Source organism: Eumetopias jubatus, unplaced genomic scaffold (genome assembly GCF_037043125.1).
Source record: "Eumetopias jubatus isolate StellerSeaLion01/CBP00866 unplaced genomic scaffold, mEumJub1_p1.0 scaffold_1, whole genome shotgun sequence".
Taxonomy (NCBI): domain Eukaryota; kingdom Metazoa; phylum Chordata; class Mammalia; order Carnivora; family Otariidae; genus Eumetopias; species Eumetopias jubatus.
Window position 1 is genome coordinate 171,403,166 of NW_028274807.1, and position 144,179 is coordinate 171,547,344.

The 144,179-nt window shown below is 42.0% G+C and overlaps 2 protein-coding genes and 1 pseudogene across 3 annotated transcripts; 1 reads left to right on the forward strand and 2 right to left on the reverse strand.

Moving 5' to 3' along the window:
- Positions 1-3,567: 3,567 nt before the first annotated feature.
- On the reverse strand, positions 3,568-32,988 carry EDEM1 (ER degradation enhancing alpha-mannosidase like protein 1). 2 transcript variants are annotated; one of them, XM_028101640.2, is made up of 12 exons: positions 32,377-32,986; positions 25,808-25,880; positions 22,810-22,913; positions 21,402-21,573; positions 20,216-20,399; positions 18,228-18,402; positions 16,553-16,673; positions 15,914-16,084; positions 14,028-14,101; positions 13,088-13,184; positions 10,875-11,078; positions 3,568-7,541 (listed from the first exon to the last, which is right to left on the reverse strand). In XM_028101640.2, exons 1-12 carry the CDS (start codon positions 32,886-32,888, stop codon positions 7,452-7,454), a joined length of 1,977 nt encoding a protein of 658 aa, XP_027957441.1. In that variant the 5' UTR covers positions 32,889-32,986; the 3' UTR covers positions 3,568-7,451. The 2 variants fall into 2 exon arrangements, with proteins under 2 accessions (XP_027957441.1, XP_087883625.1); XM_088027499.1 differs by lacking the exons at positions 3,568-7,541; positions 14,028-14,101 and having other exon boundaries at positions 10,990-11,078; positions 32,377-32,988.
- A 7,918-nt stretch (positions 32,989-40,906) lies between these two features.
- On the reverse strand, positions 40,907-95,297 carry ARL8B (ARF like GTPase 8B). The gene is made up of 7 exons (XM_028101694.2): positions 94,998-95,297; positions 53,069-53,149; positions 52,585-52,658; positions 51,976-52,069; positions 49,107-49,174; positions 48,437-48,507; positions 40,907-43,158 (listed from the first exon to the last, which is right to left on the reverse strand). Exons 1-7 carry the CDS (start codon positions 95,118-95,120, stop codon positions 43,109-43,111), a joined length of 561 nt encoding a protein of 186 aa, XP_027957495.1. The 5' UTR covers positions 95,121-95,297; the 3' UTR covers positions 40,907-43,108.
- Positions 95,298-96,676: 1,379 nt separating this feature from the next.
- On the forward strand, positions 96,677-97,182 carry LOC114207819 (glucose-6-phosphate isomerase pseudogene; annotated as a pseudogene).
- The last annotated feature ends 46,997 nt before the right edge of the window (positions 97,183-144,179 follow it).

The window sequence follows — 144,179 nt, forward strand, 5'->3', positions numbered from 1 at the left end:
AGTGCCTGGATCAGAGGCTCAAGGGCCTCCTTCTGTTCCTGTAGCAAGCACAGCAAAACTTCACGCTGCCTCACTCCATGCTAGGATGCAGAAGAGAGAGGGCTCTCATGTTAATGAACACATTTATTAGGACTGAAAAATGAAATCAGACTTTTCCCATCAGCAAATAAAACTGCTAGGGCTGAAGAGCTTGAAAACAAGGACTGGCTTAGCCAATTAGGTTACATGGTGGTTATTTCCTCTGAGTTGTGTTGACTACAGCTCCAGGGTCATGATGTAAATATATTTAAGGGAGGTGACAAGATGAAGGCATTTATTTTTTAAATGTATTATCAGAGATATGTCAAAGTTATTATTAATTTTCTAGCACTTTCTGAGTATTTCAGTTTCTATCAGGTGCCTCCAAATTTAAAAATAATAGGTACAGGGGCGCCTGGGTGGCTCAGTCGTTAAGCGTCTGCCTTCGGCTCGGTCGCGATCCCAGGGTCCTGGGATTGAACCCCACATCAGGTTCCCTGCTCTGCAGGAAGCCTGCTTCTCCCTCTCCCACTCCCCCTGCTTGTGTTCCTGCTCTCACTGTGTCTTTCTCTGTCAAATAAATAAGTAAAATCTTAAAAAAAAAAAAATAGGTACAATGAATAATCATTTGATAAATGACTCTAACAACAAAATAACAAATCCTTTTTGCAAAGGGGCTTTCTATTGGTTGGAGGGAGGGCAGGCTCACTGCCCCTTTCACAACCCCACACTGGCACAGAAAATATTCTGATTTGTGGAATGAGGCGCAGCTTCTGGAGGTCTTGATTCTCAGAAGCTGGGAGGACCATGGTGCCTCAGGCTGGGGTCCCAGGAATCCAGAATCAGGTTTGCTGCCCTGTCCCGACCTCCGACCTCCCCACCTGTGAAAGGGGCCACTGGGGTCTCAGACCAAGGATTGAGCAACATCCCTCTAGAAATGGCCCAGGGTATTCCCCACAGCAAAGACCCCCTTCTCTCCATCCTGGGACTAGAGACAAACTATTCATTCTGGTACTTAAGAGAACTTAAGGTCACGGGTTCAGAGTGGTTCAACTGTGACCTAAGCAGGGGTGCTTACCTTCCAGTGGCCTCAGCTGTAGAAATTGAATAATAGAACTGACCTCCCAGGATTTTGGTGAGGATTTAAGCCATGTGTGCATACACACACACACACACACACACACACACACACACACACACAGGCATGTTGGAGGCCTATTTGTGTGATGTGCCAGTGAGGAGCAGACTGTGCCAGGCACTTGCCTACAACTCCCTGGGGACTGTGACGCACAGACATCACTCCTAATCACCCTGAACCAGGACAAGGTTCTGGCATCCTAAGAGGGACAGAACAGCAGTGTATTCTGTTGGTGGGAATGCCAGCTGGTGCAGCCACTCTGGAAAACTGTATGGAGGTGTCTCAAACAGTTGAAAATAGAGCTACCCTATGACCCAGCAATTGCACTACTGGTATTTAGCCCAAAGATACAAATGCAGTGATCCGAAGGGTCACCCAAACCCCAATGTTTATAGCAGCAATGTCCACAATAGCCGAACTGTAGAAAGAGCCCAGATGTCCATTGACAGATGAATGGATAAAGATGTGGTGTGTGTATATATATATATATATATATACATATATATATATATACATATATATACACACGATGGAATATTATGCAGCCATCAAAAAAACCGAAATTTTGCCATTTGCATGACATTGATGGAACTAGAGGGTATAATGCTAAGTGAAATAAGTCAGTCAGAGAAAGACAATGATCATATGATCTCACTCATATGTGGAATTTAATAAACAAAAGAGAGAATCATAGGAGAAGAGAGGAAAAAATAAAAGAAGATGAAATCAGAGAGGGAGACAAACCATAAGAGACTCTTAACCATAGGAAACAAACTGAGGGTTGCTGGAGGGGAGAGGGGTAACTGGATGATGGGCACTAAGGAGGGCACTTGATGTAATGAGCACTGGGTGTGATGTAAGACTGATGAATCACTGACCTCTACCTCTCAAACTATTAACTATATTAATTTTAGAAAATTTAAAAAGCAAATTAAAACAACAAAAAAAGGTAAGATACTATTTTTAAAAAAGGAGAAGAAAAAAGAACAGCAGTGTATTGCCCTGATTAAATGTGATTCACATCTTTGATGTGAAGATATTCACTAGCCAGCATCTAACGCACTCTGAGAAAACGTAGCTCATTCTGCTCTCACAAGAGCCCTGCAAGTAAAGGTGCTAGTATCTGGCTTTACAAAGGAGGAAACAATGTGAGACCCTGATCCAAGCTGCTGATCCAGAAGGGCAAGCCCAGGCTCCAGCCCAGGCCTCTTCGTGACAGTCCAAGTCCTTATCCCTCCTCAGGGTCCCCGTGTAAAAATCCTACAGCTTATCCTGGGAATCAAATCTAACTTGACCCTAATTATAGGAAATGTACCCACAGGGCTACTATGCACCAGGTGCCATTTTAAGCATGCTACACAGCTTAATCCACTCCATTCACCCTATGCATATGGACTGCTGCTGTCATTCCATATAATAGTTGGGGAAACTGAGGTCCCATGAGATTGTGTACCTTGTATAAACTGGCATGAGGCTCACAGGTGGTTAAGACTGTACCTCATACAGTGTGCGTCCAGAGTCCCCCTCAGCCCCGGTGCTCCCCTGCAATGTCTGGACAGGATGCTCCAGGACACTCGCTACGGCTGACCAAGGGCACTGGTGCTCCCACTCTCAAGGCTCTCCAGCTGACCCCGTGGCACAGGGGCCCTGCCTGGCCTCGTTAAGAGGGTTACAAACCCACGAGACTTTACATAGACACAACCACCAACAACCCTTACAAAGGGGCAGTGTGCTTTTTGAAGTAGGCTCCACACCCAACATGGAGCCCAGTGAGGACTTGAACTCACAACCCTGAGATCAAGACCTGAGATGAGATCAAGGGTCAGACCCTTCACCAACTGAGCCACCCCGGCGCCCCAGGCCAGTGTGATTTACGACCAACAAGGTACTTCCGATCCCAGGGCTCCCTTCCTCTCCTTATTGCAATTCAGTTTTTTAAAAGCCCCGTCAGAATTGCCTAGAACACAAGGGTGGGACACTAAGGGGTCACAGGGGCAGAATCAGCCATCTCCCTCCAGACCCCATCATGACTCAGGTAGCAGTAGGGACGGAGGCCGTCCCACTGAAACCCTCCTGGCTCATGCCTCCCCCAGACCAGTGCAACCCACACTGACCCCATGCGCTGTTACCCCTACCTTAGTCTGCAAGAGGTCAGGAGAAATGAATCGCCTTGCTTAAGATAACGGAGAATGGGTCCCAGAACCTAGAGAGACTCAGATAAATGGCAACAACTGCGAATGAGTCAGTGCCTGGGAGAGAGGAGGCTGTTGCAGGGAGGAGGGCAGGGGCAGGACGAAAACCGTTACATGTGGCTCTCAGACACTTGCCAAGGACTGTTCAATGGGACGTGTGACGGACAAAAAAGGAGCAGTATTACTCAGGGCTCGGCTGTAAAACAAAACAAAACAAAACAAAAAAACACAAGTTTTTATTTGTCTAATTTTACAGTTTTCTTTAAAGAGATTCCCCCCTTGTTTGTCCTGAATGTAATGTGTATGTGTGAGTATACAAAGGAGAAACAAAATGACAATTCAAAAAAAAAAAAGAATCTTTTAATAAAAATTACTCATAAAAATCCTAATAAATTTCAAAGAACAAGATATTTCTTAGTACATTTATAAAAGAACATTTGGTCCTTTTACAAAAAGCTCCCTCTTAATTTAAATACATTTCTTATTTACAGATTAAACATAAAATATCATCTATAGTTGCAAAGCATATTGCACATTACAGAGAGAGAAGCATGTGTATATCTCAATAGGTTTTCCCAGAGTTTCCAACTCCAGATTTTTTTTTGTAAAAACAGATTTACCTTTCTTGTGCATAATAAATAAAAATGCAGCTTGTGTTTTGCTATTTAAAACTAAAACAAAATACCTTTTAAAAATATTATTTCTCTGCCTCTCAGAAAGAGGGAAAGGGGGTAATGAATCAGGAAGGTCCACAGGTAGATTTTCCCGGATTCACATCCAAACTCCAGCAGGAACAGAACCCTGAGCCCTGCAAACCTGGGGACACACAGCCCAGCCAGCCCACCTTCCCTCTTTCACAAGGGTCCCTGCCCTGCAGGGAAGAGGCACTAGAGAAGGAGCTGGATGCCTGGGAATGGAAAAGGAACGACCAAGATTTCCTTCAAAAGTCCCTGCTCAGGTACTCTGGTGAAAGCAATCATTTAGCCCTACCTTTTCACCAGCATTAAATTTGAAAGCCTCAAAAGAGGAAGACCTCTGGAGCCCTCCAAAGAGAAGAAAAGGATGCCTGATGTTCAGTCCACAAGATCCGAAGCAAAGGATTACAGTTTGCAATCACCCAGTAAACTGAGCTAAGGAAATAGCTAAGAGGGTATTTTTCTTGGGGGGGGGGAGGGGAGGGAAGGAGGGGGTGCCACGTTCAGGCCCTCAGATTGCACACAGAGCCTCCTCTAAAATCCACCTGCACAGACACCACATAATGACTTCAGTGACCTGTGCGTGCCCCCTAATCTGTGACAAGCTGGGAACCTGCAATTAGGAATTCAGGTAGAAGAGCTGGAACAAACTGCAGGCAAGATGTGAACACTGGAAGCTGGTTTTTCACAAAGGCCAGCAGAGCTGGACGCCAGCCAACACTTCCTGTCACCTACTATTCCGGAAATGGAGCTCCTCGGTCACATCACCAGAAGCAGCAAAGCCTGCCCTGCACTGGCTGAGAACTCTGTGGTAGGAGATTTACACTGCCTGGCCTAACTACAGGGCAGCTTTCTACAAGAGTTTTGCAAAACCACATTCCTCATGTCGACCAAAGCAGACTCCAGACACTAGCTACACAGGGGAACTTGAGGATGGTGCAGGCTCACAGCTGTTCCAAAGGATGAGCTCTGTTCAGAATCAGGGCAGTCCTGGGGCAAAGCACTGAGCAAGGGAATCTCTTCAACACTCCCTTCCCTGACCCTTTCCTACCGGACATCCTGCAACACAGAAGAGAAGAAAACAGCAAAAGCCCTGCAAGAGAGAACACAGTTGTTGACATTCTGATTTCCAAAAAGAAAACAAGCAAGCTTTGAACTTGGCTCTAAAGAACGTTCGTTTCATGACTGGCACTAGACAGTATTACTAGCCCCACAGATCACAGACCAGGTAGCATCGACTTGAGACTGGGGAGTCTGGAAGCTCAACCACCAGGATTGGTCTGCAGTAACACCCTCACCCTCAGTCTCACCAACTGGTACAAGTCAGTGTCCACAAGTCAAGGGGGTTTGGACTTCATACACATCTCACGCCAGCCTGCAGCCCCTGGCGTGCGTCAGTGGCCCTGGGGCACAGGTCCCTATTCCTGAGCATAAGGGGGATGGAATGCCACAGCAGGGACAGGTTAAGGGCCCGGACGAGAGGGTGGTATTGGAATGCTACACATTAATGCTGTCCCAGAAGCTGGAGAGGGAACCTAGCAGGGCCACGAGAGGGAACGGATGCCCGGAAGACCCACTTTCTTCCCTGACGGGCCTCATCCCTCCAGATGGGACATTTAGAGTCCCGCCTCAGTTTGCCTGGAGAAAAGGTACAGGGACACTGTGCCTGGGTGCACATGCGTATGTCAAATGCAACATTTTGATTTTACCGAGTCAACGAAAACACCTAAAATATACTATATAGTGTTCTCAAAGGAAATGTTCTATTCAGGAGATGAGACAAGGTCGATAAAGAGAATGCTTCCGAAATGAAAAGGTAAAACAGAAGCATTTGATTTTGTTTACAACAATTTGCATAAATATTTAAAAGACAGAGGTGACACATTTATTACTGAAAATCCCTTTTTCAAAAATCTCCAAGAACTGAATTCTGTATCTATTTTTTTAAAAAACAGTAACACTGAAATTTTCAAGAAGGAATAAAACTTCTCCCTTTGATTGGTATGCAATGGCTCAGACCACACTTCTGGTTTTAAAAAAGATGAACAGGAAATCATTTGAAGTGTGCAAGCAGAGACAGGTTGGCAACACGACAGGTAAGGTTGGAGGTTCTTAAGAGACTTCTACCCTTTGTACCAGGATTCATTTCAACCTCAGACGTTATATGGAAGTCAGGCTGAGGGTTCAAATCCACCTCTGCTCTGTAGGAATATTCAGCCTAAGTTCAAAGAGAGACACTTCTGTTCTGGCTAAGAATATAACAAAGAAAGAAGGCAATGTAGCACAACTCCCTCCTCATGCAGGTTTGCTTAAAATATCATGCTGAAAGGCGAGGACTGGCCAAGAATTTTCCAGAATCTTACTAATACTCATCCCTTCCCCTTTTTCACTGTGGTCCCACCCTGTGACAATTCAAAACAAGGCTGCTAAAACCAGAGCAGCAGCTGTGACAACCAGCGGCCCCAACCAAAATCCTATAAGGCACTAAGCTAAAGCCTCTAGTCAGAGAAATGGCTCAGGGATGCCAGAGAGTCATCTGATCATTTCTTTCTCCCTGACTTAGCTAATTGGCACTAGACACAGAAAACAAAAACAAAACAAAATTCTAACCCAAACATGGTCAGAATTGAGAATCCTTGGTTAGTAAATATGAGATAGATGGAAGCTCAGACATTCTTAGGTATTTTTCTCTCCCTAAAAGGCACCTGGTTCTGGAACTACGGGAGTTCCTCAGGTAAGTTCAAATTAAATGTAATATACCATCCAAAAGATCTAGCTGTGTGACAATTTAAGAGACTGCCTTTTGAAATTCAGATAAAAATTATTCATAAGCAATTAACTTGTAACACTGTGAAGATTATGTGGGGTGCAAATGAAAAACTGAATGATTGTCCCCCCTGTGATCCAAAATCGTGGGTGGAGGGAGAGCCAATTATCTAATGGAAGAAAGGATAACAAAATGCAATAAATAGGGATGAACCTCAGGCCCTTTGCACGGAAATTTTGTTCACAGTCCTCTAACAGAGAGGTAGCAATACTGCAGTCACGGCAAGTGCCAGAGACAGGAACACACTTGTCAGATTCCAAAGTGGGAAGCTATGAAGCTCCATCCAAAGATGCCCCATCCACACTGTGCTTATAAAATCAGCATGTCCTAAGAAGCCAACTTCTATGTACCCTCCTACTTCAAATTATATCCTTAAAAAAAATAGGGCATTTTATTGAACAGAAGAGAAACACTAATGTATGCAAGAATCTGCTAGATGTGTGTGAGGAGCTGGACAGAAATTCCTACACCATCACGGATGGCCAGACTGCCATCCTCTCCCGCTTCAGACTGGTCTCTGCACAGTGTGGGTTCGGCTGTTTCCATCCGGTTTCAGAAGAGGCCACACGGAGAAGAGTAGATCAAATCAAGCCAACCATCTGGTCAATCTGCCGCATGTAGATGCTCTTTAAGGGCAGGGAGTATCTTCTCTCGTCAGGAACACGATTGCACTAGAAAGAAAAAAAACAAAGAGGAAAAATATAAACTTTGAATTAAAAATCCAAGTATTAATTGCTCAGGGAATAAATGGGGGTTTCTTTACCTGAGCACTGTTGACGGGTGGGGCCCTCTGTGCACTGCAGGATGCTTAGCAGCATCCCTGGTCTCTCCCGCTAGATGCTCCCTCAACCCCTACTCCCCCAGTCGTGACAACCAAGATTGTCTCCACACATTGTTCAATGTTGAGGAGCAAACCACTCCCCCAGCTGAGGACCACTGACTTTTTTTTTTTTTTTTTTTTTTTTACCACTGACATCATTTAATACCTTCACTTCACAGGTAAAGAAATGGAGACCCAGGCAGGCTAAAAGACATCCACTAAAGGGCAGAGTGATCAGGACAAGAAGCTCATCCTTCAGGTTCTTAACTTAATCCACCCAGAATTTCAGAAAACACCTTAGCTATTTGAAAATACAGCTGGCCTTTGAACAATGCAGGGGTTGGGGCACTGACCCCAAGTGCAGCTGAAAACCCACATATAACTTCTGACTCCCTAAAAACTACTGATGGCCTGCTGCTGACCAGAAGCCTTACCAAGAACATCAACAGCTGGTTTAACTAGTATTTTGTATGCTGTATTTTTTTTTAAGGTTTTATTTATTTATTTGACAGAGACATAGCAAGAGAGGGAACACAGCTGGGGGAGTGGGAGAGAGAGAAGCAGGTTTCCCGCTGAGCAGGGAGCCTAATATGGGGCTCGATCCCAGGACCCTGGGATCATGACCTGAGCCGAAGGCAGACGCTTAACCGACTGAGCCACCCAGGCACCCCTGTATGCTGTATGTTATTATACACTGTATTCTTACAATAGAGTCAGCTAGAGAAAAGAAAATGTTATTAAGAAAATCATAAGGAAGAGAAAAATACATTTACAGGACTGCAATGTATTTATCAAAAAACATCCACATGCATCTCAGACCCGCATTGTTCAAGCGTCAACCGTACTGTGGTTTTTCTGAGTTTATGGTTCTTTCCATCCACACCTAAAACCTAAATGCTTGACAGAGTTGTTTTTTTGTTTGTTTGTTTGTTTGTTTTTAAGAAAAGCCCCTTTCACATGTATCATATGACCTCACTGATATGAGGAACTCTTAATCTCAGGAACAAACTGAGGGTTGCTGGAGTGGTCGGGGGTGGGAGGGATGGGGTGGCTGGCTGATGGACATTGGGGAAGATATGTGCTACGGTGAGCGCTGTGAATTGTGTAAGACTGTTGAATCACAGATCTGTACTTCTGAAACAAATAACGCAACATATTTTAAGAAAAAAGAAAAAGAAGAAGATAGCAGGAGAGGAAGAATGAAGGGGAGTAAGTCAGAGGGGGAGACGAACCAGGAGAGATGATGGACTCTGAAAAACAAACTGAGGGTTCTAGAGGGGAGGGGCTGGGGGGATGGGTTAGCCTGGTGATGGGTATTGAGGAGGGCACATTCTGCATGGAGCACTGGGTGTTATGAACAAACAATGAATCATGGAACAGTACACCAAAACAAATTATGTAATATATGGTGATTAACATAACAATAAAAAATTTAAAAAAGAAAAGCCCCTTTCTCTCCTCAAGGGCTGCCCGAACGGCCCTTCCTGGGAAGCTCCTCCTCATCCCCTCACGCATCTTCTGAAAAGTGACCTTGGCAATGAAGCCCTCTTTATCTCCCCTGGCAGAGTAACTCCTTGCTCCTCTGTGTTTCAGCAGCACTGCATGCAGCGCCTTATTGACAAATACCTGGGGAGGAGCCGGGCTCCCCACGAGACCCCTCTGATGGACCCACATCGCCAGAGCCCTAAGAGGAGTGTCTCCTTCCAGTCTACTTCCTGGCTCCAACACACGACCAGAAGCTCTCTGTGCCTCCCTTTCCCCACATGTAACATGAGGAGACCAAAGGCACCTACCCTCGCGGGGCCACTGTGAAACGTTACTGCATATAACCAGTTGGAAAAGGGGCCTGGGCTATGGGAGGTGTTATACACAAATGTTGACTGTAATTACTATTTTTCTGCCCCTAACTCTCCTCCTTCCCTTTCTATCTCAATTAGGCTGTGTTCACCTAGTCTACACTGCATGGCCTTATGGAGATTTGGGGGACCGATCTCTGCTCCGGTCTGTCAACGTAGTTCACAGACTGATGGTAAAGACCTTCAATGGGACATTGAAGGTCAAGTACAGAAGCACAGCCTAGGACCATGGGGTGTACCCTAGCCAAGGCAGTTTGGAAGTGGGTGGCAGGCATCTTGACAACAGAGGCTTTTTCTGAGCAGAGAGGCGGCATTCAATGCATGGTGGGATAACCCGGTTCGATTATTTCACCTGACACGGGGTCTCTTTCCCCATCCTCAATTCCAAACCGTCCTATTTGACTCAAATCAATACAACTACCTAGGACTCCTACCAGAAACCCCAGGACTTGTTTCTAAATCTTTCCCAGTGATTATCAGGACAGTCGAGGTGTGCTCAGTGAAACTCTGCTTTAAATGAAACTTCGTTCTTCTGCACTTTCAAGAGCATTTCATTAAAAATCACAACGACTGATGACTGCTCTTTTCTCCCTCTTCTGCTACTGGGTGATTTGGCTGGATCTCTTCCATTTGTCCCTCCAGATCCACTCTCTGCCCTTCTCCATCCTGCTCTGGCCCCAGAGGCCAACTCGGCAGATTATACCAAAAGGTCCCCGTGGCCTCTGACCCGTGGTGAGCATCGCCAGTGAGAAGCTCCAGCAGAGGAGAAGGCAGAAGGATGGTCAAGTGTTTACTCTGCTGGTTCCCTTCTGCAAGCTCAGTGGAGCTGGCTCGGAAGAACAAGGCTTCTGCCAGGAGCCCCCCACTCCAGCACGCCTCTCCCCACCCAGGTTCCCGTGACCACGAGCCCCTGCAGCTAGGACGAACAGTGCACTGCTCCCGTGAGTCCTCACACCCTGATGATATCCACGTCAATGGTCTTTTTTAAAAAAAAAAAAAAAAAGATTTTATTTATTTATCTGACAGAGAGAGACACAGAAAGAGAGGGAACACAAGCAGGGGGAGTGGGAGAAGGAGAAGCAGGCTCCCGGTGAGCAGGGAGCCCGATGTGGGGCTCGATCCCAGGACCCTGGGACCATGACCTGAGCCGAAGGCAGATGCTTAATGACTGAGCCACCCAGGCGCCCCTACGTCAATGGTCTTTTGTGAAACCTTCTCCAATGACCCAGTCTGGATGCCACCAATTTTCTGTCAGGGACTCTGGATGACAAGTTTGTATTATTTTCTCCTCGTCCACATGCCAACCACCCCTGAAGAAAGCAACTTACATTGGAGCTGGAGTTGATGACTTTTAACTCGGGTGATTTAGGCCTGTGCACAGACTTCCCGTCTTGGTCCTGCCCCGCCTCTTCGGAAAAGAGTTCCTTCCAGGGTGATTCCCGAAGATGTTTATCCACAGATACAATGTGTCCCTCAGTTGTAAACATGTATTTGGTTCCAGATTTGTGGACTGGATTCTCCTCATCAAATAGCTAGTAGGAAAGGAAAAAAAAGAAAATAAAAAAGATACAACTGGTAATTGTAGCACATTGGGAACAAACTCAGTCGAGTATGTCCCAGACTATTCAGGAAGTAGAATTTGCTGGGTCCTCAGGCTTTTCAGTGACAAATGGGTGAAAAGGTGGTTCCCAACTCTGGCTGCAAAGCACAATCACCAGTTTTGTTTAAATCCAAATGCCTGAATTTCCCCCATCCCATCCCACCCTGCTCGGACCTAAAGATTCAGAAATCCCAGGGCTGAGCCCAAACTTGCATAGTCTATAAAAGCTCTTCCCTGAGAGTTGTGGCACTAGAATTCTAGAACTATCGCCTCCTCGCACACACCTAGGTCCTACACTGGAAAATGTTGGAAGGAAAGAAGCAAATGCTTTATCCTTCACCATATCCCAGGGCCTGGCACAGAGCATGACACCTGTGCCATCATCCCACTGATTCCTGTCAGAACACAGGTGGGGCTCTGAGGACAGAGAGCAGTCCTTTCCTTCAATAGGAGGAATGTGGCAGGAGCATCCAGAAAGAACACCTAACTGAATACAGGACAGGTCGGTGAGGGGAGGAGCCAGGTGTCTAGTAAATGTTAAATGAGCAACCATTCAGAACAGAAATCTCAGTGATGGAAGAAACCTTACAGTCACCTGAAGTACTGTACAGATGAGGAAAAACGAGACTTGGCACAACTTGTCTGTGTTTCCACAGCTAACAGGAAATCTAGGTTTTCTCGCCCCAGACCCTATGGTCTCTCCTCTAGAACAGCCTAGGACATCTCCTTCACTCGCTCTAGAATTCACCCTGCGAACACCCCAGGCACCACGGGCTGCTGAACAGGGATGCACACCAGGCTCTTATCGGCCTGCAGCGGCCAGCCTGGCCTGGAGGCACGCACTGAGAGGGAGGCCTAGGCCCGCACGGGGGCCTGACGGCAGGCCGGCCAGCTTCCCATGGGCTGGACTATGTGGGCGGCTGGGGGGCACGCCTCCTCTGCAGTGTCCTGTGAAGAGTCACACCAGATTAGACTGGTAATTCCAAACCTTGGCTCGGTAGAGAATCACAAGTCACTTGTCAGAATTACAGATTCCTGAACCCACTTTCTGTCGATTCTGATTCAGGAGGGCTATTTTAACAAGGGCCCTAGGGTGATTCTGACCCAGCTGGCCCCCGGGCCTGGGAACCGGGAACCTCAATAATGCAGCCTATCACTACTCCCCTATTCCCTTTGAATCTCGGCCTCCACACTGCTTTCCCACCAGGAAGCCCTGCCTCTCTGTGCCTTGGAAGCATCCTGTTGCACAGAGTCATACCGAGTACAGCCGTAGAGAAGGTAGGCGAGTAGCTGCGTGCACAAGCCACAGACACCATGTGTGCACACTGCAGAGCAGGGGAGTGGAAAGAGCACTGCAGAAGGAGTCAGGACCAGGACTGAAGCCTCAGCGATGCCCTGAAGTCACCCTGAAAACCCAGGCAAGTCACCTGACATCTCCATGTAGACAGCAGCTCCCACAAGGGGAAGAATGAATGCCGACAAACGACCCCTTAAAGGTTTCCTCCAGGTCCCGTGACTCTCTCTCTCTCCACACCCCTGGGAATGTGTGCGTGGACAGAGAGCCAAACGGGCTGGGGTCTCGGCCAAACTCACATGCATCAGAAGACTTAAGAGCTGCAGACACTGCTGACTTCCTCAGAGACGCCTTCCCCAACCACCACAACTCATGTGTGCGGGTCCTCTAGCAACCGTGACTAGCACTTCAGACCGGTTGTTAATTGTAAATTCCTTTTGTTTCCTTGACGATGCCTCCCCCCATGAGATTAGAAACCTCGGCAGACGACAGCAATACGCTCTTGTTTTGATAGCACTGTGTCCCTGGGCCAGCACATGTCCAGCACGGAGCCGTGCTGGACATGCGCTAGACGGAAGACCAAATGAATGAATGCATGCTCCAAGCACTAATCAACGTTTCTGGGGTTCGCCTTCTAACACACATACCAGATACAAGTATTTACAGGTCTCACTGAGAAAGAAGCTCTCCATCCGGTCCTCTTTGGATTTGTCTATGACGTGATGCAACGTCGCATACCCACACCTACAAAAGAAGTTTTGGGTTAGTCCTGCCTCTGCTGCCCTCCTACCTGCTTATTAATTTAAGAAGCAGAAATAGTCTATTAACAGAACAATCAGCCAAATTATCAAATGCCATATGAAAAACAAATCAGGTTAGGTTTAAGAGCTATCCTTTTTCAGCCTAGGTTATTTGCAAATTTATGAAAAAGTGGTTTGGCTGCTAAATCATCGGGTTAGTTATAGGGGGAAAGAAGAGGGGGCTGGTGGAAGGTATTTGCCAAGCACTTAACATGACACCAAGAAAATGACTGGCAACAAATTTAGGACTGACAGAAATTTTTTGTCCAAATATCTGTAGAAGTGACTTATCATCGGATAGCCTAAAATACTATTTTGTAAGAAAATACTTAAGATACACTGCTAGGTGAAAAAAAGCAGGTCACAAAATTGAAATATAATTTTCTTAACATATATGTATATACACACATTATATATACAAATATATGAAAATGATCCTAAGTACATAAACTTAAATGTTGATTGTGGTTATCTACACACGGAGAGTACAATGATAATATTCTATCTCCATATCTTCTGTACTCCCTAAACTTTTTAGTACATGTATTATTTGTACAACTAGGAAAAATAAGTTACTTAAAAAAAATACATAGAAAAAAAGGTGAAAAAAAATAGCAATTCCCATTATAAGGGACTGGTCCTGGTATACAAAAAGTAAGCAATTTCCCTACAGAACTAACATTAATGACCTGTTCTATAAATTAAAGTGCAAAACAGAATATTTCCCCAGAACCAAAAATAAATCAAAAGTGGCCAACAGAAAAAGGAAGGAACTTAGGAAACTAACTTGACTTTTGTGTACTTTTCCAGACTCTGCAGAATATCCATTCCTACATGGAGGTAGAAGGGATTCTTGGTTGCCTAGAGAGAACATGAGAGAATGTGATCCAGCAAGGGCCTGGAAAACATGCCATCAACAAACATCACGGTGACTGCAGGAACCTCCCGAGGAAGTGAGTCACTGGCCAAAGGCAGGCACAGCGCCCAGCTCACGTTACCTTGAAGGGTCACAAACGTTACAGAACTACGGTGTTCTGTTGGTTCACGTCAAAGTACCCGTACCATCTGTTTAACCGTAACCAGGGCTGAGACAATCCGCTCCAGGGTAGAACGGTACCCTGCTCTGGCTCTCCTGATCCCCGTCATGGTCAGACACAAAATAACAGTACCATGTGTGAGAACAAATCTAGTTTCTCTTTCGCCTTCGAACTCTCTAGAAACTTAAGATGCAGGCCCAAGGACGCAAGACATTGCCCCCATTCCACTTATAGAGCCTTTTGAGGAAAAGCTAAGAGGAACAGGAAGACTTTCAAACAGGAGGCCCCCACACTTTCCTCTTGAACTGCCCGATGAACTCAGTCCTTAGGGTTGCTTACTCTGCTGTCACGTGCTCTTACACAGTTTCACTAGGAAACCAATTCTCTGCAAAGATGAGACCACTACTCCACAGTTTAAAAGCTGGGGATCATCTTGAAGTCACGCCTAGTGCCTGCCTGCAGCGGCAAATGCAAACGCCTATGTCTGAGGGCAGCGGTCTGTGTGGGAAGAGAGCACAGGGAGTGGTCTCCGAAGGCAGGGCCAGGAAGCTCTAAGAAAACAGTCAACGGGAAGCAACTGAAAATAGGAAAGAAGAAGTGACAGAAATGAAGAGGTATGAACCCAAAGGCAACAGACCTAAGCTTAAGAGGAGACTCAGCAGCACCCAGGCGTGGCCTCCTTGGAGCGCGCAGAGCCGGGCTGTCCACCCAGCTCAGAGAAGCAAACTCGGAGGCTATCCGTGCCCTCTTCTGAGAGGTTATCTAAGGTTCACGAGGTCTCTCTTTGCACGTGAGGCCTAAGACCAGTTTCATAGGATTTCTCCCTTTTTCATCTAGAAGCAAATGGCACGATTCTGCGTTAATTTTTTCTTTAATAAATCCTAACCACAGTACTAACTCTACTACGAGAACTCATAAAAGTAAGTATCTTCTTGTGCGGGCTTGCCCCCTGCAGGCATTCGTCACAGGTCCACTGAGGTGCACTGAAGGCCGACTTTGCAGAAAGCTGCTGCATTTGTGAATGGATGCAGACTCTCCATCATGTGTATAGATGGAGGGCACGCCCAGAGGTAAAAATATCTGCCTTAGACTGCGGGGGAGACTTCACAGTTAAAGTGACAATCCCTCTGGCATTAAATTTCATGGAAAAATGAACACTGTATGTTTTGTTTTGTTTTTTAAGCGTTAAACAAAAATAGACATTCAGATAAATCCCAGATGATTTCCTTTACCCAGAAAAAGAATTCCTTTGGTCTGAATGATGATTACACAGACCAGGGTTCCACAGTGCATGACAACAGAACTGTATCTCAAAAAGAGTTCTTTGGCCAAACACATCTGGAAAACACGGAGTAGTAAGTCCTCTTCCATGTTTAAGGATGTGAGAGAGAAAAGCCCTATGGTGCAGGCGCGATGGGCTTTGCAGAAGGTTAGGTTCAACACCTCCATGTGTGACCGCAGATGTCTTCTCTGTTCTGTGGAACCGGGAATCACACTCAATACCAACAAGCCTATGGTTAGGCAGCATCCATCTCCGAGTCACCAGCAAACACCACAGTTCTACCCCAATCAGCCAATGTCTGCTAAAAACCAACCGCTATAGGTCCTGCTAGCATTGAAACACAAAGTCTAGCACCTGGTAGAGGAGATATGTAGACTCCACTAACTCCGGTCTCAGTGGATAGAAGAGCACGTCGGGGGCCTGGAGCTGCCAGTTATACCTCTCAGGGAGGGCCCCGTAGCGTTTCCAGATGGCGTAGTAAAAGGCATGGAGGCAGATGGCATCTTCCACATCTCCGATCAGAACCTAAGGAGAAGACGCTTTTCTCAGAGTGGTAAGACGTGACACAAAGGCCTTGGGCTCTCCCTCTGCCCCCCAGTTCTTATCTGACCTGGTTGGAGACAAACCAACCCAGAAGTAGCAAGCCAGAAAAAAGGATGCCCTCCCTAACAGACCGTCCGTGCCAAACTCATGGGAACTGCATAGCACAAGAGGTTAACTATACTTAGGAGCAAAGAATAAACAATTAAGAGACAGATGACCCAAAAATCACATATGGTTACTTTTCAACCATGGTTTTACCCTTATTTAGTATGGCTCTGTTCCAGATCCTGAGGACTAATGTCACAAACAGAATAATCAAGACATACTGTGCTACTAACCTCCCAAATCCGGAGGAGCCAGAGAATACTCTGGTATCACAAAAAGAAAAGAGAAAACACAGAAACCCTTGGCAATGATTGCATTTTCTTGGCAAACATGGTTGCTGAATACCTGCAGTCCAGGGAAGAAGGCCTGCAGAGAGTCAATCCAAGTGTTCATCAGCTGCCCGCTGAACATGTTCACATTCACGTACAGCGGCGGGTCTCCTTCTCCTTCATTACAGGCTTCCCGACTAACGGGTGAGCAGAGCAGGCAAAGGTGAGAAGAAAGATCGCTGACAGCCCTCCAGCCCTACTCCTCCCGCAGCCCCTGGTCCTTTAACTTCAATGGCATCAACATTAACATTTTCTCCTAACTCATTCTTTAAAGCTTTGGAGATAAACTGCCTCTACCTGTGGATACCAGACTCTAGCATAAGGTAACATCTGCCATAGAATAAAAGTGCTGAACTTAGCCATCGTAACTGATCGGGGCTTTCACTGTGTTTTGCAGAGGGCACTTGGACATTCCAAATGGCTTACAAATACTGCCACATAATGCGGTATCTAGCAGGGTCTTTGTTGGATTTGACCTGAGTGGAAAAGCCTGGTTTCTTCTACACAAAAAAAGGATCTCTTCTCTAATAAGATCCTACACCAGGGGCCTGGAGGAACGCATCAGAGCAAGATGCTTAGGGATTACTGCTCAATTTAGGTTGGGACTTTAAAAAAGCAAAAATGACTGAACCCTGGACAAATAGCCTCTTACTAAAACACAGCACTCACACAAAGGGTTCCTACAACAGCTAACGTAGAAATGGGTCCAAGAAAATCCCAACATGCAGAAACTCAGTAGCTATCACCTGCACTGGACATTTAATATACAAAAGCATACAAAGAAAGACCTAAGGAAGTGAGGTGACATCGAGGTAGAAGCCACTGCAGCTCTGAATGGCACTTTTCCCCAGCCCTCCTGATTGTACAACTGGGTAGTAGCAAATAATGCTGTTTTAAACTACAGCGCGGGGAAATGTGGTAACTGTCCTTTCTCTCGTGAGGTATACAGACCAATCCGAACGATTCTTTGGAAAGTAAAAGAACCGAAGTAACTCAATAATGGTCCTGTATTACAGCTTTATATGCGATGAAAGCCACAGTGAAACACAGGCACGTGTCACTCCTTGTGGCAACCAGTGTCCACCATGGCCCCCGAAGATCCCTGACTCCGGGCAGTCACAAAGGCTATGACTTGTATGGCCCCCTCCCACACTGGACCGCGGCTGGTCTGCGGGACCTACAGAGCCAGGCAGAAATGTTGGTTCATCATTCCAAACTTAGGTCACAAAAGCACACTTTTGGCCTCTCTTTCTATCTCTCTCAGACCACTCACTCTGGGGGAAGCCAGCTGCCATGACCTGCCTACAAAGAGGTCCACGTGGCGAGGAACTGAAACCTGCCAACCAGCACAGGAGTGAGCCTAGAAGGGGGCCCCCCAGCCCTGACCGAGCCCGGACACGGCTATAGCCCCTGCCAATAGCCTACTGACAACCTTGCGAGACCCTGGGTCCACTCAGCGGCTCTTGGCTTCCTGACCCTTGGAAACTGTGGAAGATAATGTTTGTTGTTTTAAGCCACTAAGTGCTGGGGTAATTTGCTATGCCGCAGTAGAAGCCTAAAACAGATCTTCACCCCCAAATGTCTGCCCAACAACTAGGAAGTGGGAAGATGAATGCAGAGACCACAAGACGCAGCGGATTCCCGTTGAGAACACACCCTACTTGTTTTACAGGGCAAGAGAGGAGACACACCCTCTTCTTAAGTAGTTCTGAATACTCCGGTACGCAGCATTAAACATCTCGAGGTCTTCCTTTTCTCCAAAGAGAATGTAAGATTTCAAGAGGTATTCATAGAAGGAGTCCAGGCCAGCACCCAAGCCACTCTGCTTTCCAACCCAGCGGCCCGTCTGAATGTTCACCACATTGCCTGCAAAAACAAACAAAGCCTATCAGGCCCCAGGTATCTGGGGACGGCTCCTCCTCCAGGGTGCCCTCCAACCCTGGCCCCGCCAATCTCCCACACCCTGGGCCTTGGCGGAAAAGAAGGAATGAGCGCTTGGCTCTCGCATTTTTATCAGTCCCATCAGCGGCACAGAGAGCCAGGAAATCTTTCTCAATATACGGTATTTAAACACTGGGACAAAACTGGGGAAAACACTTGAGGCAAGAGAAAAGTAAATTTGTCATTTTGCCTTTCCAGATTAACAGTGCATTTCAAATGCCAAAGGAGTGTTCAAACCTTTGACTCAGTAATGCCATTCCTGGCAATTTATCCTTAATGAAAAAAAGTCTTTAAGAAAAGGTATTGTGTTGTTCATCAAGAATTATGAACTGTATGATTTATGTTATCTGTAAAATGGGGGGAAAAAAGAAAAAACAGAAATAATGCAAGTGTCCAACACTGGAAGAGTTAATGGACTCTGTAGATTTTAAAGACGGTAGCTATGAAAACAAGGTAACAACTTTAAAAACCTGAACTGCCAAATGCAAGGCAGAGTAAAAATGCTTATTTATATTAAAAGTTGAAGGTATATAAACATTGCACATGCCAGACTGAAAGGACCTATGGGAAATTTAAAAGGTGACAATTTGTGGTGACACTGGCAAACCATTTGGTGGTGGGGTGGCAATTTGGGCAACTTGTTTATTTCTACCAGTGTTGTTAAACACAACAAATATGTAAATAAATTTAATAATTTAAGGAATAATCAAAAATCACTTGTGGGGCGCCTGGCTGGCTCAGTCAGTGGAGCACGAAACTCCTGATCTCGGGGTTGCAAGTTCGAGCCCCATGCTGGGCACAGGGATTACTTTAAAAAAAAAAAAGTCACCTTTAAAAAGCAGTGTTCTTGAAATGATACTCTATGGCTCTAGGACAACTAATCAAGGTACTTCTCAATGATAAAAAAAATTTTTCTGGGGCACCTGGGTGGCTCAGTTGGTTAAGCATCTGCCTTTGGCTCAGGTCATGATCCCAGGGTCCTGGGGTCAAGCCCCACATCTGGCTTCCTGCTCAGCAGGGAGTCTGCCCCTCCCCCTTGCTCATGCTCTAGCTCTCTCTAATGAATAAATTAAAAAAATTTTTTTAAACTTTTCTCAGTGTAAGACAGTTTAAAATAGTATCTTGAGTTAGCAAAAAACTAGTAATTATTGAAGATGAATGATGAGTACACAGGGATTCATTATTCATTATACTTTCTCCCTACTTCTGTAGGTTTGAAATGTTCCATAATAATTTTTTTAATAACATCTTGACCAAGCATTCTCAAGAGGAAAAAAAAAAATCCCACCTAATATAGGTTTAATCTGGCCTTTCGCCTACTACCACATGCCTAGAGTTTTTTAAAGGAAAAAGCCACTCCACCGGTACCTCCAAACGCCTATATTTAGAGCCTTATATTGAAACAATATAATCTGCCTCAGAGGCGGTTCTTTTTATAGCATTTCCATTAACAATTATTTTCAAGTGGAATATGCCAAGGGATTCAAATCAGAAGGGAACCCTCAAACAGCAAAAGCATTATTCTTTCCCATCAAACATTACAGCCTCACTCTAGGCAGAAAGTCCCACAGAGAAATTAGACATGGCAGACACGAAGGGCCATTCTCTCTGAGGTGTCCATTGTCAGGTTCAGTGGTACAGACAGAAGTAGTGGCGAGCAGGGAGAACCCGAGAGAAGAGGAAAGGAAAGGGGGTCAGATGTACCCAGTCCCAGTGGCCTGAGAAGGTGCCACCACACCTAATAATCCCGTATCATTGCTCCGCAGGTCCCAAAGGGCTTTCACAGCACGTCTGGCCACCCACTCAAATGTAGAATCCCCCAGGAGTCGGCTCAGAATCCCAAATTCCACCAGGAGGGAACCAGCGCCTGCTGTGCATGTCTCATTATTGCTGTCAGGAGGAACGCCTGTCTTTAGATTCACCTGGGGACAGGAAGAGACAAAGGATTTGTGGCAAGACTTGTGAGGAACCCTCAGGGCTAGAAGGCCAGGTCACAGCCACTAGATTCAACTACTGAACCAAACTTAATGCAGCGTGACTCAGCTCACCGCCTCCCATGTCACACCTGAGATAGATATGGGAGTTAAGCTTAAACGACACAAACAAGGCAATAAGAACACTACGCCTTGTTTTAATAAGAGCAAGTCTTAGGGGGATGGTTACAACGCTGTGCTCTAATCCACCTCTTTCCAGCACCAGGCTTTGGTATTAGAAACAAAGGCCAGCTGTGGAATGCCTTATCAGTTTTAAGTGAGCTACGAGGAACTCACCCCTGCTCAGCGAACATAAACAAATCACAGACTGGCAGACAAGGGAGACACAGGAAGAATGTGACAGCCTGTTTCATCACTGAGGCTCTGTGGGCTGGCAATTCTCTGCTGGTTACCTAAAAGGCTGACTCAATTCCCAAGGGAGTTCTGAGCTCAGCAAATCGGGTGCCACAAAGACAGAATCGCATTCCAGATCTTGCAGTTAAATCAGCAGCTCACTGGCTGGGCTGGGCAGGCTTTTATTTGAAAGATCCACGTGAAGCACTCCCAAGAACAGTCGCCAGGATCCTACAGTACACACATGAGGGTCTCTGCGGGAATGTACTTGAGTCAGAAATAAAGACAGATCCCCCATGCTATTTGGTAGCAGGGGATACAAATCTCACATGCCGAGGAACTTCAGGATACTGAGCCCAGGAACCTAGTAAGTTCCTTAAGGGGAAGAATCAAATGTGTCAACAGTATGCCTGGCACACAGTAGGTGCTCGGTAAATGCTGAATGAATTAAAAAAACATCCTGCATCACATTTTGGGACAAATTCCCTCAAGGACACAGCTTTCCTCTTTCACATCACCTCCCCACTTGCCCCAAATAAATGTATCAAAAGAGTTTTAATTCAGGAAGATGGTGACACGTCCAACTAGTCTACCTACCCGAGGATAGGGGATCCCTGTCTTGGTGTTTTCAAAGGCCGGCAGGAGCCGCACAGCCAGGTCGTGGGCCATGTGCAACAATTCGTTATCATAATCCTTAATTGTCATGTCACCAAAGGGCTGCTTGGAGTCAGTTATTATTCTGTGGGCAGAGAGGAGGCTTCCTAGGACCCTAAAAGACAGGACGACAAGAAGAACACACAAAAACAATACAATCATGTTGCTTGTCAATGCATACAATCTGGTTCAGACTGAAAGAAGCAGCCTCAAATCCCTTGAACTCAGAGCTGCCTGGAATCAGAGGGACTGAGCTTAATGGCTTCTCGAAGTTCCTTCCAGCCCTGATAAACGACCGATTTTTTATTAACCACATCATTGAAGGTGGGGGGGCAGAGAACCATTCACCTGAGGCCGCCAAGAATAATCTCACTTAAAGTAATAACTAATGGCCGGCAGTCTCTATCATCTTATCGGAAGGGAGGGCATTAGCCAGTCTCAGAATAAACATTACCTTTCAGTATTAATAAATGACTCTTGATTTTTCTCACATGGGGAAAACACTTAACCACATCAGAAACAGGAAAGGGCAAAACAACAAACACTAAGTAACTTTCCCAGTGTGGGCTGCCCAACAGCTGAGAAATTGTCCACGTCCTGGTGAGGAGGCAAGGTGAGGAGCAGGAAGAAACCTGCTCGGAGGCAGAAGGCCAGCAGCTCAGATGTATGAACCTCCGGAGCCAGGAATCATGCACCGCTCCAATGACCTCAAGCTGACTGTGATGTGTGTGTCGGCACAAATGTTTTCATAGCTTTAATTTTAAATAAATAAATGATACATCTGGAATGGTATGCAGTAACACAGTTTTCAAAAAGTTTAAATAGTAAAATAGTCACAACATATCAACCTAGATAGAGGCAAGATACAAAACTGGGTATGGAACATGGGGGGAGGTTGGGAGGGGGGCGGCGGGCACGAGGTGGGGGCGGGGAGAGAAGAGAGAGTGGCACATGAGGGGGAAATACACCCAAATGGTAAGCAGTGGGTGGTAGGTAAGATGGGAAACTTTCATTTCCTTCAGAAATGTGTTGGGGTTTTCCTAGGACACAGTGAAGGAAGGAAATGAGACCAGACACCAAGTGACAGTGAAAATCTGCATTAAAAGGACACCCATCTCCAATCTTCATTAAAGCTTAAGTGAGTCTTTTCAGCCCCCAATGTAATTACTTTGAAATGTCAATTGTTCCACTGTTGATAAAGCCCAAAAGGGAGAGGAGAAATGGACACAGCGCCCATTAGGTCTACCCCACAGACTCTCTACCTGGATCTTACAGCTGGCAGAGCCTCACAGGAATTTTGCTGCTCACACACACAAAAGAAGCCTTCAATCCATTTCATGTACTATTTTACCTTATTGTAGCCTCAAAGACTTGGACGGTGGAATCTTTGTCAAATGAAACTGTGTCGATCACTAACTTGACTGCTTTCTGGAACTCAGATGAATTTCCCATTATCTTTAAAAAAAGGAACACAAAGCATTACAACAGCTTGAAATGACACTGAGGGACCACTTAGTCTAAATGTCTGTACAAGGTTTTGCCACCCATGGGAGGAGCAGAAACACAAAGGTAGAAAAGCACGGTTATCTCTTAGAATATATTCTAGGACAGATGGCAAGCCCATCACCCGCAACTCAAGAATCCTATCTCCAAATAGTCAAACTGTGAAATAATTCCTCATGAATCATTAGTACCCCTCAACTTCCCACTAGACTCTCCCTCAAACTTCAGTATGATCTGATTTAGCATGCAAGGCACTAGAGTTCCTAAAATTCTTGAAATGAGTAAAAATAAATCCAAAAACCAAAGAAACAAAAATATAACTTCCCCTATGCTCCTCAAATAAATCGACAGCTTGGGTGCTTGGCTCCCAAGAGACCAAAACATCTGGAAAACAGACTTGTTGCTGGTTATCCAGATGTCTAAACACTTTGAGAAATAGTAGCATTTTCTTTTGGAGCACAGCATAAAACCAGTGGCATTCAAAACAAACAAGACATACAAATAATCAGCTCCGTGTCCTTTTTTAAAGAGTGATCTAAAATTATAATTCCTATTTTGGGTGCATGAATATGATCTCATACAAAGCTGCTCTCTCCTATAAGAAGTGCAAATTGGGAATAAAATTTTACAGATTAACCGAACCGAAACGCTTTCATTCTGTTCAAAAATTTAGGACAATCCTGGGACTTTAAGGACATCACAATGATACACACACAAAAGAAAAACAAATAATTTCATCCAGACACTATTTCTTTCAAGTGTGCCTTATTTCTAGTATTTATTGGTGTAGCGCATCTTTTTATTCCCCTCTTCATTGTTACTATTCCTAAGTACAGACGTTTCTTTCCTGGCCTTTAGTTCTTTCTTTTTAAAAGATTACACAATAATGCTACAAGTCACAGCCAATGGTCAGGGGACTGCTATCTTCTCACTGTTTCCACAGCACATCTGTTAGAGCCTGTTTAAAATGTTAGCAAGAGAACAAGAAAACCTCAACTGAAGTAACACCTGAAAAATAAGCCTGAAGTGCTAGCACGCCAAAGCCCGGATATTCTACAATGAAAACCACAGAAGTGGCTTTGTTTCCTTACAGATGCTCACCAGCAACAATATCTGTTAGTAGCTGCAGAGGCTGATACAATCTCAGATCAAGTGGAGGATGGTGAAGAAAGCCAGCAACTTTCAATTACATATTCTAATTTACCATTTTAGTCACACAGCTACAGAGTAAGCAGGCTGTAAATCATTCACTCATGCTTAAGAAAACCTGGACTGAACAGAAGAGTTAAATCGGTTTCTTTACTGCAGGATTTCTCAGAGCCTTTAAAATTCTGATCTACCTTGTAGCTCTCCAATAATGGGATGGGCATGCAGAATTTCTCAAGGTTCACTTGGGAACAGAATTCTTCTTTTGGGGAATATACCCTTAAGAAACAGTGCTGGGAAATGCCGAATTTGGAGAAATTCATTTTTTGAACACATATTTGCACTCCTACTATGTGTGAGACACCATTAGGTGGAGAGTGCAATGAGTAATGGAAATGAGGTCTCTGTAGTTCCTGAGCATGGCAGAGGGGTAAAAAGATACAATGAAGGCCAAAAAAGAGGTCAGGTGTGAGAAAGGTGCTCCTTCATAATGTATATGAGTTTTGGGACACTCTTTGAGCAACACCTAAAAGGCTGAGTCAGCCTCTGGTATCTTCAACAAGCTAACGATAATTAGGTTGAGCAGACTTGTCTGGGCACATTGTGATCGCCCATGATGGATGACTGAAGTGGAGCAGCAAGAACCCCAGAAGGAGAAATTGGGCCACTAAAATGCTATGCAGCCACAGGCTGGCAGAATGAAAGCCCAGGGCCCCCGCAGACCCTGGGCCCAGGAGGGCACTGAGAGATGGCTCAAGCTCCTTACAAGTCCTAGTGAGTCTTCGGCCAGTGGGCTCCTGAGCAGCTGTAATACTAACTTAGCTAGCATTACTCACGTCCAACCCCTGAGAGTTTTAAACTTTTCTCAGCGAAGTTCAAACAGAAAAGAGGACATTATTAAATGCAGGGTCTGGGCTCGACTACGGGAAGAATTCTCTAATGGTAAAGGCATGCTGGATAATGAAGCGGAGCAAAGAGGCTGTGCAATCACCTTCACGAAGGAGGATCTAACGTGCTACGCTGAAATACAGTGCCTTGGAAGCCAAGTGCTGAGAGGCAGACTGCACGCACGGCACGCACGGCGTGATGGTAAGTACCACACCACAGTGGCGTCCTGCTTGCAGTGTGCTTCTTCATATCCGTTCAGAGGTCTCCAGCTTCCAGACTCCACGAGGGAAACCACGGGGCGCTGGGGGAAAAGGCAGCACCCAAGTTGGCAGCCCCAGTGGGGACAAAACATGGAGTGGCACGCAGAAAGGAGTGTTTCTAAAGAGCTTGCGTGATGGCCCGGGACCAGGGCTCAGGACACACTGTTGGGGAGCACGTAGCCGGATGCTATTTCAGGAGCTTGTCTTTTACTTCTCAGATCTTAACTACAGTAACTGTCAACTTGAATGGAATGCTCTACTGATTCCTTTATTGAATAAAATAGTGGGAAACTGAGAGAAAAATAGGTTTCCCCCAAAACAATCATACTTTCTTCTCCATTTTATTTAGGGGAATCACATTTCCACTCCTTTAACCTTGAATGCTTTTCTCGCCCTCAGCATTAAGGTCATAAAAAAAAACAATGGCTATCAAAGCTATGAATACATTTTGAGTATCAGGTTTCCTGGAACTCCCATCCCTGGTGGAAACTAGGGATAATCAACCCCAAAATATCTTAATTAATGAAAAAAATAATAAGGCTAAACACTTACTGCAAGTGTATCCAACGCATCAACAAGAGTCAATGAGTAATTCCCGAGGACATCATTGATGTTCAGATTTGAACTGAAAAAGAAACAAAATTAAAGTTAAAGAAAGGTACTTTATTTTAAAAGAGAAAAGGACAATAAAACTAAACACCCATGAGAAACTAAAACTGTTGGCAACTCTTATTGATTCAGGGACGATTATAGGTGGGTCAGTATGGCAGTAGTCTTTCTATCTCCTAAGTGACCATTTCTAGAGTGTCTGCAAGTGGACTCAAGTCACCCAACAACAGAGACACACTGATGACGCTATTGTGGGAAGAACATGCAACAGGAAGTCCGGAGATGGTGAACCAGAGTCGTGCGCCCTCCCTGAGGTACAGTTTTATCACCACAAATCACCTCTCCAGTCAGCTTCAAAGAGCTCTGATTTCAAAATCATTAGGAATGGAAAAAAGAAAGACCCTGTCATGTGACCTGCCCATGACCCTTTATTTTATTTTTTTGAAAGATTTTATTTATTTGTTTGAGAGAGAGAGTGTGTGTGTGCACACAAGCAGGGGGAAGGGCCAGAGGAAGCTGGAGAAGCAGACTTCCCGCTAAGCAAGACTCCATCCCAGGACCCTGAGACCATGACCTGAGCCCACAGCAGATGCTTAACTGACTGCGCCACCCAGGCGCCTCCCCCCCCATGACCCTTTAATATAGAAATCAGCCGCTCCAGCAGGTTACACACAACAGGAAGCAAATACCTTCTGTGATGGCCTGATTACCACTCACTTGTGCTTTGGTTGGGGGAATACATTAACCTCTTGATCTCATTTTCTCATTCACATCTCAAGGAATCCCCATCACCTCAACCAACTCGGAGGGGCTGAGCCAAGGCAGGACTTCTCTGCGCTGGAGCTGCACCCTCGTTTCTGCCCACACGTCCTGTTCCCACAGTCAACGCGGATTTCCCTTCTTTCTGAAGCAACCTTAAGACACCGACTTCAGGCCTGCAATGACGGGAAAGCTCCCCAGTCACTGGGACAGCTCCTTACAACACTAAAGCCAATGACGAGGACAAAGAATAGGTCTGGGAAGGGCAGGGATGGAGCAATTGTGCAGCTTGACAAACTGCAGGGACTTCAGTAATTCCCCAGTCTCATTCCCACAAGCCCAGAAAGGAAAGGGCAAAAGCCTAAAAAGACGGAAGGAGAGAAAGAGGACACATCTGTTTACTATTAAAGACCAAAGCGAGAAGCCCTAGCTTTATCTTCAACAGGAGATTCACTGAAATGATGGCACCTTCCAGCACATCCGTAGACCACTGTAGCCAGTCTTTGAGTCACTCGAATGGGGCCTCGTCTTGCTTCCCCTGTTTTGGACGGCCCGCTCTGCTCTCTGAAAGTGTACCCTCCAATGTGCCTTGGTCGGGTGAATGGCCTTACAATGATGCAGGCACACACAGCTTCAACACATCACAGCTGATCCTGCGCGAGCCTTTCTGTTGCTTTGTTGTGTGCTGTTGTTACCCCCACTAAATCTAGGACAAAGAATTTAGAGCTAACTTTGAGATACATTGTCTCAAACAAGCTATAGAATAGAAGGGGCTATCTAGGAACCAGGGTTATCTCGCCCCTCACAAGCCACGAGGCCAGCATACTGCATGGCTGAAAACTGCACCTGCTTCTTCTATTTGTGGATTCTTTCTAAATAAAGTTATATAATTGTAAAAGGTCCTCTAAAGACGAGAGCCATGGGTTAAAATAAGCACTTCAAGGGCAGTGCCAGCCAGAAAGGATACAGGAAATGCCGAAAGTTGGAGGAGAAGGTCAAAGACAGAGAGATCCTCGTGCTCAGTTCTGCCAACTCCAGAATATTCTGTCGGGTTTAAATATTTAACTGCATTGCTCTGTGGCTCAGAAACAAAGAGTGGGTTCCCACGTCCCACCTCATTGGAAAATGGCTCCCTTGCCACTTAGCATCCAAGCTGGATGATGTATAAAACACCCCAACTGCCCTCTCCTGAGCTGTACCCTCATCTGGGCCAAGCTGTACCCTCACCCTCTCCACCTGCACAGGCCTGTGGAAGGCAGTATGAATTCTGACCACTACACTCCTTCACATGTTTTATAGTACTTTCCTGTTAGGCTATAACTAAAAAGGACCCAACTTTACACTACTTCTCAATACAGTGCCCAAGCAGTCACTCAGAATGAACAGTTATAAGAAATGCCACAGTAAGGGAGCCTGGGTGGCTCAGTTAAGCAGCTGCCTTCAGCTCAGGTCATGATCCCAGGGTCCTGGGATCAAGTCCCACATCAGGCTCCCTGCTCGGCAGGAAGCCTGCTCCTCCCTCCCCCACTCCCCCTGCTTGTGTTCCCGTTCTCGCTGTCTCTCTGTCTACATACATACATACATACATACATACATACATACATACATACATAAATAAATAAAAGAAGAAGAAGAAAAGAAAAAGGAAATGCCACAGTAAAAAAATAAAAATTTGGAATAACCGGGTGGGTTCCTGAAAAATCTAAAGTGTGCATTAAAACACTTTTAATTATTTTCTACCAAGTAACTGCTATACACTCTTTCAAAATGTGCCATAATAGAAAGAAAAGAAAGAGGGGTGTGAAGGAAAATGTAGATTCCATAAAATCCTCTTGGCCTAATAGCACCATATTACTGTGATTCCATTTATTCCAGCCCACGATGTAGGTATAAGACTGTGGCCTTGTTCTTTGCAGATTGATCGATGGTCAGCCTGACTTATCTGTTAAGTGCCTCAAGCCAAAAGAACTCAATCTTCCAATACAGGGCTAGGCCCACAAGTACACGTCTTTCCACATCACCAGCTGGCTGAACCACGATGACCCAGAATTAAACTCTCCACTTAATTTACCACGTGTGCCTGTTCATGACATTCGTCCCAGTGTGAATTTATAAGGTTCTTATCACCCCAAAACAGAGCTGAAAAAACTACAACCTTTGGCAGGCAATTTTTGATTATATAACTAACAAAATCAAACATATGGTTTAAAAAAAAAATCTCCCACATATACTTAACCTGTACCAGCTGTTCAGAAATCTACCCGGTGCTGGGTAGGCACAGAGGTAATACAAGAAACAGTCTCTGTGTCGAGGGACGGATAATCTGGGGAGACACGCCAAAGGGAAAGGAAGGTGAACACAGAACAGTACTCAATTCTGAAGTGATGTGGAACAGCAGACCAAAGAAAGGAACTGAAAGGAGAACCAAGTAAAGCAAGGAAAATCGTCTTCAAATAGAAAAAGACTTAGGTCTGACTCTGAAGTGGGACAGGAGGTTAGAAAGAAAGAAGAATGCACAGGAGGCCATCTTAGGCTAGGGGTGCCTAGGAATGGGTCGGTTTGGTGGCCAATATCAGTTGGGGTTGTTCATAGATTTGCTTTTTTACCAAACAGCAAAATGGCTGGGGAGGAAGCAAAGAAGGATCATGTGCCCAAGGCCTGAACTATTGTTATCATTCAAAAGATTACAAAAAATATAATATCCAAATTTATTTGAAGAAACTTTTGAATTCGGGGTGCCTGGGTGGCTCAGTTGGTTAAGTGACTGCCTTCGGCTCAGATCATGATCCCGGAGTCCTGGGATCGAGTCCCATGTCGGGCTCCCTGCTCAGCAGGGAGTCTGCTTCTCCCTCTGACCCTACCCCCTCTTGGGCTCTCTCTCTCAAATAAATAAAATCTTAAAAAAAAAAAAAAAAGAAAAGAAACTTTTGAATTCGGATCCTCCAATCCAAATTGAGGCTACGAGAATAACCGACTTTGCATATTAATCTGTAGCTAGGCCAAAAGATTTGCTACTATCAAGTATTCAGGTTTCATTTACTTCACGTTAACTCCTCACCCTACCTACAGTCAAACAAGACAAGCAAGACAAGCCTCAAGTAAATGTGACTAAAAAGAAAAGGTACACAGGTTGAGTGCCCATATTTTGTTTCTGTACTTCCTACATAGTATCTAATGGTTTTGTCACTCTATATTTTAAATGCATCATTAGAATACACTTGACAACTATCATTAGAATACGTTTGATTTTTTAAAATCTGAAAAATTTGGGGGCTCCTGGGTGGCTCCATCGGTTAAGCATCTGCCTTCGGCTCAGGTCAGGATCTCGGGGTCATGGGATGAACCCCACGTCGGGCTCCTGCTCAGCTCCCTCTCCGTGTTCTCTCACTCTCACTCTTGTTCTCTCTTAAGTAAATCAATAAAATCTTTACCCCCAAAAAATATTAAAAAAATAAAATAAAATCGGAAAAGTTTCTATTGCAGGTTATATATTTTGGGGATGTAAACATATCCTATTGTTTCAGAGCCAGAATGACAAAGCTCTGGTTCTAAACTTTTCCTTGAAAATACTAGCCTGAAAGGAGTTAAGTTAAAGAAAGGAGAGTAAAAAAAAATTAACTTTCCACTCTTTGGAAGCAGCTAGTGTGAGGGGTCTACTCAAGGCCATCATAACCCGAGTTCTTTCACCTCCTCAAAGACACCAAAGGTTTATCAACTGAAAGGTTTTATTAACCTCTGGGCACAACCTTTCCCAAATGCCATCCCCCCGATATTTCAAACTCCATCTTTCCAACAGCAATACATCTGTCTCAAAGCAACCTGACCTCAGTTTACCCACACCGCCACTGTACAATCAAACCAAGACACTCATCAGCAAACTTCATCCTGAAACAAAAGCCTATGCCACCAGGAACTACCACAGGGACCAGCAAGTTAACCAAGTGCCACGTCACCTTGCTGGAGAGGGGCTCCAACTCACCAAAGGGTTCCTAAGGTTCATTAAGAAAAGCATCAAAATGTCATCGACGCACTCTCCTGATTATAATATTCCCAATTGAAAGTGTTATTATAAGTCCTCATTAAACTGCTTTCCTTAGGTCCACACCATAAAAGGAAATCTGAGGAAAAAGTCTGTGAGAGAGAATAGGGCACTTACTCAAAGTATTCTTTCCCTCCTTATAATACCATGAGCATTCCTGAGAAAATACAAGTAAGACCCAAAATATGTACACACACTTTGGTTTCAACAATGTAAAGTATGTGTAGGCATATGGGCGGGATCTGGCAGGAAAAATAAATTAAAAATAACTGTTTGGTGGGGTTTTTATTTTTTTCAAATTTTTATCTTTTTTTCCTCCAATAACAACAAAAAATGAGATCCAAAGAAAATACACAGGTATAAAGTCTGTACAGTTAAGGACTAACAATTAACTTATTAATTTCCTAATATCTGGAAAGGCCCCAGCAATTTTTATCAAAACTTAATAAAAATTTTTTTCAAAAAAATAAAACTGATAGAAAATATTTATACGCATAAAGCCTGATATAATGAAGAAAAATAACTCATCAGTTTCCTATAATTTTAAAAAGGCCCAGTCCTTTGAAACTAGCTTGGACTGTGTCCCTTGCTTCACTAAAACTCATGCTCCTCAAATTGTCATTTAAGAAATGATTTTGTAGATAACCAAACCATTGTTTTAAATTCTTCAAGCCCCTTTGGTATTAGGGGCTTCCTTTTCATAACTTAAGGACTGGACTCTTCCTTTTACCAGGTGAAGGAAGATACATCCCCAAAAAGTCCAAAAGCACCCATAGAATGTGGGGCCAAGGCAATGGGCAGCCCATCTCCTCCACTCCCATCACCCAGAGGAAGGTAGTCACCTATCCGGTCCAACAGGGTCTGTGGCAAAACACACCCATTCCCTCCAGCTAGAAGGTCTTCAGCTGGGTGTGCTGTCCTCTTGGACTCTGATGTCAACAGCAGTGACCCTGGAAGCTTGGCCTCCACAGACAAGGGTGGTGGAAGGGGAGGACGGGCTGATCTTACTGGACAGTCCTGCCACCAGAGTGGAGGAATTTATGGGACAGATAAAGGGGACAGTCAACTCAGCGGCCAAGGAATCAAACCCTGAGTATCAAGACCCCAAATCAGAGCCAGATACAGTCTCTCTCTCTCTCTCTCTCTCCTGTAAGTTTCTTCAGCCTAAAAAGCAGCCCCTGTAAATGAAGGAGAAATGTTGTAGCCCCGCTCTGCCTCATGATCACGGGCTGGCTTTGGAGAAGTCCTTTCCCGTAATCAACTCCTGAATTTTTACATGGGGCTGGGGGGCGGGGGGATGAGGGCTTGTTTTGGGCTGCGTTTACAAGGGATTTCATTTTGATTATATATATATTCATCTGGAGAAGGGGTTCTTGGAGATGAGTCTAAAGCCCCGGAAGCTACCCTTTGGTACTGCTACCGTCCCTTCCTGTCTCTGAGCCTCAGTTTCCCCATCTGTAAAAAAGTCTGCGCTGGACAGCTATCCTGTAACTCAGAGATATCGGAAGAATCAAGAAAGAGAACAGCCACAGGCCCATCTACACACACCCCAAGCCCCGGGGGACCCCCGGGGGGTCGGGCAAAGGCACTGCGCGGGAGGGTGTGGCCCCAGGCCCCTAAACGCCGTGGCATCCCTTGGGGGACCCGGAGGTCAGAAGGCTGCATCCTGACCCGGAGGACGGAAGGAAGCGCGTGGGGCGCGCCGGCTACTCACGGGTCCCCGCGATCAGGCCCTCGGCCGCGGCAGTGGATGGGGTTGAGCTCGTCCTGGGGAAAGGCGTGCGCCATGTAGTTGTCGTAGCCGAAGACGAACATGCCCCGAGCTAGGTCGCGCATCTGGGCGCGCAGCTGCGGCGGGAAGGCGCCGCTGTAGCGCTTCTCGTACTCGTCCGGGCCGCGGCCCCGGCCGCCCAGCACGTAGCCCCAGTGGGCCGGGCCGCACACGCCCGGCTCCGGCCGCCGCGGAGCCCGCCGCCGTCCCGCTGCCGCCGCCCCGGGACCCGGAGGCTGCAGCCACGACGGCCCCGACGGCCCCCCGGGCCGGCCCGCGGGCCCCGACGCAGGAGACTCGGGGCCGTCGGGAGCCCTCAGGCGCTGGAAGCCGAAGCTGAGCGGAAAACGCTGGTAGAAGCCCATGCTGGGCCCCAGCCCGAAGACGAGCCACAGCACTCCATGGAGGCCAAGCCGGAGGAGCACCAGCCCCAGGACAAGCGCTCGCCATTGCATGGTCGCGCGGGCGCCGCGGGCATTATTTTAAAGCGCGGGGGACCTCCCCCGCGGACCACCGCACCCCTCACCCGCCCCGCAGCCCCGCTCACTTCCCCTTTAAGGAACTCCCCCGTGACGCACCAGGAACCGGCCCATTGTCCCCCTCCCCCAGTCCCTCGGGCCGGCCGGCCTGGCCCCGCGTTCGCCCGCCCAGTCGCCGGGGATTGGCCCGGCCCGGCCCGGCCTCGTGGGGCGCGGCCGGGGACTCCCTTCGGCGCCATAGGCCGTCCGGACTTCCGCAGCGCCGCGAGGCCCCGCCCCATCATCCCGCCCCGCCCCATCGTTCCGCCCCGCCCCCTGGGCGGTCGGAGTCCAGATGGGCTGGCGTGGCGAGTAGGGGCCGCTCGGGCTACTTGCGGAGGAAACTTCCAGCCAATGGGAGCGCTGCACGGGAGCACCAGTCGGACGCCGGACAGAGACTTGGCCCCCTACCCGCCCGGCTCTGGGTAAAGCCTGTCTCCCGCCTAGCTGGGACCGTCACTCCAACTCTAGGTTAGGGATGGTGCCAGTTAAAAGACGTAAGGAAGAGGAGGGAAACGGGCATTTCCTTATAAAAAGAGCTACTTCTGCATTGCAGGGGCAGGATTTTTAACAAGATCGTTGTTGTTTACGGTGGGCGGTGGGATACTACCTGGTAGCTCCAGACGGCACAAAAAAAGGTATCCTGAATTCTACTCTTTTTATCAGAACACCATAATTTTTTAAGAATCGCTTACTGCGATTGTAAAACACATATTCCCATATCTTGTACTAGACCTAGCAAATGCCAGTGGAGGGTCCTGAGAATGTGTGTATAACAAGAGCTTTTGGGCGATTCTTAACATCTGGCAATTTCAGAAAGGCTGAATTAGATTACATTGCCTTTGTCTCGGAAATAGGAGCTTAAAAAAAAAGAGGGTAAGAGTAAGGTGGCCGCTACCACCGAATTATTTTTGCCAAATCTATTTAACCAGGTCCCCTCCCGCCTCTGCTACTCCCACTGTATCTTTTGTGCACCACAGTAGCGACCTAACCTTTGGGTTTTGGACAGATTCTTGGTCAAAGCACTTTATCCATTCTGTATCTACTTTCTATAATTAAGAAGGTTGCAAATACCAGCTCTGAAGGGCTATGGCTCTCATGTAACGATTCAACAGTTTAGAGGTTTTTTTCTTTTGTTTGCTACATTTGTAGATGTCTGTTAAGGTGTTCCCTCAAAGTTAGACCATGTGCTTGTTACACCAAGGTTTCTGAAAAGAATGGGAAGCAAAGCCTGATGGATGGCCCAAGTCAGAGATTGGCTGAGTGACCAAAGGAGTGATTAAGAGGATGATAAAGTTGTCATGTGGCACAATCATCCCATTTTCAGAGTCAGGGGACTTTTTTAAGAGTTTATTTATTTATTTGACAGAGAGAAACAGTGAGTGAGGGAACACAAGCAGTGGGAGAGGGAGAAGCAGGCTTCCCGCTAAGCAGGGAGCCCAATGCGGGGCTAGATCCCAGGACCTTCAGGAGACTTTATGCAACACAGAGGAGGTGTATGTAATGGGGACGCAGAAGGAGCCCAAAGAAACATTGTATTACAACTCTAGGTAACTGGCACCTGGTAAGACCCCCTTTTTTGGCTGAGCCTTATTCCTCCCCCCAAAATCCTGAGAGATAGGCCTGCCCAAGCCTCAGAGTATAAAGAGAGCTTGAACCAAGGTCTTTTGCCTACTTCATTTACTCCTCTGTGAAAGGCAGCTGGGAACCCTGCTAGAAATCCAATCTTAGGGCTTGATCCTGGACTTTCAGGTCTGCCTTCCAAGGACTTTAAAACTGAATGTGAACATTAAGGTATGTGTTGTTCCCTTCGTAAGCTATTTTATTGCAAATCTTAAAAGTTTTAAATTTGATCTCGCACCATGGTCAAGTGCAGTCCACATTAATGACAGCTCCTGTCCTCACATTTGGAGACAAGCTCTAATAAAAACAAAAACAAATTTCTTTTCATAACCAGAGAAAACCAACTTCTGAGAGATGCTTTTCCTGGTAAAACTGACAGTAGCTACCAATCGTGTACGTCTTATGGTTTTCAAAAAATTTTTTTTTAAGATTTTATTTATTTCAGAGAGAGAATGAAAGAGAGAAAGCACGAGAGGGAAGAGGGTCAGAGGGAGAAGCAGACTCCCTGCGGAGCAGGAAGCCCGATGTGGGACTCGATCCCAGGACTCCAGGATCATGACCTGAGCCGTAGGCAGTCGCTTAACCAACTGAGCCACCCAGGCGCCCTGGTTTTCAAAATTTGTTTAATCTTCACTGAAAGCACTGTTAGGCCTATTCCACAAGCCCTAAGGGAAGAAATCAGGTTGAAAGGTTCAAGTTCTCTGAGCTAGTTACTGTAGGCAGAAAAAGAGCTACCCCCCAGGTCTCCTGAACTTTAGGGGAATTTACCGAAACTAGCTGGCCCTCAAAGCAACTGGTTTTTCTACTCTTCCCAAGCCACCCCACAGGCAACATTGTTGCCATTAGCGCCCTGCAAGGCACAGCCGAAGATTTGGGGACCAGGTTCAGAAAGTGTTTTGTCTTGAATTAAACAACCAAAAGAACACGGAATATCTCGTGCTAGCCTTTTGGATTAGCCTAGGACTCCCCTCTAGGTAAATGTGGCTGTTGGGGGTGTTGTCCCAATCATATCTGTTCAGAAAACCTCAACCTTAAAAATAACTTTATGAAACTGTTTTCTGATAGGCTTTTCTGCACAGTCTCCCAAGAGCAGCAGGGAACTGATAAAAAAAAGAATGAAATGTACTATGGTAAAAATGGCTTCACTCTGGGGGACGCCAAAGATGACAGCTAAGAACCCAGACTCAAGCCAATTGCCAGATGTTCAAATCATAGCTCTGGCCTCTGAGTGACCTTGGGAAGTTACTTTTCTGGACCTGGTTTTCCCATCTGTAAAATGAGGGTAATAAGAACAGTACTTAGAGCATATGGTAGTTGTGAGAACTAAATTATTGAATGTATTACCTACAACAGGGTTCCATAGTAAGCCCTTTTACTACTCATGAACTCTGTGAACTGACCAGCATTTAGTGTAAGTACCTGGTTCATATGAAACTGAGGTCTGTTGGATGAATTAAACAAGTAAGCTGCCTCCTATTTTCAAAGCACTATTTTAGGAGAAAAACGTGTCTAAAGAAACCAAATATGAGACTGGACAAGGACTAAAACTCACCACAGTCCAAGACCAGCTGAAAGAGCCTTGAATCCTCACGTCTAATTCCAGTTCTACCTAACCTGTTCCAGCTTCTATACCTCATGGTCCTAAATCTCTGTGATTTGAAATTATATCCCACAAGGTGATCCAAATTCAATCTCTGTCTTAGATAGCTGAAAGAAGTGACCTAGGATGTGTATTTTGGTGTTTAAAGATATCCGTCATTGTAAATAAATAGGTGGACATTCCAGTTTTCAGAATCAATCTTGGGAGTCTGAGTGAATCAGTGCACTAAGTTCCTAAAACTGCAAAGCCAGAAAATAGCTGTGGCCCTAAAATGACCGCAAAGGGTAGAAGGATACTTCCAGAGATTCCTATGTTAAGTATCAGCGTTAAAATAGTCTCTTAAAAGGAGGATTTTTCTGCTCTAAGGAATTAAAAGGGATTATCTGAAGCAACAATGTAAAACAAAACAAGTGACAAAATGATGACTTTTAAAACTGAGTACCGCTTCTTTCTGAAGCAATATATACTTGCTTTGTAAAAGGTGAGGGGGGAGACTTAAGAAAAAAAGGGGGGACAAGGAGGAAATTACCTGCAATCACATTAATTTGGGGCGCCTGGGTGGCTGTCTTAAGCATCTGCTTTCAGCTCAGGTCATGATCCGAGGGTCCTGGGATTGAGCCCCACATCTGGCTCCCTGCTCCACGGGAAGCCTGCTTCTCCCTCTCCCACTCCCCCTGCCTGTGTTCCCTCTCTCGCCGTGTCGCTGTCAAATAAATAAAATCTTAAAAAAAAAAAATCACATTAATTTGGAGGAAATCCAACTCCAGAATTAAGGTAATACTGCCTCTTCAGCAGGGTAAGAAAAGCTAAATTTCACATGTCAAATTGTATGTAATTATCATTCCCACTTATTTGATGGGCAGATATCCAGAAGTTTTCAATACACTCTGCTGACAAGACATGGGGGACAGGAACTGGTAGAAATAAAAACTGGCATATCCTCTGTGAAGGGAAGTTTGGCAACTCCTAGCCGAAGTACAAACCCATTTACCCTTTGACACAGATATGCTTCTGTGAATTGCTGCACACATACATGATTCACTGCAGTACTGGTCACAAAAGCAAAAGGTTATAAACAACCCAACCATCTATCAAAAGGAGACCCAGTTAGGTAAACTATGGAATCTGGACCAGTGAAAACCACATACACAATGAAATGGGAACCATGCTGCTATAAAGAATGAGGAACTCTCTATATATTGATATGGAAAGATCGCTAGGACAGAGTAATTGGATAAAACCATGTTCAAATCAGTATACCACTTTCTGTGTAAGAAAGTGATTAAAAATATATATTTCTATTGGCTTTTTGTATTTTATATAAAGAAAACACTAGAAAAATAAATAAGAAAGTGATGTAAGGATTACCTGTAAGACCAGAGTGGTGGTGGAAGGAAGGGTGGTTAGTCATGGGTCAGACCGACTGGCATGTTTCTTTGGGTATTTTCAATTATTTGAATCATGTGACTTACCTATTAAAAATCATTCAAAAATTAAACAGAACCTAGAAAAAAAAAAGTGGTAAGCTTCCTTTCCCCACCTGGTCTACTAAACCACTAAATCAAATATGGTGATTATCCACCAAGAATTGATATTCACCATGCATATGCCATGCCCACCCTTTGCGTTATTGATCTTTCCAAGACAAAGTAGGTATCATAAAAATTCTTAACTTTCTTCGAAGGGTGATGAGAGCTTGTGCTTTCATAAATCAATTAGCGATATGATAAATATTAACAATTTCTTTTTCCTTAGAAAATGATACAAATAGAAAAAGGAGTTATTTAATTCAAATATTGGGTAACCAGTAGATAGAAATGGTGGACTTTTAATATGCAGCAACAGGATAGTACATTGTGTGATACAGACTGTACAAAAGAGTAGGCCAAAGCTGTATATAAAAGCTGGTTGGAGGAGATACCATAATTGGCAATCTATTAATGTTCTATATTCCATGTTCAAAAGGGATTACATTGATTTTGTTGGGATTTTTTTTTCCCCCTCTCATTACTTTGAAAAGAAGTATTTTCTAACTGCTCCAGTTTTCTCCAAGCTCCAAATAAATTCTAGCAGAACCCAGTTAACACGGCAGTTTATATAAAGTGTTAAACATTAGCTCTAAAATAGTTTGCCTCCAAATTGGTAGTGGGTATGTCTTTTTCCACATTGTATACCAGAATAAACATTTTTCTGCAGTCTGGGAGAGATACTCTAAATTTTTTAAATGGCTTTCAAATTATAAGCCTGTATGTTTTATATATACCATTTCCTTCAAACAAAATCTAATTATTGTATTATTCTGTAAAATGTCTGTGACCTCCAGCTTTCAACTGTGTTAAAGTGATAAAATGTAAATATTTGTGCTTTTGGATTATTTCCAAGATGAAAAACATGCAAAGTTAACATATTCGCCAGGCCAAGTGGGCCTTGTCATCTATCTTCTCTGCTGCTAGAACAGTAGTCTGTTAGGAGAAATTATATTAGAGATCCTCTCCTCTTCATTTTACAGATAGGGAAAGTACAGAGCCAGAGGGAATTCAGCAACTCACCAATCAGTTAATAACAAAGAAAGGAACCCATTTTCTCAAATGTCAATCCAGCACTTGACAGAGCCAAACTACATTAGCATTTTATTTTTTTTTAAGATTTTATTTATTTGAGAGAGAGAGAGAGAGAGAGAGAGAGAGAATGAGAGATAGAGAGCACGAGAGGGAAGAGGGTCAGAGGGAGAAGCAGACTCCCCACTGAGCGGGGAGCCCGATGCAGGACTCGATCCCGGGACTCCAGGATCATGACCTGAGCCGAAGGCAGTCGCTTAACCAACTGAGCCACCCAGGCGCCCTACATTAGCATTTTAAACGGACAAAGTATTTTCCTACTTGGAGCGCCTGGGTCGCTCAGTTGTTAAGCAACTGCCTTCCGCTCGGGTCCTGACCCCTGGGTCTAAGCCTGCGCTACTCCCTCTCCCACTCCCCCTGCTTGTGCTCCCTCTCTCACTGTGTCTCTGTCAAACAAATAAAATCTTTAAAAATATATACATATATATTTTCCTACCACATCCCTTCCTTTTATAAATGCAAGACCTGCAAGCCCCAATAAAATGAAGTTAAAGTATCTTTTCCCCTCTGATTCCTGCTAGGAAATCTGCATTAACTAAGTTACCAGCTGCCTTGCAGTTTTAAAATAGAAATTACCTTACTGAAGAGAGGGCTTGTTAATGAAATGGAATAATGAATGACTACTGCTATTGCTCAGATTAAGAAACTTCCCACTGCAATCTATCTAGCATGTCAATGACTTGATTCTGTTTCCCTAAGAACAGTCAAGCAGCAGCAATTACAAAAGCACCCACTTTTATTAATAGCTGAGTTTTAAACAGAAATTGCATGGAGGCTATTTACTAATCAACAGAAAACACCTGCAGCGGGCCACACATTGTAGAACTGCAAGCTTAAGGGAAGTTGGCAAGGCGAGTGTTTGCTTTACTGTTTTCCTTTTCAAGCATCTTCACAAGCATATACGTTACTGAGGGCACAACAGTTAAAAGTTTGGAAGAGAATAAAATATTTCAAACACTCAACATGATGGTTTCCCCACAATGGCATTTTTAAAAGTATTTGGCCAAGTGGATGTAACATTATAATGCTGGCTACAGTAAATTCAGACTTCCACTCCAGTTCTCAATCTCCCAGACAATGAGGCTGGAATTACCAAATCAACAGGATTTCAGTGTAACTGGATCCTGTATGGATAGAATTACACAAGGCAATTAGATCTTCAGTTAAAACAATGAGGACTAAAGTAGCCACAGTCCAACACATCCAATTGACAGAATCAAAGGAACCAATTTCAGAAGTCTCAATTTTTGAAAGAAAAGCAGTTATAAGCTTAAAATCAAGGATACAATAAACTAACCTTATATCCTTCCCACCCCTTACCCAGACATCACATTCCTCCTTCAAAAATCACTTTGGTAGGAGGGTGATGAGAAGAAGACCAGGTTAACTGCTTGACTAAATGTCTCCACCAATTCCATACAAGAAATGAAACTGGATATCCTAGGGACTTCTGTCCTAGAAATGTGAAATCACATATCCAATTGGCCAACAAGGGTTGGCTGTACAGAATAACCATACCGATATAGAGGAAAAGCCAAGTTGAACTTTTCTTGAGTAAAACTACATAAAGATCATTTCTGCAATAGCTTTGATGAGATAAATGTTCACTTTTATAATGCAAAAGATAACACACTAGGTGAAATAGGCCAAATGGCTTTACTTTAAAAAATGTGCTTCTTGGGGCACCTGGGTGGCTCAGTCGTTAAGCATCTGCCTTCGGCTCAGGTCATGATCCCAGGATTCTGGGATCAAGCCCCACACATTAGGCTCCCTGCTCAGCGGGAAGCCTGCTTCTCCCTCTCCCTCTCCCCCTGCTTGTGTTCCCTCTCTCGCTGTGTCTCTGTCAAATAAATAAAATCTTTAAAAAAATAAATAAAAAATAAAAATGTGCTTCTTAGGGAAAACCACGTTTGATACTTAAAATCTTTTCATTCTGGAACTCAATTAAGTAGGCCTGCCTTGCAATTTCAGTTTAATAGTAGATTTGTTATAGTTTTTAAAACAAATAGATTATAAAATGCCTAACCAACTAGCTCTTGCCACTTGACAGTTTACAAGTCATACCATCTCCTCCACCCTATCCCCCCCAAAAAAATCGCAGTATCAATCCTGTGGATATTTTAAAAGTTTATTTCTATTTTAACTAGCCCACAGACCCAATTCTTTGAGAAGTGATCTGATTTCTTTCTAGCACATTGTCTATGGGCCTTGCTCATAGTAACTTTCCTCCCATCCTCTTCTAAAAAGGTCAGCACCTTCCATCATGATGCACATTTTAAGTTAAAATTGTCAATACAACCCTCAAAATGCAAGTTTATTGAATAAAGCTGAGAAGAGCAGTAAACAGACAAAAAATGCATCACCTAAATAAAAAAATTCACGTATTTACAAAGTTCAGTAACTGTTTTCACATGCAGAAGTTAATGCACAGGAAAATGTTGGTAGTAGAGTTTGGATGTCTTGAAATGCTGAAAGCAATGAAGAGACACACAAACACGTTAAGTTTTAGCTATAGGTCAATTAACGAACCAACGCAGTCCCCACACAGTCATACACTTTAGTTCCAATTCCTCCTTTCAGGCACAAGCAAATTGCCACATTCTTTGTAATGGTTTACAGTAACCATTAATGGTGTTGAGCTATAGTAGCAAGTTTAAATATCCCTTCATTTACAGAACCATCCATCCCATCAGGGAAGTATGCAACATGCTTCAAAGAATAAGAACAGAATTTTAAAAGCTGAGATTCTACTCATAAAAATGTGAATGGAGGAAAACAAGTAGTATCTGTGCAACACAGTGCAGTATTTTGTACAGAATATTGTTAAGGCCATGGCAGTCTATAAATTAAAACTGGTATTCATTAAAACAACTGTTGACTGCACTTTTGAGTGCTCAACATGTATGGAAACGCACCGTCTACATGAGTGCTGCTTAACAAAAGAAAAAATCACACACAGTGTGAGGCAACACATAAGCAGGTGTAGCATAAAGTTTTATCTACTACAGTGGTTTATGTGAGTAACAATTTACAAGTGAACCAGTATTAATGTGTCCCTTTATCTATATGGACATCACTAAACTACAAAACATGTTTAAGTTTTTATACATCTCCGTATCGTAGAAGCAAACAATACACAGCATCAGTTCCTCAGTTCTCTGTGTGATTGATTATTAAACAACCTGTAGACGTCGCGCATGATTACATTAGACAGAGCAGGCAGGTCTAGAGTTGTCACAATAATCAAGATGTCTAATGGCACCAGACAAAAGAGTGCCAAACCTTACATCAGTAAGAGAGAAAAATAAGAATTTGTATTTGTTTCTAAGTATCTATTGTGCTGAACGTCTATGACTGGATATAAAAAGTCAAGTTAGAGTGTCATGCAGCAGCAGTGATTTAATGACTAGAGACAGAAAGAACAAACAGGTGTCTGAACAAAGTCTGACATTCTTAACACATTTTATTATATTGGCTGGAATGCTCTAAATTCATGAAAGCCTTTGAGAAAATCTTCAATTCCCAACCCTTTAAAAAAGTGTGTTGAACCCCACCCTCTCCAAAAAAGAGAAAAAGAAAAAGAAAAAATGGAGAAGTAATGACCTGGACAGATACACTACAGCATGCCTTAGTTCCTCCCATTTCCCCAGCTGCTATCTGGTGATGAAGAATTCTCAGAAAGCAGTATTTTTAGAATTCATATACGATCTCACCAGTATAAAGAACCAATAACAACACTGATCTGGTGCCTCTGCTCACTCTTTGCAGACCATTTTTTTAAATTCCTAAGGTGTAATTATACATTTCACATGCATTTGTGAGATATGTAAACATTATGTTTATATCCCACATGAGTCAGGCTAAAGGTTTTCTAAATACTGTGTGTGGCACTAGAAACTTCATGCTGTGTCAAGTCAGTATCAGTATTAAGCTAATGGACTCTATAAGGAAGTATCTAGACATTTACTGAAAACCAATATAAAAATCTGGCCCAGAAAGACTAGAACAGAAATATGCAATTTTCTTGATTTAAGATGGTCAAGTGTGTGTTTAAAAAAAAAAAGCTCTACACACTATTTAAGACAAGTATGTATAAGAAGCTTTTTTTGTGTGTGCTGACTTTATCATGACAACTCTAGCTGATTCTTTATGAAGGATTAGGGATACACATCTTCAGCAGTGCACAAGAGAAATAAACTCTGAAAAAGGCAATTTCTTGGGTTTAGGAAGGACCGTATTCTGGGAAGTACTTCAGAGGAACGGACAATAATTCTAGGATTATAGCCAGGAAGGACTGGAAGACTTCAGGAGATGCTTCAGCTTCTTCTAGATTTTGAATGTTGAATAAGCCACTGGAGTGTGATATCTAAAGATGGAGGGAAAAAAATTGAAGGCGTTAAGATATCAAAGTTAAGACACTAAACATGAGACAGTATTTAAAATGTAGCTAATTCAAAATACATGCTGTGCCTGCCCTCTTCTGCTTTTTGCATCTGTATTATTCTCCATTACCTAAACTTCAAGAGGACATTCTAAGGAATTATGGAAGACTCAGCAGTCTCTGATTTAAAAGTTAAATTATGTTCAGGACAGCCTGTGCCATCTTTTATTCAAAAAAAAAAAAAAAATTACTGCCTGTTAAGTACTTATGTGAAGTGCCAGGAATGCAAAGATATGGGAGATCCCCTCTCACCCCTCAAAGAGCTTTTAGTATCAAAGGTGGAAAACATAGAACTCATTTGGGCCTAGGAGGAAGGCTGCCCCATAGAATTCCAGGCAAAGGAAACAAAAGCAAAAGAATAAACAAAGGCATGAACAGTGTGGAGATCTAGATGGATTATATGTGGTAAGTTGTGGATGAAGCACAGGAATGGGGGAAGGTGCTGCCACTCATTGCTAAGGCTACAGCAGGGGTTCTCAACTTCACCTTTTTGACCTTTTGGACTGGGTAAATCTTTGCGGGGACAGGACGAAGGCCTTTCCTGTGCATGGCAGACTATTTTGCGGCATCCATGACCTCTACCCTAGATGCCATTATCACTCCCCCTACACACCCACAGTTGTGACAACCAATAATGTCTCCAGGGATTGCTAAATGTCCCCTGGGGAGCAAAAATGTCCTCAAGTGAGAACCACGGGCTAGAAGGAGCCAGATAACCTTGTATACCACTCTAAGATGCTAATAAGTTTGGGTTTTATTCTCAAGTCAACTGGAAATTACTGGAGAATCTTAAGCAAGGAAATTATATTAGTTTATTTTAGGATGATCAATGGCAACAGAAGAGAACAACGTGGAGTTGTCAGTAGACAGTGACGATCACAGCAGGAATAGGAAATGCGAAGGCACGAAGCAAACAAATGCTGTAGGGATGGAAGAAGGAAAATGTGGATTTGACCAAGATACGAACAGAGAAAGAATCTTCTGGCCTCAGTGAGTTGTGTTTGTCATGGAGCTGTTGACACAGTGGTTAAAGTAAGAACAGACTTGAGGAAAACAAAAAGATAAAGAATTTAGTTATAGAGCACATCAGAGTTGAGGTGCAGAAGGTAACAGGCATGGAGATGTCCAGCAGATAGCTTTAGCTATACTGATCTCAGAAAGGGATGAGGACTGGTAAGATGTCACCATAGAGGTGGCAGCTGAAGCTATCACAGCTGAGATTAGCCAAAAAAAAAATCACTTAGACTGACAAGAGATGGCAGCTAAGTCAAAACAGTGAATTTCTGTCCCTGAGTTCTTTAAAAATGTGTCATCCATATAAAGGGTGTGTCAGCATCTATTAGAAGCAGCACTCAGTTCTCCAAACCTGAAGATGAGTGCAAATTCAATTTCCAAGCTAATTATGAGTTACAGAAACTGTAAGCCACACATGTAAAGAATAGCCTAGAGCTGAGATCTGAACAAATGGAACCTGTTCAGAGTTGTAGAAACAATGATTTAACCTGATTGTTGAATCAGATCATGCACACTTTAAAAGGAGGACAGCAGGGGCGCCTGGGTGGCTCAGGTGGTTGAGCGACTGCCTTCGGCTCAGGTCATGATCCTGGAGTCCTGGGATCGAGTCCCACTTTGGGCTCCCTGCTCAGCAGGGAGTCTGCTTCTCCCTCTGACCCTTTTCCCTCTCGTGCTCTCTATCTCTCATTCTCTCTCTCAAATAAATAAATAAAATCTTAAAAAAAAAAAAAAAAAGGAGGACAGCAGTATGTAGTAAGAGCAAAGCCACATTCATTAGAACTGAATGGGGAGAAAGGTAAATCTGAGTGTGAAATGCCCAGGTTTAAATATTTAAGAAATTCACTTAAAAAAACAAACAAAGCTTGTGGACAGTGGACAGATGTTATATCCCAAAGACAAATGGATCCTTAAGACTAGATAAAAAAGCAGAAAAGAAATAAGATACTCAGATGAAGGAGTCATCTTCCATGACAAAAAGGGCCACAAGTATGAGTCATCTTTGCAAAGATCATGTTCACAGAAGTAATCTGTTCTATGTGTGATGTGAGGACACATTACTAAAGTATTTCATACACCACACTGGTAAGGTGGAAGGAGAATATACAACCCATGTGCACTGAGATACTTTTGGAACAATTTAGTAAATTCATAAATTCGGTTCTAAAATATGTTGTAAAAGGTGAAATTGGGGAGGATGTTCTGATTTGACTACCCAAGAAGTCTAATCTGCTTGGCCCTTAGTTGTATTTCTTGCTCCAAATAAACAGGCATTCTCATTTACAAACTACTTGTTTTGAATCTAGTTAGAGTGGATCCATTTCCTTGAGCTTGATACTACTAAGTGAAGCAGGAGTTCTATCATCACAAACTGTGACTATGGAGCTCTATGACAGACTATGAGGTCAGCCTCAAATAACAAAAGAAGTATTCACCAACTCTCCCGCATTTACTTCTTAAATGAGCTCACAAGATTTTTTTCCAGGAAAGTATCCAGCTGGTTTGTCAAGGTAGTAAAACAAAGGATTTTTTTTTCTCCTTTCAGTAACTTTTTCCCCCTATTTTATGAAATACTAGAGAGAATATAAGGGAGTAAAATGGATTTACAGAATAGCACAATGCCCTACAATTATGGTTAATAATGTATGCAGAACAGGGTTTTTCAACCTCACCACTACTGATATTTTAGGCTGGACAATTCTTAGTTGTGGGGACTGTACCATGTTTAGAACATCCCTGGTCTTTACCCACTAAGTGCCAGCATCACACTCTTTGTTATGACAACATTTGGCAGTGTCTCCAAATGTTGCCAAATGTATCCTGGGGGAAGATCCTTCAATGAGAACCAGTGGTGTATAAGTAAATGCTCTCTTGGGGACACAAGAATTCCTCCTAACATGGGGGTGGGAGAATTTTTTTTTTTTTTTATGAACTCTAAGTAATCCTAAGTGCTTGAAGAGTCTGTTCTCAAATGCTCACAATATAGCAAGTCACTTAGTCTACCCCTTTATAATAGAGGACAGTTTGTGCCCAACAGCAAAGTATTAGGCTCAGATTGCTTTTGGGTGCTCTTTAAAGGAAGCCCAGGAGCACCTGACTGGTTCAGTGCGCAGAGCACGTTACTCCTGATCTCAGGGTTGTTAAGTTCAAGCCCCACGTTGGGTGTAGAGTTACTTAAAAATAATAAAAATGAAAAATAAATAAAGGAAGCCCAGAATTAGCCAGAAAACTATCAACACTTTGAGGTCATCAGAGTATGTTTGAGGAGGGGTGGGGAAAGAGTTAATAGACTAGAACTGACTTGGGAAAGAAGTTAACTATGATGAGACCAAATACACACTGAATGAAGGCTAAAGGAAAAAAGATAACAGAATACCTTTTAAACACACTGTGTTGGCACTATGTATTACATCCTACTCCAATACAAATTTTTGGTTTGTTTGTTTCTTTTTAATTGGAGGTGTGACTATGGGAGAATGGTCAGAGATACCATGTTTTTGGCTTTGAAGATGGAGGAAGGAGCCATGCGCCAAGAATGCAGGCAGTATCTAAAAGCTGGAAAAGACAAGGAAATGGAGTCTCTCCTAGAGTCTCCAAAAAGAGTACAACCTGTCATTTTAGTCCTTGATTTCTAGCTCAGTGAGAACTATGATAGGCTTCTAACTGACAGCAGCAATAGAAAACTAATACACCCACATGACATCCACCATATGTCAAATGCTGCAATGCATTTTCACATTCCCTCTCACAAGAGAATTTCTAAATTGCTGCCATTATCACCATTTTATAGAGAAGTAAAAAGTGGAGATTAGGGAGGTTACGTGCTTTGTGCAAGGCCAGTCAGAAAATAAATTAGGATCAAGTGTTCTGGCCTGAGGCTGGCTGACTCCAAAGCCCATGCTGTTTGTAGCCTATTACGCGGCAATGATAGACAACCTCATTTTTCTGTAGTGGCCCACAGAGCGATTTTTTTTTCACCAGTGACCACCAAACTGGGAGAGGTGAGGGTGCCATGAAAATCTCTAGGCTCCTACCCAGCTGCTTCAAGATACATGCATTTAACTCTCCTCTCACACTTTGGTTGAACCTGTCATGCCAGACAAGAACTGTGTGACTTAGCCTGAGTAGCTTTTTGTCATGAAGGTACACTTAACCAGTGAGTATGTTTTATTGCACTGTTACAGGTCTTTTCATTCAAACAGCTAACAGGTTGAACAGCCTTTCAAACGTTTCTATTCATCTTTCCTTTTTACCTTTTGATCCTTTTCACCCATTCCAATCCACTTTTATTAAATAACCTCTCACAAATTAGTTAAACTGAAGTTCAGCCAGATATACTTAAATTCTTTAAGGACACTGTGTTGGACTAACAGTGTCCCCCTAAAAATTCACACCTACCTAAAACCTCATTAATTTCTTCAAAAATTGTCTTTACAGATATGAGGTCATACTGAATGAAGGTAGGCCCTAATCCAATGATATGTATCTTTGTAAGAAGAGAAAATACACACAGAGACACACACAGAGGAGAAGGCTATGTGAAGCCAGAGGCAAAAACCGGAGTGAAGCATCGGTATGTCAAAGAATGCCAAAGGCAGCCGGCAACCACAAGCTAAGAAAAGGCAAGGAAGGATATTCCCCAACAGCTTTCATGGCCCTGCTGACACCTTGTTTTTGGATGCCTAGCCTCCTGAACTTGAGAAATAAATTTCTGCTGTTTTCAACCACCCAGTTTGTGGTACTTTGCTATGGCAGTTCTAGGAAATTAATACAGACACTAAATAGATAAAGAATACTTTTGGCTTATACTTCCAATAGAGTACTAACATTACAGTAATATACTGGTTCAATAAATGAACAATTGTTTCAGTGCCTATAGACCAATTTTTGTAAAGTCTTCAAAAACACTTTGTTATAAAGCACAGCTGGATACTAGCTCTGCCAAAATTAATACAATAAATTGGTATCACATCATGTTTTAACTTCGTCTATTTCATTTACTTCTTTAAATAGCATAGAGCACATTCAGGATGTTGTCTTGCTGTCAAAAGATATAATGTCTATTCTTTTTCCTGAGGCAAAAAAAGTCCTCTAAAAGAAGTCACTTAAACAGAAATGGAGATAATAAAGAATAAGAAGCATTAAGACAGCCCTTCCAGTGATACCCATTTCTTCCACAGTCATTTCTTACCTATATTATCCTTTTCTTTGCAAGAAATTGAATAGCAGCAAATTTCTCTATCCTGAATAGCAGACAGGTTCCTATAAGAAGCAGAATTAAGCCAATTAAGTCTGCTTAAAATAACTATCATACCTATCACTCTTTGTTCAATTTTCTTATCTTTTTATACTGAAGAAATTATTTTACTACAAAATTTTAGAAATTCACTTCTCTGGTAGGCCAAATTTACCATGTTTACCTAAAAACATGGCTATTATCTTTACTAAGTAACAGGAGGGCCTGGCTGGCTCAGTCAGAAAAGCATATGACTCTTGATCTCAGGGTTTTAAGTTCAAGCCCCACGGTGGGTGTAGAGATTACTTAAAATCTTCAAAAAAATAATAATATAATGATGCTAAGCAAAGCAGTGGGCAAAATAGTATAATTTAGGGGCGCCTGGGTGGCTCAGGCGTTAAGCATCTGCCTTCAGCTCAGGTCAGGATCCCAGGGTCCTGGGATGGAGCTCCACATCGGGCTCCCTGCTCTGCGGGAAGCCTGCTTCTCTGTCTCCCTCTGCCCCTGCTTGTGTTCCCTCTCTCGCTGTCTCTCTCTGTGTCAAATAAATAAATAAAGTATTTTTTAAAAAGTATAATTTAGAACCAATTTTTTTTAAACACCATCATTCATTCTTAAGACATACATTTTTTCAATTAGCTGTTTCTCATCCAAGGCATTAGGAAGATCTCTCTTGTTTCCAAGTACGAGCACCTTTAAAAAAGAAAAGATATTAACAATGAACTTTTATGTAAGAAAAGGTCACAGAAGCATATGATAGTCATATTTGTAGACATTAAAATTGGAATGCTACCACATGCCATAATATTGAGGCATATTTGTATAACTGGTGGCCTATCTCATTTATTTAGTAATTCAAATTAGCATTCATTTCAACTTCTACCGCAAAGATGCCCCAATTCAACATGTGGCTGCCAATTTCTACTAAAATATTCTTAAGTCTATGGTATGTATTCTGCAATTTCTAAATAAATCTCTACCATAATGTGAATATGATCTTAACACAACCAAGGGGGGGGGACAATTTTTTAACCATTTTTTATGTTCGCCATTAATCATACGAACACATAAATTTGCTTTTAAAATTCCTGATCCATCCTACAGAATATCATGTATAAATATTCTAAGACAATGGTTAAGTCTGGAAATCAGGATAAATATAGCAGTCATAAGCTCTAGGAATAAACGGTATCATCTGGTTGCTAGATGTGCTTTGAAAAGAAAGCAGAGACAGGCTTCTCAATCACCACTCCATCTTTTCTCAGTTAATATCGTTCTTTCTGCCTTAGAGAAAGCAAAGAATATGAGTACATATAACTAATATTTGAGAATATACGTACTCTCAGTGTTCTCTAAGAACATGTAATCTTTGACCCACCTCAACCAAGTACATGCCATGTCTACCTTGCCATACCTATTTTCTTTCACTTAATACACCCCCACCCCCACCCTACTCCATACACTTTGACCATTTCTACTCACAGGACCTAGATTCTTACTTTGCACAAAGGACAAAGAGACAAGGACAGAAGCACAGAACAGTCAGGGACACCAGGAGCTCACAGGACAATGTTAAACCACAGCCTATCTCCTGTTCCCCAACTTTCACCCCTCTCCATACTCTTATTTAAGTCACACTAGATTCTCAAGCTGGACCTGCCTGAATTTCTAAAAATAATATCATGGCCATTTGTGATCAGCTGTCAGTTTGGGGGTTGCCTGGCATTTTAGTCCTCTTACTACATTTAAGAACTCTCCCCTCCTACCTTATGAACCTGCCTCCCAATAAGCTACTTGCTTCTATGGATAATTTTTTCCCCAGCTTTCCTTTCTGCTAGAGCATGGACACTTAATCTAGGATGAACCAAACCTTTCAATGCAGAGGCAGTGATGCAAGAAAGCGGGAGAGAGAACCCATTTTGATAGGGAAAGGGAATCAGCTAGATGACTTTCGAATCAGAACAACTGTGTCTAGTGTTCAGAAACTGCATGTGGTCACCAGACTTACTCTGTGGTGTGAGTCTGGATGTGATCCTGGCAGCTGCTTAGCTTCCTTGTTCCAGCCTATTTCCTGTGCCTACTTACGTGCAGCCTTCTCCGAGACTCTGTTGAGCTACCCAATATCCTTTCATTCAATTCCTTTCTACTTATGTCAGCTTTCCAGTGCTTGCAACTAAGAAGACTTATGGTGACCTTGAGGTAAGACTGATTTTTACCTATGGTAGGTATACAGAACTAAGTTTTAACACAGGAGACAAATAGGCTTTGAAGACATGGATTCGAAACCTGGTTGCACAACAGATAATGTTACCATGTAACCCTGAAGAACAACTGTTACAAAGGAGGGATAACGACAAACCTCATTATGTTGTAAGGATAACCTGAATTAATATACCTCAAGTATTTGACAGTCATGAACTTGTGATGAGGCTAAAGCATGGTCCTTTTCCAACATTCATCAGCTCAACAAATGGTACCCCTTCCACCTAACTTCATGAACCAGGAACTAGGAATTATATTCTTTACATCTCCACTTCCAACCCATTACCAAGTCTGGTTGACAGCATTCCTAAATATCACTAAAATCGGTTTCCTTCTCACCATCTTGTCTACTACCACCCTAATCCAAGGTACTATAATTTGCCAAGACAACTTCAAGAGCATCCTAAAACTGCCCTCCTTATAGTCCCCCTTGCCAATTTAATCCATTGTCAGCATGGATCTCTGCACTCAGGGCAGAGTCTGCTTCTGCCCCCTCTCCCCCCACCCCCACGTACTTGCTCTAATAAATTAAATCTTTAAAAAAAAAAAGGAAAGAAAAAAGAAACACTTCAGAAATAAAGTTTTAAAACACTAGCAACAGCTTCCCACACAGTCCAGCCCAGCCTCCTCTAGTATCCCAGCTGCCGCATGGCTCACCACTCTCCCCACCCTCTCACTTTGCTTTCGCTCTAGGGAGACTGGCCTCCTCTTAGTGCCTTGCTTCCTCCTACCAAAAGGCCTTTGTCTACAACTCTCTTTTCCTCCAATCATCCCCTCCCTCACATGTCTACATAACCCTCACAATTCAGCTCAAGCATCACTTCCTCAGAGAATCCTTTCTTCCCTCAAACTAGATCAAATATCCCCTCTAATTTATAACTCTCATGGCCCCTGGTACCTCTCCTTCATTGCACTTATCGGAGCTGTATTATTCCAGTGATTTCATGGCATCTACCTTTCCTACTAAACCATAAGCTCCATGATGGCAGGGAGCATACTTCTATTCACTTTGTATCCCTAGGACTGAGCACTGCCCCTATTGTATATAGTTTAATAAATAGCTGGTTAAGAAATGAATAAATAGCACAGTGCCCAGTATATGGCTAGTATTCAGTAAAGATAAGCCTTTGAAGATTTTAAGACATTTAACTGATTTCAAACATAATAAATCATATAATTATAATTTTAATAATATAATTATAAATCTTATATAACAAGAACTCCATACTTACTGGAATTCCTTGTAACTGTGGTTTATCTAGAAGATTATGTAGTTCATTTCGAGAGGCTTCTATCTTTTCACGATCGGCAGCATCTATCATGTAACTTAAAAAAAAAAAGTGACTTCAATATCTCATCTCCGAATTCTGACAGTCACAATTAGGGATAAAGATTTTTAATTTTCAGATTTACACTACTAAGGGGCACCTGGTTGTCTCATTGGGAAGAGCATGCGACTCTTGATGTTGGGGCCGTGAGTTTGGGCCCCACACCGGGTGTAGAGATTACTTAAATAAATAAGTAAATAAATAAACTTAAAAAAAAAAGATCACTGAAATTGTTAATCAAAGACCTAAAGAAAAGCTCAGTACCCAAAAATATTTTTAAATAGACTATTTAGATGCTAATACATGATAATAAAACATTTATAACCCTTAGCTCTTAGCTGCTTAAATAAAAAAAAATAAACTCTCATTTATAATTAAATTTGTTAAAGTTTCATATTAATGGGATTACACTAATAAAGACTGTTATTGATGAAATAAAAATTGAGGCTTTGGAAGTATTAAAAACAACTTTTTTCCTGGAAACCTAAACTGACTTTTTTAAGCAACGCTTACACAATGGCATTGACTCCTCTGCAGTACCGCTCCCACATGCTCCGGAACCGGGGTTGTCCTCCTATGTCCCAAATCTTTAAATCAAGACAGACAATTCTTAATAAAGGTATTTTAAGTAACACATTGAAAGAAAAAGTAGAAAAAGGAGAGAAAGATCAGGCAGATATGCCCATGTCCACAATGTTAGAGCCAAATTACTTCTGAAAAACTTAGGCTGAAACAAGTTCTTAATCTAGAAGCTCTTGGGTCCACTTCTAAACTTGAAGTTCATATTTAATATGTTTACACTGTATCTAGTCAGTTCTACTAAAGAAAATTTTGTGCAATACTTTGCTTGTTAACCAATAAATTTCCGTATTGAAAAGTTTCAGCATGTACCAAATCACGGATCATCCAGATCTGAATGCCAAAAGAGAAAAAAACAAAAAATTTGTATCTGTATATGTTAACAATTTAAATCAAGTATGGTAAAAAGATCACATACCTTTATTGTGACGTTACCTTTAGTTACTTTCCTCATGTTGAAGCCCACCGTGGGTATCATATCTTCACTGAATTGACCTGACTGAACAAAAGAAAACATCTGAAGTTAGAATCAGTATTTATTAAGACATATAACATGCCATAAACTTCAGGCATTAACAATGCCTTTATAACCATTTTAGTATATTATGTAACTAATTTTTTAGTGGTGGTAACAATCTGTCTTAAGAAAACATTCTTTATAGGTGCACGGGGTGGCTCAGTCAGTTAAGCGTCCACTCTTGATTTTAGCTCAGGTCATGATCTCAGGGTTGTGAGATCAAGCCCCTCTGCACTGGGTGTGGAGCCTGCTTAAGATTCTCTCTCTCCCTCTCCCCTTGCTCCTACCCACCCTCCTTTAAAAAAAAGAAAGAAAGAAAGAAAGAAAACATTCCTTTTAGACACAGTTCTTGAAGAGATACATTATTTCCTTCATCCAAACACAATCCATTTTTTTAAAAAAAAAAAAAGATACTTTTAGTAAGATTTTAACTTTTTACATATTTCCTCCCTCTCCCTTTGCTGTGCCCCCTTGCTTGTGCTCTCTCACTCTGTCAAATACCGTCTTAAAAATAGGTTAAAAAGAAATATTATATATTATAACTATAAATGAAAATTTATTAATTTCCCCACCTACACATAAATGTTCACACAAAGTAGGAAATCAGAAGTAAATCTTCAAAGTTTTCCCATTTTAGCATTTAAATTACTTTGACAATTTACAACTCACTGCTAAACAGCTTTTCCAAGTTTGTCTTTTAACAAGACATATTCTGTCATTGTACAGGTTTTCCTTTTATGTAATCAATTCTGTTCTTTTTTAGCTTATGACCTTCTCATAAGACTAAAATATTTTCTAATAATATTTGAATGCCCTTTAAAATTTAAAATGTTCATCCATCTGGAATTTGATTTTACAGTGCAAGAAAGTTCCTTTTCTCAATCATCTCACTCCTCATTTAAAAATCCACACATTCCTAACTAATTTGAAGTGATGTGCCAAATGCCGTAAGAGACACTTCTATATCTGAGTCAATACTTTTCCACTAGTCTGTTTATTCCTAAATTAGGATTAAATGAATTACTGCAGCTTGTACAATTTCTTATTCTATACAGAAGATCAAGAATTTGGAATGTTTTCGGGTGCCTGGGTAGCTCAGTCGTTAAGCGTCTGCCTTCGGCTCAGGTCATGATCCCAGGGTCCTGGGATTGAGTCCCACATCGGGCTCCCTGCTCCGCGGGAAGCCTGCTTCTCCCTCTCCCACTCCCCCTGCTTGTGTTCCTGCTCTCGCTATCTCTCTCTGTCAAATAAATAAAATCTTTAAAAAAAAAAAAAAAGAATTTGGAATGTTTTCAAAACTGTCTTAGTTCATCACTCACATTCCAAATAAACTTCAGAAATTCATATTTCAGTTAAATATTGACTAGAATTATATTAACTGTATTAATTTGAGAAGGATTGCCCTATATCAATTCTTTATATTTAACCACGATCAAGTTTCTCCATCCAGGCACATGGTTTGTTCATTTAAACATTCAAATCTTTTATATCCTTCACTAAAGTATCGTAATTCTCGGAAGCCCGGGTGGCTCAGTCATTAAGCGTCTGCTTTCGGCTCAGGTCATGATCCCAGAATCCTGGGATTGAGCCCCACATCAGGCTGCCTGCTCAGTGGGAAGCCTGCTTCTCCCTCCCCCACTCCCCCTGCTTGTGTTCCCCCTCTCACTGTCGCTCTCTTTCTCTGTGTCAAATAAATAAATCTTAAAAAAACAAAGTATCATAATTCTCATAATAGCTCTCACATTTCTTATCATATCCTTTATTTTTTTTTAAAGATTTTATTTATTTGAGAGAGAGAGAAAGAGAGGACAAGCAGGGGGCGTGGGAGAGGGCGTAGGGATTAGAGAGAGAATCTCAAACAGACTCCATGCTGAGCACAGAATCTAGTGCAGGGCTCAATCCCATGACCCTGAGATCATGACGTGAACAGAAACTGAGTCGGATACCGAACCGACTGAGCCACCCAGGTGCCCCTCATATTCTTAATTCTGACTACAATTACAAAGTACATCTAATGAGTCACAGCTAATACTGACTTTATATATTTACATATTTATAAATTTTATTTACCAAATATTAATTTCTCAGTTGACCTGACTTATTTTTAGGTAAACAGCCCAGAATTATGAAATCTCGCAACAAAGAAATGGTTAAACAAATAGGACTATTTTCAAGGCCCTAAGACTGGCTGATTGTTTGCTGTGACCTTATGCTAGCCACACATGATTCTAAAACTGTCTACAAGTACTGAGCACAATGAATTCCAATTTTAAAAATTAATTTCCTCTACGTAACTCCAAAGTTCTCTGTTCCCCCCCCACCCTGCCCCACATTCAGTGGTGTTCAGGCTGATTTCAGAAAAAAGATGTTAACCACAATCACTACTTTCATTTATATTAAACATTATAATTCTCAGAACTTTCACATATGATTTATATGTGGAAATCTAGTCATGACATCAAAACTATATATATTGAAACTAGTAATGATACAACAACAAAAACATAATCTGATTAGAAGGGGAGAAAAGGCAACAACAAAGGCACTATCCATAAAGCAACAATAAGGTGGGCTTCATTAAAATTAAAAACTGCCCTGTGAACAAGATTTAGAAGAGTTAGAGTTAGAAAAGAGGCACAGAGTAAGAGAAAATATTTGTAAAAACATACATCCAATAAAGGACTATTATACAAAAGATACAAAGAACTCTTAAAACATCAATATAAAAAAAAACAATTAAAAAATGAACCACAGACCTCAACCAATACTTCACCAAAGATACACAGATGCAAATAAGCATACGAAAAGATAGTGCACATCATATGTCATCAGGAAAACGCAAATTAAAATGAGATACCACTGATACACTTATTAGAGTGCCCAAAATCTGGTACACCGATAATACCAAATGCTGATAAGGAGGTGGGACAACAGCAATTCTCACTCATTACTGGTGGGAATGCAAAACAGTACAGCCACTTTCAAAGATAGTGGCGAGGTTTCTTACAAAACCAAATATACTCTTACCATTCAATCCAGGAATCATGCTCCTTCATCTTTATCCAAAGATGTTGAACTTAAGTCCACACAAAAACCTGCACATTAATGCTTACAGCATCTTTATGCATAATTGGTAAAACTTGGAAGCAACCAAAGTGTTCTTCAGTAAATAAGTGTATAAAAAGACTGTGTCATATCCAGGAAATGGATTATTATTCAATATTAAAAAGAAATGAGCTACCAAGCCACAAAAAGACATGAAGGAATCTTAAAAACATATCTAAATGAAAGACTCAATCTGGAAGGACTACTTAACTCTGATTCCAACAAAATGACTGAACACATGACTCTAGCAATATTCTGAAAAAGGCAAAACTATGGAAACAGTAAGAAGATCAGTGGTTGATAGGAACTGAAGGGGTGGGGGAGGAAATGAATAGGCAGAGAAGAGGATTTTTAGGCAATAAAAAACTCTGTATGATACCATAATGATGGATATATGTCATTATACATTTGTCCAAACCTATAGAATGTACAACACAAAGAGTGAAAAAATAATGTAAACTATGGACTTTGGGTGATTATTATGTGTCAGTGTAAGTGCGTCAATTTTAACAAATGTACCACTCTGGTGTGGGATGTTGATAATGGGGGAAGCTGTGAGTGTAGGGGCAGGAGGTATATGGATAACTCTACCTTCCCCTCCTTGATTATGTTGTGAACCTAAAACTGCTCTTAAATTTTTTTTTTTTTTTTAAGAGAGAGAGAGAAGCAGGCTCCCCGGAAAGCAGGGAGCCCAATGCGGGGCTCGATCCCAGGACCCTGGGATCATGACATGAGCTAAAGGCAGATGCTGAAGGACTGAGCCACCCAGGCATCCCAACAACTTTTTTTTAAATGGGCAAAGGACCTGAAGAGACATTTCTCCAAAGAAAATATACAAATAGCTAATAAGAACATGAAAAGATGCTCAACATCACTAATCATTAGGAAAATGCAAATCAAAACCACAAAAGATTACCATCTTCATACCCATTAAAATGGCTATTACCAAACAAAAAAAACCAAAGTAACAAGTTACAGCAAGGATATGGAGAAATTGCAACCCTGGTGCACTGCTGCAGGAATGTAAAATGGTGCAGCTGCTAAGAAAAACAGTATAGAAGTTCCTGAAAAGGTTAAAAATAGAATTACCACATGATCCAGCAACTCTACTTCCAATTATAAACCCAAAAGCATTGAAAGCAGAGACTCAAAGAGATTTATCTGTATACCCATGTTCACAGCAGCATTTTCCATAACAGCCAAAAGGTGGAAGAAACCCAAAGGCAACTGACAGATGAATGGGTAAACAAAATGTGGTTAATTCCTACAATGTAATATAATCCAGCCTTAAAAAAACTTACTCATGCTAAAACACAGATGAACCTTTTGAAGACATTATACTATAATAATATAAATAAGCCAGATACAAAAATACTATTAATTCTACTCACATGAGAAACCTAAAATAGTTAAATTCATAAAGACAGAAAGTAGAATGGTGTTTGCCAAAGGCAAGGGAGAAGGAGGAAATAGGGAGTAACTGCTTAGTGGGTATGGAATTTGTTTGAAATGGTTAAGAAGTTCTAGGGGTGCCTGGGTGGCTGGCAGTTAAGCCTTCAACTCTTGGTTTTGGCTCAGGTCATGATCTCAGGGTCATGGGATGTAGCTCTGTGTCGGGCTCTGGGGCTCTGCTTCGCGTGGAGTCTGCTTGAGATTCTCTCCCTCTCCCTCTGCCCATCCTCCTGCTCTCTCGTGCTCTCTCTCTAAATGAATGAATAAAATCTTAAAAAAAAAGTTCTATAGATGTATGGTGGTGATGAACTTAATACCACTGAACTAATTGTACACTTAAGAATAGTTAATATGTGGAATACTACGCAGCCATCAAAAAAACCCAAAATCTTGCCATGTGCAATGAAGTGGATGGAACTAGAGGTTACTATGCTAAGCAAAATAAGTCAATCAGAGAAAGACAATTATCATATGATCTCGCTGATATGTGGAATTTAAGAAACAAGAAAGGATCATGGGGGAAGAGAGGAAAAAATAAAACAAGACAAAATCAGAGAGGGAGACAAACCATCAGAGACTCTTAAGCATAGGAAACCAACTGAGGGTTGCTGGAGGGGAGGGGGGTGGGGGGATGGGGTAACTGGGTGATGGCCATTAAAGAGGGCACGTGATGTACTGAGCACTGGGTATTATATAAGACTGATGAATCACTGACCTCTCCCTCTGAAACCAATATTATATGTTAATTAATTTAAATTTAAAAAATAAGAATAGTTAAGATGGTGGGGTACCTGGGTGGTGCAATCAATTAAGTGAACGACTCTTGATTTCAGCTGGGGTCATGATCTCAGGGTTGTGAGACTGAGCTCTCCACTGTCTCCACACTCAGCACAATCTGCTTAAGACTCAGCTTCAGTAGTGGTTGATTCTGTTTTTCTTAAAGATTTCCACTGTAATTATATGTATTATTATAAGTTTTAATTGATGTCTGAGGTGAGGTCCATGTGAGATAATGCCTCATTTGTTTGTTTTCATTAGGAAATAGGTGTTTTATGTAAGGAAGGAGCCAGAAATGGTAGCTAAACTTTTTAAAGGCCAAAACTTTTAAACAAGCTTGCACAGGAAGCTTTCTAAAATAAAATGCATTACATATTTAGGGCGCCTGGGTGGCTCGCTCTCTCTCAAGTAAAATCATTAAAAAAATTAAAAAATAATAAAATGCAATAACATGCTTAGCTAACTTCTCACACATAATTTATGGAACATGATTCAATGTGTTCTTGGTATTTCAAGGTTACTTTATCAATTGTAAAACAAGAAAACAAGGGCGCCTGGGTGGCTCAGTTGTTAAGCGACTGCCTTCGGCTCAGGTCATGATCCCGGAGTCCCGGGATCGAGTCCTGCATTGGGCTCCCTGCTCAGCAGGGAGCCTGCTTCTCCCTCTGACCCTCCCCCCTCTCATGCTCTATCTCATTCTCTCTCTCAAATAAATAAATAAAATCTTTAAAAAAAAAAAAAAAACAAGAAAATGAAGATAACCCTTAAGGGCCCTTCTGGCAATAAAATTTAATGATTATGAACATCAATTATAGTGCCATTCCATGATAAAATGATGTAGGGGTCTACAGTATACTGGGGTACTGACCCTAAACTTTCTTAGATGTTCCTTCATCTCCTTTATCAATACTTCTTATTGGTGACAGAAACTATAACTTTCTCTAATTCAGTTGCTAGTGCTAATCTGCAGTGGCTTCAAATTAGGTAATCAAGTCCTTGGGTTTTTAATCCAAAAACGTCTTGAGTACAGAAATATGTTTAATAAATATTTAACTGTGCTGCATGGATTTTGTGGTATAACTACTTTATAGACTTGGAAGCATTTCCACTTCTTTCCTAGTGTCAAATCTTAATCGTCACTTCTCAAAGCTTGTGCTGAATGACTAAACTACTGAGTTGGCAGCTGTTCTCTAGGTAACTGAGAATTTATTTCTATGCTATCAAAATGCCGTTAAACTGAGACAAACAATTTAGGAAGCAAACAGATGCTTGAAAAAATACTACTTAATTTTGTATCATCTTATTTACTTAAAAAAAGTTAACATTTAAATAATACCAAACATCGTTCTTAGCACTTAATACTCTACAAACAGCACTCACTGATTTTGTGGTGATGGATAGAACTGTAGTCATCTCCACACACCCTGTAAGCCGAAGTCTCAAAGCAATATTCCCGTAATTTGTTTAGTTGAGTAAAGTAAATCTGAAGCAAAATAGGTGGTAAAAAGAAGTCTAATCCTCCAAGTCTGAGAATCTTATTACCAGTTTTGCCACTTACTAAACACATGCAAATCATTTTACCTTTGGAATGAAGCTACCTTATCTAGAAGAGGGAATCGGAAGAGTATGTCCAAAGTCACTTCCAGCTCTAACATTTATTATGTTTTATTCATAGGCCTCTCATTTAAAATATAGTTGAGCAAGAGATAAATGCCTACAACAGAAAAATGTGGCTCTCTTCCCAAAATTCTTTGGTATATGAAAGGCTAAAAGCAAACCTTGTCCCAGAAAGTTTTCCTTTAGTGCTAACTCACATGTAGAGTTGGGGAGAACACAGTGAAATACTCCTACAATTCAGTGGTTTTAAAGTAGGGATTCTAGGGCGCCTGGGTGGCTCAGTTGGTTAAGCGACTGCCTTCGGCTCGGGTCATGATCCTGGAGTCCCGGGATCGAGTCCCACATCGGGCTCCCTGCTGAGCAGGGAGTCTGCTTCTCCCTCTGACCCTCTTCCCTCTCATGCTCTCTATCTCTCGTTCTCTAATAAATAAATAAAATCTTTAAAAAATAAAAATAAAATAAAATAAAGTAGGGATTCTATTATTATTACTTTTTTTTTAAGATTTTACTCATTTATTAGAGAGAAAGAGAGAGCACGAGCAAGAGGCAGCAGAGGGAGAGGGAGAAGCAGGGAGCCCGACATGGGGCTCGATCCCAGGACCCTGAGATCATGACCTGAGCCGAAAGCAGATGCCTAACCGACTGAGCCACCCAGGTGCCCCTAAAGTAAGGATTCTAAATGAATTAGGTTAGATTTTACAGTTGCTCTTTATTTATTTGACAGAGACAGACACAGAGAGAGAGGGAACACAAGTAGCGGGGAGTGGGAGAGGGAGAAGCAGGCTTCCTGCTGCACAGGGAGCCTGATGTGGGGCTTGTTCCCAGGACCCAGGGATCATGACCTGAGCCGAAGGCAGACGCTTAATGGCTGCGCCCAGGTGCCCCTACAGTTGCTCTTTTAAATGCATAAATATGCAGAGAGCAAGCTATTACCCACATGAGGAAATAAACTTCTCTTTGCTTGATCTGTCCATCTACAGTAGCAATCCAATCCAGTCTTCAATAAACTTGAAAAGACAAGTGGTAAAATACCAGCTTTGACAAATGTCTCCGAGTATTCTCTAACAAAACCTTTTTTGCAAAAAAAGGACCTGGTTATAAAGCTACTTTGGAAAGACAGAATGCAGTAAGGACCATGACAAATACCTCATATAAATTTCTTCTCTTGGCCAGAAGAGACTACTTTTACATGCTCAACAGAGGAGTCTTTTGTTTTTTTAAAAAGACACACACTACGGGGCTCCTGGGTGGCGTCTGCCTACAGCTCGGGACATGATTCCAGGTTCCTGGGATCAAGTCCCACATCCAGTTCTCTGCTCCACAGGAAGTCTGCTTCTCCCTCTCCCACTCCCCCTGCATCTCTGTCAAATAAATAAATAAAATCTTAAAATAAAAATTAAAAAAATACATTTTAAACACACATTATGACTCAATTGTTTAATGGCCAAAATTCACACATTTGCTAAGTGAGAATATATGGCCAATAAATATACATGTCAGTCATTTTTCTTTCCAAGAACTTTTAACATAAAATTATTATTACCAGTACTAATTTTTCTACTTAATAACATCATTACATCTCTTGTATTTCATTACTAAGTGGAACAGAATACCATGAGAAGGAAACAATATTCCCCATATAGTACTATTTCAGCTGAGAATGTGTAAACTAAATCTAATGTTGAAACATCAGACAAACCCAAAATGAGAAACATTCTATTAAATGAGAGGGAATATTTCTGACAAATGTCAATGCTATAAAAGCAAAGGCAGGCTGTGAAAATGTTTCAGACTAGAGAGGGCTAAAGAAGACATGACAACTAAAGGTAGTACCTGACCCCAGACTGGATCTTGCACTGGTGGGTAAATATGCTATAAACAACATTATTGGGTCAACTGACAAAATAGCAGTAGATAAAATCTGTGAGGTATCAGTTTTTAATGTCATAAAGTTGGTAACTAAAATAGTCATATAAGAGAATATCCCCAATCTTGGAAAATACACTTAAGGTACTTGGAAATAACGGGCCATGGTACATATAGCTTACCTATGTAAAGTGACACTTTAAAGCAAATGAAGTAAAATGTTAATAGTCTGGTCTCGGTAAAGGGTATATGGACGTTCTTTGCAATGCTTTTTATTCCTACAACTTTTCTGTAAATCTGAAATTGTTTCTAAACAATACACTTTTAATGTGACAAAACTCATGAATACACTCAATCATAAGGAATTCCAACAAGTTCAGGAACAAGTCATTGCTAACCTTGTTCTATTCTTTAATATTCTAAAAAGATACTCATTTACAGATGTCTTCTAATAGAAAAATCTATGTTTCATATTTCATAGTTTTGGCATAATGTAAATTCCTCTGGGCCTTAAAACTGGCATTTTAAAATCTACTCCAATGTTTCAATATTTATTTACAACCTGGGAAATGAATTAAGATAGTGTGTTCTACTTCTAGGTTTCTGCTTCTCTTAGTTTTTGGAACTAAACGTATTTTCCTTTTCTTTTCTTTCTAACCACTTAATAGTTACCACTGTAAACACAGAAATCATGTCTGAGGCAATCTCCCTTACAACACACTTTTTAAGGAGCTAGAAAAGATAATCATTCACTTTGGTAGCACTTCAATAATCATTAATATGATGTTCAATTTTCTCCCAATTTTAGAACACTATGGACAATCTCTTTTTTAATAGTTTCCCAAAAGACAATAACTTGTCCTCAGTTTTATGTGCAAATCTGGACTTACTTCCAACTACAGACATAATTCATTCCCAAAGAATGTCAGTTTGAAAGCACACATTAAAAAATTTGTTGGGGGGGGGGGGGCCCTGGGTGGCTCAGTCGGTTGAGCAACTGCCTTCGGCTCAGGTCATGTCATGATCTCCAGGTCCTGGGATCAAGTCCCACATCGGGCTCCCTGCTCAGTGGGGAATCTGCTTCTCTCTCTCTCTCCTCCTTCTCCTCCCCCCTGCTCCATCTCTCTCTCTTCCTTCTCCTCCCCCCCCCGTTCGTTCTCTAATAAATAAATAAAATCTTAAAAAATTGTTTGGGCAATTGAATCTTATTAACCAAAGAATAACTTCTCTCAAAATTCCGGTGAATCTTATTAACCAAAGAATAACTTCTCTCAAAATTCCAGTGGGTTGGGCGCCTGGGTGGCTCAGTCGTTAAGCGTCTGCCTTCGACTCAGGTCATGATCCCAGGGTCCTGGGATCGAGTCCCATATCAGGCTCCCTGCTCAGCGGGAAGCCTGCTTCTCCCTCTCCCACTCCCCCTGCTTATGTTCCTGCTCTCCCTGTCTCTCTCTGTCAAATAAATAAATCTTAAAAAAAAAAAAAATTCCAGTGGGTTTGTTTGTGGGTTTTGTTTGTTTGGGGAGGGAGGGATTCTCTTTAGTACTTACCACAGAGAATTAAGAACCATCCCAAAATTTTAAATTTCAGGTTCCTCGGGGACATAATCAAGTAAGGCCTCTTTTCTTTAAATGGCCCAAATTCTCAAAATGGGCCACTGCTCTAAATAAACTAAAGAAATTATTTCTCTGAAGCAAATCAAGTTAATAGCAGCTTTCTACAAAATCACAAAATTTCAAGATTATCCTTCAAAAAAATGAGGCAACTTGCAACACCGACTCAAAAAAACTTTTAACTCTACAAGAAACGGTAGCTAAAGTAGTAACAGCATCTTTAGGCTCTTGCATAGACGCGCCCCCTGTGTAGACTGTAGTCTGGATGCAGATGTTTTTCATCTGGTCTGGCAATTCAAATCAATTGGCATGGGTTGTCACCTGGGCTCAGTGAGAATGTGCTCTTCCATCTGTGTTCTTCTCTACACAGATGAGTAGAAAAGTGGTTACAGATGAGGGGAAAAGTGGTTACAGCTCTCGGGCTTGGCATTTATGAACTCTGGCCTAGGGGTTCTGCCACAGGCAAGTCAATTATAAAAGCCTGTTTCACACATGACCCAATCATCGGCAGCATACATAGACAATGAATGTGTGTTGTACTGATTCACAAACACTATACTGTTCGCCCTTTCCTCTATGGCCATAGACCCACAAAGCTACTTTGCCTCCACTTTCACTCATTCGTTTATTTATTCACTCACTTTTCAAACAGCAGAGGGAAAGAAAAGAAACTAGGAAACAAATATAAAAATATCACACAATAAACACACACCATTTAAAACATAGGAGATGGGGCACCTGGGTGGCTCAGTTGGTTAAGCGACTGCCTTCGGCTCAGGTCATGATCCTGGAGTCCCGTGGGGGGGGGGGTCCCTGCTCAGTGGGAAACCTGCTTCTCCCTCTAACCCTCCCCCCTCTCATGTACTCTCTCTCTCATTCTCGCTCTCTCAAATAAATAAATAAATCTTTAAAAAAATAAATAAATAAAACAGGAGATAACATGAGATGACTGGGTATCCAGGAAGACCTCTCTGAAGTAGTGACATTTAAGCGTCTAAAGATAATTTAAAATCTACATAGAATAGGCCAGCTTCTTGCAGATAACCTACCTGTTGTGCTACTTGAGCATCAGTAAGGAAATCTAAATTTCAGTCCCAGCTACGCCACTTTCAATTGCATATAGATACACACAACTCTTTTTTTTTTTTTTAAGATTTTATTTATTTGACAGAGAGAGACAGCGAGAGCAGAAACACAAGCAGGGGGAGTGGGAGAGGGAGAAGCAGGCTGCCTGCTGAGCAGGGAGCCCAATGTGGGACTCGATCCCAGGAAACTGGGATCATGACCTGAGCCGAAGGCAGACGCTTAACAACTGAGCCACCCAGGTGCCTGATACACACAACTTTTAACAACACTCTTACTCAGAATGCAAAGGTTCTACCTCCTCTCTCCCTATAGCTGCTTCTCCTAAGGGTCTATAGCTACTTCACTTCCTCCATTTCCTCAAGTGCTTACTACTCCCTTCCCTTTGCTTTTCTTCTTCCCTGAGTCTCAAAAACTACTGTAGATAGGAGTTTCTGCTGCCAAATAGCAGGCCTTTAATAACAAGGGCATTCCTTTCATCTCTGAGGCAAACAGACCCACTCCAACCCATAAGATGTAATATTTAATTCCTAACTGCTGTCCTGGTTCTCACAAACCACTCAAACATTGCCTCTCTGCCCACACAGACGCTCCTGATAGACAGACTTCACCAAGGACCGCACCTGAATCTAAAGGTCCAGAAAGGCAAGTCTCCAAGTTTTCATGTTAAAATTGCCAGTATCTGGTTTGTTTTGTTTTGTTCTTTATTAATGTTAAATTTATGGTACTTTGGCAAGCAATTAAGTTTGCCTTGGGAGGACTGGAGGTGAATAACTTATTTTTCAAGCGAACTATGGGTAGGTTTTTACATTGTTAGGATATATAACATCCCACACAGTAGCAACATGGATTTTAAAATAACTCTTTTTGGGCGGCAACATTAAAACTTGAGTGAAAGAGGGGCGCGCCTGGGTGGCTAAGTTGTTGAGCGTCTGCCTTTGACTCAGGTCATGATCCCAGGGTCCTGGGATCAAGCCCCGCATCGGGCTCCCTGCTCAGTGGGAGGCCTGCTTCTCCCTCTCCCCCTGCTTGTGTTCTCTCTCTTGCTGTCTCTCTCTCTATCAAATAAAAAAATAAAATCTCTAAAAAAAAGAAAAAACTGACAAGCTTTCTTTCAAAAAAAAAAACTTGAGTGAAAGACATTATGTTTTCTTTGACATTAGAGGGCATGAAAACTAAATATAACAGACAAAAATTCTCTAAATAAGAACTTTTTTAAAGCATAATGGCAAATGGAACTAATTAAATGCCTGTCATTCCAATGCAACTCATTTTAAACTAATTAATCCTTACTTCTTGCTAATACCAAGAGGGCTACTTTGAGGCAATCTTCTTTACAAATAGAATTCTTGAGGATTAAAATGTTCACAAAACCACAGTTTCAATTAGGAGCCTGAAAATTTTCATCTCTGCTAACCTCTATTCCTGAAGAAAATTCCTTTCAAAAGGTCTCTAATGACTATTTCCTATGTTCACTATACCTTTCATTAAGAGCACTTTAATAATGGTTTTACCAAATCTACATCCAAAGAACTAAAATTCAACTTGCTTGTCTGTAAAACAATTTGCTAGTGAACATCCCTGGTAAACACTCAGAGACCACATCACAATGCATTTTCACAAAGATACTCAGAAATCATCACAATGGCATAATGTGAAGATGGACCCCAAAAGAAATCAGTGCTACAGACCTTTAGCAAATATAGTTTTGCTAACCTGTCAAGCCACTAATGTGTCTGGATGTATTTCCCATAAGCATCAAGGGTCCACCATAAATCTTTTTAACACCTGTGTCTTTATATAAAAAAGACTACTACTAATCTTCAGACTACTAATCTTCACATGTGAGCTAAAGCAGGTTCTAAAGTAAGAAGCATGAGAGTGGGAAAAATTAGCATACTCACATTTTCAGGCTTTGATACTATTCTACTGGTTGGTCTCTAAACATTTCAACTACTTTTTTTTTACTTTTCTTGCTAACTTACTTTTTCATAAAGAAAGTGACTTTCTATATTTAAAAGTTTCTTTCCCTCTTTCTGGGAAAAACTGGGTATTTAAGAATTAGAATGAGCCCTCTTTTCTCACTGCATGTGCCCTGCCCTGTGTGCCTGTTTAGCTAATTCAAAAAGAAATTACAGAAGTTTCCTTCAAATCCCAAAATAGGCTTCTATTACTAAATTAAAAGGGGGATTCCTAGAACCACCCAAATGCTATAAATCAATAAGTTATATATTGCTATATATGTAACAAGTCATTCAGTCATAAGGAAAACTGCTGTATGCAAAGGCTTCACCATACACAACAAAATTTTAACCTGCAAACAGTACACTGAATTTCATACTCTTTAACAGACCTACCCTTTATCAAAATCTAATAAAGCCACAATCAGAAGAAAAATAAAAATTTTAATGTATATATAAGCCCATCCTAGAAAAGTAAAACGGCTAATCCTTTCAGTTCAGTTTAGTAACTGTGGAGTTACTATAAGAGGCTGTGCAGTTATTGTAAGAGATCCCATTCATTTTCTCACATAATGGATGTTAAAACGCAATGAAATAGAAGTAGTGTTAGTCCGGTGGTTATGACTGAGATTCTGGAGACAGTTATACTAGGTTATAACTCTGATCTTACCACTTGCCTAGCTGTATGTCCCCCTTGCACGTTCCTTAATTTTGCAATGCCTCACTTTCCCCAAATATAAAATGGAGATCATAGTCTATCTGACAGAGTTGTTTAAAAATTAAATCAATTTTAAAAACTAAATCAATTAAAACACATACAGCATTTACAACAATGCCTGCTTCAGAAACAGGTAAGGGAAAGCATTTAATATTTGCTACCATCATCATTACACAGAGTCCATTAAATGTGATGTGATGTTAAAAAGCAATGTAGGGCACCTGGGTGGCTCAGTTGGTTGAGCGACTGCCTTCAGCTCGGGTCATGATCCTGGAGTCCCGGGATCGAGTCCCGCATCGGGCTCCCTGCTCAGCAGGGAATCTGCTTCTCCCTCTGACCCTCTTCCCTCCCATGCTCTCTAGCTCTCATTCTCTCTCTCTCAAATAAACAAATAAAATCTTTAAAAAAAAAAAAAAGCAATGTACAGCTGGATGATGGACACTGGGGAGGGTATGTACTATGGTACGTGCTGTGAATTGTTTAAGACTGATGAATCACAGACCTGTACCCCTGAAACAAATAATACATTATATGTTAATAAAAAATTAAAAAAAAAAAAACAAAAAAAAAGCAGTGCACAGGGTTCTGGTTAAGATTAGGTAAGCACACTATCCACTGAATTTAACTATAAACCCTGGACAGAATGCATGCAGCAGCTGAGGGCTCTAAAAAGTAAGCGGAAGCAGGTAGATTAGAAAAGGAAATCAGAACTCAAAGCACAAGCATCTGGTGCTACTTCCTAGTTGTTTTCTTTCCTTCCAATCTCCCAGGCTGGATCAAAGGCAGCCCAAATGCCAGAAATGTACACCAGGCATGAACAGAAAAGGCTCCAAGAGAAGCACCTTCTCTTTTGAGTCTGAGGAGTGTGTGTGTGTTGGGGGGAGGGAGGGGGGGACAATGGCAGGAGGAAGAGAGGACAGGGAGTGGGAAAAGTCCCCTAGGTTTCTTCCCCTCTCTCCTGCCATGGCCTCCAGACAAAACCAAGCCTGAAAGCTATGAGCATCTATGGCAGCTATGGTCAGGCAGGCATTCCTTATAGAGAAAAGGAGCCTAACCATAGGAACTCCAATCCAAAAAGTGCTGGGGGTCGGGGGGAATGGATAGAGAAAGGAATCCCTGTTATTTTTTGTCTATTCTCTTGGTCCCTGAGATAGATTCAGTTGAGGGAAGGACACAGCAAAGGAGGGATAATAAAACCCCAGGTTTGTAGACAGAGGATCAGGGAAGTGGAGAAAGGGCTGTGAGTGACAGTAGGGGAAAATCTGCAAAGGAAAGATCTGGAGAAATGACCCCACAAAGTCGTACGTGAACTCCTGGGCTCATCCCTAAACTGTTGACATGTGGATATGGCCCTAAAGAATACCTCAAAGGCCTTGAGAACTAAACTACGAAGTAGACCACTTGCCAGGTTTCTGGTTAACGCCCTACACAGTATATAGCCAGGAATGATCCAAATAGTACTACTGAGGTTTTGAAAGCTGGACTGACATTAGAAACAAAGCCCACAGAAGAAGGCAGGTTGGATCTTTTGGCCTGAACTTAGGGTCAAATACTCACTAAAACAAAACAAGTCATTCTCCACAGGATGTAAACAAAACCCAGAGACTCATAATATTCAAAGTGTCCAAAATAACTGAACATATGAAGAATCAAGAAAACTCAACAACTACCAAAGGAAAAAGTCACTAAATAGATGCCAACATCAAGATGACCCCAATGTTGGAAATGAGACAGAGACTATCATAACCATGCTCCATGCTCCAAGGATGAAATGAATGTAATAGGAAGTTTCAGCAGGTAAATAAAAGCTATAAAATAGAACCAGATGAAAATCTTATAACTAAAAAATACAGTAACAAGACAAACCTCACTAGATGGGCTAACACAAGAATGGAGATGACAGAGGAAAAACTCGAACTTGAAGATAAAGCAACAAAAATAACCTGAAAAAAAGAAAAAAAAAAGATAGGAAAAAGAAAGAGCCAAGCCTCAAGGACCTGTAGGAAAATATAAAAAGGTCTAACATTCTTATCATTAAAATCCCAGAATAAGAAAAAGAGAATGAAGTCACAAAATATCCAGAAAAGGCAAAGCAATCTTAAGAAGAAGGCCGTACTTACATTCCCTGAATTCAAATTCTAGTACAAACTATAATAGGCAAACCAGTATGTACTGGCATAAAAACAGACCCATCATCAATGAAACAGAACAGTGACCCAGATATAAACCCACGCATATGTGGTCAATTTATTACAAAGGACCCTAGAATGTACAATGGGGAAATGACAGTTTCTTCAATAAATGATGTTGGGGAAACTGCCACTATCTTACACCACACACAGAATTAACTCAAAATAAATTAAAGACTTGAACTAAGACCCATAACCATAAAACTCCTAGAAAATATATAGGTGGTAAGCTCCTTGATACAGGTCTTGAGAATGCTTTTTTGAATCTTGACACCAAAAGCAAAAACAAAAATTGAGGCTACATCAAACTAAAAAGCTTCTGCACAGCAGAGGAAACCAACATCAAAATGAAAAGACAACTTACTGAATGGAAGAAAATATTTGCAAATCATATATCCAATAAAGGGCTGATATCCAAAATATGAAGAACTTATACAACTGAGTAACAATCTACTTGAAAAAAATGGCAGGGGTGCCTGGGTGGCTCAGTCATTGGGCGTCTGCCTTTGGCTCGGGTCGAGATCCCAGGGGTCCTGGGATTGAGCCCCGCATTGGGCTCCCTGCTTGGCGGGGAGTCTGCTTCTCCCTCTCCCTCTGCCCCTCTGCTGTGTTCCCTCTCTTGCTGTGTCTCTCTCTGTCCAAAAAAATTTTTTTTTAAATGGCAGACCTGAAGATATTTTTCCAAAGAAGATATACAGATGGCCATCAAACACATGAAAAGGAGCTCAACATCACTAATCATCAGGGAAATGTAAAGCAAAACCACGTGCAAATCAAAACCTCACACCTGTTAGAATGGCTATTATCAAAAAGATAAGAAATAATAAGTGTTGGCAAAGATGTGGAGAAAAGGGAACCCTTCCTTGTTGATGGGAATGTAAATTGGTATATTGGCCTCTATGGAAAACTGTATGGAGTTTCCTCAGACTTAAAGACAGAACTACTATGCAGCAATCCACTTCTGGGAATTTACCTGAAGAAACTGAAAATACTAAGGATATATGCACCCCATTTTCACTGCAGCATTATTTACAATAGTCAAGATATAAAAACACCTAATTGACCAACAATGGATGAATAAAGAAAATGATATATATATATGTATGTATGTATGTATGTATGTAATTCAACCAATAAAAAATAATGAAATTGGGACACCTGGGTGGCTCAGTCGGTTAAACGTCTGCCTTTGGCTCAGGTCATGATCTGGTCCTGGGATCGAGCCCCTTGTAGGGCTCCTTGCTCAGCAGGGAGCCTGCTTCTCCCTCTGCCTGCCACTCCCCCTTTGTGCGTGCTCTCTCTCTGACAAATACACAAATAAAATCTTAAAAAAAAAAAATGAAATCTTGCCATTTGTGACAACATGGATGGACCTCAAGAGCATTACACTAAGTGAAGTCAGACAGAGAAAGACAAATACCATATGATTTCACATGTGAAGTCTAAAAACAAACAAACAAAACCCAAGCTCACAGATAAAGGAAACAGACTGGTGGTTCCCAGAGGCAGGCGACAAATGGGGGGAGGGGGAGGAGAGTGAGAGAAATGGGTAAAGGGAGTCAAAAGGTACAAACTTTCAGTTTTAAAATAAAGAAGTCATTGGATATAATGTGCTGCATGGTGACTATAGCTAATAAAACTGTATTGCATATATGAAAACTGCTAAGGAATAAACCTCATCACAAGAAAAAATTTTGTTAACTATGTACTAAGGTGACAGATGTTAACTAGATTTATTGTGGTCATTACTTCATAATGTATGCCGATACCAAATCATTATATTGTACACCTGAAACTAATGTTATATGAGAATTATACCTCAATTTAAGAACAAATAACAAAATGTCCAAAATTTGGTGAAAGAAAAACTTAGATTCAAGAACAACAACAAACCCAAAGTAGTATAAGTTCAAAGAAATCCACACCTGGGTACATCATAATTAAACTGCTGAAACCAAAAACAAAAAAATCTTGAAAGCAGCCAGAAACAACACATGACCTATGAGAATAACAATGAATTTCTCATCAGAAACAATAAAAGCCTTTACAAAAGTGCTGGAGGGGGGAAAGGACTGTCAACTTAGAATTCTATATCCAGCAAAACATTCTTGAAGATGATAAAGACATTCTTGAATGAAGAAAAACAAAAGAATGTGTACTAGCAGATATATTCTAAAAGGAAGGCTGAAACAAGTTCTGCAGGCATAAGAGAAACTAATAGGGAAACCTAGAACTTTAGGAATTAAGGGAAAGCAAGGGAAATGGTACCATCTGGGTAAATTAAGGTAACTATTGTCTTCCTCTTGAATACTTAAAATGTTTCATGGTTAAAAGCAAAAACTATCATCTTATCTGGTACTCTTTTCAATGAATGTAGGTATAATATGACAATAGCACCATATAGGGAAGAAAGAAAAGGCACCTATATGGTGGTAAGGTTTCTACATTCCACATAAAGTGATAACGTATTAATTCTAAGTAAACTAGTTAAGTATGTATATTGCAATCCCTAGAAGAACCACTAAAGAAGCCAAAGAGAGAGAATAGTCAAAACCGCAAAAAATTAGTGAAAAATAGTCCACTGAAAAGAAAAGGAATAAAAAACAAAGGAGACAAACAGAAAACAAATAAATGGTAGAACTAAATCCAAACATGTCAATAATTATAGCAAAAGTAAATGCTTATCTAAACACACCAATTAAGAAAGACTGTCAGAATACTTTTTAATATTATGTTAATCACCATACATTACATCATTAGTTTTGGATGTAGTGTTCCATGAGTCATTGTTTGTGTATAACACCCAGTGCTCCATGCAGAACATGCCCTCTTTAATACCATCACCAGACTAACCCATCCTCCGACCCCCCTCCCCTCTAGAATCCTGTTTGTTTTTCAGAGTCCATCGTCTCTCATGGTTCATCTCCCCCTCCGATTTCCCCCCCTTCATTCTTCCCCTCCTGCTAGCTTCTTTTTATTTTTTCTAACATGATGTATTACTTGTTTCAGAGGTACAGATCTGTGATTCAACAGTCTTGCACAATTCACAGCGCTCACCATAGCACATGCCCTCCACAATGTCAATCACCCAGGCACCCCATCCCTCCCACCCCCCACCACTCCAGCAACTCACAGTTTGTTTCCTGAGATTAAGAATTCCTCATATCAGTGAGGTCATATGATACATGTCTTTCTCTGACTTATTTCGCTCAGCATAACACCCTCCAGTTCCATCCATGTCATTGCAAATGGCAAGATCTCATTCCTTTTGATGGCTGCATAATATTCCATTGTGTATATATATATATATATATATATATATACCACTTCTTCTCTATCCATTCATCTGTCGATGGGCATCTTGGCTCTTTCCACAGTTTGGCTATTGTGGACATTGCTGCTATAAACATCGGGGTGCACTTACCCCTTCGGATCCCTACATTTGTATCTTTGGGGTAAATACCCAGTAGTGCAGTTGCTGGATCGTACGGTAGCTCTATTTTCAACTGTTTGAGGAATCTCCATACTGTTTTCCAGAGTGGCTGCACCAGCGTGCATTCCCACCAACAGTGTAGGAGGGTTCTCCTTTCTCCGCCAACATCTGTCGTTTCCTGACTTGTTAATTTTAGCCATTCTGACGGGTGTGAGGTGATAGATATCTCATTGAGGTTTTGATTTGGATTTCCCTGATGCCGAGCGATGTTGAGCACGTTTTCATGTGTCTGTTGGCCATCTGGATGTCTTCTTTGGAAAAATGTCTGTTCATGTCTTCTGCCCATTTCTTGATTGGATCATTTGTTCTTCCAGTGTTGAGTTTAAGAAGTTCTTTATAGATTTTGGATACTAGCCCTTTATCTGATATGTCATTTGCAAATATCTTCTCCCATTCTGTCAGTTGTCTTTTGGTTTTGTGGACTGTTTCTTTTGCAGTGCAAAAGCTTTTTATCTTGATGAAGTCCCAATAGTTCATTTTTGCCCTTGCTTCCCTTGCCTTTGAGGATGTTTCTAGGACAAAGTTGTTGTGGCTGAGGTTGAAGAGGCTGCTGCCTGTGTTCTCCTTTAGGATTTTGATGGACTCCTGTCTCACATTTAAGTCTTTCAACCATTTTGCGTCTATTTTTGTGTATGGTGTAAGGAAATGGTCCAGTTTCATTCTTCCGCAGGTGGCTATCCAATTTTCCCAACACCATTTGTTGAAGAGACTTTTTTCCCCTGGACATTCTTTCCTGCTTTGTCAAAGATAAGTTGACCACAGAGTTGACGGTCCATTTCTGGGCTCTCTATTCTGTTCCATTGATCTATCTGTCTGTTTTTCTGCCAGTACCATACTGTCTTGATGATGACAGCTTTGTAATAGAGCCTGAAGTCCGGAGTTGTGATGCCACCAGCTTTGCTTTTCTTTTTCAACATTCCTCTGACTATTCGGGGTCTTTTCAGGTTCCATACAAATTTTAGGATTATTTGTTCCATTTCTTTGAAAAAAGTGGATGGTATTTTGATGGGGATTGCACTGAATGTGTAGATTGCTCTAGGTAGCATTGACATCTTCACAATGTTTGTTCTTCCAATCCATGAGCATGGAACGTTTTTCATTTCTTTGTGTCTTCCTCAATTTCTTTCCTGAGTATTTTATAGTTTTCTGAGTATACATCCTTTTCCTCTTTGGTTAGATTTATTCCTAGGTATCTTATGGTTTTGGGTGCAATTGTAAATGGGATCGACTCCTTAATTTCTCTCTCTTCTGTCTTGTTGTTGGTGTATAGGAATGCCACTGATTTCTGTGCATTGATTTTATATCCTGTCACTTTTCTGAATTCCTGTATGAGTTCTAGCAGTTTTGGGGTGGAGTCTTTTGGGTTTTCCACATAAAGTATCATATCATCTGCAAAGAGTGAGAGTTTCACTTCTTCTTTGCCTATTTGGATGTCTTTTATTTCTTTTTGTTGTCTGATTGCTGTGGCTAGGACTTCTAATACTATGTTGAATAGCAGTGGTGAGAGTGGCCATCCCTGCCGTGTTCCTGACCTTAGGGGGAAAGCGCTCAGTTTTCCCCCATTGAGAATGATATTCGCTGTGGGTTTTTCACAGATGGCTTTTATGATATTGAGGTATGTACCCTCTATCCCTATACTCTGAAGAGTTTTGATTAAGAAAGGATGCTGTACTTTGTTAAATGCTTTTGCTGCATCTATTGAGAGGATCATATGGTTCTTGTTCTTTCTTTTATTAATGTATTGTATCACGCTGATTGATTTGCGGATGTTGAACCAACTTTGCAGCCCAGGGATAAATCCCACTTGGTCGTGGTGAATAATCCTTTTAATGTACTGCTGGATCCTATTGGCTAGTATTTTGGTGAGAACTTTCGCATCCATGTTCATCAAGGATATTGGTCTGTAATTCTCCTTTTTGATGGGGTCTTTGGTTTGGGGATCAAGGTAATGGTGGCCTCATAAAACGAGTTTGGAAGTTGTCCTTCCATTTCTATTTTTTGGAAGAGTTTCAGAAGAATAGGTATTAATTCTTCTTTAAACGTTTGGTAGAATTCCCCTGGGAAGCCATCTGGCCCTGGGCTTTTGTTTGTTGGGAGATTTTTGATGACTGCTTCAATTTCCTTAGTGGTTATAGGTCTGTTCAGGTTTTCTATTTCTTCCTGGTTTGGTTTTGGTAGTTGATACATCTCTAGGAATGCATCCATTTCTTCCAGGTTATCTAATTTGCTGGCACAGAGTTGCTCATAGTATGTTCTTATATTTGTATTTCTTTGGTGTTGGTTGTGGTATCTCCTCTTTCATTCATGATTTTGTTGATTTGGGTCATTTTTCTTTTTGATAAGTCTGGCCAGGGGTTTATCAATCTTGTTAATTCTTTCAAAGAATCAGCTCCTACTTTCATTGATCTGTTCTACTGTTCTCTTGGTTTCTATTTCATTGATTTCTGCTCTGATCTTTATGATTTCTCTTCTCTTGCTGGGTTTAGGCTTTATTTGCTGTTCTTTCTCCAGCTCCTTTAGGTGTAGAGTTAGGTTGTTTATTGAGACCTTTGTTGTTTCTTGAGAAAGGCTTGTATGGCTATATACTTTCCTCTTAGGACTGCCTTTGCTGTATCCCAAAGATTCTGAACAGTTGTGTTTTCATTTTCATTTGTTTCCAGGAATTTGTGTAATTCTTCTTTAATTTCCTGGTTGACCCATTCATTCTTTAGTAGGATGCTCTTTAACCTCCATGTATTTGAGTTCTTTCCAACTTTCCTCTTGTGACTGAGTTCTAGTTTCAAAGCACTGTGGTCTGAAAATATGCAGGGAATGATCCCAATCTTTTGGTACCGGTTGAGACCTGATTTGTGACCAAGGATGTGATCTATTCTGGAGAATGTTCCGTGGGCACTAGAGAAGAATGTGTATTCTGTTGCTTTGGGATGGAATGCTCTGAATAGGTCTGTGAAGTCCATTTGGTCCAGTGTGTCATTTAACGTCTTTATTTCCCTGCTGATCTTTTGCTTAGATGATCTGTCCATTTCAGTCAGGGGGTGTTAATGTCCCCCACTATTATTGTATTGTTGTCAATGTGTTTCTTTGCTTCTGTTATTAATTGCCTTATATAATTGGCTGCTCCCATGTTAGAGGCATAGATATTTACAATTGTTACATCTTCTTGTTGGATAGACCCTTTAAGTAGGATACAGTGTCCTTCCTCATCTCTTATTACAGTCTTTGTTTTAAAATCTAATTTGTCTGATATGAGGATTGCCACCTCAGCTTTCTTTTGGTGTCCATTAGCATGGTAAATGGTTTTCCACCCCCTCACTTTCAATGTGGGGGTGTCTATGGGTCTAAAATGAGTCTCTTGCAGACAGCATATCGATGGGTCTTGTTTTTTTATCCAATCTGGGGCATTTAACTGGGGCATTTAGCCCATATACATTCAGGGTAACTGAATGTTACGAATTTGGTGTCACTGTATTGCCTATAAGGTGACTGTTACTGTATACTGTCTGTGTTCCTTTCTGGTCTATGTTGCTTTTAGGCTCTCTCTTTGCTTAGAGGATCCCTTTCAATATTTCTTGTAGGGCTGGTTTTGTGTTTGCAAATTCCTTTAGTTTTTGTTTGTCCTGGAAGCTTTTTAACTCTCCTTCTATTTTCAATGACAGCCTAGCTGGATATAGTATTCTTGGCTGCATATTTTTCTCCTTTAGTGTATCAGAGTATTTTTTTTTTTACAGAAAGACCCAACTATACGCTATCTACAAAAAACCTAGTTTAAGTACAATGATAGAGGAAGGTTAAAAGTAAAAGGTTAGAAACAGTAACACCATACTGCCACTAACCAAAAGAAAGTTGGAGTAGCTATACAAATATCAAACTAGACTTGAGCGCAAAAAAAAAATTACCAAGTCTAACGAAGGACACGACAGGGCGCCTGGGTGGCTCAGTTGGTTAAGCGACTACTTTGGCTCAGGTCACGATCCTGGAGTCCCGCATCGGGCTCCCTGCTCAGCAGGGAGTCTGCTTCTCCCTCTGACCCTCCCCCTCTCATGCTCTCTCTCTCTCTCGCTCTCGCTCTCATTCTCTCCCTCTCAAATAAAAATCTTAAAAAAATAAATAAAGGACACTACCAAATGATAACAGAACCAATTCACCAAGAGTATATAACATTCTATATGTGTATGCACCTAACAAAACTTCAAAATTCATAAAATTAAAACTGATGGAATTGAAAGGAAAAATAAACCCACAGAGACTCAGCATTCCTCTCATGTTGAGAGAATAACAAGAAAACCAGAATTTAACATCACTAACTATCAAGTGGATGTAATTGACATTTATAGAAATTTAAAGATGCTTCACTCAAAAGAGAATACACATTTTCTTCAAGTGAACATGGAACATTCATTCAAGATAAACCATATCCTGACCGTAAAATGAAGCCGAAGAAATTTAAAAAGATTCGAGTCATACAAATATGTTTTCTGACTATAATGGAATTAAGTTGGAAGGAATTAACACAGTAGTATCGGAAAATAAATATTTAGTTGTATATAATCCGTGGGTCAAAAAGGAAGTCTTAAGGAAAATCAGAAATATTTTAAACTAAATGAAAAACATAAAATTTGTAAGATGTAGCTTAAGTAGTGCTTAGAAGGAGACTAAGACACTCAAGTGTTTATATTAGAAAATTCTCAAATTAACAACTTAAAGAATTAAAAAAGAGCAAATATGTACATCATTACTATAATTAACACTGCTGTATGCTATTTTGAAAGCTGTTAAAAAAAATAAATCTTGGGCGCCTGGGTGGCTCAGTCGGTTAAGCCTCTGCCTTCAGCTCAGGTCATGATCTCAGGGTCCTGGGATCGAGTCCCGCACTGCATTCCCTGCTTCTCCCTTTACCCCTCCCCCTTGCTCATGATCTCTGTCTCTGTCTCAAATAAATAAAATCTTTAAAAAAAAAAAAAATCCTTTCCTTTAAAAATAAATAAATAAATAAATAAATCTTAAGAGTTCCATCATGAATTTTTTTTTTTGGTGTCTGTAGATGGTAGACATTAAGCTTACTGTGATAATCATTTCACAATATATGAAAGTCAAGTCATTACGTCATGTACCTTAAACTATACAATGCCATATTTCAATTTTATATCAATAAAATTGGGGGGAAAGAGCAAAATAAATCTAAAACAGAAGCAAACAGTAAGAACAGTAATAATACTGAACAGAAAATCCATAGAAGTAAATCAATGGAATGAAGAGCTGATTGTCTAAAAAGGCAAATAAAACTGATAAACGGACAGAAGAAAACCGGGGAAACAAAAATTACCAATATCAATAATGAAGGAAGGGATATCACTAAACTCTATAGATATTAAATGTATTGTAAGAAATACTATAAACTCTATGCACATAAATCCAACCACCCCACTGAAATGGACCAATTCCTTGAAAGTCACAATCTACAAAAACTAGGAAGAAAAAACTGAATAGTCCTCTGTCAATTAAAGAAATGTAATTAATGATTTTTAAACCTCTTTGGGGGGGATTTTTTAATTTTTTATGTAATCTCTACTGTCAATGTGGGGCTCAGACTCACAACCCAGAGATCAAGAGTCACACGCTCCACCAACTGAACCAGCCAGGAACCCCGATTTTTAATCTTTAAAAAAATCTCCAGACCCAGATAGTTTCACTGGTGAGTTCTACCAAACATTTTTAAAGATTTTTATTTGTTTGTTTGTTTGTTTGCCAGACAGAGAGAGAGAGAGCACAAGCAGAGAAAAGGAAAGGTAGAGGGGGAGAGGCAGGCTCCCTGATGACCAAGGAGCCTGGGATCATGACCTGAGCCAAAGGCAGACTATTAACCTACTGAGCCACCCAGGCGTCCCCTACAAAACATTTAAATAAAAAATAACACCAATTCTACATAATCTCTTCCCCAAAAATACAAGAGGCAAGAATATTTCCCAACTCATTTTATGACTCTAGCATTACCCTGATACCAAAAAGTAGTTTACAATACTCAAAAAGTTGAATACACTGTCCTAACACAAGTATGACGACACGGGACAGTAACAGGTAGCAAGAGGAATAGCTAGAAAATACACACCCAGTTTAGAGAACTCATGGATTTGTTTTTGATTTGAGGACAATAACCCTTGACTAAGGGAGATCTATCATTTGCTGAATGATCTAGATCATCAATTTTGTTCGACCAAATGCTGGTGTGTGGAAGGCAGGGAGTGGGGGCATACTAACCCCCACCTCCATCAGGAGGTTGCTGGTGGTAAACCCACCAATGTTCTCCGGTAACGCAGGAACCATTTATTCTAACCTAAAATTTTCAGAACACAACAAACCACACAGTTCCATACATACAGCTGCATCCCTCAGGCTGTCTTTTCTTACTGTACCCTTGGATTAGTTTTAAGCAGTCTGGAAACCTGTTCCAACACTCACTAAATAGAGAATTAAGGACAAGATTAGAAGATTAGTCTGTGTTGGAATTTAGCCATGAGGCTTAGTTCCTTCCTGATGAACCAACCAGAGAACATTATTTTTAAAACTGCTGTGCATAGTCCCCAAAATGAAGAAAACAAGCTAAATCACATCTTGTATGGGAAGATACCATGACCACTGCTACCTCTGAAAGCATACAACTAGGAAGGCCACTGGGAGCCCTGCAAGCTTTCCATCACATACTGCCCTAATTTCTTTGAGACAGGACACCCTGTAGGAATTGAATTGACTCATTCAGAATTCCCAGGTCCAACATCGTCCATTAACTACTTTTGCTTCCCCTTCAGCTCCATTTCTTTAAAAGAATTTATACAGAGGTTTTTCTGGGCTATTAAGAAATCTAACTGGTGATGAACATTTTATATAATTTTGAGTCTACTTCATTCTACTTCCGAGACAATAAACTTCACTGCTCACTGAAACTGTAACATCCATTAGTGTCTATCTAGATCTGCAATTAAACAAATGTCAGAGACATTACTAAGAAGTTACCCAAAAAGTATCTCCTAGTTTAGAATTTAACCCATAACTTCTACTGCTACTCAGAACCCTTAAATATTAGAATGAAAAAGCCTCTAAATGTAACCAAGGATTACAGCATATCATGCCAGATGACAGCACATGCATGACCTCTTACCAGATCTCTTTTCTAACTAGAAGATAAATGAAGCTGTTGAAACCCTGCTCCACAGGTATATCATAAAACAGATAGGCAATACTCCCTTATCTTTTAAGGAATACTCCCTTCCAGGCATCCTTGACAGCAGTAGTGGAAGCAAGAAAATGTTTATAAATAGAATTCTGATGTCAGACTCTTGGAGGAAAGTAACTTTGGCACCTATCATTAGGATACATTAAAATCTGAATTTTAATTTCTTAGTCCTTTATCTCCAACTTGTAACCTTTTCCTGCCTCTGGTAGATTCGCAACCTTAACTCCTCCACTAATAACATCATATGGATTGCTTTGTGTTTGTCCCCCACTGTAAAACCTTTAGTAACACTGCTTACTTTTTAAAATATTAAAGTTACTAATTCCCTAAAAACATTTTAAACCAGAATACATCAACTCTTTCAGCTGTTTACTTATGTATCAGAGACATCTCTGTTTCTACATTTATCAGTTTGGCAATACAGCATAGTCTGAATACATTTCTCTTTCAGAGCTGTTTTTCACCCTCTGGCTCTCTCTGAGTGTCCCTGAAGAAACACTAACCATTGTAAAGCTACTCCACTAGCCCAGCCAGTGTTATCAGCATTGCTTCATACTGAAACACAGCTCTTAAATGATGGGCAGTCATGAAATACTGAGTCATTGTACAGTGCTCAGGTTCCAAATTGCTGTGTCTTCTAAATGCTAGCATCATTATTTATTCAGTAGCTGGCTACAAACCCACTTACTACCATCCAGGTGAGGGAAGTGCAGGAAGAGGCTGGAGTGACAAAAATGTTTTCCAGCTATATGTGGCTCCTGCATCAAGAATACATCATTGTGAGGGACACCCGGGTGGCTCAGTCGCTTAAGCGTCTGCCTTCGGCTCAGGTCATGATCCCAGGATCCTGGGATCGAGTCCCACATCGGGTTCTTTGCTTGGCAGAGAGCCTGCTTCTCCCTCTACCTGCTCTGCCTGCCGCTCCCCCTGCTTGTGCTTTCTCTGACAAAAAAAAATAAATAAAATCTTTAAAAAAAAAAAAAAGAATACATCATTGTGGGGCACCTGGGTGGCTCAGTTGGTTGAACAACTGCCTTCAGCTCAGGTCACGATCCTGGAGTCCCAGGATCGAGTCCCCACATCGGGCTCCCTGCTCAGCGGGGAGTCTGCTTCTCCCTGACCCTCCCCCCGCTCGTGCTATCTCAAATAAATATATAAAATCTTTAAAAAAAATCGTTTAAAGAATACACCATTGTTTTTAGTTGGGCCACATGTCGCTGACTTACAGTTAATAACAATAGTAATAATGATAGTAGCAACATGATACCATTCACCTTACCTGCCTCATTTTACAGAAAAGGAAGGTTGATATCAAGATCACAAGTTCACAAACACATCAGCAAAACTGGGATTTGAACCCAGGTCTGAATTTCAAAACCCTAAGGTTACTTTCTACTTAAGTATAATTCTTCAGGCATTTGAGTTATCTGTTGATAAATAAATTTAAAAAAAAAAGCCAAGGTCATTACTTGTATAGAAGTTTGAAGTCTATGTTATTAGATTGCTCAACCACAGGAACAATATACAAACTCAATGGTCAACTGAAAGGTTATAAATCGATACTATACTAAGCATATGTAGTAAAATACCAATTTAGACCAACCACAATCTCTTCCACCAACCAAACCAAAATTAGTAACTACAACCAAATCTACCAACAAGAAGACAAACCAAATACGCCAGCCAATTTTTCAATAGATTGCCCCAAACATCCTAGCACATCTATAATGGATTATGGCAAAGGATAGTCTAGAATTTCACCCTCCCTCTCACAATGACAGAACTTTCATCAAGAATCAGAAACAGCGGGGTGCCTGGGTGGCTCAGTCGTTAAGCATCTGCCTTCGGCTCAGGTCATGATCCCCGGGTCCTGGGATCGAGCCCCATGTCGGGCTCCCTGCTCAGCGGGGAGTCTGCCTCTCCCTCTCCCATTCCCCGCTTGTGTTCTCTCTCTCGCTGTCTCTCTCTGTCAAATAAATAAATAAAATCCTTAAAAAAAAAAAAAATTAAGAAACTGGTCCCTAGTGGCCAGCATACCTCCATCCTGGAACTCAGAAACGTTTCATCCCCCTCTGAAACTGAATCCCTACTCAGTATTTACTTAAAGGGCTGAGAGGAGATCCATTTCATCTGTCATCTAACTGGAACACATACTCCTGGCCCCAATCCCCAAATATTACATCAACCACACTGGTAATTATCAACTATGGAACATTTATGCCAGGCACCGTGCTGATTTATTTTACCTCACACCATGAGCCCATGGGACAACTATTCTCGTTCCCAAATCACCAATGAAGAAACTGAAACTTTGAGGGGGGTCACAAAGCTCTGACAGATCAAAAATTCAAATTTAGGCATGTCTGACCCAATATACTTAAACAATACCCTACACTGCTTCACTCTAGTAAGTCAACAATAATGAGCACCTCCTGAGTCAGACACACAGTTACATTTAAGGGATACAAATAAGAAAGTTTGCAGTCTGGAAGTGAAGACAGATAAATAGATGATAATAGACCCAAATAAATATAATTTTGAACAAAGTGCTATGCAAAGAGAGCAGAGGGCAATTAACTTTGCCTTAGAGAAGAGTTAAGGCAAGGCTCCACAAACCTGGGATCTAAACAGTATGTGTTAAGACAGTGCCATCTAAGGGAAAAGGAGCACCAGGAGATAATGTATTGTAGACAAAGGAAAATGGCTTGGTATCTTGGGAGTCTCTATTAACACAGTCTAACGTATTTCACAGCCTGCTTCCTCTTCCTCCCCACAACCATCTTGCTAATTTTCACTGGCAAATTTAAGCCCAACTCCAAAGTCTGCGCCCCCCAAAAAAACCCCACACACATACACTAAAATTTACAAATGTTCCTAGGAAGGATAATATAGAGAAATATTAAAACAACCAGTAAAGTAGACAAAGTATTTGGCAACAAATTGCTAAAGAAAGCTAAAAACGGCTAAGGAACACCACAAGAGGTGATGTCCAATTTCCAAACTAGTCAGTCACAGGACTTGGAAGAGCTGTACTGTATCAAGTGGCAAAGCAAGGTCCTAAAGGATTTGTCTGTAAACAAGGATTCATCATAGCTCACCATTCACCCTGAGTTACAGTTGCATTCCAGACCTATCTCAAAACTGTGTCACGTAACCTCTTTTTTCCTTTTATAAGCCAGAGTATCTACTTAACAAGGGGGCTAAAAGAATTATATAATGCTTTGTATGTGAATGCACTTCATAAAATAGTCAACAGAAGATTTTCATTGAATACCCCTTGTGTGTTGGAGATAGTAGAAAAGGATTAAGAAATAGGATGTCTAGGAACATTCTTTGTGTTAACCATCCTTAAGAATGACCTAGTATAGGGGCTCCTGGGTGGCTCAGTTGGTTAAGCATCTGACTCTTGATTTCGGCTTGGGTTATGATCTCAGGGTTGTGAGATCAAGCCCCATGTCAGGCTCCGCACTTAGCATGGAGTCCACTTGCCCCTCTCCCTCTGCTTCTAAATGAATCTCTTAGCAAATATCAAACAGCCTAACTGGGATAAGGGGGCTGAGGATCACACTTTCTTTTCAATCACACAATAAAATAATCAGTAATGTAACCCAGAAAGAGATAAAAATATTTTGAAGTCTAATACTACCCACGTTTACCCAGCACCCTAAGAAAAATCACAACTTAAATCCCAAGAGATCAGATATCCTTTATGTTTAAAGCATAACAAATTACACATACCAACTTTTCTCTTCAGTAGAAAGACAGTATACAAAACTGAACCAGACACTTTCCAGGACAGAAACATTCCTCTCCAAATTAAATAGCTTGGAAGCCCAAGCCTACAAGAGCCTGAGCCACTCTGAATATACAGCCTTCATTCAGCTGCTTGAAGGGCCCGTGTATTAGGACCTCTTCTGGGCAGCGTGCAATCTGGGCACAGACTCAGGTACACAGGCACCATAAACAAATCAAGATAGCCCGAATGCAGCTCTGGAGGAGTGGAGAACATTCTGTTTACTCTTAGAACTTTAAGTAATCAGCAGGTTAGGATAACTAACACAAATCACAAGAAAAAGTATTCTACAACATTCTTCTGAAGAGAAACCAGAATTGGATTCTCAAATGCTTCCTAAGTTTCTTACTACTAAGATAAAGATATGAATTGATGAAATTTTAATTCTGTTTTAGTCCCACCGTATCTAAAAATAATAGCACGAATGCACTTCCCAAATATAAATTCCCTTTATATCATTAATCATATAATACATTTACACTCAACTCATACCTATCTCTTCTAAACTCATTCCCCTCTCCACCCCATATCCACTAATCACACAACCATATCCCCCAACATTCACTCAGCTCCTTAAAAAAGTCTTCAACAGGGCACCTGGGTGGCTCAGTTGGTTGAGCGACTGCCTTCGGCTCAGGTCATGATCCTGGAGTCCCGGGATCGAGTCCCACATCGGGCTCCCTGCTCAGCAGGGAGTCTGCTTCTCCCTCTGACCCTCTTCCCTCTCGTGCTCTCTCTTTCTCTCTCTAATAAAATCTTAAAAAAAAAAAAAGTCTTCAACAACAAATCCCCCTTTGCCCTACACATCTGATTCAACACTAAATTGCACTCATTCTACTTCCATAATAAAGCTTTTTCCTTACTCCTTAACTCTCTCCCCCTCAGTATCTCTCAATCAGATTTTTGTAATGACCTTGTGACCAAGCTCCTTTTCACTGGTCTCTATACTGCTACTACATTCATCCTTTGGAAAACAGGTCTTCCTTCATTTCCCCAAACAAAAATCTTCACTGCATACTGACCTACTTTTCCAGGCTTTTGTTTTTTCCCTCATGCAAGTTACATGTAATGCAACCAAATTTCTTGCCCTCAATTGTGTCCTTGCTACTCCCACTGTTCCTTCTTGAACATCTTTGCTTCCCTCCATAATACTGGAAGCTGCACAAGGGAAGGAACCATGTCTGTTTTGTTCCTCATTATATCTATGCCACCTAGAACACTGTTTCAAATACTCACTGAATAAATGAAAACCACTCTACTCTCAAAGTTCACTTCAGGGCGCCTGGGTGGCTCAGTCGGTTCAGTGTCTGCCTTTGGCTCAGGTCATGATCTTGGGATCCTGGGATCAAGTCCCACAACAGGCTCTCTGCTCAGCAGGGAGTCGGCTTCTCCCTCTCACTCTCCCTTTGTGCTCTCCCTCTCTATCGCGCTCTCTCTCTCTCAAATAAATAAAATCTTTTAAAAAAGTTCACTTCAGTGGCCATTCCCACCAAGGTCCCACTAAACCACCTTTCTAAAATATCCCCAATGTCTTAGTGAGGTGAGGGTAGCAATTTGTGCCAACCTTAAGGCACATAGTCTACCACAAATAACCTTGTCTGGTACATTTATGAATCATCTATCACAATACCTTGTACACAGTTTAAGTATACATCAAATAGATACACTTTGTTGTTATATTCATTCACTCGATATTTACAGAGCTTATTATATGCAGAGCATAGTGCTTTGCATTGGGATACAGTATTGAAAAAAGGACAAAGCTCTGCCCCTATACAACTTACATTCATAAAAAAAGACAAAGATAATAAGCTAATTTCTTAAGGAGGAAGTGTGGTGAAAACTTCAAGGGAGGTGATACAATCAATCCTAATTTGGTAAGATACATGCAACAGACAGGATGAAAGGAGTATATAAAGGTTAAAACTGGTCAAACTGTTTGGCCCACCTTCAGGCACTCTGAAGAAAATTACAAAAACAAAGTTTTAGGCACAAACATTTCTATCACTCAATAATGGAAAATAATACCTGCAACAAAAATATACATATGCAGATTAAAGACTATTAACATCCATTTCATTTAACATTTTTTTAGAAAAGGATAGAGGTTGGTTCCCTGGATTGAGGCAAAAGGGGATCAAAAGTTTCATCCTGGGGCACCTGGATGGATCAGTTAGTTAAGCATCTGCCTTCAGCTCAGGTCCTGGGGTTGAGCCCCATATCAGGCTCCCTGCTCAGCAGGGAGTCTGTTTCTCCCTCTGCTCCTCCCCCTGCTCCTCCCCATGCTCCTGAATGCTTGCTGGCTCTCTCTCAAATGAATGAATGAATGAATGAATGAATGAATAAAATTTAAAAATGAATTAAAAGTCATATCTTGAACTAACTGAACTTGAGTTGCCTTTTAGCCATCAAAGTAGGTAAGTCAAATAGACTACATTAGAATGTACAACATGATCCTGTCATGGTTATCAAGAAAGCATATACTGGACATTATGCTAAGTGAAATAAGTCAGAAAGAGAAAAACACTTATATGTGCAATCTTTAAAAAAAACTAGTACTCACAGAGAACAGACTGGTGGCTGCCAGAGGCAGGAGGTACAGGATAGTGATGAAGGAATCAGGTGAAGGGTGCCAAAAGGTACAACCTTCCAGTTATAAAATAAGTAAGAGGTAATGTACAGCATGGTGACTATAGTTAATGATACTATATTGTATATTTCAAAGTTGCTAAGAAGTAAATCTTAGAAGTTCTCATCACAAGATTAAAAAAACTGTAACTATGCATGGTGATGGATGTTAACTAGACTTACTGTGAAGATCACTCTGCAATATACACAAATATGCAATCATGTTATACCTGAAATTAATATATGTTAATTACATCTCAAAAACAAAAAAAAGCATATATTTGTGAAAGGACAGGGAGAAAATGGGAAGGATATACAGCTTAATATTAAGTCATTAAGGCGCCTCGGTGGCTCAGTCGGTTGGGCGACTGCCTTCGGCTCAGGTCATGATCCTGGAGTCCCGGGATCGAGTCCCGCGTCGGGCTCCCTGCTCAGCGCGGAGTCTGCTTCTCCCTCTCACCCTCCCCCCTCTCATGTGCTCTCTCTCTCTCATTCTCTCTCTTTCAAATAAATAAATAAAATCTTTAAAAAAAAAATTAAGTCATTAAATCCTAATGGTATTAAAAATGATTTTTTTGCTTGCATTATCTATACTTTTTTTAAACAATATGGATTATGTGTATTTTTAAGAAACAAAATGTTTTAAGTTTTTAAATTCAGCCACTGAATGAAGAAAACAGTAAGATCAAAATAAAGAAACCAAAAGCCAGGAGTGAAACAGCTAGATTTTGGAGGCGGAAAAAGTGGGTTTCTACCATTTCCTAGTCTTTCCTCTGATAAGAACTATTTAAAAATAATGAAGTCCATATATTTGCATTCAAACTTTTTCCATACAAAAGGAGCTGTCAAGAAAAAGTAGATCTAGTGATCAGTGTCTAAACCAGACCTTAACCCACCTTCACAGAAGAAACTCTGACAAAAGCTCTCTCTGGTCAAGTCTGCATACAGTCTCAAGAGCCCACTTCTCATCTAGGAGGGGATGGGCTACTACAAGCACAGTATACTGCCTGTTGGGGCCTGCAAATCTATAGCTGTCAACAGTGATTAAACCTACACTAATCTTGGGGGGCCTGGGTGACTCAGTCATTAAGCATCTGCCTTCGGCTCAGGTCATGATCCCAGGGTCCTGGGATCGTGCCCCACATCGGGCTCCCTGCTCCGTGGGAAGCCTGCTTCTCCCTCTCCCACTCCCCCTGCTTGTGTTCCCTCTCTTGCTGTGTCTCTGTCAAATAAATAAAATAAATAAAATCTTTTTTAAAAAATTGAAAAAAAAAAACCTACACTAATCTTAAATCCCGGTTTAAAAATTAAAACACACACATGAAAATGGATACCAAAATTATGTCTTATCCAAATTTAAAATTACAATCTAAGCATACACTTGTACAGGGCACCTAAATTCTAGAGGGCAGGTAGTACTGCAAAGGGCCATTCTTTCCTTCCTGTAGGGAACAGTCTACCTTTCTACCTTTTACCATAAAGTTGCATTCTTAACTGTCATTCTTTTTTCTTTTAAAGATTTTATTTATTTATTTGAGAGAGTGAGAGAGAGAGCACAAGAGGGCGTAGGGTCAGAGGGAGAAGCAGACTCCCTGCTGAACAGGGAGCCCGATGCAGGACTGCATCCTGGGACTCTGATCCCAGGACTCCGGGATCATGACCTGAGCTGAAGGCAGTCGCTTAACCAACTGAGCCACCAGGCGCCCCCTCTAACTGTCATTCTTAACACTATGCTAGACTCTGCATACTGAAATATGAAAATGGAAATGTGGGTTCATAAAGGCATTTTTCTTAATTTTATATTGTGAACATAATAACTCTATTGGAAAATATATTTGAGCACCTAGTATGTGCCAGGCACTGTTTCAGGGAATTGGAATGTATCAGTGAACAAAAGCAACAGAAATCCTTGCCCTCAAGGACAGCACATTAATCTAGCAGCTAACATTTATGAAGCACTTCCATATTATCCGCCGTGTTTTGAACACTGTTCAAAATGTTTTACAAGTATTAACTCATAACAACTCTATGAGGTAGAAACTGCTATTATTCTCATTTTACATGTAAGGAAACAGACACTGAGGAGTTAAATAACTTGCCAAAAATAAGACAAGTCAAAGAAGAGTCAAGATTTGAACCTCAATAGTCTGGCTCTCAGTTCCTAACCTCTATGCCATTCTAATTCATGCAGCCACTTAAACATATTCCAAATAAACTCATTCATACCACATTCATATGCCAACAAATTTAGGCTCAAAATATATTCTTACAGTAATACTACTTAGGTAGAGCTAAAGTAATTGTTATCAAGTAAACTGGTAAAAAGACATTTTTAGGATCATTTTGCCAATCATCATCCAAGTGTTTTTTTTAATAACAAATGATTGTTTTTCTAACCCAGCTTAGAAGGAAAAGCTTCAATTTTCAAGCAGAAATGTCACTACTTCAGTATCTGAAACCTAAAATTATTTTGTCAGCATTACAATTTTTTAAAAGTACAGTATTCTTAGAGATGGTTTTAAAATGAACCCTAAAGCTGTGATTTTTTTTTAAGTGTAAAAAAAAATTTCTTTTTGGAATATGAAATGTTATTCTAGGGGTGCCTGGGTAGCTCAGTCAGTTAAGCGGCTGCCTTCAGCTCAGATCATGATCCCAAGCCCCACGTCGGGCTCCCTGCTCATCAGAGAGCCTGTTTCTCCCTCTCCCTCTGCCTGCTGCTCTGCTGTCAAATAAATAAATAAAATCTTTAAAAAAAAAGTTATTCTAGTGTATAAAACTAGACAAACTAAGAAATTGGATCCAAATACAAGACCCAATGTCCAATTTAAGAAAGAGTGTAAAAAATAACAAAATAGAATGTAAGCCTTGCAGTGCTGACTTTGAAGAAAGAAACTAACTCAAATTATTCCATTAGAGATTCCAATTTTGGTTTGTCACATACTAGAAAAACTAAATGCCTTAAATTATCATTTAATTTTGACCATTCAGCAAATAGGTTAATATTTTTTCCCTCAGTTTTCCTATATGAGCACAAAAGACATGAATCAACTTTTATAAATGATACTCAAGTTATTAATTTAAAAGATTCATATGCTATAGCCTCAAAAAATGGTCTACTTGGCAAACTTTCTTTTCTCTCTCTCTTTTTCTTTTTTAAAGAGAGACAGGTGAGGGGGTGGAAGGGCAGAGGGGGAGAGAGAGAGAATCTTAAGCAGGCTCCATACCCAGCACAGAGCCAATCTCATGACCCTGAGATCACGACCTGAGTCGAAATCAAAAGTCGGATGTTTAACCAACTGAGCCATCCAGGCATCCTTACTTGGTAAACTTTCTTAGATTCTGATTTATAAAATAATATTTTTTAACACGCTCCCCCTCCCCAAGAAAAGCAGCATCACACTATAACAGGACAAGATTAGGTAAGGACTGCATGGAAATATGCCAGATTCCTAGAATACAACTGTTAATGCAATCCACCATTAAGTTCAAAACAAATTAGATCCAGATAGCTACAGGGGATGAGCTGTTATTTATGTGACTTGGCTACAAAATTCAATAAGAAAGAAAACTCAAAAAGGAATTATGTTCTCTATAGTCTCAGTCTTAGTAGTTGCTGAAACAGATACCTCTTTAAACATTGAACACAGAAGCAAAGCAATTACCTAATAGAATAGTTTAAAAATACTGCTGGTTTACTTTACTTATCAACAAAACTAAATACGTTTTGCCCTAAAAATAACAAGGGACAAGTGCTTAGCTGACATCCAACTTTATATATGAAATCTGTTCAGAGAACATTCTCAGTAAAAGCGCATACTTTACTTTCTGGAAAGCAATTTGGCCATTTGACATGAAATATGTTCCTTTCTTTTGACCCAGTGATGTAACTCTGGAACTCATTCTTAGGAAATGCAGAACACACTGATGTACAATAAACTCTGGAAATTATTCAAATGTCCAATAATGAGGAAATGATCATATATATTATGGTACAGCCACAAGATATGCCTTAACAGAATAAATTATAAAGGCATTAAAATAGTTTTACACACAGAAAAATGCATACACTATAATTAAAACAAACTAGGTATCTCAAAACTTTTTAAAAAGGGGTTTAGATATATTCATTTAAAAAAGACAAAAAGAGGGCGCCTGGGTGGCTCAGTTGGTTAAGCGACTGCCTTCGGCTCAGATCATGATCCTGGAGTCCCAGGATCGAGTCCCGCATTGGGCTCCCTGCTCAGCAGGGAGTCTGCTTCTCCCTCTGACCCTCTTCCCTCTCGTGCTCTCTCTCTCTCATTCTCTCTCTCAAATAAATAAATAAAATCTTAAAAAAAAAAAAGAGTTAGCCTATAACACTTTGGTAAATCCTATTAAACATTTCTTACTAATTCCTGCAACCCATGTAAGAGTCTCCGTTAAAAATAAAGATTATTCAACATACATTGCACATATAGAACACATGATTTATTATGCAATAACTGCCAGAATACTTAGCAATGGGCAATATTTCATTCCCTAAAACTAATGAGAAAATTAAAGACTAGAGGTTTCTTTTTAATGTTCAAAACAAAGAGAACATTCAGTATGTTGAGAGTGTTTATATAAAAATATTAGATAAAATGAAGTATCATTCCATTTTCAAAACAACAAGAATATGAATTTTAGGAATGAACCTCTCTGTAAATAAAATGCCTAATTTCAGGGCACCTGGGTGGCTCAGTTGTTGGGCGTCTGCCTTCAGCTCAAGTCATGATCCCAGGGTCCTGCAATCGAGCCCCGCATCGGGCTCCCTGCTCCACAGGAAGCCTGCTTCTCCCTCTCCCACTCCCGCTGCTTGTGTTCCTGCTCTCGCTGTCTCTGTCAAATAAACAAATAAATTCTAAAAAAAAAAAAAAAAAAAAAATGCCTAATTTCAGAATAAGCCAAACCCTATATATAACTAATTCACCTTCACAAACCTTTTGGGTAAGTTAAATGACATTTCTGAAATTTTTTTTAACTTGCCACATTTTATGCAAAAAGTTGATTTTTACCAAAAGAAAACTGGCTTCACCTGAAGCTTTTCCATACCTGGCAAGTTATTCTAAAGTGACACAAAGTACTCAAACCATCTATATTTGAGTCTACAAATCAAATATTTTATACAAAATACAAACAATAGTTAATTTTTTTAAATATAAGGCTAAATTTACTATTTTGGAAACATTGTTTTTATCTAAAAGTCTGTAAAAATCACCTTTAATTACTAACCTTTTCCTCACCCTCAATATATATATATGTGTATATATATATATTTTTAGATTTTATTTATTTATTTGACCGAGAGAGAGAGATAGCGAGAGCAGGAGCACAAGCAGGGGGAGTGGGAGAGGGAGAAGCAGGCCTCCCACCGAGCAGGGAGCCCGATGCGGGACTCGATCCCAGGACCCTGGGATCATGACCCCAGCCGAAGGCAGACGCTTAACGACTGAGCCACCCAGGCACCCGATATATTAATAATCACAGATTAAGTTAGAATCTAAGATTTTTTTTTTAAGATTTTATGTATTTATTTGACAGAGACAGAGACAGCGAGAAGACCACCTCACTGGAAGACTAGTTTCTACAGTAAAATTAGCAGGGGGAGTGGGAAAGGGAGAAGCGGGCTTCCCCCTGAGCAGGGAGCCCGATGTGGGACTCGATCCCAGGACCCTGGGATCATGACCTGAGCCGAAGGCAGCCACTTAAAGACTGAGCCACGCAGGCGCCCACAGTCTGAGATTTTTTTTTAAAAGGTATGAAATTTACGAGGTCTCTTTTTTACTCAGTATCTTAAAGGCTATAACCAACTACAGTCCAGATTTTTTCTAAGCCAAACCTATCCACATCATTATAATCCAAAACGAACTGTCTAATATAAAAAAAAAAAATAGTGGAACCACTAGTTCACTTTGAGTTCAACAGGGTTCCACAAGCTCTCAATTTTTTTTAAACGGGGGCGTACATGATGTTATTATTTGTTACAATCCATAATTCCACCACTGGAGCCCACATTTGGATAAATCAGATTCAGGAAAGGAAAATACCCCAGCTAATTCCCTTCTGAATATTTTCAAAACGCTGTTTCTGCATTAAAGAAGTGTATCCGCTACAAATAACAACACCTACCACTTACCTAGCGCCTTCTATGGGCAGGATGGTGCTAGTCACTTAACATTTGTCATTTCATTTACTCCCCGGAACAACTCTTCAAGAAACCGATTATTATCTCTATTTAATAGATGAGAAAGCAAGGACTGAAAGAGGATACAAGGCTGCTAAGTGGCAGAGCCAGATTGGAAACCCACAGCTCCTTAACTTCAAAGTTCTTGCTCACATTAAGCTACACCATCTATGAAAAACATAATAAGCATGATTTTCATGCTTATGTCTTTAGAAGTTCTTCAAAGATTTACTAAACCTTTTCAGGTTTCCCAAGCATAACTACTCTGCAACAAATACAACAATTAATTGTAGTAATACACCTACATCTACACTATATATTAATTCAGTCTTGTCAAAAGGACAGGGTTTACAAGGAGACTCCAATTCTTATCTCAAGGGAAAACCAGAAAATTTAGTTAACTGAGGTCTGATCTTTTCTGTATCATATAAAAGCTCTAGTACGGGGCACCTGGGTGGCTCAGTCAGTTAGGCGTCTGCCTTTGGCTCAGGTCATGATTCCAGGGTCTTGGGATGGAGCCCCGCATCGGGCTCCCTGCTCAGTGGGGAGTGTGCTTCTCCCTCTCCCACTCCCCCTGCTTGTGCTCTCTCTCTCTCATGCTCTCTCTCAAATAAATAATAAAATATTAAAAATAAATAAGTAAATAAAAACTCTAGTATGGATATTTAGTCCAAAATTTTTTATTAATTTTAGTGCTATCATATACACTTTCCACTCTACTTGTTGCAAAGATAAGTCATCTCAAGCCAAAAACAAACAAACAAAAAGATATCACAAAAGGAGCCAAACAAGTACATATAAATTTTCTTTTATACTTATATGCAACGTTCCTCAAAGGAAGTCTGGATCTCTGCTAGTATTTTTCTTCAAGTCTTACTCACTCTGCTGCTCCATTACTACAGGACTAAGAGTCACATGTTACATATTTTCTCCCACAAGGGAGCTGTGTTTGAATCATTCCTGTAACCAAACCAGTTGGGCAACTGGACTATTAAATAAGGATTTCAACCATCATCTAAAAGATGAAGAACTGCTGCCATCTCTCTTTAGCAAAGTTCTAAAGCTTGTCCCTGACAAGTACAAGCACCTATCAGCTAAAAGTGAATCACATCAACTCCTGGCCTCTAAATTAAGATTGAAGAGAATCTTTCTCTCTTATTCCTTCCCCAACTAACCACCCAAGCAAAATTTAATAATCATCCTTCCACTCAATCACTGCTGAATAAACACCACACTGTATACAGGTTCCCAGGGCAATTTCCCTCCTAGACACCCATTTTCTGGGCCTGGAATAAACTATGCTCCTGCCCAGTCTCTTCCCCTCCCTCCCTTTCAAGTAAGAAACACCCTCATAAAAGATCAACCCCTCCTTTTTCAAGGAAGTTGAGAGACTACAGATCCATCTTTTCCGACTACTGGCTCTGGAAAAGCAGAAACCCGTAACTGCTACGGACCACAGTGGACTGGAAATGGCTGGAGGGGTTTCTCCCCAGTTTCCACCAGCGAGCCCAACAGCACTGAACTTGATATCCGCCCCTAGAGGAACGACTGACAACCGATAACTAAATTACAGGGAACAAGCTGCCCACGGAATTCGGGAAGGAGCCCACACGGGTCTCCTGCTTTCCTCATGGGGCTCTCCGTCCCGAGTGGCTACTTGAGGGACGCTCTGGAGTCTCACGCTTTCTCACGGGACTGCCAGCTCGCCAAATCCCACCCTTCGGGGAAGTGACAGGCTGAAGTTAAGCCTGCAGGTGCCCCCACAGAGCAAACCCGAAGGAAACCCAATCCTTAAAAAACGAGACAAGGCCAATTTTACCCTTTGCAAGCCCCGGCCGCGCTGAGAACCTAGCCTTTTGTAGAAGGTGACGAAATAGAATTAACTCTTCGGCTGCCGACCTCACCGCTACCCCTCAGGCACCAACCCGCGGGAACTCCGAACCCCGGCCCCCGCAGCGGTGACGGAAACGGCTTGCCTCCTCCCCTCGTCCCACTCCCATTAGCCCCATCGCGCCGAGGGCAGCCCCCGCCCGGGGCCTTCGGGCAAGCGCCGGGCCGGACTCGCGGGCTGCGGCGCCCCGGGCGGGCGAGCGGGCGGCACTCACCGCGATGACATTGACGAAGGTGGTCTTGCCCGAGTACTGCAGCCCCACCAGCGTCAGCTCCATCTCCTCCTTCCAGAAGAGCGAGCGAAACCAGTCCAGCAGGCGGGAGATGAGCGCCAGCATGATGGCGGCCTGGCGGGAGAACGGACTAGCGGGCGGGAGGACAGCAGCAGCGACGGCTCCCACACGAGCGGGCCTCAGCCCGGACCCCTCAACGGCTCCTCGGGGCCGCGGCGCACCACTGGCGGACACGGGCGGGCGGCGGCGGCCGAAGCCAGGAAGCCGAGCGGGTCATATGACTCGCCCTGCCCCACACGCTCGTCCCCGCGCCACCGTCGGCGTCCACGGCAAGAGCGACGTGGGCTATCCGGCCAGGCGCGTCTACCGCCTGCAGCGCCGCCTGCTGGAGCCTCCCTGCAGTACCGCGTACCCGGGAGCTGCCCTCGGGCTCCCTCCCATCCCTCCCTTACTCATTTACTCTGGTTAATTATCATTCTTTCTACAGTTGTTTATTGACAGTCGGCTGTATGCAGAAAGTCTTCAAGACTCTGGGAGATTCAGTATGGAATAAAAATCCCTTCCTACATTTTTGATAATACCAAAAGATGGGAAGCCACAAGTGTTTATCAAGAGGGAAATGATTTAAAAAACTGTAGTGTGGGGCGCCTGGGTGGCTCAGTTGGTTAAGCGACTGCCTTCGGCTCAGGTCATGATCCTGGAGTCCCGGGATCGAGTCCCGCGTCGGGCTCCCTGCTTAGCAGGGAGTCTGCTTCTCCCTCTGACCCTCCCCCCCCTCTTGTGCTCTCTCTCTCTCTCTCTCTCTCTCATTCTCTCTCTCAAATAAATAAATAAAATCTTTAAAAAAAATAAAAATAAAAAAACTGTAGTGTGGCCCCAAAAGGGAATATTATGCAGCTATAAAAACAAATGAGGAAATTCTCTGTGAATTGATATGGAATGATGTCCAGGAAATGTTTTCAAGGACTGTAAATGCAAAGTATGTGCATATATACAAGTATGTATTGTATTTGCATAAGGAAATCCTGGAAGACCAATAAAAAGGGAGGATAGAAGGAACTGGATGGCCAGAGACAGGAACAGGAATGAGATTTCTCTAGGTATCTTTTTGTATCATTTTGACTTTCAATCATGGAAATGAGTTGCCTGTTCAAAAGTTTAACTTGATTAAAAAATAAATTTAAATATCTGCAAGGCTTTCATACTAAAAAAAAAAAAAAAAGTCCTTGCCCTCATGGAGCTTACATTCTAGTGAGGAGACATATAATATAATAAATAAATATAAGATATAATGCCATGTAGTACCGAGCATTATAAAGAAAACTGAACAAGAGAAGGACACAAGAGTAGCAGCGTTCTAGTTAGGATAAGAGTAGACCTCTCAGAGGAGGTAGCCCTGGATGGAAAGACTTGGAGGAAATGGGAAAGAGAGCCAGGCACAGATCCGATGCGAGCACATTCCAGGCAGAAGGAAAAACAAAGACCCTGAAGGGGGAAGGAGCATGATTGAAAGACAGCGTGGCTAGCTCATTAATAGGCAGGGAGTAGAAAGAGATGTGGATGGAGAAAGAGGCAGGGACATGTTGTAAGCATTACTCTATAGCTTCCTTTGTTCACTTATAGTTAAGTACATTTTATTAAAAATGAAGGCAATACCTTCTACCAGTTCATCCACCAAGGCACCAAGATGATACCTTGTGACTTCCTCATCCCATCCAGACCCAGCACCCGATAAGGAAGGGTTTGCATCACAAGATCCTCCTGGCCAACTTTTTGGCGCAAACTGAGGCCCTGATGAAGGGGAAGTCAACAGAGGAGGCCCGGAAGAAGCTGCAGGCCACAGGAAAGAGTCCAGAGGCCTTGGAGAAGCTGTTGCCACACAAGGTCTTTGAAGGAAATCGGCCAACCAACTCTATTGTGTTCACCAAGCCCACGCCATTCACTCTGGGAGCCTTGATTGCCATGTACGAGCACAAGATCTTCATTCAGGGTATCATCTGGGACCCACGTCAACAGCTTTGACCAGTGCGGGGTGGAGCTGGGAAAGCAGCTGACCAAGAAAATAGAGCCTGAGCTTGATGGCAGTAGCCCAGGGACCTCTCACGACTCTTCCACCAAAGGGCTCATCAACTTCACCAAGCAGGAGTGTGAGGTCAGAAGCCAATAAACTCATGCCCGCAGTAGTCCCTGTTGTGACTGGTCCTTCTTGTCGCTCCTCCCCAGAGATGCACTGCACAGTCCTGCCCAGCGCAGTCTCTGGTTGCGGGCTTGGAGCATAAGCTCTTTGGGGGAAGCTGGTCTGGAATTGTCACCCTGCCCTTCCATGTCCTCATGCCCTCATGTTTTACAATCGGCTGTTTCAGGGCAGCTGATTTTTCTGACCATGTTCACTTTGTTCATGTACCAGATAGAAAAATAAAGATGCCACAAAGGAAAAAAAAAATGAAGGCAATAAATACTCAAAGTAAGTGTTTCCTAATATTTTACTATGATTTACTATTACCTATTTCTTGAAGCTATTTATATATATTATATCCATACAACGGAAATACCATATAGTGGAGTTACTGTACATGTCTTCCCAATTCTGAGTTCATTCATGTTATAGTGGTACCTTGAAACTGGCCCTAGTAGGAATAGTCACACTATGAAAATTGGAAAACATTACAAATCAGGATTCCATCCTTCCTTGGAAAACCAGTAGTTAGACATTTATCAGCACACCGTTGATAATACCTAAATCATAGCATTAGAATGATGATTAAAATAATATTAAGTTAGACTAAGTAAGGATAGTAAAACGCAGGATGTTATACTTATTTTTTTTTTAAGATTTTATTTATTTATTTGACAGAGAGAGAGAGAGAGAGCACAAGTAGGCAGGCAGGCAGGCAGGCAGAGGCAGAGGGAGAAGCAGGCTCCCCGCTGAGCAGGGAGCCCGATGTGGGGCTCGATCCCAGGACCCCGGGATCATGACCTGAGCCGAAGGCAGACACTCAACCGACTGAGCCACCCAGGCACCCCAGGATGTTATACTTATTACATATAGCCCTAAGTAGTTAGTATGGCTGATTGTGATTATCAGCTCCTCTACCCATCAGCTGTGTGAACTGTCAAATTTGCTTAACCTCTCTGTGCCTCTATTTATTAACATTCACTAAATGCTAGTTATTATTTCCAGGACATAGTGTCTCAGGACACTTTGTTAACAATTCCAGGACCCAGTTTCTCATCTGTAAAATAGGAATAAAGATACCATCCTCAAAAAATAAATAAAATAAAATAAAGATACCACCCTTAATTGTTTCTTTAATTGAAGAGGCAATTTCTGCTGAACTCAGTCTAGTAGTGTTCTAAATCCTATGGGTGCACTCTTACCTTTGAACTTTGTCTCGAATTAAGTTAAAAGAATGGGAATGCAGGATCACATGCTCAGACACATTCAAAAGTCATGTGTAATGGTCAGGAATCCCAGTGTCCTGTGAGGGAGGGGTAAGAGATAAGATGGACCGATATGTTTGCCTTATGGCTGTTGTAATAAGAAACATAAAATTGTGTGCCATCAGAGCTGGATGCATCTTTGAAGACCATTCTAGTTTTGGCTATCAGAAAACTGAGGCACAGATGAGGTAGTATCATAGTTAGGGACAGGATTTTAAATTGGAATCTCCTTAAGGACAGGGACCATTTCTACTTAAATCAATGAAGTCATTTTGAGCAAATGAGGCAGTCACTATGGGGATTCTCAAGTCTAGTCTCTTAGGCATCTGTTTTGTTAGTTTCACACTTGCCTAACAGGATAATAGTTTTGGCCAAAGAATAAAATGGGTGTGACACATTCCATATGTTCCCACTGGCCTGATTATCAGCCTCAGAGCATCTTAAAATGACAGCAGCTGGGCCTCACCCACAGGATATTTCTGCACGTTGGCCGAGTCGGTCAAGGATCCAGGATTTTTCGGGCGCCTGGGTGGCTCAGTCATTAAGCGTCTGCCTTCGGCTCGGGTCATGGTCCCAGGGGCCTGGGATGAGCCCCACATCGGGCTCCCTGCTCCGCAGGGAGCCTGCTTCTCCCTCTCCCACTCCCCCTGCTTGTGTTCCTGCTCTCACTGTGTCTCTCTCTGTCAAATAAATAAATAATTAATTAATTAATTAAAAAAAAAAAAAGGATCCAGGATTTTTCATTACCCATGCATGTCACTCCAAGTCATATAGATAGTCCCCTGAATGTGCAAGAGGCAGAAGGTCAGCTCTGCCTTTTAAAAGGATACTGTTGACCTCAGGAAAAGGGAAACAAGAAACAGGGAGTTCTCTTTAGAAGTGTCAGGGAGGAAGAATTCCTGTCCTCTCACAAGTCCTTCTAGCTGGACTCAGAATTGAATTGACATGAGACAGATTCACACGAGAAAAATAAAATTTAATAGCGTACGTACAGGGAATCCACACAGACATGGAAATTCCAAAGACAGTCAGGCAAAGTGAGGTCTATATGTCATCTTGAACTAAGGAGACGGGGGCAGGGGTCTGAGACTTCAGTGGAAAGGAATGCACTTGACAGGCCAATATGAAGAACGGATGTTTGGTATTTTTTTTTTTTTTAAGATTTTGGTTTTTTAAAGTAATCTCTACACCCAACTTGGGGCTCAAACTCACAACCCTGAGACCAATAGTCAAGGGCTCTACCGACTGAGTCAGTTGGGCACCCCAGAAGTTTGGTAATTAGATGTTCACCCTGTGATACAGATGGGTCACTCAGACAAGATTTATCTCTGCTAATAATCCTTATTCTGGGAAAGTCACCCAATTTAGATTCTTCTAGGTTTGTAAGAGGGGCAAAATTTTCTCTTGAGCCTGTGGGATCCCAATTGCTTTCAGCTCAGAATAATCCATCATGCCAAAGAGTCCATCTTGGGGTAGTCTGCCTTCACCCCTACAGAAGGAATGCTCCTCATTATTCTAAAACTGAGTTGGTCAACCCCAGGTTAAGAAAAGCCAATCATATGAGAATTCCATAGGTAGAAAACATACTTAATGCAGTTTGGGGTGGTGCAAAGAGCTCTCTGCTAGGAAGGAAAAGGCTTACGTTGAATAAAAAATTCTTAATTTCACTTTAAAACTACATAACTGTGTGATCTCGGGCACCTCTCCTTTCTGGGCTTCAGCTTCCTTATGTATGAAGTGAAGGTTTGGGATAAGATAAAATTTAAGAAACTTTTACCTCTAAAACCTTATAATTTCATAGCAGCCTAATTGAAGTGTTCAGAAAGGGATTCCTACATGAAAGAGGAAATAATTCTTTTTTGTTTTAACAGCTTTTATCTTGGACAGGGGGAGAATTTTAGGTTTACAGAGAATTGAGCAAATAGTACAAAGAGTTCCCATAATCCTCTTCCCCTTTCATACTTTCTCCAATTACATTTGTAAAATTTGTTACAGTAGTTAACAATTGATGAACCAATATTGAAACCTTATTAACTAAAGTCCATAGGGTAATTAAGATTGTTTTGTTTTTTTTTTAAGATTGTTTTTTAAAAATGGGAACAACAGGCCTAAAATGGAATCCCTTGCCCCCATTTTGGCAAACCAAGACCTAACTGCAGGAATGAGACCTTTAACCAGTCAATCTGGAATTTCCTGATCAGCGCTAGCGAGGTAGACCCTGGCCCTGGCCCAAAGGAAGGTGACCTTACCTGGAATAATCCTTCCTTTGCTTTTACTAATAATTTCCTTGTCCTGCCCCTGTTTCTGCCTATAAAATTCTTCCATTTTGCACAGTACTCAAAGCTCCTTTCTACTTGTTAGATGGTATGCTTCCAGATTCATAAGTTCTTGAATAAAAGCCAAATAGATCTTTAAATTTTCTCAGTTCAGTTTTGGTTTTAACACATTTGGTGGCAGCAGTAGGATCCAAAGCGGACTTCTGATGGCATTTGGAAACAATGAGAAACACGGGCATAGTACTGGTGGAACACCGTGAGTTCTCTTTCTCACTGTTTCTCAGGATAAGTTCTCTCGGTTCTCAGCTCTGCTACCTGTCTCATTGGCTTTCCACCGTTCCCTCTTTGGTTGGAAATTCCAGTCCCTGCTTTTGTCCCCAGATCCCGAGATTTCACATCGGATACTCCTGGTGGCGGCTGTGGTTCCCCATTTGTTTTTGTCGTTGTTTAAATCAGACTACAGTCTTCATTCTTTGGAGTCGGCTGGTTCAGTTCTTTCCCCAGTCCCCAGATTCCACATGGAGAACTTGGTGGTTACTGGCTGAAGATGGACTGTGCCCAACATGGGTACCAGAGCCAGAGTGGGTTTGGGATCAGACCGAGTCTGACTTAAGCTGGGTCCAGTAAGTATAGGCTATTGCTAATGGGAATCTCAGAAGCCAAAAGAGCCACAAAATTGGTGGTCATAAGTCAAACATTTAAAAGCTGTTAGAGTACTGGCCACCTAATTCAAATAGTCCTGTGTTATGATAAGTTGGCCATGGAATGGATTAGATAGATACTAGGTAAAATTTGCGTGCAATGAGGTACACACAATCCCCAACCCAGAGGCACATCTGTTTTAAGTACTAATCTGGCTTCAAGAGACACAGAAACTCTTAGCTAAAAGAAGTGGGATTTTTTAAATCTATAGTTAAGCACAGGGTGCCTGGGTGGCTCAGTCGGTTGAGCATTTGCCTTTGGCTCAGGTCATGATCCCAGGGTCCTGGGATCGAGCCCTGCATCAGGCTCCCCTGCTCAGTGGGGAGTCTGCTTATCTCTCTCCCTCTGCCCCTCCCCCTGCTCGTGCACTCTCTCTCTCTCTCTCTCAAATAAATAAATAGTTAAGCAAACTACTTCCAGCATACCTGCTCATTTTATGTCTAAAAATGATAATCCCAGAAAGCTGTAGATATCTACAAAAGTGGCAAAATCTTACTTAAAAACCTAGAATTTACAATGGTCATTATGGGGAATATGCCAACTGGTAAGATTTAGAAGTTCCTGAATTAAACCGAATGGAATACCTATTTTAACTGGTATGCAGAAGCTTCCAAGATTTCAAAATTGAAATTTTGAATCTCATTGAAAGAGTCATTACAAAAGGCTAATGAAAAGTTAAAGGCACAAGAGGTACCTGAGACAGAAGACAGACTCATGTGACCCTTCCTTCTTCCTCTATCCTTTACCAGAGTGCTCCCGGTCCCCTAATCCTCTCTCTGAATTGCCTTTCCACTCTAAAGAGACTATTAAGTAGTTACCTTTTAAAATAAAAACACCTGAGGTTGCAGGAGGCCCTCTTTAGACACCTTTCACTCCTTGGTCAAAGGTGAAACTTAGGGCTGTAGGCAAAACATTTTCTAAACCTAGGGAGGATCCCAGAAGTTTTTGGAAGAACTTCGAGTCATTATCAGGACTTATGCTCCCAGGCTGCCGGATCTTTATCAGCGCATGTACATGTTGGTAGGACCTGGTGAAGCCCAAAAATGGATGCAGGAAGCAAAATTGGCAAAACCCCAAGGATGATATTTGAGATCCTTGATCTTCAATACGTTTCCCTCATGGACAAGCCAAACCTGGCAAAAGAGCAATCGATCTTTTATTAGCCATTCGGAGAGTCTTCCCTAACTGCATTGATTGATCTAATATCCACACATGCAAACAAAAGAAAGATGAATCTGTGGCCGACTTTAAGACCTGTTTGGAAGCTCTCTTCCGATGGCTTTCTGGGTTCCGTACAACAAAGAAGGTCACCCAACCTGCTCTAGCTGCCCTACTTGTAAATGGATTAACTCCTGAGATTAGTGGATTGGTAAAAGGGCAGAAAATGAGACAGGAGGCCACCAGCCTGACTCAACTCATGGCCACAGCTGAGTACTTTGAAAAGACTTTGGAACAACAATGTAAACAAAGGTCTGCCAGCTATTTGCTTCAGAGCCACGCCAGCTCCAAGATGATGTAGCAGATGTTAAGGTTTGAAGCCAATGGCCAAGAAAGAATTCTTGAGACGTCTGTGGTACAAAAAGGTGATTTTATTAAGGCACAGGGACAGGACCTGTGGGCAGAAGGAGCTGCACCGGGGTCATGAGGAGTGGCCCTTATATACTTTCAAGTTGGGAGGCGGTTAGGGATAGCGTAAGTCTCTAAGGAATTTTGGAAGCAAGGTTTCCAGGACCTTGAGCCAGCTAGCTATTGTTGGGAAAAGGTCATTTATTACATTCGTAAAACCCGAGTCATGAGACCCTTCAGATGTATATCGGTGGGTCACAGGCTTGGGAGGACCATTGCCAACATGTATCTTGTGGGGTAGAGATAAAGGAAGATTTCCAAAAGACTTTTTATATGTTAAAATAGACTTACAGGGGGCGCCTGGTTGGCTCAGTTGGTTAAGCGACTGCCTTCGGCTCAGGTCATGATCCTGGAGTCCCAGGATCGAGTCCCACATCGGGCTCCCTGCTCAGCAGGGAGTCTGCTTCTCCCTCTGACCCTCTTCCCTCTCGTGCTCTCTGTCTCTCATTCTCTCTCTCTCAAAAAAATAAGTAAAATCTTTAAAAAAAAATAAAAAATAAAATAAAATAAAATAAAATAGACTTACAGGATCCTGGGGGTTGGGCTAAGATTGCCTTTTGCCCTTAGCAAAGCATTAAACTCAAGGCAGTTGGGTCCCTAGAGGAATGTCTCTCTGCCTGTTTCAAGGACTTGTCAATGGACCGTAGATAGTAAGGAAATTTAGTAGTTTTTCTTCTGCCTTTGTTTCCCACAACACAAGGCACTTGGAATAACAGCTGGGCCTCCCCCATTGCACCTTCCTAGGGGTCCATCATCAAAATGCTGGTCCAAGGATCAATATCCCAGCTGTAATCAACTGGGACACTAGAAAAGAGATTGTCTCAAAGGTCCTGTGCAGATTCTTTAACATCCACTTCTATACCCCCATATCTATCCTGGAAGGAGGACACTTCCCAAAGTTAATGGGATTCTGAGGGATTTTACTGGTCAGATGCTACCTTATTTCCTTAAATAGCCAAGGGGAAACAAACAAAAATTCATGGTTGTGCAATGCTGCCAGAAATATTGACTGTGCTGGCTGAAAACTGACAAGATTTTTGGAGGAATTTAGGTGCCTGGGTGGCTCAGTTGGTTAAGCGTCTGCCTTCGGCTCAGGTCATGATCCCAGAGTCCTGGGATCAAGTCCCACGGCGGGCTCCCTGCTCAGCAGGGGGTCTGCTTTTCCCTCTGCCCTTCCCCCCTGCTCATGATCTCTCTCTCTCTCTCTCTGCTCTTAAATCTTTTTTTTTTTAAAAAGATATTTGGAGGAATTTAATAACTCTATGATCAGAAATGTAGCCAAATTGGAGGCTGATATACAGAGCCTGATAGGAATATTTTTTTAAGGCCTTCTCCCCTAAGCTATATGTATCCAGTGGGCAAGGAAAACATTCTAACATAGGCGAGCGGGTATGTTAGTCCCTGATATCCTTTAGGTGGCAACACAATTCTTTGAGGAATTAAAGACAGCTGTGTGTGGTTTTTTTTTTTTTTTACAAATCTAGGCTTTACAGGACAAGAGATGGCAGCTCTAGAAACAATTCAAAGTCTAACAGTCCTTTTTACCAACCCCCCAACACTCCCCCTATTTATCTCAAAAGGTGTGTAGAAACTTTTTTTCTGTGCCTTTGTGATGTAAATGTTCTCCTGGGATCCTACCCAGAACTCTTATCTAGACCATCTCTTTGATACCCAAACTTATGGGAGGTAATTCTTATCAAAAGAAAAACAAAAGGGGGAAAAGGTCATTTGGAACTTGACTTGTTGAGGACAAATCTTAAGTGTCTTCACCGCAAATATTAATACAAAAAGCTTTAATCATCTGAGCAGATAAGCTTAATCTAGCCTCTCTACCAGAAAAACAACTTAGATCCAACTTCTTTTTTAACTAGTGAGTTTTGTATTATTGTACTTAATTCATGGCAGTAATTTTGAAGTGGAAGCTAAAAGGCCTCTGTCTACGACTGTTTGTGGCTGTCCGTGTATATATGTGTTGTAGATATATGGTATTTTCTACCTTCAGATGGTATTGCCGAAATTAATTTGTAAAAGAGCTCTATTTAGTAGGCTTAAAGAAAATGAAGTGCTTATATAAATTGAATTCTCAAAAATATGATAGAAACTAGCCCTGATGAGTTCAGATTTACATGATCTGGGAAAATATTCAATATTAAAGCTAGTTCTGTTTTATTGGTTTAATTAAAACAGGTGTCTTTTTAAAAAATTTAAATAATCTCTAGTAGACCCAACGTGGGGCTCCAACTCACGACCCTGAGATCCAGAGTCATACTGTCTTCGACTGAGCCAGCCAGGCACCCCAAACAGGTGTGTCTTTAGAGTTAACATTAAATAGAGTACTTTTATTCTACGTGGGCTTACTAAAAGTCTGTTAACCTTAAAAATAGACACTACCAGTTATTTTAACCAGCAAAAGATGGGTTTATTTGGGGAAAAGAAGAATTGCGGTATGGGACAAACAAGCTGCAGCAAAACCATGGGCAAGTCCAGGGAACCAAGGAGAGGCACGCTTTTTGAGGAGAAAATGGGTAAATTGGGAAGTCTGTTATGAACTAAGAGACCATTGGAGTAAACTGGGAGTTCACAGTGTGGTGGTTTCTCACTGGCAGAGCTGTTGCCCAGGGGGATGAGGAAAACCTCCTTTCCTCTGGCTGGAGTAGTATCCATGTGCAAGGTCAAGTCCATGTAAGGTCAAGTCGATCTCTTCCTTTTGGGTCTGCAATTGACTACGAGTGGTAGGGAGTGAGAACTCCCCCTGCTCAAACCTCACAGCTTCATTTTAATGACTTTCCCATTACCAGTTTTCACAGGTCAAATAAGTTCATGTTATCTCTGTTGCAAAATTTGTCAGCAAGGAAATTAGCTTGAGATGATGGCTTACTTTGTCTAATGTCTCATGAAGTTTTTTTGAGTAGTCTAAACATACTTGTTGGGAGCAAATGATTTAGATAGATATCAGTGGTCAAGCTCTATTCCAAAGCTGTAATCATCAAGACACTATGGTACTAGGACAAAAACAGACACATAGATCAATGGAACAGAATAGAAAACCCAGAAATGGACCCTCACCTCTTTTTTTTTTTTTAAGATTTTATTTATTTATTTGACAGAGAGAGACACAGCGAGAGAGGGAACACAAGCAGGGGGAGTGGGAGAGGGAGAAGCAGGCTTCCTGCTGAGCAGGAAGCCCGATGTGGGGCTTGATCCCAGGATCCCAGAACCACGACCCAAGCTGAAGGCAGACACCTAACAACTGAGCCACCCAGGCACCCTGGACCCTCAACTCTATGGTCAACTAATCTTTAACAAAGCAGGAAAGAATATCCAATGGAAAAAAGACAGTCTCTTCAACAAATAGTGTCGGGAAAGTTGGACAGCCACATGCAAAAGAATGAAACTGGACCATTTCTTACCCATACATAAAAATAGACTCAAAATGGACCCAAATGTGAGACAGGAATCCATCAAAATCCTAGAGGAGAACACAAGCAGCAACCTCTTCGACCTGAGCCACAGCAACTTCTTGCTAGACACGTCTCCAAAGGCAAGGGAAACAGAGGCAAAAATGAACTGTTGGGACTTCATCAAGATAAAATGCTTTTGCACAGCAAAGGAAACAGTTGAAAAAACTAAAAGACAACTAGCAGAATGGGAGAAGATATTTGCAAATGACGTATCAGATAAAGGGCTAGTATCCAAAATCTTTAAAGAACTTACCAAACTCAACACCCAGAGAACAAATAATCCAATCAAGATATGGGCAGAAGACACGAACAGACATTTCTCCAAAGATGACATCCAAATGGATGTCAGACTCATGAAAAAATGCTCAACATCACTCAGCATCAGGGAAACACAAATCAAAACCACAATGAGATACTACCCCACACCAGTCAGAATGGCTAAAATTAACAAGTCAGGAAACGACAGATGTTGGCGGGGATGCGGAGAAAGGGGAACCCTCCTACACTGTTGGTGGGAATGCACGCTGGTGCAGCCGTTCTGGAAAACAGTATGAAGGTTCCTCAAAAAGTTGAAAATAAACCTACCCTACGACCCAGCAATTGCACTGCTGGGTATTTACCCCAAAGATACAAAGGTAGTGATCCGAAGGGGCACCTGCACCCCAATGTTTATACCACCAATGTCCACAATAGCCAAACTGTGGAAAGAGCCAAGATGTCCATCGACAGATGAATGGATAGAGAAGAAGTGGTATATATATATACAATGGAATATTATGCAGCCATCCAAAAATGAAATCTTGCCATTTGCAACAACGTGGATGGAACTAGAAGGTATTATGCTAAGTGAAATAAGTCAATCAGAGAAAGACAATTATCATATGGTCTCACTCATATGTGGAATTTAAGAACCAAAACATAGGATCATAGGGGAAGAGAGGAAAAAATAAAACAAGACGAAACCAGAGAGGGAGACAAATCATAAGAGTCTCTTAATCACAGGAAACAAACCGAGGGTTGCTGGAGGGACGGGGGTGGAGGGATGGGGTGGCTGGGTGATGAACATTAAGGAGGGTACATGATGTAATGAGCACTGGGTATTATATAAAACTGATGAATCACAGGCCTGTACCTCTGAAACCAATAAGACATTATATGTTAATTAGTTGAATTTAATAAAAAAATTAAAAAAAAGCACTAGTACTTTTAAGACTAACTATAAACAACATGAGAGAAACAATTGTGATACAACAAAGTTTTGCCTGGTGTTCATATTCTCTTATAGCATATTATAGTAGTAATAACCATGAGGTTGTATTGATAACTTCATGTTTATGTTAATAACCTCTTGGTTATTAATATGTTTCAATTTTCTTTTTTTTAAAGATTTTATTTATTTATTTGTCAGAGAGAGAGAGAGCACAAGCAGGGGGAGCAGCAGGCAGAGGGAGAAGCAGGCTCCCCGCTGAGCAAGGAGGCCCATGCGGGACTCGATTCCAGAACCCTGGGATCATGACCTGACCCGAAGGCAGACATTTAACCGACGGAGTCAGCCAGGCATCCCTGAATTCTCTTTAAAAACCTGACTTTCAAGAGGTTTATTTTATTATTTTAAAATGGATTTTTTTCCCCAGAGGAACAATATCGCCCCTTCCCCATTAAATTCATCTATGATTTGAATGTGTATGTGCATACATGCATAGGGGTAGTTGAGGTAGGAATATCACTAATTAAAAATGACTTTGTAGAAAAAAAATACTTATTAAGGGTATTTAATGGTGGGGGAAATAAAACATAACATTGAATGATAAAAGCTGGTTATAAACTTGGAAAAAATAGATTTCAGTGCGATAAAAGTTTATAGGAGCAGTAATTACGGTTATGGTAGATGTCTTTTTTTTTAAGATTTTATTTATTTATTTGACAGAGACAGAGAGAGAGGGAACACAAGCAGGGAGAGTGGGAGAGGGAGAGGCAGTCCCCCCGAAGAGCAAGGAGCCCAATGCGGGGCTCGATCCCAGGACACTGGGATCAGGACCTGAGCCAATGAAGGCAGACAGACGCCCAAAGGCTAAGCCACCCAGGCACCCCCTGGTAGATGTCTTTAAAAATAGCTTCCAGGGGCACCTGGGTGGCTCAGTTGTTAAGCGTCTGCCTTTGGCTCAGGTCGTGGTCCCAGGGTCCTGGGATCGAGCCCCACATCGGGCTCCCTGCTCAGCGGGAAGCCTGCTTCTCCCTCTCCCACTCCCCCTGCTTGTGTTCCTGCTCTCGCTGTGTCTCTCTCTGTCAAATAAATAAAACCTTTAAAAAAATAAATAAAAATAGCTTCCAAAAATCTTTTATGTGGGGTGTCCCGATCAGATAAGGGGCCACCAAATGTGGGGCATCCCAACTGGGTGGAGGCCGATGGGTTGTGCGCAGTGAAAGAATTCACTCAAGGCAGAACAAAGGAGATAGAAATTTATTGAATACACTGGAAGGGAGCAAAGTCGGCAGGACAGCAAAGGAGAGACTGCCACAAGGTGGTGGTGAGGGGCTGCAGTTATAGGGCAGAGTGAGGTGGTATGAGAACATATGGAATTTCCCTTTTTTGGTAATCTTAGGAATCTTAGATCCACCTAAGGTGGTTGGTTGTAATTGGTCAGTTAGGGGCTATGGCTATTTTGAGGTGGGTCACTTACTGAGCCTGCATTCAGCTCGGTGTCCACCATGGGTCCTTTTACCTCACTCAGGTTTTCAGTGCTCAAGCCTGTTGCCTAAAAGCAGCCTCTACATTCTGGTAACTTGAAACCTTTGAGTTGAGCCCCTCCCCACTGCACTCTCTCTCTCTCAAAAGAATCTTTAAAAAAAAGAAAGAAAGAAAGAAAGAAACATATGCTTCTAGTAATTATAAAGTGTATTCATAAATTTGCCAGTCTAAAGAATATTGATGTAACAGACAGTTCACAACAGCTTGCTTCTTTTGAAAGGGGTAGGGTGCGGGGCAGTGCGGGGGCGGGGGGGGGGGGAGAGGGAAGGAGAGAGAATCTTAAGCAGGCTCCACACCCAGGGCAGAACCTGAGGCGGGGCTTAATCTCATGACCCTGAGATCCTGACCTGAGCCGAAATCAAGAGTTAAGTGCTTAATTGACTGAGCCACCCAAGCACCCCAACATGATAGCTTTCTTCTTAGTTTTTGCTAGAAAGTAAGGTTTCCAAGGGTTAAGAGTTCTAATTAACATACAGGTAAGGAAGTCATATTACAAAAATTCATTTAGTTTTATTTTCTAATTACATCAGCTAGAATATCCAGGAAAACAAAAATGATAGTGGTGAAAAGAGCTTTTCTTTTTCACATTTCTCAACAATGAGATTTTAAAGTCAAATAGTATTTATTTTTATTTCTTATAATTCTTATACATAATTAAAACTATCAGAAATAATAAAGGAAGCAACTCCATACGCAAGGAAGGTAGAATGTGTTTTAGGGTAAGAAAAAATGAGATGTGATGATCCATTTTGTTAAAAGAAAAAAACTAAATTTGTTTAGTTTTTTTTAAGATTTAACTAAATCTTTTTTTTAAGATTTTATTTATTCATTTGAGAGAGGGCAAAAGCAAGAGAGATCACAGAGAGGGAGGGAGAAGCCAACTCACCGCTGAGCAGACAGCCCGATTCAGGCCTTGATCCCAGGACCCTGAGATCATGACCTGAGCCGAAGGCAGATGCTTAACCGACTGAGCCCCCCAGGCACCCCAAGAAAGTAAATTTGTTATCTAAGTCATCATTACTTTTTGGTGGATTTGATTACTAGTCAGTATTATAATTTCAGGGATAAAAGTATGCATTTTGGAGTCATGCAGGTATGGATTTGCATCCCCATTCTCTCACTTCTGACTTTTGGCAAATTACTTCACCTCTCTGAGCCCAAAATGGCAATAATATCTAGCTCTCAGGGTTGTCATGAGAGTCCAACCCAATAATATAATAAAATCTCTCAGCACGGTGCTCTGCCCATAGAAAGCGCTCATTAAATGCCACTCTGCTCACATTCAAGATTCCAGTGCCTAATGTGGAAATTCCCTCCTGGGTGTTCCTGTGCCAGGCATGCTACCCAGAAAATGACTGACATGATCCCCTCCTTCTGAGTTCACATTCTGTAACAGCATGCCGTGGGAGTCCTTGCTGGGCTGTTCTCACAAACACTTTAGGAACACTTAGTATATACATCTTGCGGCTGCTGTGTTAAGACCAGGGTTTCTCAATCTCGAGTACTACCGGCATTTGGGACCCACTAATTCTGTGTTCGGGGCAGCCCCATCCTGTGCTCTGTCGGATGTTTAGGGTCAGCCCTGGCCTCCATCCACTAGGGGCCAGTAGCGCACACTGGCCCCCGGCTGTGACAACCGAAGATGTCTCCGGGCATTACCAGCTATCCTGGAGGGGCAAATTTGCCTCCAGTTGAAATCCACTGGATTCAGTAATTGTTTTGTTTTCCCTGCTTCTCACTGCCCTGTCCTTCAAATCCAACCTGGGGCAGCCGCATACCAAGACGTGGGAGTGGTCCCCCACCTCCCGCGAAGAAGGAGTGTTTAATCACTGACGTTATTTCGTTTTGCCAGCATCCATTTTGCCAGCACGGGGATAATAAAAAACAGATGAACTGTTGTCGTTTATTATTGTGTTACCTCCTTTATAGACAGTGCATCCCTTTACAGCAGCACCCAGTGTCCCCTTGATATACCATTGTTGTATGTGCCCATTCTTCTCCTGCCCCTCACTCTTACGTAACAAAAACATCTTGCTGTCGCTTTAAATCACTGCACATAATCCAATATGTCAAGTCTTAAGAAATTGGAAAAAAAAAGTATTATAGTTGACGCCAACTGCAGACTGGACCTTTGGGAAGGGTCATAGGGCAATATTGGCTACTTCTATTTCTTCGTGTATTTGCTTCCTAGAACTGCTATAACCAAGGACGACGGACCCTGTGGCTGTGAGGAAATGTATAGTTTCACAGCCTGGAGGCTAGAAGTGTCGACAGGCAGGTGCCTTCTGAGGGCTGTGAGGGAGCCTGTTCCAGGCCTCTCCTCCCAGCTTCTGGGATTTATTAGCCATTTTGGGGGGTGCTTGGCTTGTAGACGTACTATCCCATCTTTGCTTTCATCTTCACATGGCTTCATTCTCCCTGTGTATGTGTCTGTCTCTGTGTCCAAATACCCCCTTTTTATAAGGACCCCACCCTAATGACTGCATCTTAATTTGATTACTTCTGTAAATATCTTATTTCTGAATACAGTTACACTCTGCGGCACTGGAGATTAGAGCTTTAACATATCATTTTGGGGGCAGACACAATTCAATCCATAAGCAGCTACCCCTATTCTTCCATCAATAGGATGAAAATGTAATTTATTATCCAAAATGAGACCCTTTTGAAAGTGAAGGGGTGCTGTTGATAATTATACCAGGACCTCAGATGTAAATCAGAACTATCCTGGTCAAACTGGGCCACATGATCTACTGACCCATGAAGTATCTGACCTAGTGGAGGTGGAGAGTGGGGTATGTGAACCAGGAAGTGTTGACTCAACCTTAGTTGCCATGATAGATGCTGGTACTTTCTGGGTGTGGCAGACGTTTCATGCTGACTCTTACTCTCATGGACCACTGGCAGTATCTCACCAGTTCACTGGACTGGAGCCAATGCATCTCTATTCTAGCAGGTGGCTTGAGGACTCCTTCCTTTAGATTCGGAGGATCCGGGAGTCTATTGTCTGCTGAGGTCTCCTCATCCCACTAGGAAGCCTCCAAGGATGAAACCTAAGACAATCCCATCCCAGTTCCCTCCACAGATGATCCACATCTGTTCCCCTGGAAACGCTCAACCATACTTGGCCTCACAAACCGTGGGCACAGGACTGTCCCTAGTGTGGTAGTGTTTTTTCCCCTCCTCAGTTAGAACAGCTAGCCAACCCCAAGCCACATGTTTTAGATTACACATGCGGGAGTCTACTGCATCGCCCAGCCTCTCTGAGGGGTTCATTTAAAAGCCTCTTTCCCCAGCTTTAAGGTGACAGGTACCCCCACAAACCCCCTCACTGGAGGTATAGCTGTCTCCAAACACTGTCCCTTTCCTTTAATTTCCCCATCTAGGCCCCTTTCCCACCCTCTTTGGGGTGAAGGGCTCGTCATCTCAAGCGCAAGTACTTCAAGGCGACCTCACGCTGCACGTTAAAATGTGACATTTATTACTTCAGCACTTCAGTCAAAAGCAGAACAAAATGGTTTCATCGTAACCATCTTGTACCCGATTATTATTGACCAGACTGAGGCTGGGATTATCTTCCTCAACTTGGCATACCAGCGTCTTAGCTCCGGGTCCGACATCTGGTTAGGGAGGTCTGTAAGTGTTTCCCAATGAGTGAAGTAACAGCCAGTTTCCAGTCCTCTCAACAGTGTGATCTCTCTCCCTTGAAAATGCTTCAGTTTGGTTTTATTGAACTCCTAAATCAACCTTTGATAATGGAATAAAGAGACAGGGGTAGAAAAGCGAGAGGTACGTGAACTTCCGTCCAGCTTCGCGAAGGACGCCTCCTATTTCCGCCGGCCGGCGCGCGCCGGCAGCCAGTGGGGCGGAAGGGATGCGCCCCCGCGGCGAGGCTTCCCACGGTCTCCGTGCCGGCGCCGCAGCCTTTTAGCTCCAGCTGGCGGCTGCAGCGCGCACTGCAGGGGCTCCTCCTGGCTGCAAGAAGCAGGAGCAATGTTCTGACGCGCAGCGGGATCGTCTGGGAGGCGGGGGAAGGTTTTCATCCGCTGCCAAACCAAGTTCAAAGGCGGCCTGCAAGCTTTCAGGATAGACACGTCCGTCCAGAATACCCCAGGCGTTGACCAGGCCTAGGCAGGTGGTCTGCTCTGCCGATGTTCTGGGGGAGGACTGAATCAAGGCATCCAAAGAAAACTTGGTTAATAACATCGGGTTCTGCACACTGCTCTGGGGCCAAAAATATGCGATGGAACAGAAGCATTTAAACAGACCTTTAAGATTCTTTTTTTAAAGAGTTCATTATCATTTTACTGGTTGCTTGTAGGGGGAGATAAAAGCAGTTGGGAAAATAAATTTTGGCAGGAGAGGTATTTTCTATAAAACAATTTACATAATATATATTAGTAGTAACGTCTGATTGGTGTAAAATACTTCTAATAACTCAGATGTGTGTGATGTGAGGTAGAAAACACAATCACTATTCCCTCCCTCATTCCAGCTTCACTTCCTAGAGGTAATTACTCTTGACAGTTTGGTTCGTTTTCTTTAGTAATAGGAGTAGTAGTATCAATAGTAATAATAATAGTAGTTTTCTTTAATAATAGTAGTAGCATCAATAATAATAATAGCAAAAATGGATCAAGGGCTCATTTCTGTGTCAGGCACAAAGCTAAAAGCTTCATACAGACCCTTTGATTTAATCCTCATATCCTTTCTATGTGAGAGATACCTTTAGTACACCTGCTTTACCCATGTTAAGAACCAGGGGTTAGAGAAGATAGGTAACTTACCCAAGATTGTGCAGCTTTCTGCATGGTTTTAGCATGTGTTTACAAACATCTATTATGTGAGTGCATATATATATGGGCTTATTATGTATATTTTTCTATTAATGAGATTAAGTAGAACATACTTTTTTTTAAAGATTTTATTTATTTATTTGTCAGAGCACAAGCAGAGCAGGCAGAGGGAGAAGCAGGCTCCCCGCTTAGCAAAGAGCCCAAAGTGGGACTCCATCCCAGGACCCTGGGATCGTGACCTGAGCCGAAGGCAGACGCTTAACCGACTGAGCCACCCAGGTGTCCCAAGTATAACATACTTTTATGAAGCTTGTCTTTTTGCACTGAATATATCAGACTTTTTTTATTTATAAAGTTTATAAAGTTTTATTTATAAAGATCTTATTTACATGTCAGAGAGAGAGAGAACAAGCAGGGGATGTGGCAGGCAGAGGGAGAGGGAGAAGCAGGCTCCCCACTGAGCAAGGAGCCCGATGTAGGACTCCATCCCAGGACCCCGGGATCATGACCTGAGCCAAAGGCAGACGCTTAACTGACTGAGCCACCCAGGTGCCCTCATAGACACTTTGATATCAGGATTTATGACTGCCTCTTTCCACTGAACAAGACAGTCTCTCTAAACCTCAGTTTCCCTGTTATTATCAACCCAAAAGTTAACCTATGTATGTATAATACCTGGCTGGCACATAATAGGTGCCCAAGAAATTACAACTATAAATATAATGACTCACATTACTAGTTAATGTTCAGGGGGACACCCATTAAAGGAGGTGTTTTTTGTTTGTTTTAATTTAATGTGATCGTGCTAGGGCAACTAAAATCTACTGAATTTAAATGACCTGCCAGTTCTCTCTGAGTGTTTTATTTTGGCAGTTTGGTTGTTGTGGGCTCAGAAGGAAAAGGGGGGAAAAAATGAACATCTGGGAATGAATGTTTAAGGAAATGTTTAATGAGGCGCAGAGAAGCAAATGAAAAATGCAAAACAAGCAAAATCCTGAGAAAAAACTCTGACAACAGGAGATCAAGACTGAAGTCTCTCCTCTCATCTATAAATCCCTCTGGCCTCTTGAGATGTGTCCCTGGGTCTAGATGACCTCTGCCCAGAGCCCATCACCAAGTGAGGCTTTAATTGAAGCCTCCCTCACAGAGCTCAAATACCATCTAGAATAATGTGGACATGCTTATGTTTTTGTCCTAGCTTTAGTGGACAATTCCTTCATGAAATAGGAAATTGCAGTTGGCCTTGAGCGGGGGTTGCGAATCATAATCACTGATTTTTAAGTTCCATTGGAGGTTCCCACTGTTGCAAGGGGTAGGTATTCTGGATGCTGCTGCTTCCATGTAGGAAATCAGTTTGATACCTCCTGCTAATATCTTCTTGCCTCTGCTGAAATAAAACAACAAACCGAGAATCCTTTGAAATTGTAGTTTTCATGCAACAAACATTCTTTGGCACCTGCTATGTTCCAGGCACTGTTCTAGGCAATGAGACATCAGTGAACAAAACAGGAAAAAAAAAAAGAAAGAAAGAAAAGCTTCTTGGACTGTCCGTTCTAGTGGTCTGAATTTCAAATGGCCAGAAAAACTGCAGTTCTTGATGATCTGTTTTCAGTAACACAACAATCCATCTGTGGCATACACAGTAATTTAATAAGAACAGTAATTCCTTATGCTTATTTAACCAATATGAATTGCCTCATGATCCCTGGGTTAGCAGTAATTTTATGTCTTTATTTTTGAAATTGAATTAGGACCAGCTCATGGCCTTGTATATCAAGATTAAAATGGAGTCTGGTATCTGTCTCTTGGGGTGTTCTCTCTACCTTGCCATGTCAGGATTCCAGAAGGGACCTCAAAGTTTAAGAAGAAGGTCTGCTGGAATTCCAATAAGAAGCATCCTGAATTCCTAGTCCAGAGTTTACCCAAGCTGCTACTGTTCCAAACTACCAACTGATATTATTGTCAGAAACAAGTCATCCACTACAAATGTGACCTGAAATATTAAACCATCTGTAGAACATGGGCACCAACCAATCAGAAGACAAGCCAGCTATAGTGCCAGTGCGGGGTGCTAGAATCCCCACCATGCCTGGCATTAGCCTTTGATCACTAGTTCATGGGTACTGGAGGGAGCTGGTTGAGAGTTGTCAGGTAGAGGGAACACTTGAGGGGAGTGGGGATTGAGGCAATGGCTACTGAGCAACCATTACAAAAGTATTTCAATGTGTTGACTACTCATATTGCCATACCTGTGCATATAGTTAAATAGCCTGCTCATGGCTTGTCTGTTAAGCGGGGCTGCTTACTTGGGAGTGGGTTCTTGCTTGCCCAATTTCATGCACTAGGCAATGGGTCCTTTTCCTTTGATGCCAACCTTGACCTAAGAAACCCTTCACTACACTCTACAATATTTGAACCCAGTTCTTACAAACATCCTCCTCAAAAGGCAATCCCTCCTCGAAGGGGCTGCTTCTGTATGGGCTCAGCAGGAATTTGCTGATTTCGCTCTCCTTTCTAGGCAGTATCATTGGCCCCACCACAAAAACCCTTGACACACAGGTTGTGCATATGCCCTACACACACACACACACACACACACACACACACACCATTAGAAGAAAGCTACCTGGGGCTCTCAAACTTCAGTGCACATAGGGGCACTTGAGGAAACTTAAAATGCAGATTTCCAGGGATTTCTCTCCCACATCCCCAGAGTTTCTAGTTAATTAGGTATTGAGCAGTAGATCTGATGCAGATGGTCAGACAGAAACAAATACCAGTTGGTCATTAGCAAGGATTTCAGCTCCATTTATAAATCACTTTGTTTTTTTGCAAAGCAATGGCAGATGTGTTGCCCTTTCCAAAGCCTTAATGCCCAACAGAGAATAAATTACAAACTCTGACTTTGGTTCTTATGTTTCATTCTATTAGTCTGTTTCCTTTTAAGTCATCTGGGGCAAATATGCCCAGAGATTTATTTTGAGATTGGAAGTTAGTGCGAGCATACAATAGAACTAGAAGTAGCATGGTACATTTCCCCAGCCTTACAATCTCTCTGCCTGTGCTTCTTTGATCGATGTCCATGGAGACTTGAGGCTCAGGAGATAGCCTGAGTCGAGTACCCATCCTTATGTTTGTTCATTTAGGATATATATTTCCTATGAAAGAGGTTATGATTGGTCAACCCTCCACCACACAAAGTGGAATGCCTCTTCTGAACAGTTTCATGCCCCAGACAGCCTCAGAGGGTAGAGTTGCATATGTTCAGACAGTTTGGGCACCATTTCTGATCCAACAAGACATGGGCTAAGATTTGTGTTGATTTTTGAAATAACGACAGTTCTTGGAAGAAAGCCACTCATGGGAATATTTTTCTCAGAGGGAGCTAAGAAAAGGCAGTCTTTTGAAAGTTCACGGAGGCCTCTTGACTTCTCCATGTGTTCTCCCATTGACTAGGGACATGTGGTATATATGTGCAATGGAATGTTATTCAACCTTTATTTATTTTTAAGTTTATTTATTTATTTATTTATTTATTTATTTATTTATTTAAGTAATCTCTACACCCAACATGGGGCTCAAACTCATGACCCTGAGATCAAGAGTCGCTTGCTCTTCTGACTGAGCCAGCCAGGTGCTCCCTCTTCAACCATTGAAGAGAAGGAAATTCTGTCATATGTGACAGCATGGATGAACTGGAGAACATTATACTAAGTGAAATAACCAGTCACAGACAGACAAGTACTACATGATCCCACTTATATGAGGTATCTAAAACAGTCAAATTCAGAACATCAGAGACTGGAATAATGGTTCCTAGGGGATAGGGGACAGGGAAATGAGGAGTTATTTATCAACAGTCATAAAGTTTCAGTTAAATAAGATGAATAAACTCTAAAGATCTATAGTACAACATTGTACCAATAGTCAACAATAATGCCTTGTTGACTTAAAATTTGCTAAGAGAATAGATCTCATGTTAAGTGTTCTTAACAAAATAAAGGAGTTTTTTCATACCTGAATCTTGCTTTCCATCATGTTGATTGTTCACTTTCCTCAATTCTCAGTCCAGAACTTCAAAATTCATTACTTAGGATAGACCAAAAAATTCTCTTCATTAAATTATTTCATTCCCATTCTTCCACTCAGATTTTTTTTATTCCATTTTGAAAATATATGTATGGATGTTCGTGTGTGTGTGTGTGTGTGTGTGTGTATGTGCGCATGTCTGTATTATTTTTTCAAGACTTCTGGTCAAGTGAGCACAGGATTTGGTCTTCCAAGCCCTACTTAAAAGTCAAAAAAGATTTTTTTTTTAAATATACAACTGAAACTATAACTATGAAAGAAAACAAAATAAGGGAGCCAGGAGCAGAATTAAAATTTGGAGGAAATTCTAAAAGGCAGAAGGGAAATGGAATTTGATGAATGGAGAAAAGAGTGGAGGGAAAACATTTGAATAAAGAGCAACCCTTCCCAAGGAGAAAGAGAGAAGCTTGAGAGTGGGAGTTTACAGGAAAAGGTAGTTTGGAGGTCATGACTGGGATTAAGAACTGTATTCTGGGGCTCCTGGGTGGCTCAGTCGTTGGGCGTCTGCCTTCGGCCCGGGTCATGATCCCAGGATCCTGGGATCGAGCCCCATGTCGGGCTCCCTGCTCGGCGGGAGGCCTGCTTCTCCCTCTCCCACTCCCGCTGCTTATGTTCCGTCTCTTGCTATGTCTCTGTCAAATACATAAATAAAATCTTTAAAAAAAAAAAGAACTGTATTCTACTTATCTATTGTTTGTTACGAACTACCAAAAACTTAAAACAATGACTATTTAGCTTACAAATCTGCAGTTTAGGCAGAATTCAGCAGGGACATTTTGTGTCTGCTCCTGTCAGCACTGCAGCAGTTTAAAAGTGGGGGCTGCACCCCCAAGGTCTTACTGGGCATCTCCATCTCCATGTGGTTTCTCTAGATGGTCTCTCCAGTGTGGTGGCTTCAGGACAGCAGGGTTTATTACATGGTAGCTCAGGGCACCAAAGGGACATATCCTGAAAGAGAGCCAGACAGATAATGTATTGCCTTTATGACTTAGCTTCGGAAGTCATGTAGCATCACTTCTGCTGTAGACAGGCCCTCCCAAACTGAAGGGGAGGCAACATAGATCCCACCTGTTGGTTTTTTTTTTTTAAGATTTTATTTACTTATTTGACAGAGAGATAGAGAAAGAGAGCACAAGCAGGGGAAGCAGCAGAGGGAGAGGAAGAAGCAGGTTCCTCACTGAGCAGGGAGCCTGATGTGGGACTCCATCCCAGGACCTTGTTATCATGGCCTGAGCCAAAGGCAGATGCTTTTTTTTTTTTTTTTAAGATTTTATTCATTTATTTGAGAGAGAGTGTGTGTGCGTGTGAGCACGAGCAGGAAGGGAGAAACAGAGGGAGAGGGAGAAGCAGGCTGTCCGCTGAGCAAGGAGCCCAATGAGAGGGACTCGATCCCAGGACCCTGGGATCATGACCCGAGCCAAAGGCAGATGTTTAACCGACTGAACCACCAGGCTCCCCTAGATCCCACCTCTTGATGGAACAATATTAGCATCATGTTATAAGAAGAGTACATGAGATGGGATATATTTGTGTGGCCATCTTTGAATATTACAAACTGCCATAAATTGTATTTAGACCAGCTGGACCATATAATTAAGGAAAACCAAAAACAGTGAAGAGAAGGATCAAGATGGATATGCAATTGACCTGAGAAAAAAGAAAAAAATGGGGCACCTGGGTAGCTCAGTCGTTAAGCGTCCGCCTTGGGCTCAGGTCATGATCCCAGGGTCCTGAGATCGAGCCCCGCATCAGGCTCCCAGCTCCGCGGGAAGCCTGCTTCTCCCTCTCCCACTCCCCCTGCTTGTGTTCCCTCTCTCGCTGTGTCTCTGTCAAATAAATAAATAAAATCTTAAAAAAAAAAATCCAGGGAACACAGATTCAATTTTTTAATAAGAACTAATTAGTATCAAAATTAGAGAATTTTATATCCATAAAATAATTTAGGTTGATATGAAAAAGATAAGCAGAATAAAAGAATCTGACCAAAATAGCCAAAATTATAGTACTGAATGGACTGACTGAATACTAGAACAGATGAGGTGATGGCTGAGATGCTAACCTAAAAGATAAGCTTGAATAAATCCCCTATGATGTAGAGCAAAAGCAAACAGGTGAAAAATACTTTTTTTTTTAAAGATCTTTATTTATTTATTTGACAGAGAGAGGGAGAGAGAGACAGCTGGAGAGGGAGAAGCAGGCTTCCCGCCGAGCAGGGAGTCCTATGCGGGGCTTGATCCCGGGATCCCGGGATCACAACCCAAGCCGAAGGCAGACACCCAATGACTGAGCCACCCAGGTGCCCCATGAAAAATACTTTCTTAAAGTTAAAGTTGTTATTTACCCAAAGGAGTTAAAAGCTTATATCCATGGGGCCCATGGGTGCCGGAGTCCAGCTGCAGCAGGGGAAGGGTCCTTGAAGGAAAGGACGGTGTCTGCGAGTGAGGAGACACAGACACAGGATCAGGTTGTAAGCATCTCCCTCCAATAGCCTCGGAGGGACTTTATAGCTTACAATGTGTGCACCCTATCTTATCAAAGTACTTATTCCATTTCTATATGTTTTCGTCTCTTGCCCTTGCTCCATAGACACCACGGAGGATCACTCCTCTTAATCCTTTCCCAGAGGCTGTCAGATGATGCCCGCACCCTTTTCCCCTTAATCTTAGACCATTTGTTCATGTCCTCATTATCAACTCCAGTATAAGGAATGGGAGGAGTAGGGGTAAGGAAGTTAATCCTCTTCCAGGGCTTGCCTCGAGGGGCATACCAGAGGTGGCTTCCTATTTGTATGCAACATAGGGAGGTCCCTGTACTGTGGGAACGACAATGAGATGCCCTTCTCTTAGAACCCTGGTGCTTCTGAGGTGCCTGTGGGATCTCATCAATAGGAATTTTTACTGGGCCTGGATCCAACAGCTCCCTTAAACGAAGCTTATCAAAGAACTCCACGTTGCTCATGTTAGATGAATTACAGATTGGAGGACATTGGGTAATTTTACTTCTTGGTCCATTGTCAGCCTTTTTGGAATCAGTTTCATTATGATTGCTTGCATAGGCATAACTAAATTTATAAATCATTTTATCATGAAACCCCAGAAAAAATCCCATGATTATAAAGATTGACGCAAATAAAATGAAAGGAAGTAGCAGGAGCCAGCTGTGGAGTCTCCTGGTTTTCAGGATTGTCCCTCATACTTGGACTTTGTCAAACAGCATGAGTAGCTTGGCTCGCGCCACATGGGTGGCTCAGATGGTTGAGCATCCGACTCTTGATTTCAGTTCAGGTCATGATCTCAGGATCGTGAGATCAAGTCCCACATTGGACTCCATGCTGGGTGTGAAGCCTGCTTAAGATTCTCTTTCCCTCTCCCTCTCCCTCTGTCCTCCCCCTGCTCTCTCTCTCTCTTAATAAAAAAAAAAAAAAGAGTTACATTCTGGTGAGTGATGTTGATCATGGAGAGGCTGTGCAAAAATAAATAAATAAATAAATAAATAAATAAATAAATAAATAAATAAATAAATGTAACATGCAAGGTAAGTCCACTGGGTCCCAACTTGTGTGTAGTAGGAGTATCAGAAACAGCAGAGACAACAGAGAGGAGGAAATCCTCTCCCCAAATAGAAGGAAATGACCTCAACATGAAGAAAGGTGTGACCCTTTAGGAGTCCAAAAGATCTCTGAGTGCTAAACTGGATGAATAAACACACGCTCATGAATAGAAAGATACCGTTGAACTTTCAGAATTCTGACGATAAAATAAAAAGAAAAAATTATTCAAGAAACATCCATAGTCTTTGTACCAAAAAGGTTAATAGGTTACCTATAAAGCAAAGAACCACACTAGCATTGAACTTCTGTACATCAAATGTGGATTCTAGAAATCAGTAATGTTTTCTAACTGGAAACAGTTTTCGACCCTAGATTTTTATACGCAACCAACATGAATCAGACAACATGAAGATATATCCATATATGCTAAGATGCTTGTGCTCCCGATTTAAAAGTAAAATTATAAAAGAAGTATTCAACTACAATAAGTACTACTATACACATGCCAAAATGGCTACAATGAAAAAGACTAAAACTCTCAAGTGTTGGTGAAGATATGGATCAGTTGGAACTCTCATACACTGCTAACGAGGGCACAAAACGGTACACCACAACAGAAAAGCAATATGGCATCTTTTCCTAAAGCCCAACATGCACTTACCCTATAACCGAACAAATAGCACTCCTAGGTACATACACAAAAGAAATAAAAGCCTAGGTACACCAAAAGATTTGTACACAAATGTTTATAGTAGCTTTATTCCTAATAGTGAAAATCTAGGACAAAAAAAAAAAAAAACTCAACAGAAGAATGGAAAAACAAATATTGCTATATTCATGAAATAAAACTTATTTGCAGAAAAGAATGAAGTACTGATACTCACAACAACATGCATAAATCTTAAAACATTATGTTGAGCAAAAGAAGCCAGACAATAGAGTTTACAGGTCTGGCTCCACTTAAATGAAGTTCTAGAACAGGCAAAAATAAACTGCGGTGAACAAAGTCAGAACAGTGGTACGGGAAGGGGAGGGGAGCATAATTGATTAGAAAGGGAGCACAGGAAGTTTTCTAGAGTGATAAGGATGTTTAAATATATATATTTTAAGTTGACTCCATGCCCAGGGTGGAGCCCAATGCAGGGCTTGAACTCACGACCCTGAGATGAAGACCTAAGCAGAGATGGAGAGTCAGACACTTAACCAACTGAGCCACCCAGGCACCCTAAGAATGTTGTATATCTTGATCTTGATGTTGTGTACATATGTAAAAAGTTAACAAGCTATCCACTTAAGATTTATGCATTCTCCTGTCTGTAAACTATACCTCGATAAAGTACTGTTAAAAGAGAAAAACAAATCAGGAGATAAAAATTCATTATGTAAAAAGGGAGAGAGATGGGAGAGCTGAGTTTGCCACTCAAAGATGATTCTCAGGAATGTTTGGTGTTGTCAGTTGAGATGAAGAAAGGACCATGGGCAAGGGTCTGAGAGCTGGAGTTCTCAGTCAATAACACAGGATGGCAGGGTGGGTTCTGTTGCAGGTAATTCCTTACCACCAATGGCTACCAAAGTTGTAAACGGCATGTTTTAACATCTTTAAGTCAGCAATCGTGAATTTTAGATTATCCCTATAATAAGGGCATTCTAACATACTTACATTCCAGTGTATAATCTCTGATGGGAAATCAAGGGGTGAAGTTCAGCCAGCAAAATAGGAACGTGAATCACCTATAGTTTATCTATGCCAACATGACCTGGTGAAGAGATTAAAGTACTCACATGCTTATAGAACACCTTGATGGTTACTATCCAATAAAATAAACCAAAATAGGGGCGCCTGGGTGGCTCAGTTGGTTAAGCAACTGCCTTCGGCTCAGGTCATGGTCTCGGGGTCCTGGGATTGAGCCCTGCGTCGGGCTCCCTGCTCGGCGGGAGGCCTGCTTCTCCCTTTCCACTCCCCCTGCTTGTGTTCGCTCTCTTGCTGTCTCTCTCTCTGTCAAATAAATAAATAAAATCTTTAAAAATAAATAAATAAATAAATAAAATAAACCAAAATACAGAATGACAAAATAAATGAAAATGAGACATGCAAGCACAGTGAGAAAGAAATTCGGGAAAGAAGCTAGGGTAAGATAAAAAGAAGCAGTCGTGGTTAAGGAAGTCCCAGAAGAAGAGAAACCCAAAAATCAGTGACGGGAAATAGCCCTGAGCACTGATTCTTGGGACACTTGCCAAGTAGCTGAAGTTTAAGGGTACAGGATTACATTTCCTTCTCTATGGGTCTAATCAGACTAATTCGTTCTGTGGTAAATCGTAATTACTTACGGTAAGATTGTATTCGTTTTCTTCAGTTTAAAAGTTTAGCGGAATAATAAAAGAATTATAATCTTGCCAGTAAAAATATAAAAATGATGAAAATTGGAGAGCACGGCAGAGGTAAGAACTAGACGAAAATGCTAATGTGCTAATTTCCACTTCGTTAACTGGGGAGTATCAAGAGATAACTGTCTAAATTTCAAAAATAAACTGAGATTGGATTACATTATTTTAGGTCCTAAATATCGCCACTGTAAGAATTAAAAATAATATTTAAGAAAGAGTGGTCGCTATATAGGCGATAAAGGCCCCACTGAGTTCTTCATGACTTATGGTGTGAAGGCAAAAGATTCCATCTACAGTTGAAGAAACAGGATGAGAGTATACTATATGAAATAAATATTAACTACTTGTAAGACTTCCAAATCATTAAACATGGAATGTCAGTTGGAAATGTTAACTTTTTAGTCCCTTGTGGGTGGCTAAAATCAGGAACATGATATGGGGCAGGTATTTACCTTCATATTTGTTTGGAGCGTCTGATGGGAGAGGCAAAGCCTTCCTGCACCTGCCCCCCAACCCTTCCCTTGGTGTCTTCCATGCCTGCCCTCTCCCTTGGTTTTAGCTTTCCCGAGCTTTGTCAGGATTCAAACTGCCAAGTTTCCCATGTGACTATCCTACGATCACATATGAGAACTACCACTTGGAGGGCTTCAAAGGGGTTACTAGCAAATCTTTTTTTTTTTTTTTAAGATTTTTATTTATTCATGAAAGAGAGAGAGAGAGAGAGAGGCAGAGGGAGAAGCAGGCTCCCAAGGAGCAGGGAGCCCGATGCGGGACTCGATCCCAGGACGCTGGGATCATGACCTGAGCTGAAGGCAGACGCTTAACCATCTAAGCCACCCAGGCGCCCCGGTTACTAGCAAATCTGAAGGCTGGCTGAGTGCCTTACATTACTACTCCTGACACTCCTTGTCCGGGACGCCATTTAGGGATCAGAATGAGGCCAGCTTGCTTCACTATCATTGTGAGAAGTTATTTTAAAAATTGACAACCAGCTAAAAGAAAGTTAATAATAGGGGCGCCTGGGTGGCTCAGTTGGTTAAGCATCTGCCTTCGGCTCAGGTCATGATCCCAGGGTCCTGGGATCAAGTCCCATGTCAGGCTCCTTGCTGAGCAGGGACTCTGCTTCTCCCTCTGCCTGCCACTCCCCCTGCTGTGCTCTCTCTCTCTCTGACAAATAAATAAATAAAATCTTAAAAAAAAAGAAAGTTAATAGTAACAAAAGCATTCATGTTAGCAAGGAACTTCCACCTCAGCCCTGTCTCTCTCGCCCCCTTTCCCCTCCCCAAACACACACACAAAGCCCTCCTATTTCTATAAAGGAACTTCCTCTCAAGCAAGGTTGTCAACCCTGAGGGATAAGGAGGTGCACTTGGATGTCCAAGTGAGCACATGGGCATTATTGTGGTTATTAAGTAAATAACCCATATTTCAAGGATATTAAGGATCTTATAATGTATAGGACAGTTCAACCAACAACTGTCCTGCCCAACATACCAGTGGCAACCATTAAGAAACACCTCAGTAGGGTGACACTCCTGCCTCTCTGTCCCACTCCTTCCCAGCCCCAGGGAAGGAGTGACTTCCCTAATTGGTGGTATTGGGAGGGGGAATGAGCAGGGCAGCTCAGATCCTGCTGGGGTCTATTCTCTTGGGGCTCTGCCAGCCTAAAGGGAGGTTGAATTTGGGCCGGTTCTTCACTGGGTGGTAGGTTGTCTAGCAGGTTCTGCCCTAGTGAGAAGTTCTGGAATCCATTCATATCAAAGTCTGGGTGGGAAAATCTGTTAATTCCAGCAGAGTATTAGCAAGCCCTTTGGGACACAGTTCTGAAGTCATGGTCTGCTGTCACCTTTATCACTAATAAAAATGACATTTTAATCTCCGCTTATGGGGCATCTGGGTGGCTCAGTCAGTTAAGTGTCTGCCTTTGGCTTGGGTCATGATCCTGGGGTCTTGGGTTCGAGCCCTGTGTCGGGCTCCCTGCTCAGCAGGGACCCTGCTTCTCTTTCTGCCTCTGCCTGTCGCTCCCCCTGCTGTGTTCTCTCTCTTGCTCACTCTCTCAAATAAATAAATAAAATCTTTTTTAAGAAATCTCCATTTAGGGGCGCCTGGGTGGCTCAGTTGGTTAAGCAACTGCCTTCAGCTCAGGTCATGATCCTGGAGTCCCGGGATCGAGTCCCACATCGGGCTCCCTGCTCGGCGGGGAGTCTGCTTCTCCCTCTGACCCTCTTCCCTCTCGTGCTTTCTATCTCTCATTCTCTCTCTCTCTGAAATAAAAAAAAAAATCTTAAAAAAAAAAAGAAATCTCCATTTATCCATCTCTTGTGTCTTATTTCCTAATTGTTTTGAACTGGGAAGGGAATCAAGGAATAGTTCTTATTGGCTTCAAGACTTAAAAAAGTAGTTTGAGAGACTTAAGAGAAAATACTGAGGGATATAAATGTCAATATTCTTTAGATTTTCCAGTGATTTTAAATTTTAAAAAAGTCCATCACTTGGATTTATGTTACTCATGTGGATTTCAGGATACTGAAATAGTATTTTTATTTTTAAAATTACACCCAGCCTAACTCTAAGACAGATTTGAACCTTCTTCTTCTTCTTCCTTTTTTCTTAAAGATTTATTTATTTATTTTAGAGGGAGAGAGCCCTACACGGGGCTTGATCCCAGGACCCTGGGTTCATGACCTGAGCCGAAACCAAGAGCCAGTTGCTTAACCGACTGAGAGACCCAGGCACCCCTGACTTGAGGTTGCTTCTTAAAAAAATACATACAATTGCACAAGATTTTATTTCGTGCTTAAGAATAAACTAGGGAAAAATCAGAGCCCAATAACAAGACAAAGCTAATGAAGTGTTAGTACATGTTCTCCAGTGCTATACAGTTATTAAAGGTAGGCAGCAAATTAAGCACTGAACTTCCAGGTAGCCAAAGCAAAAAGGAAAATACGATTATTTTCAAGACTGATTTTGCCCAGTGAACATAATCCTAAATTGTATTTTAACTGACACACACACTATACATATACATATATATATATACCCACAGCAACTTTGAGGGGACAGTCAGAATTACTGGCAGTGATGTGTGCTAGAACTTTCTTCAGGGGTCTTCTTACAGGGGGTACTAGCTGATGCAATGGAGATATCTCCATCAACTACTCAAAAGAAAATATAACTGTGAATACTTTCAGCCTTTTCTATGGTTTCCTTCAATGCAAGCCATGAGCATTATGCCAAAGCATAATTTAATAAATGGACTCTTTCAGGGACCAAGACAATCCAAGAAAACTGCTCTCTGATGGTCTGGCTTGATGCCCAAACTTACAAGAGATGGATTATTTCACCATTTATAAATATTTTTGAACATCAGTTATAATCTTGTGTATGTGATAAATGTTCAAATTCTATACTGCCAATTCCCCATCATTTTTGCAAGGACATAAATCATTCGAAATCTTGGACTTTGTTTTTTATTAAAAAGCACTTGAAAGCCTAAATTATGTTTTTGGCTTAAGATTACACTGCTTGAATTTTTTTCCCCCTAACAGGAACAATTTACTCCCTCTGTTATCTTTTTCTTGGTTGTCTTGATCGTCTGATCTTCAAAGTGTGAATTCATCACATGGGGTATGGTACAGAAGAATGTTCACTGAGGTGAGACAATAAATCATTATAACTCCCTATTTATACAAAGGGGAGAAAAGAAGGGAAAGAAGGTAGAAAGGGAAGGAGGGAGGAAGAGGGAATCAATCAACCAGTCAAGCTTCTCCTCACTCAGTATCCAAATAACTATGAGGAAACATGGTCTGAGAGGCACACTGAGAGAGTTCCACAGAGCCGAGAGATTGGAAAGGCACTCTTTTGGGGGTTCCTCTGTTGTATTGGGCACCTCCTGTGCACTGCTTCCAAATCCCCTGTGCCCCCTGAGGTGTAAGGAGTGAGCTCCATCGCTGCTGTGGAACCAGGATCAGGTCGGCGCTGACGTGGCCTGCACTATGGACCTCTCTCTTGTTCCTTGGGAACAAGTCCACAGTCCAGAAAAGCATGGCTGTTTATGCCCACAAAGCCACTCTTGACCAGTGCGGGAGAGGAGCCGATGGCTAAACGTCTGCTTCTCTCTTGTCCCATAGGCACACAGCTCTGAAATGAACTCCATAAGGCTTCTCACAAGGTCCCGGTGAGATGAAGTGTGACCTCCTTTATCCAGCAACTTGCTCAGAGATTCTTGTACTGGTTTCCCCTCCTTTTTCTCTTCCCCATTCTGCATCACTGTTCCCTGGGACCCCATTCCCAAACGAACAGCTGCAAGCAAGACTGTACCAAGTTCTCTTTCTGGGGGCATCCAACGAAGTCATCTGCTTCTGGAGTATTTTACTGTGTTCCTGCTTATGGGGATTTACAGAGTTTGTCCTTCAACTTTAGTAAAATTAACTTCCACATAACGAATAAATGCTTTTAAAAGATTCCTGCAGCAAAGCTACTGACTGAAGACAAACCAAGAATGCAAAGATAAGACAATAAGAAAATAGCAAAGCTGAGTCTTCTCTTACTGGATGAATTCCCCACCAGACACAGAGAAGAAATACATTTTTAGCCTTAATAATAAATTAAAATAAATAATTTGAAATATGCTTATATTTATTTCATTCTTTTGAAATTCCATTCTAGGTAGATATTAGGTTTTATAAGGTACATAATATAAGCACAATAGCCTGTGTATAATTCACAAATAAACGAATGTATATATATTGGAAGCATGTTCTCAAAATTTTTTGCTAATAGGATAAAAAAATCAAAAAAGTTTGGAGAGCACTGGTCTAAATAAATTCAAATGAGTATGCCTTTCCAGTTTTTTTTTTAAATAAGCTTTGTTTGAGGATGATAGGACGTGAGCAAACCTGAGTTGTCTGCAAAAGTTGCCTTCAATAACCTATACTGACGATCAGAGCAAAGTCACCGATCAACATATAATTTGTCTTCTTTTTTAAAATAAAGACTTTCCTTGTTTTTTTTTAGAGAGAGCATGCAGCGAGCAGTGGGGGTGGGGGGAGGGGCAGAGGTAGAGAGAGAATCTTAAGCAGATTCCACACCCAACACGGAGCCTGATGTGGGGGCTTAATCCCAGGACTCTGAGATCATGACCCGAGCTGACATCAAGAGTCGGATGTTTAATCGATTGAGCCACCCAGGCATCCCTATGCTTGTCATTTTTGTGCGCTGCCAGGAGTAAGAGCCCTTCATGCATTCCTTAAACATTTATTCAACATCTAAGCACATTAACTAAACCCAAATAACTGTGTGCTAAGTCATGTAAGGAAATAAAATATTAAGATATTTATATGATTCCATTTATATGACATTCAAGAACAGGCAAACATAATCTGTGGTATGGGAATAAGAATAGTGGTTTTCTTTGTCATGATTTTGACTGAGATGAAGCTCAGGGGAAAATTCTTTGGTCCCAGTGTTCTAAGTATCTTGATTTGGGTGATTATACACACTTGATATTTGTAGTAGTAAGTTATACCTCAATAAAAAGTTTTAAAAGATAAATAGCCTTCTTTTTTTTTTTGAGAAAGAGAGAGAGAGAATGAGAATGAGTGGGGGGTAGGGGCAGAGGCAGAGGGAGAAGCAGACTCTGCTGAGCTGGTAGCACGAGGCGGGGCTCGTTCCTAGGACCCTGAGATCATGCGCTGAGCCGAAGGCAGACGCGTAACCAACTGAGCCACCCAGGCGCCCAATAAATATGCTTCTGCCCTCAAGAATATTATAAGCTACTTGGAAAAGTAAGGCATGCTAAAACTAAGCGCAATAGAAGGCAAGATACGTTAAAAGTGGAGGATTTAGGGAACAGTGTGTCTAAGAATTAGGGGCATAGGAACTCCACATTAGGAGGTCTTGGATTTGAAAGCAGCTCCTCATTCTCCAGCTTTGTGAGCTTGGGCCTGTCACTTCATTTCTGTGAACCCATTAGAGTTTCCCTGCCCTATAAAGTGTGAGTCATGGTACTTGCCTGCCAGGAGCACAGTGAGGATTCAAAGAAATCCCTTACCTAAAGCACTTAGCACAAGGCCTGGCCCACAGCTGAGTCCCGCACAGTTCAGCTCACATTGAGATTATTCCTAAAAACTCTCACAATATGGTGAGTATAAATTCTCATAGCCACAGTAGCCTACAAGTCCCAGGTGGACCTTTCTTTATTTGTCCACAGTTCCACTTAACGTCTGCCCAGCCCTTGTTCTGCGACCTGGCAAAAAAACAACATCTCAGTTCTAGGTTTTCTCTGTGATTTCAGATTTAAGCCCAGTCACTCCATCTTTTCTGCTTCCCAGACGGGAAGGTGGTTTAGATTGTGTCACGGCACCAGGGACATGGCTGGTGCATCCTGGCATCCAATATGATCTAACTTATTCCATCAGAATCCTGTTCTGAAGGGCCTGGCAAGGTCCCACCTTCACACTGTCCCTCACCCCCCAACCCCCAGACTCCAGCCAACCACTGGATGCATGATCACCACAGCCGAAGATGTAGGCATGTTTTAGCTGAACAGGAGCTAAATGTTCTCATCACTTTTTTTTTTTGAAGATTTTATTTATTTATTTATTTGACACAGAGAGAGAGAGCACAAGCAGGGGGAGTAGGAGAGGGAGAAGCAGGCTCCCCGCTGAACAAGGAGCCTGATGCGGGACTCGATCCCAGGACCCTGGGATCATGACCCGAGCCAAAGGCAGATGCTTAACGACTGAGCCACCCAGGCGCCCCTAAATGTTCTCATCACTTAAAACAGACAATAGATTGTGGTAAGCATATAATTGTCAAATCACCATGTTGTGCAGCTGAAACTAATATATTACATGTCAACTATACTTCAATTAAAAAATAAAATAAAGTAGACAATAGACACTTTATATTTTTAAACATTTATTTACTTATTTGAAGGGGGTGGGGGGGGCGGAGGGAGACAGTCTCAAGCAGACTTTGTGCTCAGCACAGAGCTTGACGCAGGGCTTGATCCCATGACCCTGAGATCATGACCTGAGCTGAAACCAAGAGTTGGATGCTTAAGCAACTGTGCCACCCAGGTGCCCCTAGACACTTTAAATAATGGGGAATGCTAGATCCCACAAAGCATCTAACCAAGCACTCACTTCTGCTGTTCTACCACTTTCCTTTTATCACTCATCTCTCTCTGGTTCCCCAGTGTTCCCATCCTCAAAACCAGCTACCAAGAGACTTAAGAATAAAAAAAGAATCACAAGCTGGATTAGCACATCACTGGAGGACTTCGTTTTCCGTATAAAAATCGAAAGAATGAGTGGGGCAAGGCAGTGTGAGGAGGTAAGGAAAAAGGATGATAATAATAATAGTGATGAAAAATATATTTATTTTATGCTAACTACTGTGCTAAGAACTTTTCTTTCAAAAATGTTTTTTTGTTTTTTTTTTACTTTTCGTATTGTTTCATATAATTTCTCTATTTTTTCCTTTAATGGGAAACAACAGCAGATTGCAGGAGGAAATATTCTAGTTCTCTTAGCACAATCAGCCTTGGTGTTACTCAGTCCAAAGCAGGATTTCCCCCTTGGTCAGAAGGTTCTCATGCATTAGCTCATTGCACCTTCATAATACCAAATGAGCAAGTACTATAATCTTCTCCACTTTAAAGATGAGAGCAGAGAGGGTTTTGCGTGAGACAGAAATGCACCGCTCCTGTTTAAACCACCATTATTTTGGGTCTCTATGTCTCACACCCAAATCTAATACTATCTGAGACAGTAATTGGCTGTCTTGTTTTTACTATCTAGGCCCATGTCTTCCTTAATCTCCGTTAGTCTCATGATGCCATTGTTACTCATTGTATAGCCAGCGGGTATACAGCAGTCATGTAAAGAGCACACTCGGTTGGAATTTTTTTTAATTAATAGATTTTATTTTTTGAAGCAGTTTTAGGCTCATAGCAAAATTGAGTGGAAAGTAGAGAGTGTTCCCATATACACCCTGCCCTCACATACCCACAGCCTCACCCATGATCAACATCTAACCCCAGAGTGGTGCCTTAGTTACAACTGATGCACCTACTTTGACACATCATTATCACCCAAGTCTATAGTTTATATTAGGGTTTACTCTTGGTGTTGGATGTTCTATGAGTTTGGACAAATGTATAATGACATTCCTATAAATTTTTAAAAAGCCTCCATTTTCTATTGGAAAACCATAAAGCCAGACATTGGACTTACCAATTTTAACATCCACTTATCATTTTTATAGAGTACTCAATAACAGAATTGTCTTTTTTTAAAGATTTTATTTATTTATTTGAGAGCAAGAGAGAGCAAGAGAGGGAGAGCATGCAAGAGTGGGGTGGGGGGAGGAGCAGAGGGAGAGGGAAAAGCAGACTCCATACCAAGCGTGAGTGCAGAGCCTGACGTGGGGCTGGATCTCACGACCCTGAGATCATGACCTGAGCTGAAATCAAGAGTCAGACACTTAACTGATTGAGCCACTCAGGTGTCCTCAATAACCAAATTTTCTGCCCTATATTCCATGGCAGCCTGCTTTAGTTGTTATTATTAGGTACCTGGAATAAAAAGCGTTTTTTTTAAAGTTTTTATATTTACATTATTTGTAATATTGTAAGTGTCGCCATATTATTTGTAAAAATACATATGTAAGTTTGGGAAACAATCCAGATGCTCTCCTCACAGATGTTCTACTCACTTGCCCACCACGTGCACGTTGGAATATTAAGGATACTAAGACGTCATGCAAGAGAGCAACTGGTATAACTGGGCTTAGCAATTCTCTTGGAGAAACACCTATTGAGCAAATCTACTGCTGTACAGACCCAGTTGGGTGAATCCTGCCCTCTACCAGGTTTGCTTGGTCTTCCTCAGTGAGTGTAGTGACCTTACTCTACAGATGAGGAAAGTGGATCCTCAAGCCACCCAGCTGGCTGGCAGCACCTGTTACAATCTCCTGATAACTTTTACAGAAATCCTTGTGATAAAATTGGCTGAGTTCTTAGAAGTTAGCACGTGTTCTGGTATCTCATAGCTGATGAAGAGCTAGCCAGCACAACACCTGGTTCCTATGGCCGGCTCAGGTCACAAGGTAACTTTGTGGATCATGGTGAAATGTTCAGTCTCCACTGAGGACCAGCAGCAAACCCAAACAGTCTCTTAAAAGGAGAATGATTATCTTCAGAGGATGACACAGCTTTGCCCTTGGATCCTAAGATTCTCTGCTATGAATCACCTATGGGGGCCTACAGGGAGCAGTTCCAAACATCTCTCTGCAGCAGACACTTCAAACACCATCCCATCGGCTGCCTCATCCCGTTCCTCAGTCTTCTGATGTTCTAGGTCCTGCATAAGACTGACAGATTTGGGGTTATACAATAAGTGTTTGAGGTATGAAGGTTTGGGTCTCCACAGGGCCACAACCAACATGCTTGCTAAAGACAAAGGGAATATGGAATGGGTAGAGGTCTGCAGTTATAAATATCAACTATGACCACGTGACCAGCTGCAAAAACCAGGACTGTGATAGTTATGAGCATTCTACCTTATTTTGATGTGCATATATTTGTTTATATACAAACCAATTTTCCCCTCTTCCATTGCCCTATCATCTAACTTAAGATATATTAATAGTAGTAAAACTTATATTTCAGTATTTAACTTACAGAATATCAAAGATTCAAGTGTGACTCACCTAGAAAAGAAATGATCACTCAGAAATGGATAAAGGCACTCTGGATACTTTATTGAGGAGAGATTTGGCATGTTTTTGGATCAATGAGGCAAACTGTACTATGTTTCGACCATAGCATTTCTCATTGGTTAAATTTCCAGCTATCAAAGAAGTACTGAATATGAGATGGGAATGAGACTCAAAGGAGTCTAATTCAGCTAGTACTCATATAACTTAGAAACAATATTTCGTTTGTCTATGTGACATAATTCAGCATCCTTTGAAAACCAAGTGTACAACAAGATTCAAGGAAATTGATATCTTTGCATTGGAGGATCAATAACCAAATGCCACTTGGGGGAACTCGTGCTCTCAGCCTTCTTAGAACTTACAAGCAGAAGAGACTTTTCGTTGATAGCAAGAGATGGGGGGACGTTCTGTGCAGAAATGGTTTTTGGTGCCAGGTGACTCATTTTTAAACAACTTCTACATTTGGCAGATGGTGATAATGCCAGCACTTAACGACAGAGCTGAGTAAATCAGGACGGCATGTTTCCACACTTCTCAGATGCTTATTTCTAAACATTATGTAAAAACCATGTCTTTAAGTACCTCTCTCCAAGGAGTCACAGAGCCTAAGTGAGGCTGCTGCCTCCGGAGTCCATTTTGCCCTCCTATAATGTACCACATTGGCTGGAGCATGGGGAATGGGGATCCAGATACTCACTTTCAGATGCTGAAAACATTAGGCCACAGAGTGTATTTACCACAGACATTTTCTCTCTTGATCATTTCTCACACAAATACCGTCACATTGATAAGACCTTCAAGTCTTCATCAAATTTCCATGTATCACAGACCAATTAAATTATGAAACCATAGACCTATGAGATAGAAGGAACTTATTGTCATTGAGGCTGGGGCAGAAATAACTAACTTTTGAGCAAACATTTTATGCTCCCTCTTCCATGGTTCAGAGTTGCTGCTAAGAAGTGGCTACCCAGGGAGGCAATACATTTCCCAAAGCCCTTTCATTTGTGGAAGCCCATGTGAATAGTATTGGCCAATAGAATGTGAGCAGAAGTGATGTGTGTCACTTCCAGGCAAGGCAGTTAAGAAGAGGGTGTGCCATTTCTTCTCTTTCCCCTTCCTTCTGGATGCAGAGGTCTCCAAGTCTCCAAGAAATGCCAGAACCATGAGATGAGATAAACGTGGGTCCCTGAATCACCACATGGAGGAAAGCCACCAGAAACACTTTTATCAGATTGTTAAATGAGTAATACAGACATTTTTACTGTATTAAGCCACTGAAATTGGGGGTTTGCTCATTATGGAAGCTAGCATTTCCCTAACTAATACAGAGGCTAACTTCCATCTCCCTGTTGAATGGTCTAATTCTCTTTACAACTCATAGGGAGATGAGTAGGAATATCCAGAAGGAGTATGTATAATGTCAAGATGATTGACATTGGGATCAGCCAGACTAGGGCTTGAATTCCTTTTTTAATGCTATATTATGTGCTCTTGGGATGTTCAATTCACTTCTCAGGACCCTGGTTACCTAATCTGTAAAATGGGCATAATAATAGTACTTAAGTCATAATGTGGTTGAGAGAAGTAAAGAAGCTCATTCTTCTAAGACACTAAGTATTCAAGAAATGAAGCCTTCTGTTCTTTTGGCATCATCCTACAAGTGATCATCCTGCCTATGCTAGCGGTAATATTAAAGAGATCAATTTGCAAGTTTTTGTTGTAATCAGCCACTTTCCAGAGGGCCAGGAGAACTTAGGGATACAGGTGGCTTCCCTAATTAGATACTAGGACCATAGAAAACTGGTTGTGGGTAGTGGAATTGGAAACACTGATCCTAGCAGATGCAGGCACCAGGAACTCAGAGACAAAAGACATCAAGGTGTCTGGGCACTAATACCTCTTAGCAATGCCCAGGGTCCTTCAGCTCAGAGGAGATGGGAGTTGCTATTCTAAGATGTACAGGTGAGGTCATGTGGGGTGTGAGGACATGGGCGTCTCTAAGCACAGGGCTGTTCTCCAAAGGAATCTGAAGAAATGGGGCCCTCTCCTAAGGGCTCTATGGAAACCCCAGAGAAGAGGAAGCACCAGGACCAGGAGAAGGCTTGGGAGGAATTCTGCCAAGTGCATAGGAGTAACATGGAGGAGAACAAAGGACAGGGCAAGTCGTCCAAAGTCCACACTCCCTGAAAGAATTAAGTTTCCTGTCTTCAATTCATCTACCAGCTTCTTCAGCTCTGCTCTGAGCCCTGGGGCCCTTTCTCTTCATCCTTTTAGCAGAAGTCTAGAGCGTGGACATTCTGCTGACCCCATGTCCCCCGTGGCCTCAGGGCTGTCCTTGTTTGGCATCAGGAGCCTGAAAGAAGACTCTCCCTTCCCTTCCTTTGCCTAGATGCCAAGGGTTGGAAAAAGCAAAAGCAGACGTTTGGCCCAAAACTACTACAAATAAAGATGAGAACAGCCTGATTCTTGTCGCCCCCAGGAGTGCTGATGGGGAGAGTGATAATTCAGACCGTGTCTTTGTCCAATTTCAAGATCCCTTGGGCCAAGCTATTGAAGCAGACGTCAGGAACCTGGACCCACTAGCTGCTTCAGACCCACTCCCTGAAGAAAAAGGAGGAAAGAAAGAAAAAACAGAAACAGAAGCTCAGTCATCCACAGGTGACGCGGCTGGCCCAGGCCAACTTCTCCATCTGGTTTTCTTTTTCTCCTGTTTTTGTATTGCTGTTGTAATTTATAAGTATTGGAATTTGAACAGATTAGCTTTGGTGGGGCTCAGGCGGGGAAGGGTCTCCATAATGTGAGGGAGAACCACGAAAATTTCAGAAAAAGGTATTTTCCAGATACCTGTCTTGACACCAAAATATTGACCCTTGAAGAAGGAAGGAAGGAAGGAAGAGAGGGAGGGAGGAAGGAAGAAAGGGAAGGAGGGAGGAAGGAAAAGAGAGAAGGAGGGAGGGAGGTAGGAAGGAAGGAAGGGAGGGAGGGAGGGAGAGATGGAGGGAGGAAGGAAGGAAGGGAGGGAGGAAGGAAGGGAGGGAGGGAGGGAGGGAGCAAGGGAGGGAAGGAGGGAGGGAGGAAGGAAAAGAGAGAAGGAGGGAGGGAGGAAGGAAGGAAGGGAGGGAGGGAGGGAGGGAGAGATGGAGGGAGGAGGGAAGGAGGGGAGGGAGGGAGGGAGAGATGGAGGGAGGAAGGAAGGAAGGAACGGAGGGAGGGAGGGAGGGAGGAAGGGAGGGAGGAAGGGAAAGATGGAGGGAGGAAGGAAGGAAGGGAGGGAGGGAGGAAGGGAGGGAGGAAGGATGGGGGAGAGGGCGGAAAAGAGAGAAGGGGGGAGGGAGGGAGGAAGGAAGGAAAGAAGGAAGGAAAAGAGAGAAAGAGGGAGGGAGGGACGGAGAGAGAAAGGAAAGGAAGGAAAGAGGAGGAACTCTTCAGAGTAAATAATAATTTATCTGTGTTTATCTTATATTCTGGTTTTTAGCACCGGCAAGACTGATGACCTCGAAGCAAATGAGGCCGTGAATTAGAACATAAGTGACCCTTCCCCCCCGAAAATACACGCCTGAGACAGCCCATTCCAGCTCTGGACCACTCTGTTGAGCATTCTCCTTTACGCTGAGACAAAATCTATCTGCCTCTGTTTTCTACCCCTGGTCCTCTCCCCTATCTTGGATCCACCCAGAACAAGTCTAATTTGCTTTCACATGTAAAAATCCACAGTGAAGACCTCTCCATGCAGGGATAGAGGGAAAGTGTGGTCTTTGTAGAGGCTTGGTGCTCTGGGGGCAGTTTTCTTCTTTGGAGCAATAGGAGGCAGCTTTATCCATGCTTTTATTGGAGGGATACTGAAGGACTCTCAGCCCCAAGTCTTCCTTCTGAACTCCAGTATTGGCCTCTTTTATTGTCCTTAGTGTCCCCTTATGTGGAGGATGGTCTGGAGGGATCAGGACTGAAGATAGCTAGGTTTGGAGGTGAGAGCATGAGAGGTGACGCAGTTTGTGTCGGAGTACAGCAAGAGAGCCCCCCAAATGCTGGAGATGAGTATATTCAATCAGCACGGAGCATGGCTACTCCGTCCTCACCAAGGCCAGCTGGGAGAGGACCAGGAAGCCAGGAACACCTCCCTCTACCCATCCTTTTCCGACATGTATCACTGAGCCCAGCTTTCCTTGATCCTCCCGCCTCTGTCTATTGTCTTCTTTTTCTAGAATGTTCCTTCCAACAACTGTTGCTGTTGCTAGTGGAGATAAAAGATTTGAGGGAGGAGAAAAGAGAGGATATGCATTTATTCAGGATCTTAAACTCCTTAAAGTCTGCTCGTTGTTAATTCTCCTCAGATAGAACTTACTTTTCTAATCACCTCAGCCTTCTACTCCTATCTTCCCAAACTGATAAATATTGTTTGCTGATCTGTCACCCCCCATTTTCCTTTCTCATGGTAAAAGCTTTCTGAGTTTCCTCTGATGAGCTATCCTTCTCAGTCCACGTGGTTCATTCAAGACTGATCACACACAGCTCACCATCCCAAGGATGAACTGAAGACCACAACCAGAGTCATGGTGATTGGCTTTGGTGTGGAAACATGATGGGAGCCAGTGATGCTCATTGTCACCCTCTCCTGAGGAAAGCCTGTTGAGCAGGAAGCCAACATGAAGAGGAGAAGGAACAAGTGATGAAGAGAGACAAGTTTTGGCTTATGGCTACTCGAGTTGAGTATCTCTCTTGCATCCAAAAGAATTCTGAGAAATACTTGACCCCAGTAAGTCTCAAATTTTGGGGTCTCAAGACCCCTTTGCACTTTTGAAGTTTATTAAAGACCCCAAAGAACTTTCACTTATGTCACAATATTTATATTGATATTTATCATACTAGAAATTAAAATTGGGAAATTTAAAAAATCGCCACTTAATAAAACTAATAACAAACCCACCGTATGTTAATAGAAATAATGTATTTTTATGAAAAATAAGTATATTTTCCAAAACAATATCTTTCATGAGAAATGTGGCATGCTTTACATTTTTTCAATTCTTGTACAAGGTCTGGCTTACTAGGAGAGACCTGAATTCTCATACATGCTTCTACATTAATATATTGCCATATGTTGTTTTGGTTCAAGTGTATAAAGAAAACCCACCTCACAGAGATACATATCATTGGAAAAGAGAGGGATATTTTTATAAACTTCTCAGGGAGTTGTGGATATTCTTTTTTGATATCACCCCCAAACTTGACAAGGGATACTTAAAAAAAAAAAAGATTTATTTATTTATTTATTAGAGAGAGGGAGAGAAAGAAGGGGCAGAGGAAGGAATATTCAAATATCTAAGAAGGCTCCCACTGAGCGCAGAGCCTGATGTAGGGCTCAATCTCATGGCCCAGGAGATCAGGACCCGAGCCAAAACCAAGAGTCGAATGCTTAACCAACTGAGCCACCCAGGCACCCTGACAAGGGGTACTTTCTTTTTTTTTTTTTTAAGGAGAAACAGACTCCCCGCTGAGCAGGGAGCCCGGTGTGGGGCTCCATCCCGGGACCCTGGGATCATGACCTGAGCCGAAGGCAGCCGCTTAACCAACTGAGCCACCCAGGCACCCCCCAAGCGGTGCTTTCTTTTTTTTTTTTAATTTTTTTAAAAGATTTTATTTATTTATTTGAGAGAAAGAGAGAATGAGAGATAGAGAGCACGAGAGGGAAGAGGGTCAGAGGGAGAAGCAGACTTCCCACTGAGCAGGGAGCCCGATGTGGGACTCGATCCTGGGACTCCAGGATCATGACCTGAGCCGAAGGCAGTCGCCTAACCAACTGAGCCACCCAGGCGCCCTAAGGGGTGCTTTCTTAAAGATAAGTTAACAATGTGGAATCTGAAACTATAAAAATGAACTTCTCATATTCTGAATACTCACGAGAGAATGGGAATGATAAAAGGCAAAATAATTACCTTAGAATTAGGAGGAAAATAGTTTTGATTTTGTCAACTTTCTGAAAGGGTTTCAGGGACCTCCAGGGGTCCCTGGACCATACTTTGAGGATCGCTACTCCAGCCTAATCCTCACCAACTCTGATTCTGTGTATTTTTCTAAATTAAACTTCCAAAGAAACGGGAACTGATTTGGCTTATTCAGCCACCATTCAATAAGAAGATCTCTGTTAGTTATTCAGCAAATACTCCTGGGTGCTCCCTGTGATCCAGGCACCATGCTAGGAGCTGGCAGTACAGGGTGAACAAAACAGAACTGGAGCCTACTTGCACATTGCTATCGGTCTAGTGTGGCGCACACACATTAATCACACAGTATAGGTGTAATAGAGCCATATTGTAGACCTGGTTTACAGCACTGGCCTAAGCATCATGAAGGAAGCTACCAAGGGTATCAAGTCAGAACGTGTTATGGGATTGGTTCCTTAATGAAGTGACTTTGAGGAAATAAATAGGACACGTAGTCATTTGCTGGAAAAGTGGAGTAGAGGCGTGGGGGTGGGAGGTACTGGTGTAGCAATGTAGCCTGCTTCTGGTAGAGGAAATAGCATGGGAAATGTCTTAGGGAAGGAGAAGCTGCAGGAAGCCAGCGTGACTGGGAAGGGAAGGTGGAGAAGATCACATTGCAGGAAGAGTCTGGAGAGGTAGACAGACGCCATCTGTTAGAGCACTTGCAAAGGATCATCTTCTCGGCTGCTGGCCGACTTATAAAGGACTGCCTTTGAGTCAGGCACCCATTGCTGGTCCAGTCACCTGGAGCTACAGATGCAGGGTGGTAGCCCATGCCTAAGGGACCACTCAGAAGGCATTGTGCAAGCATGGCGAGCACCTCAAGTGGAGTCACGGTCCCCTCAGAAAATCATATTCCACATCTCATCGCTTCATGGTTGCCTGATGTACACCCATCCTCCAATTTGGAGGCCTTGAAGAGCTTCTCCATTTGCTGGTTCATCTATGCTTGATTTCCTGTAGGGCCCCTGTCACAGGAGGTGCTCTCGAGGGGCAGACTTTGAGATGGAGATCAGCAGCAGGATGTTTATTAGGTAGTGCTCTTGGCGACGACACTCGTGAAAGGAAATGACAGAAGTAGGAGTGGACAGAGGGAGAACTGACCTGCAAGGCAGTCTCAACAAAGGTCTCAGCTGATCTCGTCCTGAACTGTCCTGAGTTGCAACCTCCAGAAGGAAGCATGACCCAGGAAGAAAGCATGGCAAGGCAAGGCTGTTTTCCTCAGTTAAAGCAGTCCCCAGTGTGGGCCGATGACAGAAGGCTGTCTTCCAGCCCCATTCCCAACTCCTGAGGGAAGAATCCTTCTTTCTTGAAGGAAACTTTGAGTGGTGCATCACAGAGTCCGCCACGCTCGTGGATCCACTCAGTAAAAATCATGATGGTGTTTATGAGGACAACAGTGGCCAGGACGTCAGAAGGACTGAATTTTATAAATCAGTCACACACAAAAACTTGTACTTGCTGACTGGGTCCATTCTGCTTGTCTCCCCGCTTTATCCTGTACCCTTTTTCTCTCACCAACGCACTTCATAGGTGCAGGTCTCCATTCTCTTCTCTCAGCCCTCCGAGCTACGAGCTACTCCGGGGCCTTTGCACTGTTCATAGGAATTATCTTATTTGTGTGCTACACTAGGATATTTGCTCCATGAGGGTAGGGACTTTGTGTCATTCATCTTTGGGTCCTCAGAGCCTGGAACACAGTAGACACAAAAATACTGAAAATATCAGTAACTGAGGGGGCGTCTGGGTGGCTCAGTTGGTTATGCATCTAACTCTTGATTTTGGCTCAGGTCATTCTCAGGGTCGGGGGATCAAGTGGAGATTCTTTGCCTCCCCCCTGTCCCCCCCTAAGTAAATAAGATCTTGGGGGAAAAAATCAGTAACTGAGGCCCAGGCAGAGCAAGTATATGGGTTTGCTGAGGCTGCGGTAACAAAGCATCGCAGACCAGGTGCCTTAAACAGCAGAGGTTCTCTCTCACGGTTCTGCAGGCTAGAAGTCTGAACCAAAGCGTCAGGAGGGTTAGTTTCTTCTGAGGCCTGTCTCCTGAGTTTGCAAATTACTGTCTTCTCCCTCTGTCCTCACACGGTCTTCCCTCTGTACCTACGTGTGTCCAGATTTCCTCATCTTAGAAGGGCACCAGTCATACTGGATTAGGGTCTACCCTCATGATCTCATTTTACCTTAATTACCTCTTGAAAGACCCCAGCTCCAGACGTAGGCACGTGCTGAGGTACTGGTTATTAAGACTTCAATACACACATTTGGGAGGAGGGGCGTATGACACAACCCATAACAGCAGGGGACACAAAAAGGCCATGTTATGGGTTTTCTCTCTTAGAAGCCCAGCTATAAGGGCGCCTGGGTGGCTTAGTCGGTTAAGCAACTGCCTTCGGCTCAGGTCATGATCCTGGAGTCCCAGGATTGAGTCCTGCATCGGGCTCCCTGCTCAGCAGGGAGTCTGCTTCTCTCTCTGACTCTCCTCCCTCTCATGCTCTCTGTCTCTCATTCTCTCTCTCTCAAATAAATAAATAAAATCTTAAAAAAAAAAAAAAAAGAAGCCCAGCTATATCACACTGAAGAAGGGGTGAGTTTGGAGTCCTTACGACACACCGGGGACTGTGCTGGTATTTCACAAGCATTATCTGATTTCTCCTCACAACCATCTGCTGAAGTGGTAGTACTCTATCCGTTTTACTGACAAGAAGACGGGGGACTCAGAGGTCTTAAGTACTTGCTCAAGGTCACGCAGTGGGCAAAGGAAGAAGATGGAACTTGAACCTAGATCTCCTGTCCCTGAGCCTACACAGTCAACCGTTTCTGGAGAATATCTGTTGTTTGTCCTCAAGGCCTTCTAACCCCTTGATTTATACTGTTAATATCCTGCATCCACAGGGCTATAATCAGCTTAATTACATGGTATTTTGTGATGTTCTCTCTAAGTCACCTGTAGCCCTCTCCAAGGAGAAGGGAATCATCTAGGGAAAAAAAACACAAAAAACAAGACAGAAGCCCAGATGTTGCCCGCATTCAGGGAAGAGAAGCATGAACAAACCTCTTTTTTTACTCCCAGCCTTGTCAAGTCTAATGCTTTGGTCCCCTCCCTGAAACTTAAACCAGAATCAGAACTTACTTCATTCTCTGTTTCATTAGCTTGGAGTAGGCCCAAGATAAGGTTAAAAATCAAAGAGTCTGTGAAAACTGCAACCAATTATCCTGAAAAATATGCTAAGCCTGAACAGATTTATTCAACGTTGCTTAGTGGGTGGCTTCACAGGACGGAGGCCAAGATTTATCATCTGCTTGGCTTTGCCTTTGATTATTCATTGACTGGGTTGGCTTTCTTGCCATAAGCTGATACAGTCTCCCGTCTCTGAAAAAGGGGGGAAAAATACAAAACACCACATTTACTGATTCTTTTCAAACAGAATGTTTTTTTTTAAGAGAGGCAGACCTGTGGTACTAATGAATATTCCCTGTATTTCCTTTTGAAATCACAGCAGGAGATTAATGAAAAATTTAGTGAAGAGTGGAGAGTGCTGGTGGAATGTTCTACTGATTCCATCGAGTGTTTATTCAAACACACATTATAGTTGCCTGTTATAAGCCTGCACTGTGCTAGATGTTGCCCCAGATTATCTCATCTTGCTTGCATAAAACCCCACAGGGAGGTGTTGACATCCCCACCGTACAGATGAGGAAATCGAGTCTTTAGAATTGCATTGTCCAATATGGTAATCAGTAGCTACGGAAGGTTATTGAAACTTACATTTAAAGTAATTAAAGTTTCTTTTTTAAAGATTTATTTATTTATTTGAGAAAGAGAGAGCAGGGTAGGAGGGACAGAGGGAGAGGGAGGGACAGAATCTCAAGCAGACTCCCCCACTCAGCATGGAGCCTGATGACCCTCACAACGCTGAGATCATGACCTGGGCCGAAATCAAGAGCCGGACGCCTACCTGACTGAGCCACCCAGGCGCCCCATATAGTAATTAAAGTTTTAAAAGTCGGTTCTTTATTTACAACAGCCACATTTCAAGTGCTCAACAGCGATATGTGGCTAATGGCTACTCCATGGCACAGCACAGATCTAGAGCATTTTCATCATCACAGAAAGTTTTACTGAACACACTGCCATAGGATCTAGAGGCAAAGAGACCTGCTATTTGCTTAGTCAGAGGCAAGATTCAAGTCCGGCTCTCTTTGCTCCAAGTCCAGGTCCTTCCCACTATTGCAACACACCCACAGCATCTTTGATCTTCCCAGAGGGGAGACCATTAGCTCCCCAAGGGCAGCAACATTGACCCTGATTTCTTTGGTAATTCCTTGAACTAAAAACTTTTTTCTGCCCTGAAGGGTGTGTTGGGAAATGCTAAAAAAT

What these genes read in the sequence shown, in the direction of transcription:
- EDEM1 (XM_028101640.2), bottom strand. Translation starts at nt 32,888, where the DNA reads ATGCAATGGCGAGCGCTTGTCCTGGGGCTGGTGCTCCTCCGGCTTGGC. An exon ending in CTACATATCTCCTCTACCAG is followed by an intron (nt 14,102 to 15,913) that starts GTGCTAGACTTT and finishes TGTTCTCTCTAG; the next exon opens with GCAACCAAGAATCCCTTCTA. An exon ending in CCTGTAAATACTTGTATCTG is followed by an intron (nt 11,079 to 13,087) that starts GTATGTGTGTTA and finishes CTTTCCTACTAG; the next exon opens with CTATTTGATGAGGAGAATCC.
- ARL8B (XM_028101694.2), bottom strand. Translation starts at nt 95,120, where the DNA reads ATGCTGGCGCTCATCTCCCGCCTGCTGGACTGGTTTCGCTCGCTCTTC. An exon ending in CCTTCGTCAATGTCATCGCG is followed by an intron (nt 53,150 to 94,997) that starts GTGAGTGCCGCC and finishes TCTTTTGTTCAG; the next exon opens with TCAGGTCAATTCAGTGAAGA. An exon ending in CAAAGAAAAGGATAATATAG is followed by an intron (nt 43,159 to 48,436) that starts GTAAGAAATGAC and finishes CTCCATCTTTAG; the next exon opens with ATATCACACTCCAGTGGCTT.